At 34.4% G+C, this 105,773-nt stretch overlaps 2 protein-coding genes across 2 annotated transcripts; one reads left to right on the forward strand and one right to left on the reverse strand.

The window, feature by feature from the left end:
- Positions 1–492: 492 nt before the first annotated feature.
- LOC132551514 (wee1-like protein kinase 1-A) lies at positions 493–5,710 on the forward strand. The gene is made up of 8 exons (XM_060215666.1): positions 493–1,123; positions 2,716–2,773; positions 2,981–3,150; positions 3,423–3,544; positions 3,863–4,117; positions 4,321–4,574; positions 4,876–5,021; positions 5,167–5,710. Exons 1-8 carry the CDS (start codon positions 516–518, stop codon positions 5,291–5,293), a joined length of 1,740 nt encoding a protein of 579 aa, XP_060071649.1. The 5' UTR covers positions 493–515; the 3' UTR covers positions 5,294–5,710.
- Positions 5,711–8,482: 2,772 nt separating this feature from the next.
- On the reverse strand, positions 8,483–84,195 carry LOC132551509 (inositol 1,4,5-triphosphate receptor associated 1-like). Its single transcript, XM_060215661.1, has 17 exons — positions 84,147–84,195; positions 83,746–83,824; positions 65,456–65,694; positions 59,923–60,279; positions 41,871–42,094; positions 25,789–25,819; positions 21,014–21,154; positions 19,853–19,984; positions 18,123–18,220; positions 17,848–17,897; positions 17,520–17,587; positions 16,868–16,954; positions 14,922–14,990; positions 12,308–12,456; positions 11,753–11,818; positions 11,225–11,353; positions 8,483–10,789 (listed from the first exon to the last, which is right to left on the reverse strand). Exons 4-17 carry the CDS (start codon positions 60,262–60,264, stop codon positions 10,591–10,593), a joined length of 1,785 nt encoding a protein of 594 aa, XP_060071644.1. The 5' UTR covers positions 60,265–60,279; positions 65,456–65,694; positions 83,746–83,824; positions 84,147–84,195; the 3' UTR covers positions 8,483–10,590.
- Positions 84,196–105,773: the final 21,578 nt, after the last annotated feature.

Below are 105,773 nucleotides of genomic sequence, written 5' to 3' on the forward strand. Positions count from 1 at the left end.
ACAATAATTACAAAATGACGGCGATAATGGGTCTGATTATAAACTTTAATGTTTTGAACTTGTAAAAAGTATCAGCTTTCTGCACATTATCCAATGCTAATTCGTAATGTGTTTTCTTTCTTCACTGTGCAACCAATGTCAGATCCGTTAATTTGTACCATATCGAATTAAGCCTGTGTAGCTCATTAACTTCAATAGCGCCGATGGACCGCCTGATGCTTTTAGACGCCGAAATCGGGCTATAACAATACAATACTGATTTCTCTGTCAGATTACTACAATACAGAAACAGGCTATAAGCGTGTGAAATCCCGTGAGTGTGAACAACGTATGTTATTTGAATCGAGCATTGTGATTGGCTGATGTGGTCATGTGATCGTCTGACCCGCCAAATCTCAAAAGAGATCAGGAAGCGTGCCTACGTCTTCATATATTTACAGTTGTGACAGGTAAACAGTTATCATTCACGGGATATACAACGCACAAAAACACATTGGTGGACTTTAAGAAGAAACATGTTCGCAAAAGGACGGCGATCGGCCTTAAAGAGGAGGGATGAGAATATTATTAGGACTTTAACGTACCATGATTCTGACGAAGGTGAGCTTAGCCCCGGTGATGGCGATTTTGTGCGGTGTGGCAATCTGTTTTCGCCTTGCCAGTATAAGTCTGATAGAATTGACGAACAGCAATCGGAATTTATTGAAATTGATTTACCATCCTCACCAATGTCTAGTCCAAGGTCATCACGAAGTGTTATGAGGCGTATGAAACGATCGCCAATTCAGTTTACACTCGACGAAGGAAATGAGGGCGACGTCGACGACGATGAGCAGAGGGTACCGGCACCCGGAACGGCCATTGAATCGCCATGTCCTAACTCACCACCACACAATAGATTACGTGCTCTTAGATTATTCGATACACCACATACGCCTAAATCTTTACTTCAAAAAGCTAGGAGACGTCGATTAACAGACGAACGAATAGCAAAAGACAGGAAAAGACTAACACCACCTTCGGAAAATCGCGTGGAAGCAAATTTCAACCCATTCACACCAAATAACAACAGACCACAGACTGTGAATACCTCCATGAAACGCAACAGAAACCAAATGGAAAGGTAAAAACCAGATACTTTCGTAAATTTACTTTAAATTTCGTCTAAAATTAGATATGACGATAACGTTATATTACGTCACGGTAGGGGGAGGAGGGGGGGTCACGGTCATGAATGATGATTCATCTGTACAAGATTTGAAAGTTTCATGTGGCCGTTTCTGTCTGTAGTTTTGCTGTTTAATTATCGGTATTGATATTGCATACATGTTGCTAATGGACGCATAGAATGTATTAAACAGCTGTTGATCATGTAATATTCATGGTCACTTAAATCTTTGAATTGAATTGTGGAGTAATAATTTTTTCAACAGTTGGTATATTGGTGTGAAAGTTTGTTGCAAAGACCCAGAATTTATAAGACTGTCCTGCTCAATGATTTTTTTTGCAGACATTACATGGCATTTAAAGAATTAGGAAAAGGTTAGAATTTATTGAAATATCGAAAGATAAGCCCAGTAGGAACAAATATTATGGTCAGTATCTAATGGTATGCATACTGTAGTTGGTAAGGAACATCTTTGGAAATTGACTCAATTTTGAAGGACTTCTTCGTTTTTAACAACTGAACGCACTCAATACAAAACTCACATTTGACATTTGATAGACAACTTTTGTTCCAATGGTTTTTGTTTAAAGTGATTATTTTAACCCCTCACCAAAAAACAACAATTTCAGAAAGTGTGATATTATTGAAATTTGTCGAAAGATTCAAAACTGTTTGAACAGAGGTTGTTGATAACAGAAAACAGGAGTTTAAGTTGATGAAATGTATTGAACATCTATTGATATGGTGTTTTATACAGGACATATTCCTTCATATAAATTAAAAAAAACTATACATACCCAGACATTCTTGACTTTCTGAGGGTGTTCTGAACGAGAATGCAATTTCCACATTTTCTTGATAAGCATAATTTTGGAGTGTATCAAAATACCATAAAGGGATGTTACTAGATTGATACCATGTCATAATCGTAAGTTGGTATTTTTTTTGCAAATCAGCCAGTAACACTATAAATCATCTTCATTTTGTTTAAATGACCTATTTAATGAATTTCAATCAATATATTCCACTGCTCAAAAGATTCCCATACAAAAATCAGCTTCCTACTTGGCTAACTTGCATCAAACATTGGATATGACAGTCACAAAATAATTACAAAAATTTGAAATTTTAACATTTCATTTGTTGAAAAGCACATTCAATAGAAATTAAAGCTAGATTATGAGATTATAAAGGGCAATTATAGCAAAGTGTCAAGATCATGATTCCTGACAGAAAATTACATTACTAACAGGACTGGAGCTTATGATAAAAGTACAGTAAACTGTTCAGGACAGAAAGGAAGATTAAGGAGCTAAGATTACAGTACATAATGTCATGCTGGAGGATTATAGAACAGTAATTGCACTGTCTCCCAGTCTTGACATCCACATACATTATCTGATAACGTGTTGACAAGGGTTTAAAGGACTAAAAAGGTAGCAAGCTACAGTTACTTACAGCTTGATGATCAACTTCTGTCTAGAGACATTTGAGATGATATTTTGATAACTGTTTCCATTTTGTACATTTTGTTCATTCAATTTCAGAAGCATATTGGATGATTCTACAGAAGATGAGATTGAAGTCGACATGCCATCAACAAAGGTATGTCGTCAATGTATCACAAGAGGCAGAATAATTTCTGGTTTCATGTTCATTGATTATGTTCCAAATCATGTAAGAGATCATTTGGAAATTTAGATTGTAGTTTCTCAAACCCAGATAAAATTTTTCATCAATCACAGAAACTGTTTAATGCATCGAAAATTAAAACACTTAACATGCTCTAAAAATGTCTTCTTGTCTTGACAGAAAATTGCACTACATGAGATTAATACATCACGGTATAATGAAGAGTTTCATGAAGTATGTAAGCTTGGTGATGGAGAGTTTGGCAGCGTCTACAAATGCGTGCATCGACTAGATGGCTGTACCTACGCAATCAAAAAGTCCAAAATGCCAGTAGCAGGAAGTGTATATGAGTAAGTTTGTGTGATGCCAGATCACTAGAATTTGCAATAGCTCTATATAGACCTGAGGATTTTAAAGTACATGCAAAATAAACTAAAGTTACATAAATTTACTGTGTTAGTGGTATATATAATTCATGATTCGGATACCTGTATAAGTTTTAAGTGGATCTGCGATTTTAAGGGGATTTTGTCTTCTTTCAAGTAAAATCACAATAACTACTTGATATCTTCATCCTCATTTTTCAAATGTGTATTCTAAAATAAATTTGTGTTGTGAACAGGAGGAATGCAATGAATGAGGTGTACGCCCATGCAGTACTAGGAAAACATCAACATGTTGTACGGTACTACTCTGCCTGGGCAGAGGAAGACCACATGTATATACAAAATGAATACTGCAATGGTAAGTGAATGATAATTTCAAAGCAAACGTACAGTATTTGTGATTCTTTGGTCATGTTAAAGTTCAAAATTGCAGTGTAAGTCCAGTGAATACAAACACTGGTTTTGTGAAATGGTCCTTATCCTAATTGTGACAAATTTTAAGAAAGTTTTCATATAATTATGTGATTAAACAAAGAAAATGTGTTATTCAACCTTTTCATGAATTGCATATTCATTTAAATGTTTTTCAGGAATTTAATGTAATTTGAACTGTCTTGAATGTGTAGCATAGAAGACTGTACTAGACATATGATAAATTTGTTTGTTTGTGGTACAGGTGGCAGTCTTGCAGAGGTAGTTGATGAGGATAAGCGGACAGGAAGAGTGATGAGTGAGACAGAACTGAAAACCATTATGTACCAGGCTGTCCTTGGCCTCAAGTATATTCATTCTCAGAATCTCGTGCACCTGGACATCAAGCCTGGCAATATCTTCATCCATAGAAATCCCAAGTTCCTGCAGTCCCCAGAAAGTGGCATGGAGTCATGTGGAGAGGAGGACGAAGAGGAGGAAGCCATCATCTACAAAATAGGTAAGAAGTTAGAGAGTAATTCATATTAAACTGAGACTTAATAAAAGTATTGAGATTATCCTTTGATAAATTGTAAAAATGATGATTTCTATCAATGTTTAAAAAAAACCTATTGTTTTCATCATGACAATCCTTGTACTAAACTGAAGTGATTGTGATAACAAGTTTACACCTTGTATTCATAGTTTGTATGTCATTTACAGGTGATTTAGGTCATGTAACATCTGTGACCAACCCAACCGTGGAGGATGGAGACTGTCACTACCTCCCAAAAGAAATCCTCAGTGAGAACTTTGATCACTTGTCCAAATGTGATGTATTTTCTTTGGGTCTCACCATGTATGAAGCAGGAGGCGGACACAATCTGCCCCGCAATGGTCCACAGTGGCATAGTATCCGTGAGGGTCAACTACCAAGTCTACCACACTTGTCTTCAGAGCTTAACCAACTCCTCAAGGTAGTTTAATTTTTCATATTTTGTAAAGATTTGTTAAGCATAATAGATTATAGCTCTTTTTATAATCTAAACAAAATCAGATTCTGTGTAAATTAAAACAACTTTTTAAATATGAAACAAAATTATATATATTTATATTGAGACATGAAAGGTGAAATCTTGCAAGGTAGTCACTAAAACAAAATTGTAAAACAAGTTTGTAGACAAGATCTGGAGTGAGAATGCAGATTGAGTTTAGAAATGAATAAATAGTTGAAAGTAAAGTCTTGCATCAAACTACAACAGAAGACTTGTTTTACAGAGCATGGTGGACCCTGATCCTGTAAAGCGCCCTAGTGCAGCAGCTGTAGCCTCAAGTCCAATCCTGTGTCCGCAAGCCACTAAGTCACGTGCACAACTTCGACGTGAACTCAATGAAGAACGCTTCAAAAATCAGATGTTGTCTAGGTAAGCATAATCTTCAGTGGCAAGGCATACTAGATAATTATCTTTCAATTTTATACAAGAATGTGTTAAAATTTTTGGAGAAATAGCATGATTTCAATTTTTTTTTTTTTTGCATAATTTTAAATATATATCTGTTATGTTTCAGGAAACTTGTTGAAGCCACACAGTGTCTAACCAGAATCACACCTGCAAGTTTCTCCTCTAATGTAAACAGGAAGAGTCGAATGGTTGGAAACAAGATGAAAAGGAGTATGAGTCTTTCTGCATTCTGATCAGAAAAGAAAAAAAGTGCAAAAAATACTGTGTAGTTATCCTGCATGGAGACTTTAATATATACTGTGTACATACGAATAATTCTGTACAGCTGCCCTGGTCGGGAAGGAACTCTTATAGTGCACTCAATAATGTATGGAATCTAATGACTGAAGCAGGTCTTCTGTTTGTGATATATGTGATGATAAACTCAAGAAGTGTAACTTCTGTACCATTGTGATATGACTTTCAGGCTTGGAGAGAAGGCAGGAAGATTGCCGAGTGGATGCAGGGATGGGGGTGGGGGCAGTTTGATGCATGTTTGTGCATTTTCCCAATTTAGACAAATTCTGTAGAATCTTTTTCTATTCTGCAATTTTCAGCAATGAATGATACACTGTTTTATCTTAATTCTGTGTTTTGAATGTTTCTTTTTTTCTGCAATCTCTCATTTTTTAAAAAAAATTATTGATTCATTGTGTTTGGCCAAGCATAAAAATAACTTTCCTGCTGGAATATATCTATGGTACATTTTTATAGCATCAATCATAGTTTTTGGCTGTTATTTCTCAAAAGAAGTGGAAAACATTCATTTGCCATAACATGGAATTATAGATTTTCCTTTAAGGATATATATTTTGCCTGGCCTTGCACTCTATTTGTTAAAATTATTTCACTCATATCATGCTTGCACTTAACTTGTTGCCTTTCCTGAAATATATTTGTATTACAAGCAAGTTGATTGAACATTATTTGTTCTATGAAACTATTCACATTTTTATCATTAAATGATGTTCATCAAAATTATTAGAATGTGAAATTAGCCTAATCTTGGAATGGAAATATTACTTTGGCATCAGCATGTGTGGTTGTCATATTTGATGCACATTCATAGGGTGAAGATGATCATACTTGACAATTCAAAATTTATTAATGATGAACTTTGTGTTATTGAACAGAAAACATATTTGTATTTACCATCTGTAACAAGATTAATCAAAATTACTTTCATTCAAACAACTTTTTGAATTTGGTAAAATATTTTTTGAAGGGGAAGAGGGGTGTGTGTGCAAATTTTTAAAGTCAAATTAAGAAATATAGATAACTATTTGGACTCAAAAATAAATCTGTAGATTGCTGAATTCTTTGACAGGTGTATAGTACACTTTATTTGATGTCCTAAACAATTTCTATGATATCATTGCATGTGTAAATTTATACATGTACAGAGTAGAGTTTTTCACATGTAGTCTTTTTATAGCTTCACATCTCTAATAAAACTGTAAAATAATCCTTCAATGAAGAAATGTTTAAATAAACTTTCCTTCCTTTTTTTTTTTTAAAGCATGTCTGATTTATCTGTTTCATGTTTGTAATCAGTAACCTCAATCACCAAAACCATATATATGTACTTGTTAGGAAATCAATTTCAACAGCTTGGCTTGTGGAGAAAAAAGGAAAATTGTTTTGTAAATATTTACATTTTGAGTATTATTATTGATCCTCCTATAAATTTTTAGTATTTAGTACATAAATTATAATATTATTGCTGTACATTAATTTTGTAATTGTTATCATGTAATAGTATTATTTGACTTCATATCTGTATCAAAGGAAACATTTTTTCCTCCACAAGCAAAGTTGTTTCTAAGTTGTTATTTAGTTTCTATGGACTGGAGCAGTCATTTCTGTCAACATTATCAAGGTGCTGAATGTAATTTTTACAAAATAAAATTTTAATCCAATTTAATCAAATGATGTGTCTTTTATTGAAAACAGAATTTGTTGTATGATGGAACGTCATTACACTCCGTGACTGACAGAAGGTGTAATCTTAACTCATCACTGTTAAAATGTGGTATTTTCTCTTGCACGTTTTCAGCTTGTTTGGTCTGCATGGCCAAATGAGCTTATGATAAGTTGCTGCATCCCTCATCTGTATCTCAGGTGAGATGACCCTGAAAAAGTTTATGAAAAGAAATGGCTTTGTACTATATTCAAGGTCAGAGGTCAAATTTGTCAAACTTGCAACAACCTCTTAATAACTAAAAGACCTAAAATAACATCTAATAATATTTAGCTGGCTGGTTCCTTTGATGAAACCGAACAAAGGTTGCAAAAAAGAAATAACCTACACCTTTACCCGAGGCCATAGGGGTCAATTTTATTAAAACATTCACACAATTTCTTGATTAGCCTAGAATCATTATTTGGCTTGTTTCTGTGTTGAAATGTCAAAATGTGGAAAAACAAATCTCTTTGAACCATATTCAAGATCAGAGGAGTTAAATCTGTTAAAATTATCAAAAAAATTCATATTTACCAAGACTGTCAAAGATGTGAAATGATAAAAGTAATTCAGAAAAGCATTGAATACCAGGTGAGAAATGCAGGGTCATTGGTATGCAGGACCATGAAATTATATACCTGAATAAATATCAAAGGAAGTTCTTATTCACGAGACAGAAAAATCTCACTACTTATTTTTATGCGTCTCTAACCTTGGAAAGTATATCAACACTTCTTATGGGTTCTGCATTCCCTTGTTTTTTAGCAATCCATAATGCCTGTGTGAATTTCATCTAGACTTGGGTCTGGAATATCGCATGGGGAAGGCAATCATTTAAAAAATCAGGTTTGTTGAACTTCAAGGGACAGAGGATTACAGGGTGGGAACCATACACTAGAGAAAATTTCCTTTGGTCTAGAACGCATCAGTGGGGGAAGAGCAATAATTTCCAAGATAAATCAGGAAGATTTTTTCTCTGGATAGTTGACCATTTCTGAGTGATGTTATGTTATCAACCAATAGTTTTGGCTCATAAACATCTTGTTATGCAGCATTACCAAAATCATAAATGGGAAAGAAAAAGCATGTTGGAAATTTATCTTCGTCATGTGCTGACATTCTGTTACAATGTTTGCATCTTAAAGAGATTTTATTAGCCCTCTACTGAGGAAAAATCTATCTTGATTACTTACAGGCAACACATTTTATCAAATAAGTATTGTAATCAAATTTGCATATGACTGATTTACCATCAAAACTTGATCTTTGTATCTTTCCTTTCACATCTAAGTTAACTTTTAAAATATTTTTTTGTGCTTTTGCTTCTTTCTTGCTGTTTGTGTGTGTGTGGTGTTTTTTGTTTTTGTTTTTTTTTCATTTTCATTTTGTAACCTGACATAAAAAGCACAAGACTTGCACATCTCTTCAAAACAAATTTTTATTGTCTCAAATAATAACTGATTAATCTATGGCGTTACATAAAATATAGCTATTTGATTAAAACAGAAAACTCTCTGTTACTGCAGAAATATATATACTAAGATTTACAGTGTGAGATAACTGAACTGCTATTGAATGTGTGTGACCAGGATTCTTATTCTAGGTACCAGGTTACCTCCCTTGATGGTACAGTAACAAAGGCATTTTTGTTCAGCTTGAGGTTGAGTGTGTACTATAGAATGGGTCATTGTATTAGGAGATCTTGGAAATACTAAACATTAATGCATGCTGTGAAAGTTGTTCTTCATACTTGAATGGAAATATCTGGTAACTACAAACTTAAATGAAATTTTCACATGACGTGTATTACATGGAGTATCAAACAAATTGAAAATGATGAACACAACTCTGAACAGTTGAAGATCAAATATACATATTTTGGTAAAGGGAGGTAATTTGGCAAGGTAAATTTACGATGTACGTTAGTATTTTTCATCAAATTCATAGCACATGGCTAAACCAACCAGTATACTTAAAAGATACCAGTATGTTACATTATTGCACACAGTAACTTAATAATACAAACTGAAAAGCTATTGCATATATTACATCTACAGCATTTCTCATTAACACCATTAAATTCTCAAACTGGTTTACATTCTCTGTGTAATACTATACACAGCAATCAATCACAGCACTGTCACATGACTATCATGTGGCAAAAATCATACATAACATCTATTTATTAAGAAAACACAATTATTGAATACATGTATGCATAAATTAATATATTTTTTGCAAAGTATCACAGTATTGATGAAAAAACATACAATGTGAATCACCAAATAACTTTCAAAACATGCTATTACCAAATATTCTAATCATAGAAGCTTCTTTTTTAAATATATGATATGTTGAATTGCAAGTACATAGCTATGACAGGAAAAGTATATAAACGATTTTCTTCTGATTCATTAAGCATGTTTATCTGTAATTAGATATGTTAAAATGGAATTCGAGGACGCTACGTTTTAGGACAAAAGTGTTTAAGCACACTGCTAGATGATAAGATGAGTGATAAAATAGGACAGGAAATAGTAAGAACACATTTAACTATAATACATAACTAATACATGAATATCATTTATTGTTTTGTACAATACTTATTTAGATTTCTTTTTGCAATTGCACTTCAAAGAATTCGAGAGGAATGAGTCATAAACAGACAGTGGATTTTAAAAACAAAACAAAAATCACAGACATGTTAAAGTTTTGTTCAGAATAACACTACAAGTTCAATATAACATTTTCATAATGTATCTTTGAAATGAATCTAATGTGTCTGTTTTAAGATGAATCTAAAATAAATTTTTACATTATTTCAAAATCAAGGAAATAGTTTTTCTCTAGATAATCAAAATGATGTTATGTGTTCAAACAAACCTGAACAGGAAAAGATTGGCTGGTTGCCCTGATCAAGGGGAAATAACTCAGTATTTGTCCAAGTTAGATAAAGAAGAACTTGAAAAGCTAAATAAAAAAATATTTATTTTGCTGTATGGCTTGCTGAGACCAATCTTCTTTCTAAGAACCTAGAAACTGATCCATTTGAAATGGGAACAAACCTCCAAATGGCCTTACCAGTTAGAGGTATGGCAAAATAGGGAAGTCACAATTTTCTGTCACATGTCATTCTAATTTTCAAATGAGCTAAAATTACACAGACATATTCTAACGTATCTCCCACATCCAAAAAATACTATGAAATTCACACATTAATCAATTCCTCCAAAGACATTTCTCATCAAACAGTTCATAGTAAATTACCTGAATAAGAACAAATAAATAAGCCATTTTAATTCTTTCATGAAAATCCTTGATTCATAATGAAAGCGATATTGTCACAAACTATTTTATATTACTGATCCAATTAAAAACTAAAACACTGGTAACACTATCAAGATGGATGAACTACATAAACACTAAAAAAATGACTTTCTGACGCAAATAAGCAACTGTAAATTACCTTATGTATAAATACCAAAACATAACAAATATGATGTTTCTAACTTAGAATAAGAACAGGCATCAGAGAGGTGGGTGGTCCATGTGTCTGTAATCAGGAAACACCTGGATGGCTTGACCTATTGGCAGGAAGGACATGATAATGCTACACAGTGCCATGAAGAAGACAAGACCTGCTAGTGTCATCCTCAACCGCTTGCCTGCAATCTCCCACTCTGGCACCATATCCCATATTTTCTCCATTACAACCTCCTTGAATGCCCTACAAAATAAAATTATGTTACAGTCAATGTAAAACTGAGACTGATCATCTATTTATAAATCAGTATGTCTCGGTGTAATGTACCATGTATCTAGTTTTATGTGTGAATCTATTTTGATAACAAAAGTCATGAAACTCCAAATTGTAATATATGCCCATATCTACTGTCTGTCTGAGGTTGCAAAAATTGCGAACAGTCAAACTTGGAATAATTTTGCAAAGACTACATGTTACAAAAAACAAAAAGTTAATGTAAAGTATTACATAATCATGCAAACTTGAATGTTTAGATTTACAGAACTTCATTCCAGAATCAATTGCCTAAGCACTGCAGGCAGCAGCATTACTCATTGAGTTAAATAAATTGTAAATTTTCAGATAATGAGTCATAAGTAAACAGGAAACACTGTATAATGCTTTTAGATGTGTCCTGACCTTTCCTCTTCCTCAGGTGGACTGTCATAGTTATCCATGAGATCCTCCAGATTCTGGTTGATAGAGTTCTGGTGTTCTCGTAAGGACGAAAGTTCGCGCCCCATCTGAGCTTTGTAGCCTTGCTGAAATCTGTAATATACAAAGCCGAGGTATTTCAATCATTTTAAATTTCAAAGCTCATGCAATTTTATCACAGAGACTAAAGGGATATGATGTAGAACAATTTTTGTCCTTTCCACGTCAAAGAGATGATTACATTCAGCAAAGCTAATGAATAATGACAGTTACTAAATCTGGCCATGATTTCTGAAAGCTTTTTAAACTGAAATCATTCGATTGATAAGATATTGATTGCAAACAAAATTGGGCCATGACTTCCAAAAATATTGATCCAATTTATTGAAACTTTCACTATAACTTAAGCTCTATTAAAGCTTTCTTATATGAAATATACATAGTTTCATATGTAAAAAATCCTGGTATGTCATGTTGTTCATGGTATTAAAAAAATTGAAAACGAATACTAACCCTTTCTGGAACGCTTCCTCTTCCTTTGAATTCTGTTTACTTGGGGATTTGTCTGAATTCTCTTTGCTTGAAATGAGAATGAATGGTGAAATGATGAATGGATTATCAATCATTTCCTGAGAAAAAGAGTGTATTGAATCTTTCTCCGAGCCAAACATAATCTTTGAAGAATTCAGAACAATTCAAAAGAATCCTGGTGGTTTCCTATTACATATTCTGACATGATATACAAGGTAGAAAATATACTCAAAGTTGTAAATGATTTTCCTTTACCAGTTTCCAGATCTGTGACCACAAAGTGAAAAGCTTCCAAGACAATGAAAATTTGGCATAATAATCTGTCTCCTTATTTTACTTAAAGAAAAGTGAAAAAAAAATTTACATTCTAATCTTACACCAATGGTGATTGACTCAAATGTTTCGCTATATTTTGTACAAGAGTAGATCCTTTTTCAATTAGCCCTCTTTTTCAACTACTATACACATAAATTAAAATTTTTTGAATATATTGCAATGATAAGTGAAATAGTCCAGCTGCTAACTCAAAATACTAACCTCTCGGTTGAGTTCTCTCTTGATTTAGGAGGTGTGCCACTGACAGAGGCTTGTTTCCCCAGGGTGGCAGAGCCTCTTCGGAAAGTGTCTGTAACAGCATTTTTCATGGCCATAGATGCCACAGCACACTGGAAGCGCGATTTAGCATCCTGTATATCAAATAACAACTGTGTGTATGACATCATCGACTAGGATAATGGAAACTTTAAGTTACATTATTTTAACATAAAAAGTTTCTTTTAAATATGCAAGTCCACTACAGGAAAATTTATCAAAAGTTCTGACATTTGATATGAAAGGGAATTTTTATCAATCATATAGTGTAAAGCCTTTCACATAAAACATTCAATGGTTCAAGAAAATAAACTGGGGGAATTCCTACAAAGGACATATGGATTTTGCATTGTCAATAACGCAGTCATAGACCTTGGTTCATAAGTGTGGTTGAATTGTTTTGTCTTTGTGACTCTTCATATCAAATAAGAGTGGCATCACCGACAAATATCAGTATTCTGGCCCCACTTGTATAAAACATCTCAACTTGAGATTTCCTCAGCTTATATCTCCTTGAAAATATCTTGTATGAAAATTCCTCAAGGAACTTCAGGACATCCTAGCCGATGACTTCCTCCTGTTCCTTGAGAAAATTTTATACAAGCCGTTTTTGAGGAGATATCAGCTGAGGAAAATCTCGACTTGAGGAAATCTCAAGTTGAGATGTTTTATACAAGTGGGGCCAGATGACATTAATATTGTAGGAAGTAAAGAACTCTCCTTACAAGCTCATACTGTATGGCATGGCAGCTTAGACATAATAATAATAATGATAATAATAAACATTCTTTATTGAGGATAAAACATGTTTAGCCAAAGACTAATCTACCACATTGTCCTCTAAAAATCTTAGACCTGTTGTATGAGGGCCATGTAGCAAATATGATTGTCACATGACAACAAAGCATTGTAGAAAAATTTCCCAGCACAGCATAAGATTTGTTTTCAAAAACCTTTCCTTTTTTCCTCACTACAATCACACCTAATGTGTTTTTAAGTTTTCAAATAGACTTTTCCAAACACTGCAGGTAGTTACTTTTGTCAAAGCCTTGAAAAAATTCTATAAAAGTAAATGATATATGTATAGAGTATGTAAAGGGGCTTACCAATAACTGAATATAATGTATACAACAAAAAAATTTGTGACTAAATTTCCTGAATCGCAATACACCAACCACATGCCCTTTTTTTTTAAACTTCATTTTACAGATATACAACCAGAGACACACAACTAGCTATGGTTGCTAAATATATATATAGATCTACCAGAAAAAAAATCACTGCAACACTATCTTATCTAAACTCATTTCATACTGACTAACTAAACCAAGGGAATCTCATTCACCAGTTTTTTCTTCCATGGGAAAGGATACATTAAAAATCTTACTGATAGATTGGGAAAATACTTTTCACGTTTTACATTTAACTTTAAAATTTTTGAGATTTCACAAGACAACAGCATCTCAAAATCTCAAAACTTTTACTCACATTTGCTAGCATTGAATAGAAACAGAATATTGCAGTTCCTCTTTAAACCTTTCTTCTTCCAACTTTTTTTTGGAGAGTAAAGCCACTTGAGATTATTAGCAAGACTGATCCCAGTCTCATCTCGTTTGAACAAACCAATTAATTGCTGAGAAACTCCAAAGTGTAACATATAGGACTTTTTTCTTTTACCATTCTTGGCAGAGACCCCCTCCCTCCCCTCAACCTAGTTATTTATGGAATACAAAATTTAAACTTATTGCCTAAATACACAACTTAATACCTTTCTATGAACATATGAAAACATATGAATATGTGAGGAAATTGTTTTTAAAGAAGTTAAGTGCTTTTTAAGTTGATCTGTCCATGCAATTTAAAGGTCACTGAAGTCAATTAAAGGTGAAAAGGTCATCTAAGATTGATAAAAAAAGGCCAATTAAAGGTTAAAAGGTCATAAAAGATCATTAATTGTAACAGGTCTTCAAAGGTCAATTAATGGTAAAAGGTCATCAAATGGCACTTAAACATGTAGGTACACAATTTCATGCAATTTAATTAGAACTTTAGCAGTAGGTAAAGATAATCAATCATGTGATCTTATTATCACTCTGACACAACATAACAGATTTCCCGGTGAGGATATAAAAAAGGGTTACAACAAGTACACATCTAGAAAATTTCACACACATCAAACAGTTTATGGAATTGAGCAATTCCGTATAATTAAAACTTACCTGTAATAGGGGTTGACCAGTTTATTTGTATCTACATTTGAAGAATATATCTGAGCCATCAGCTTTTTAATATGTTGTTGGTGAATTTGATGACTGATCATGCATGCAGCATTCTGATTTCAAGTAACTTTCCTTTCCAGTAAAACATGCTATGCTATACGAGCCATTCGAGATACAAATCATGCTTTATTTCATTTTTGAAACATACTGACACATTGCATTCATGCACACTATGTGCTGCAATGTGTATTAGCGAGTGACCATTGGTCAATAAAAATTGAGAGTGACTATCAGTCACTTGGCAACTGACCGGGATAGATGGCTGTATATGACATGCTCACCTCTGAGTCTGGCGAGTCTTTCCTTGGCCAAGTTGGTTGCTTGCATTCCAGAGACATAGTAGAAGCATCCTATCGAGACATGCCAAGATTGTATGTATATTACTACAGCTAGCCTATCAGAGAGCTAACCAAAGCTGAGAGTTGTGTCTCCTAAATCTCAGGGATATGGCCATATACATATCTGGATATGGAGAATATTCATCACAACAACATTATATCAACATTATAGGGATGGATTTTAAAAACATACTGATCAATATCAATTGTAGGTATTTCAGAATAATTTAGCACTATAGTGTTTAGTAGGGAAAAGTATTAAGGCTTCATCAAACCCAGTTAAAATCTGAAGTATTCCATATCAGTAGCATTAACTACCAAGTGACCTTGACATTTGAACTTGAGGAAAGTTATACAGACCTTATTCACATGGTAAGTTTGATTTTTTTGGAATTTGAGATTTAACTTAGGTTAAAAAACAGGATTATCTAAATTGGCATATGAAGAACGCAGTGACACTAAACAATAAATCATATTCATTACTTTGTTAGAAGATATTAACCTAATCACCTTGTGACTTTGACTTTTGACCTTCAACAATTTCAGCCTTTTCATTTCTATCTAGTTCCATTTTCAAAACATGAAACTCTACAAGTACAAATTTAGCAAATGTACTTCTAAATCCTCAACAGAACGCAAAGTGACAAATTAAAAAGTAGCAGAAAATTTAGGGCACATCTGCATAAAAAACAAAGCATGGATATACTAATCCATGTTCAAAGAGTTACTGTGTACAAGTAGAAAGTACAAGTTACCTTAATAGTTATTTTGTCCCTTTTGTCCCCCTTTTGTCTTGAAAATAATTTAACTCATCTTTGCTTCCTTTTGTACCTGCTTTAGTTGGCCACTGCTGATAAGCTTAGGTGCAATTACTGGTGAAACAAGACTATTTGGTATATGTTGGATTGTCAAGTTTTGACCAATCACAGACAGGGAGACAACAACTAAAACAGTTTTGGCACAGAAAGAGGTCAAAGTTCACAGAAATATATAATCACAAGAAATATATATGTTTTGCTTGTATATATATTCTATAAAAAAAACCCCAGTAGAATAAATATATAATGTTTTTATAGATATGAACATATGATGTTTGATAATGAAATTTTTCTGGAACTTCTAAAAAGAAATCTACTGAATTAAGATGACGATACATGCTAAAGCTGCTGCATAACAATGCTATAGAAAATGAACCAATAAATATTTTGTAAACCGTGACCCCTTTAAAATAATTAGTGAAATTTCAAAGAAACTACATATATTGTGTCATTTAAAATTGAAATAATCAGTAAAAAATTTATTACAAGAACAAAAGCTTAATATTTTCAAAAATGTTACAGAATTGTTAGACTGTTCATAACTCTGTGCGTGTGTGAAGAGTTACAAAACACAGCAAAACGTGAAAGTGTTACAGAACCAAGCCTTACTTTTGCTGCCCACATTTGTTTATCACCCATTGTGGAACAACAAGAGCTAGGTATGATCTGAGAGGTTACAATATCAAATACAATAAACTAATTATATCATGGAATCTATTGGTCAAGACCTAATTGCAAAATTTGCTTCCAGTTAAAGCCAGATCTGTCATTACCTAAATGTCTTGAATTTTTTTTTGGACAGAAGTTTTTCCTGTAATTGAGAGAGAATGAAGTTGCCAGATTCCATAGTAATCCATATAAGTAGGAAAGGGATGCACAATTCCATCTGCCAGAAAAATGTGGGTAGAAAATTTGTATATTGGGCTAATGAAAATGTTTTGATACTTAATTTAGGTTTTGGGTGATATGATTTTGCCAGTATGAAATTGTACATCCCAGTATAAAAGATAGAACACTTTATTATGAGACTTGTGTGAATATTTTTGAATTGGAAATACTGAAAGAAAATACCATCGAAGAGGAGTGGGTGAAAGACGGTACACCTGTCCCTCCCAGAGCTCGAGGAATGGCAACCTCACTGACACGCCGGCCCTTTGTCTGAAAAATGTTAAACATTGAGATGCCATTGGATTTTGGAAACATGGATAATATTGTAAAGAAAATCATTTTTCAACCTAGGAAGAATGGTATTCCCAGTATAATATGAATTTAATTACCATATAGACGTATTCCTGAAATAACTTCCCTGATATGAAGCTTATAACATAAGCCAACTAAGAAGGAAGGTAATCAATAAATGACATTTGTATTCCTTATGCTGTAGCCCAACAGGTATACCTGAGAACTTCAACTAGGCTATTTAATTGACAAGATATTTTCTTCTTGTTTTTCTCTTTTTTCTTTTCAAAAGTCAATGGAGTACAGACTTTTTTTCTTTGAGAAATTCAGGAATTATTCTGCTTACAACATGATGTGAAGATTAAAAACTTTAATTTTCTGCATTTTAATTATTGATCATTCCATTACAAATCAAGCAATGTGAATAAAGCCTACGGTAAAATTATGGAAATAGTTTAATACAAACAAAACTTATCAAGATATTTACAGTAATCCTGACCTGTAATTCACTGGAGATCATTGAACCTCTATATGTGATACTTACACGTGATTGGAAGCCTTGACCTTGCTGGGACAGGGACAAAGATCTTTTACTGATGTGTGGAAAATCACCTACAAAATCATCAACACAAGAATTAGTCTAAACTTCACTAAACTAAACTTTATTTTTTTGAAAATTACAATTGAAAATGTATATATATGAAAAAAAATATATAAATATGCAAAATAGTTATAACTGTCAAGGCTGAAAATATGTGGTCATATGGAAATGACAAGTTTCTGTTTCTCCATACAAATCAATTTATAAGACAAATGAATACAACATGATGCAACTATATTGATTTCAAATGATATTTTTACAAGTAACCTACCCATCTCTAAACCAGCACTTCCAAAGGGTCGACTGTCTTGTAAAAGTTTTCTGAAACAAAAGAGACAGACTGTTTCAAAAATTTCAGCTAAGAAAGAGAATTTGTCACTGATGCCCAAGCTTTGGTTTGAAAACATCACCTTCAAATGAAGAGATGAAACAATGTCAACACAGAAGGCAAGAAGAAGCAAAATTTCATATCCTTAACAGAATATTAGATAGGAACTTTCAAATGACTTAAGAAAATGACTACAAGTACAGAGGTGTTGTCCTTACCTAGCTTCTTCCAATTCAGAGTTGACACGTTCATGCACCATTCGTATGGTGTCCACATGTGTAATCATAATCTCTATTGCCTTACTCATCCTCTTTTCCTACAAAATCATCAAAACAGATATATTACTTTCATGAATCCCAAAAATGAAAATCAATGCCCTCACACCTGTTGTTACCTTCAACAGTTTAAGATAACTGGTCTGAAAAAAACTGAACTTTGTGATTTGGCCTATCTGTTTCCATGGTAACAGAAAAAGTATTTAAATGAAGAACTTCCACATAGCAAAAGCTAGCTTAATAAGAGTAAAATGTTTGAGCAATTATCTTGAATGGTTTAGAGCACTGGACCAGAAAAACTGAAATTTGTGATGAGGGATATCTGTTTCTATGGTAACAGAAATAAAAATTTTAACTGGGGCACTAACCAAATATAAACAGAAAGTTTTGTGGAGTTGAGTGGAATGGTTTCGAAGTTGTAGCCCAGAAATGAAAGTTAATACTAATTTTGCGTTTTTTACTTTGTTTCCATGGTAACAGTAAAAATATTTAAAACCAAATGTCGTCAAAAGCAAAAGGCACAACAAGGGCTCTAACTCAACATATCCATTAAGTTTTGTGAAGATATGTTGAACAGTTTTGAAGTTAGACTCTAGAAAAGCCTTCGGGTAAACACACACATGCACAGATGGAGAGAGCCCAAATTATTTCCCTAACATGTTTCGCTGGGGATAATTACAATTCCTGTTACTTTATCAAAACTTCTCATGCCCTAAGGTGTCAACAAAACAAGACATCTGGTGCCAAAGTCTTTCATCACTATAAAATGCACATGGTGACCTTGAGAATGAAGTTTTCATAGGCATACATACTAGGTAGTATAGAGATTTTCTTTTTTAGCAATTTTCACTCTGAATGTATTGCATTAAAATAGGATTGTGCTTAATGCAGTTGTTTCTGAATCTGGTTTATATAGCAATTATTTTGGCTGCACAAATTTATCAAAGGATTATTTGCCAAAAAGTGTTAATGGACTAAAATTTGACTATGAGAAGTAAAGTATATCTTAAGAATATGGAAAACTTCAAGTTTAAAAGAAAAAAAATTGTAGACAATAATATGACATAGAACATTAATAACGAACTGTGTATATATTATATTCAGTTATAAGATTGATAGTTTTGTTGCAGACATGCACATTCATGTTGAACACTTATGTCTGTAGGTTTTGTACTATCAGTGATTAATGACAAGGTTTTAAGATAGGAGATCTGACAAATGATAAAGAGAGTTGAGTAACATGACCAGGGCCGAACACTAAACAGAAGCTACTGACAAAGGAGATCCATGATTCATAGATCATATTTCCATGTAGAATATTTGGAAATCTACATATCTTATTCACTTATATTCAAATTGTATGAATATGAATAAGATAATTAAAGAAACAAAAAACATAAAGAAGAAATCCGACAGGAACCAGTGAACCACCCATTAATTGACCTTTAGTAATTCTATGTAAGTTTGATCTTTCATCTCCTTTTTTATTGACCATCTGTCAATTGAGGTTATTTGATAGCATATAAGTAAAGTACTAAACATTCCATGTGAGTTGAGATTAACACTTTTTTAATACTTTTTCTGTCATAGGTCATTGCCAACTTTTAGGCAAATGTCACTTTTATTTTATTTAAAATCTGGATCTGAAACAACCCACCATTTGCCATACCTACCTGTTGTACAGCCCCAAACACCTCTGCCCGGCTTGACACCCTTGCTGCAGCTTGTTCGAGGATATCTAGGTGTGCCTGTATCTTCCGGAGGACGTCTCGTACCTGTGTATCTGTACATAACTGGTTCAGGGTCTGTAAGACAAGAAATATCCTTTGGTAAAATTGAAGTTCTGTAGAACAAAAGGTAAACTTGGTAAAAAGTAAGTTCATCCATATGACAAGCAGAAATATTGGTTAACAGGAAGCTCTGTAGGACAAGCAGAAACATGGATATTTAAAGAGTTCTGTAGGGCATGAAGAAACCTTGTTAAAAATAAGTACTGTTGGGTAAGCAGAAACCTCAGTGAGTTCTTCTATATGACAAGCATAGGTGTTGGTTAAACTTTGGTTATATAGGCAGTTGTGTAAGACAAGTAGAAACCTTCCATAAAAAGGAAGCTCTTTTGTATGGCAAGCAGAAGTGTTGGGCAAAGAGAGATTTTCATAGGACAAGCAGAAGTGTGGACAAGAAGTAATCATGGTAAATAGGTTGTTCTGTAGGACAAGTAGAAATCTTGCTAAATAAAAAATCCTGTAGGATAGGAAGAAACCTTGGAAAGAGGGACATTCTTCTGTATGACAAGAAGAAGTTTTGGGGAAAGAGGAAATTCTTATGTATGACAAGCAGAAGTAAAGGGTAAAATGGAAGGTCTTCTGTAGGACAAGAAGAAATCTTGGTAAATAAGGTCTGTAGGATAAGATGAAACCTTGGTAAATAGGAAGGTCTGTAGCACAAGTGAAACCTTGGTAGTAAGTTCTTACTTGGTAACAAATTGGTATTTCTCAAAATATGTTAATGTCTTATGATTAATCTCTAAACAATTCAATTTGTAACTGTAATTTGTGACATAATTCATTATTTGACTTGTAAATGGTGTCAGAACACTTTAGACAGATGTAAACAACTGAAGTGATTGATCACCCGAAGCCTGAACATATACGTACATGAGTTTCATTGTTCATTAATACAAACGTAAATAGTTTGCAAAAATTTAATTAAGTATTAAATACATTTTAACAGAATTAATGTTATTTGAATAAGGAAATCATATAATGACATATAGTCAAATTCAATTTTACAAAATTCATTCTACATAACCGATTGAATAATTGTTATCCTACCTCCAGATTGTCCTTCAGTCCTTTTAGTTCTGTGTCAACATTCTGTTCAGCAATGTCTCGGGACCTTTCTTGGATTTCAAGACGCTTTTCCAATGTTAGCTTGTCAGTTTTGAATGCAAGAGACAAACTGGTGAATTTTTTCTGAAGAGAAATGGAACAAAAGCATTTTTGAAAGAACAATCCAATTTTAAGACCAAAAGAAATGAAAAAAATGAAAAACCATTTAGCATGTCCAACTTTTTTGATATTGAAAGTAGGTCAAGGTCATAAGAGTAAAATTCAATTTAATTTAGCAACATTTTTATGTACTTTTATTTAGCTAAAGTAGATGACAGTTTTCGTGCCAACTGCTTTTCGTTTTCTATCTGCAGTTAGAGCTTCATTTGGCCTAATGTTAAGACTGGAAGGTATAACAGCCTTCATCTGGAACAGTAATTATAGTCTGGCACATCTGTGTTTACCAGTACATTGTTCCACCAGATGCTATTAGTATATATATATATATATATATATATATAAGAAATTTACCTGCCATACCATCACTAATAGACAATAAATTTGCATGTAACCCAGAAGCCCTCAATCATGCACAGATATTTATACCAGATCCCTAAACAAGATTTCCATAAATAGGAATGGGACATCTCTCATGACTTTTGATCATTTGTTTCACTTACAAATGAAATTGCAAAGTACCTATGAATTTAATTTTTTTTCAGAACCCTGCCCTGTCCCGAGGAAAAAGCCCAATAACTTGCAAGATCGTGTGAACAATCCCTTTGGTATAATGTCAATAAATAAAAAAAAAAAAAAATATGAAAACATAAATCAGATGCCAATTCTGAACCCAAATAGTGTAGATAGAAAGGAATTGAAGATAGTCATTTTTGCCTACAATGAGTCGAATCTATGGGGAATCTGCCCTAAAAACCAGTTGAAGTTACAGTGAGAAAAGCAGCAATGCCACAAGGAAGAAAACTTAACATGACCCTGAGAGTAGCCAAATGGATTTGCTAAAACAAACTATGTTTTAATCAATACAGTCACACCTGAAACATTATTCAGGTCTAGCATTTAAAGATTTATTTGAGAAAAATATCTTGGAAAACTAATTCACTTTTCTCATTGCATGCCTAAACAGATGTCAAACTATTTACCTGCCTCTCTGATTTCATTTACATTGATAAGACAATTTGGCAAATTCCTGTACCCACCAAATATCAAATTACATGCCAAGAACGCATTGCAATGAAGCCAAGCTCAAACCTTTGATTAGGTCAACTGTTAAAATGTAGGTCACACTGACCTACTGTCCAATAAATGACACATTGTCTTACCAAGGTTGACCAATACTCCAAGTATGAAGTGCTAGTGACAACTAGTGCAGGAGATAGAGCCAAAACAAAATTTGTCCTTGATGTTGGTTAAAGGTAAAAATGAAGGTCAGACTGACCTACTTTGATATATGACATACTGTCTCACAAAAGCAAACCCATTACCCACAACCCCATGTGTAAATTCCAGTGACAAGTAGTGTAGAAAATAGAGCCAATACAAGATAGTGGAAGAATGGAAAGACGGACAGAGAGAACACAAAACTATAGCCCTATATTCCACCCCACCACCTCATAGTGGACTAAAATATAAACTGTAAAGCATCAGAACAGTCACAATTAATTCAAGTCAAAAGGTATTTCTGTCATGTCTTACATTCTACCTTGAAATACAGGCATGGGCAAATACGTTGTTAAGACTCTAGTACAGTAATTAGAATAATAATAATTTCCTGTATTATGGCATCCTGTTACATTGACAGATAGCACTTCTAGTTAAACATACTGAAAAGAAACAAGACTTGTACTTCATCTCTTGTGACTCGAGAGAACTGTTGATGGGTTTATATTAGCAAATGTGACAAACATCCAGTTATTTTAGCACAAGTATGTGTATTGATAGGATTTCTTTCCATTACTCTAGTTTTAGTTTTAATTCCAACAACTTGAGAAATGGAAGGTAACAGATTAAAGTCAGATTTCTAGTTCTATCTATCAACAACACAAAATTGTATTAACAACATTAGAACTACTGTAATGTGTAAATGTATTAGCACTGCATTTACTAATGGAGAAATGAAGCATTGATCCCAAAGTAACAGAGTGGAATATTTACACTCATGACAGAAATTTAATCTAGCAATTAGGTTAAAAAATAAGCAGTATTTTGTCATAGCATTCAGCGAGAAAATGAACTAACATATTAAAATCCCAATAAGCCCATCCACATAGCTGTTATATAAAATTATACACCGATATTGCTTATTTGTTCTATAATAAGCCCACCCCCTGTCACTTGAGTCAGACTTTCTTTGTTGGTCCCTGGGCTTATTGTCCTGTAATAAGCCCATGCACTCTCTTACATAGAAGTAATAATTCCCTCACCTGAGAATAATGCAGGATAAATAGTGTACATATAATGCAAATGTAAATTGTGTATACATTAACTGCTGTCCCATGCTAAGGCTTCTAACCAAGTTTGAATTAAAAGAAATTAAACTCAAGATTTGAATTTCCATATATAAAATCTTCCATCCAGGAACTGTATAACGTCTTTGAAATTCTAACAAAATTATTATGCTATGAAATACAGTAAATCATACCCCCTCTCCAAGGCAAAGTGTGAGACCCTGGGGTCATGAAATTTACAATTTTTATAAAGGACTGTAAGACACTTCCATCCCTGAAGAGAATTTGATTGTACATTATCTGGGTATTGAGAAGATTTTTGATATTTCAGTTAATTTGACCCATTTTTGGCACTGCCGATCAGCCCTTGGGGTCAGTCAAGGTCAATATGTGCATCTCACCAAACTGTCATCTTAAACTAATATTAATTCTAACCAGGCTTGGCCTATTTCCAATAGAAAATAAACAAATAATGTTCAAAAATGTAATTTTCCTATATAAACTATAGTAAACTTTACCCATTTCCCAGGGGAAATATAAGACCCTGGATCATGAAATTCACAATTTTGATGAAGCATCTGAAGGCCTTTCAATTTATGAAGTGTACTTGATTCTATCATTCCTGGGATTTGAGGAGAAGATTTTTGAAGTTTCAATCAATTTGACCCTTTTTGGCCCCACTCCTCAGGCCTCTAGGGGCAAGGGACCATGTAATTTACAATTTTGATGCACCTTTAGCAATGCCAGATTTTTGTAAAACCTCACTGAAATCGATTTACATGTCTTCTAGAAGAAATCGAAAATGTTAAAGTTTATGACGCATGACACCAGACAAAAGGGAATCGCAATAGGTCAGCCTAAGACTTTGTGTAAGGTGACCTGATAAAAACATACTGTTGATATGACAAATTTTTGAGTCCCTGACTTCTTTAAAGAACTAAGAAAACTTCACCTTAACCAAAACCATCTGATAAGTATACACGTTGACTGGTCTGCATACTCTGGAGTTATAGAGATTACACTTTTGTTTCTGTGTCAAGAAAGTATGTTTGCAGTTCACATACACATAGATATAGTACCAAGAAACCGCACTATTTGTGTTTGCATTACAGAAAGCAAGCACCAACTTTATGTGTTAATTTTCCAAGATGTTATATAGGCCAGTGAAGCCAAGCATATGCTTCTTCTGCTAATGAAAAGGTCATGATTTTCTTTCACAAATGCCCAATGCTCAAAATATAAGAAGCCATGGATGACAAAAAGCAGTATCTACAATCATTTAAAAGTCATAAACTAGTGGTCTTCAAGTACCTAAGTTGTTAAAATTGTAAAATTATTTTTGGCAATGAGGTTCTGACTTTAGGTGTAATCTGATCATCCAAATAGTGAAGGATGTGAAAGACTAATTTAAGTAACTCTGCTCAACATTTTTACATTTGGTAATCAAATCATATCTGGCACCTAACCACATCAAACTTACACAGAAAGACTAACGTAACAATTAGAAACTCACATTTAGCATCTCATATACTAGGTCCTATATGTGAAATTTTTTAAGATGGCTTAATAGGTTTCTGATGGAAATTAACAAAGAGTGAAATAAAATGATTTGTTACATGATTAAGTAAGTACTTTCTGTAAAAGACATCAGAGAAGTGGCAAATTCTTCTTTATAATCTAATTCTATTATAACATGACAGGAAATGTGCCACATTAAGAGACATAAAATGGTATTGGGGTACACATTTAGGGTTTCAGGGGAGGTTATGTGAACAAGATAACTGAAATCCTGTGATTTTCTGTATTTTATAATGTTGGGATTAACAAATAATTGGACATTCCCTATATAAAGCATGTTAATTTCCCCAAGTTTGACACGACAATTTAGAAAATTATGTGTCATTTGTCGCGGGACTTGTATGTTAGAAAAAATAATGTTATTAAAGAGATTATATGTTCATACTATCCTCTCCCCATCACAAAACAAAGTTGAAATGTGCTACTTAATAAAGGATTACTTTCTCCTCTACTCTGATGAAAAACAAAGGCTTTGGATATCTGACTGTTGCTGAAAACAATATTTTTCTCTAGGAAACTGAAAATAGTACAGAATAACATACTACATCTAAAATACAAGTAATAACAACAATAATAACTCAACCAGCCTGACCTCAAACAAACTTTGTCACATAAGCTTTCATAGGAACCAATGACAAGACACAGAGTGTAATGGATGGCAGACAGACTTTTAATGACAGACTTCCTGACCAAAACTTGGATGTTTAACTAATACTAGTGAAGAGATACACTTACCTCAATTTCCAGTTCATTGGCTTGCTCAGACCTGAAACACACAAAACAAAATAGAAGATAAGTCAATCATTGATTTTGATAAGAGAGCTATACTTAGCCAATACTACAAGACATGTCATCTTACCTTGTTACAGAGGCAGAATTTCACATACTTAGCCATTACCTGACCTTGAAATGAGAATGTTGGTTATAATTTGAAACCCCAGAAGCCAGATTTCCAATCAGTTCTTTCATTTACCAAGCTGATAGTTTGTGTTTCAACTTGATTGGAAACCTGACTTCAAGAGCTGCTCGTCTTCGCATTAACTTATTCATTTTAAAAGAGTATGTACATCCATCAATACGTATCCTGAAACTCCGTAGATAAAATACAACATACATATATACTTATTGGACAGTCTTACATAAGGTCAAGCCTCCTGAGAATCTGTAATCTGTTTTGTGTGATGGATCATTTCATCAAACAATTCAATATCAAAATTTTTGCAGTCAAACTTTGTCATACTGTCATATGGAGTTTGCATGTCTGTAGTAAACAAAGAGGAATGATGGAATTACCTTATTCATTGCAATAAACTTGTTGCCAAACATATTGCTTGATACTACATGTGAAACAATGTGTTATTTTGTAATTTTACTGGACAGTAATATATGTGGAAGGGCTTATTACCAGGCATGAACTTCTTGATAAAAAAATAGGTCAACAGGAAAAAAATAAAAGTGGGACAATAAACCACACATATATATAAAACAATTTGACAAAGTGCTCTTCATTTGGGTGTTTGTACCTCCACTTAACTACTGAATAATTTAATTAGGAACATTGAATCAAATGAAACTAAGGTTATTACATGGAGTTTTGAACATTCATTTTCTGCTTGTTAGGAAGGATTAAATTCAGAATAACTACAATATACATGATGGATAGCAAAATCGTATCAGAATCAAATGTCATGCACAGACATATAATAAGCTGGTGTAATTATCACCAGGTGTCAGCGGGAGACTTGGTCATGACATTTTATAAGCAGTGTGACCAAACAATAGCCGACACAAATCTATAAAGAAATTTGAAGAGGATATATGTCACTTATACCTGAAAGGTACAGTACAGATGTATTTAGTTTTTCATTGACTGTAAAACACCATCAAACCTTTTACGTTTTGAAATTAGACTACAGGTCTGATGTTTTAGAAATGACATTTACAGTAAAGAGTTATATTACGTAATTGTTACCTTTTGTCGGCCAGTAAATCCCACACAATGTTAGGTAAACAATGCTTAGCCATCCTCATCACATAAATGTTTTATCAACTTTCCTGACTCATCAAATCATTCAATGATTACTGTATCATTTGAAATCCAATAATCCAAGTTATTCCAATATCGGTTCATCAGTTACAACATCAAAGTCTTAAAATGCTTTCAAACACAAACAATTTTCCAAATTCAGGGACTTCAATTATCGATTTCCCCCCTATTTTGGGGGTCTTACTAAATAATTCAAATTCACTGTCACTTCAGCAAATACATTCTAGAATGGATCTTCAACGTGATGTGTGGCAGACAAATACTTCCATCTATAGTTACAACCACAATGAGGCAGTCTACACCCAGCTTGCCTGTATATACACATACACCAGCATCGCCAACTGAATGATTAAATTTATATTGTGTTCCACCTCCAATTAACATATTTCCTAGTTATGTATCAGATATGAAAACTAAAGAAAATTTTCAGATTAACAGTATCACTGACAAATCCATCATAAGAAACCAAGTAATGCCAAAAACTTTGAGGAATAAGATTGTGTTCATGCCATAACTGTTGAGTCGAATCCCTCGATCTAGTCCATTAGTTGCTCCATCCAAGTACATCAACCCTAGTGTAGGTACAAAGCTATCTAATTCAGAATTAAAATTTATCTCAATACCTGCTCTGTCAGCCAACCATACACCTTTACCGTCAGTGGTATTACGTCTGTGTTAGGGATTTAAAATGTAGTGGGAGTCAATCAGAAAAGGAGAAAAAACCTGGCAACCTGCCAACAATCTACATCAGCAAGAAAGATAAAAAGTCCAAATAGGGGAATGCATAATACTTGGTGCTGGCCGGTCATTATAATGTAGACAAATCATCAGGTCCAGCCTTCTATTTTGTGCCGTCAAAGACTGGTTACCATAATCAAATCACATTAACATTATACTAGAGATTATGATTACCCTTGCGTACATAAGTGGTTGAGTTAATGAAGCAAAAAAATAATTTTCATTTCATTGTAAGGCCAGAAATTAAATTAGTGAAAATGACATTGAATAATTTAAAAAAAAAAGTTTATATGACATAATTTAAAATACCAATCATTGTAATTTCACTTCCTTACCTTTTTTTAATTCTTTTGTAAGAAAACATGTAATTTTCTCATATAATCCTCAAGTAATGAAGTGGATATAAAAAAAAACTGTTTTAAGATTACTGAACACTAGCAGTCAATGGAATAAAACTGCTTGTAGTGATATGGTAAGATGAGTTAATGATCAGCCAGGTATTTAAAACTTTTAAGTGAAATTTTCAAAATTAGGAATACAATGATTGCGTTCTATCAGTTTTTCAAGTTCCAGACCCACTTTCAAATACTTGCTTTGTGTAATTATTCCCACTATTAGAAAAAGTAGATAGAAACATTCCCGATCTTGACCTTGGGATACGATACACATGTTACAGGATATTCTGGGATACAATTATCTGTGCTAATTCAGATGAGACTGAATGGATATGCCACAACGAACTCTTAACTACATTGATTTTAGTTCCTTTCCTCACATGAGGAAGTAAAAGGTGTTTTATCTGTAAATGTTGTTACAGAAGAAAACATGAAACACAAGATCAAATTCAATAGAAACTACACATTGTTCTACTATCTATATCTATTTCAATTCAGACGAGACATAAGCTAAGCTAATCTTAACAATCTCTTCTGAGCTATGCACCTTATAGATGTTTTCACCTGCTGTGCTGAAATCCTGATTTATTAATTTGTGAAGTACACAATAAAGCCTACCAAATGCCCAAGTTTTATCTAAGATTCCTTTTTTTTCAGTATTTTTCACAAACGAGCTGACAAAAAGAGGCCAAATAAATCCTATGGAAAGACAGGTGCAGGTGCATGGTTAACTAAGGTAGTAGTCCAGGCAGGTGGGCTAAAAGTATCAAGTTTATTACAGATAGAAACTTTAACAGAAATCATTATTATGAAACACAACACTATACCACTCTATAATGCAATATATTTACATACTGTATTTATCAAGTAAAAAATTTGTGATTTAACACACTTCCTATATAACTCAATATCAACGGGCAGACCCATTACAGGACGATGAAAAAGCAATTGTTGTTAGTTAACATATCGAACAGCAATTGATAGTAGTGGGCTTCTAACCAGAAATAGTTTTATTGGTACATGACTTTATCTAAGCCTCCTCTTGGTGGCAACATAATCACTGGCTGGCCAGACTTAGGATATTCTCATGTCCAACGAACATTGTTAGGATCCATTGGGTTTGGATTACTAATCGATAGTGCAGTGATGTCAGAATGAGATAGAAGAAAAACAATGGCTATCACTCCTTCTAGCACTGACATTCTACAATTGACATCTTCTTGAATATGTTATTGGGTTTTGTTTGTAATATTTGGGGGGAAAAGTCTATTTCATGGTAATGAGAATAAAATGCAAGTAAAACTGCTGAAAAAAAATGGTAAAAATAACCTTTGTTTTTTTCCAAATTTGATCCTGATTTAATTTGAGTTAATTTGTCTGTCAATCCTTTCCAAGGAAATTCTTGTAATATTCAACATTTGTGACAGCACAAATGACTAAATAATGTGACCTTACTACCAAATGACAACACAGACATCTCTTATTTCAAAGATAGTGATTATTACCTACAATCAAACCTTTTATAAATAGGATCAAGAACTGCTGGAGTCCTGGTATCTATAAATGCACCTTTCCTTCCCTGTCTGTTAAGGGAATACAAATCTTTAATATCTCCCTGAATGATAAAATAGCTGGCAACTTCAGGATGTCCTATAGAAAGTCATTCTCACCTTTTAGCAGACAGGAGCTTCCAAACAATATCCGGCATGGATGGTTTACTCATTCTTATTGACTTGTGATACAGTGTAGCACTATATACTTCCAAGCTAGTATGTTAGGCTGGACAGCCTCTGTCCTCCGACCACATTCATTCTAGGATAATAAGATCTTGACTTTCTGTATTGAAAGGTAGGATACAGAGTGTTAATCCCAGAATGATAGAATATCCCAGGATTGATTTGACACAAACTCTTTTGTTAAATTTCCAGTGAAAGGCTTGGTATGACTCCAAAAATCCAGAACATGTAATTGCTGTTAGTAAAAGCCAGAGACATTTCTCGCATGCTGTGAAGAGCAGTGATATAAACAGATGCTACAAAAGATATATATCCCATAACCACTATATTAAATGGCCTGTCCACCAGTAAATATGTGTACACAGCTACAGGTTATTTGCTTCCTTGTCCTAATCCTTCAGTTTAAACAATATGAATTCCATTCAATGACTCTTATAATGGCTTTCTGAAGCACTTCACAAGGGTAGAACCTACTCAATGTGATAAAATATCTAGAATCCAAACAAATTCATGGCAGAATGCATTAATCCATGGACAGCTGGTGGTACCAATATTGTCAGCAAGTCACCAATGTCTGTATCGGTTCTCTAGAATTTATCTTTTACTGTTTTTTCCGTGATGATTGCTGAGGTTTGTTATAAAACTTCCTGTTGTGCCAGTCAATGATGAGGTGGACCAGCAGGAAAAGTGAATAGAGCAGTAGAGGTAAAATTTCAGTAGTGACACACCAACAAGATAGATTTCTGTGACAAGTCCTCGTCAACAAAATAAAGACAAGGCAACAAGAAAACACACAGAAAAATTAATCAGCACCCAACAATAAATATCTAGCTAAAATTTAATCTCAAGGAACCACACCCATAGACAGTAAACTTATCACTTGTGAAAATACAACTAAGTTACCCCTACTGTGTGAGTATCATGCAATCACCTACCTCCTCCACTCTCTACACTAGGGGTCTAATAGGCATATTGCTACCCTTAAGGTATCATAAATAAAGTACAATGGCTATCATATTCCTCAGTGCATTCAGCATATTCTTCCTGCCATGAAATAAATATATATGAAACTTAAGGTCTGCATGAATCCATGAATAATGTAATTGACTCAACAAAAATCATGATGTAGAGTCACATAGACTTTCAATAATTTTTGTAATAACATATGAAACTGCTACTAAGCTGTGAAAGTTGTGTATTACAATCTATGTTTTGTTATCAAAGCACTTCTTTTCAGAATACCTGTTGTACATCATTATTGAAGGAGGAACTCACGTCTTTAAAAACATTATTTTGCTCCCCCCCCAAAATATTAATCTCACATTAATCAAGCCACCAAAATTGAGGTCTGTGACTGGTTTTAATTTTCTGCTCATACAATTTCAGAGCCATGGAATTTATTAATTTGCAATACTGTTTTGCAACGTGAGAGTGGGGAATACATGCCAATAACAATGAATTGTTTACAGTAGGCAATGACAATGAAAAAAAAAAAGACATATTTATTTTGATTACTGATATAATAGCTACAGGCAGATTAGAATAAGTCACAACTGAAAATTGAAATAATACAAGAGGCCCAATTGGCCTGCATCAATCACCTGGCTAATTTAGGTATTTAACCATTTAATAAAGAATTTCAAATATTACAAATAATTTCTGATATAATTTCCCTATTGGAACCTTGTCTTGTGGTCAAACCAAAGTCAGATTCACTGTTAATAAAGATTGCTTCAGACAAAAAATTGGACAATTCCTTATCAAAGATACTGCAAGTTTTCTTTGTCACTCAAGCTGAACCTCACAACAAATGATAGAGCTGTAAAAGAATTTTGTTGCATCAGTGTGAAATTTCAACAGGTCAGCCCTACACATTTATTGTTAAAAAGAAATTTGTGAAGTTTTGGTGTTCGTAAAACAGGTCACCTAAAGGTCACTGACTTCTCAATTAATGCTTTATTACTGGAAAGAGTGGGATAACAGACTGTAAAATTCAGAATATTTATCCAGAGAGTAAAAGGAACATGCCTCCAGCCATATTTGTGATTTTAGATACTGTTTAAATCTATATAACAAGGTTACCAGATGTTTCTTCACAGGTGGCTGATCAGACAGAACAGGAAACACACAATGATTCACATTATCTGCTCAATTTAGAACCTAACCTCCATGGAGGATTTTGATTTGAACTTAAATCTGGAGTTAAGTAAAATCAATTTTCTAAATAGAATTAATAATCTTGAAAGCTCTCAGGGGCTATAACTTTCAAACTTCTGTTTCAAGAGTATTAGAAATTGCACCTTACAAATGTATATTGATCCGAAGTCTCCATACATTTATTCTTCTGCTCATATTCCTGTTTGGTGGTAAGATCTCAGCATACATTTGGAAACAAATTCTTCTTGTTTTTGCTCATATTCCTGATATCTTGCCTTTAAATAACAAGAGATTTATTGACTTTGTCCATTGTATACACCCATCTGCATTGGAAATTACGGACACTGTCAATCTTTTACATCAGTAGCTTACCTAAATCTTTTCCAACAACAAAATCAACAGGGACTGCTTTTTTTACCAAGCTGTACAATAAGCAAAATGATTTTCAATTTTCCTATTGTAAACTGGAATCCCCAACCTATTGTGTTTACAGGTCACAGTTGATTCCATATTGAAAGGCTTATTCTCAATATGACTATTTCATGCAAGATGTCAGCAACTGACACACAAAGTCACAACACAAGGTCATGCGAGATGCAGGTTGATGAAAATTGAAAAATTTAAGGAATCTCTTGTTTGGATTATGATTTTATCAGTTGACAGTCCAGTATTTTAATTTCATCAAATAAAGTTTTGATTTTAAGTTTGTTGACATGTTGATATTTGATATTATTGTTGACGTTAATGCAAATAAGTGCCCCCACCCCTCAAACCACCAAACAATCAAACAAGCAAAAATGAACTTGGGTCTCCTTCCTGAGACAATCAAGAAAAGATTTCAAAGCAAAAATTGTGTTTATGTTATCTTTTAAATCATGGTTTGGACAAACTCTACAACAATAACTATTCCTGAAACATAGTAATATATAGTCATCTGACTGGTCATGTGATAGGACAACTAGCTGTAGAAGAAAGTAGAATATGCTATTGGCCTACCTGGCTTTTAGAGTTGGTGTTCTTATTTATTCCCGAGACAGACAATTAATTTTTCTATTTCAGGCCTCTTTTTCTTCAGTCATTCACTGACTTCATTATTTACTGTGACTATCAGCAATAGTTATATTCAATGATCATACTGAATGTACCTCAATGATATCAATTTGAAGAAATATCTTGCCACAAAATTTATTAACAGTTTGTGGTGAACCAGTGAAAGCTTAACAACATGTCATGTACACAAGGTCTCACCTAACATTTCCAGTCTTCACCAAGATAACAATATATGTGATATTGATTAAATTGCATCCAAGTACTTCATTAACATTCCAGTAAACTGCATCAAAGTACTTTATCACCAATTATAGTAAACAATTCCAATCCTTTACTACTGGAAATCATAAGAAGGGAAGTGAAATATACTGCACATTGACTGGCTTTCAAGTCATGTCACCATTATTGTGATTATTTTCAAACAAGTTCTCTATCTTTCCTCTTCACTCAGGGAAACTGAATATTGAATGCAATTTCTAAAGAACCAATTGAAAGGCACATTAACTAAAAATTGTATCCATTTTCTGAACTTCATCAACATTAACACTATCATCATCTGATAGCAATATTTTACTTTTCCATCATTGTTATAAGCAGGTATCTATAGTAACAAGAGATCCCAAAGGGATCAAAAGGATGATCTTTATTTGTTTTTTGAAATCTGGATCCTTTTCCTTCTTCTCCATTTTTGCTTTTAATGATAAGAAATGTGAACATTCCTTTGCAGAAATAGTGATGATAATCTATAAGTGCCAAATCCAAGGTGGTCGCCTAGAAGCCATTTTCATTTTTCTGATCATTTTCAAAATCAAAAGGGCACAACTGGAGACCAAAGGGAACAAACATTTGAAATTTGAGAGAAATCCATTCAGTACTTCTTAACAAATAACAATAACAAATATCTGGCGAAATCCAAGATGGCTGCCTGTTGGCCATTTTGTTTTTCTGATCAGACCAAGATGAATCTATAAATGAAAACTGAGAAATATCTATGCTTGGATTCTAAATAAATAGTGATATCAAACTTTTCAACTCAAAATCAACGATGGTCACTGTCGGCCATTTTATTTTTCTGATCAGACCCAAAATCTAATGGCCACAATTAGGGACAAAGGGGAACCCACATAGGAAATTTGACAGTGATCAATCCAGTACATCTGAAGAAATAGCGATGACAATTTTTCGAAATCAAAATTCAAGATGGCTACCTGTCAGCCATTTCATTTTTCTGATCAGTCCCAAAATTATATGAGTACAATTAGGAATCAAAAGGAACCTATACTTGAAATTATACATGAAATTTGAGAAAAATCCATACAGTAGTCCTCAAGAAATTGTAATAATAAACTTGCAAAGTCAAAATCCAAGATGGCTGGCCATCTGTTGGCCAATTTGGATTTTTGGTTATTAGACCGAAAATCAAATGGACACAACAAGGGAACAAGGGAAACCTATATATATGTTAAAAATGTTAAAATCCAAGATGGCCATCAGGTCCTTAAATCAAACAGGCACAACTAGGGACCAGCGAGAACATAGGTATGAAATTTGAGAAAGATCCATAAAAAACTTTCAAGAAAAGTCAAAATCCACAAATGGCCATGGATTTTGTTTCAAAAATTCTACAGACTGATCAATCCTTAAGGGCCATTCACATAAAAATAAAGTACCAAAATTATCCAAGATAATGGACACTAATAGTCACAAATAAGCCTCTCTCTTCCCTATGGTGATATTTTTTCACTTGGGAGGGGCCTTTTCTTAAATAAAATACCTGAATGATATTTGAGACTACAAGTGCACTGGACCAACTCTTTAGATAAGATACTTATCTTACAAAGCTGTGACATTTTAACAGATCTGAACTGGTTATTCAAGGTAAAGATCAACAAACAATAATTCATATTCCAGAGAAGTATATACATAAACATAAGATAGAAGTCTATGTTAGTGTGATGCGACAATGATTTTGGAGTGGTGAAACTGCACTGCTGTATAAATCACCAGGAAATAAATCTCCTCAAGTGTCTGAAAATGTTAACTCCTATGATTTATATAACTGTCCATACAAACCTTGTAATATTAACATCAAAGAAAAAATACTTCACAATAAGTGTCTTTACATGAAATTTGAGAAATACTACACTTTATTGCCCCATGAATTATAACAAATCTAAGTTTACTCATCATTAGATTTACAGTTACTACTACACATTTACATGTCCTATAACAGTTACAATGTGAAGTACCTACAGTATGGTATCATTTCCTCGCTATCATAATTTTACTTCCTTACTGCGTGTTGTCTCTCCCTCACTCTATTGACCGATAGGTTGAGGAAGTGACAGCTTTTCATCAGAAAACCATGTGATTTCATTATCTATTGTTTTATTAACAGCAAATTGTTTCCTAGCATGATGTTATGGCAACACTCCTGTTATACAGAATCATGTGGTGTGATTGACGGGAGAAAAGAAGCCCTTTTACACAGCAACACATCATATCTAATGTAAACATACACAGCTAAGCAGGATATGAATTTCATGATTTACTTTATCACAAGTAGTGTTTGGATGTAATTTTTTGTACAGTTTAGAAGACTGATACACAGAAAAATTGGCTGAAAGGAAATTTTTGCCCAGTATGTTTTCAGTTCTGGCATCAAACTTTTCTTTTTAGTCCTGAGTTTTATGGCTTTATATAGGGAAAATTTTGCTGGTGTTCTTTTTCAACCAGTGTTAAGTTTGGTCTAACACATATATAAAAACACCCATTATCTCTTCAAAAAGAGTGAAAAGGGCAAGAGTTCAGCAAAGATTTCTTTATATACAGGAATTCATTAAGTAGCCTTTTTCATTTTTTAATAAGACTATATTGATCCACCAAAAATTCTGAAAATAAACCCATCCATATCTATTGCTGTTTCAGTACGAATGCTATTTTGAGATGGTATGTTAAAGACTTCTAAGCTTATTGCAATAAGTAGTAGATTTTTGAGTCTTTCTATGACTTATGATACTCACTGGTTTTGAAGTTGAAGATTTTTTACGTTTTCCAAGACTCATGACACTCACAATTTTTATGATGAATTTTTTGTCTTTTTTGACATTTCCATTTTAGCATCTTTTGACAGGTACTGCATATTTCTTTCAAAAACAGTTTTCATTCATATGTTATTACATCTAGATTAATATTAGTTTTTTTTTTTTTTTTAGTTTCCCCACTACCCCCCCTTTTTTTTTTTTACATTAATCACATGGTTTGGTTAAAAATAGTAGAGCCTGTAGCCTCAGTTATTGGACAGACACAGAATATTCCATACAAGACCCTAACCTCCTAATCTAAATAAGGATCAATCTATAGCAGATAAAAGTCAATTTAACAACACTATGTACAGTGATGGAGTACTGCAGTCCTCCTGACAGACAGATACGTGGCTAAAATAGATGTTTATTTTCACTTTAAGGAGATACTATATATATCTTGATTTGATGAAGAGTGACTGTTTTTATCTGCAGGATACCATACTGTAAAATTCAGTGTAACTCCAGGTTTCTGTCTGTATCACTGACAGGAAGTGCACGTTGATCTGTGAAAGGTCACATTAAGATGCTGAATAAGTCTATCACTGTTCCCCATTTCATGTATTTTAGAAATCTATACATCTTGATTACAGCTAACCTTTTTTTCCTTACATTACTTGATCTTTGTCTTAGTCACACCCATTTTTAAAAATTTTACCAATATGTGAAATATTTACATTAAATATCACAATTTTGTGTTTAAAATTCTCCTCTAATTAAGTAATTAATTTTTATATGGCAATAAAAAATCTGTACATCTTTTCTAAAACAAGATATACCCCCCTCTGGATCAGGAAGTAATTATTTCCATAGTGGTCGAGGGTGACCTTTCACCTTTTACCTTTATCAATGACCTTGATGTATGATGCTTTAGTGTGACTATGTTCAGGGATTCATTATTTACATCTTGTACACAAGGCTCTCATGGGATGCACAGACAGATGATGCATATACCAAGGCACGACAAAGTAACCAACACCCAACCACCAACTCCATCCTCCCACCTTACCTATGTATGGGTGTGTAGGTTTTCACGACTTAAATAGAAATCTATCAGTGTTCATCCAAAATCAGTCTTCACATCTCCAGAAGAATTTTTGGAAACTGATTTTGTTATCTTTTGAAATCTGTGATAAGTTATGGAAGCATAGGTGATAACAGTTCATATTGCTGACTTCAAAGTTGGTTCTCAGTAATCAAATTCTTTTCAAAATAATTATGAACACAAATTAAAGATAACTGATCCTATCACTGCAAACTTTAAAAGTTAACAAAGCTTTTCAACCATAGTACCTGGACTACTAACAAAAATCTGTTGTTGGATTACAATAAACATTTTGATATATCGAGATATCAATGGCTATCCAATCTTGACCTTTGACATTTATTTGTGTGATAGAAATAAATATATCAACAAACACCCACACAAACCTTGAGAAATATTTAAAAGTCTTCCAATAATGATTGTAAACAGTTTAGTGGGGTCTATACAGTAGAAGGAAGCCATGTACTCCAATCTAGATACTAATCAGTGCAGATGTGTATTTAGATCCCAAATTTGTTTAAATCTCCAGAGTTTCTGTTAACCCGTTGGGGTCTATAGATTAATTTCTATTAGTAACACAAACTGTTTTGAAGAATGAAATGGTTATTATTGCCAATGGACACCTATAAATTGTCTTACAGTGAGATATGGTGTTCTGGTACCCAGTTTATGATATGATGTGTATATATTTCAAAAGGGATTTCCCATAAACTGTTATAGAGAAGAAAGTTATCCATTATATTTAAGATCTACAATGATTTCCACATCTGATGAAGCCTGATGTTTGGATATCAAACTGGTCCTTGTATATCAAGTTTTACTAGTAATTCATCTTAGGAATTGGTGCTTAAAGAAGTTGTGATGTTATTGAGTATGAGTAAATTTATAATAACAATGTATGACCATTTTCTTTGTTTAAATAATTTTTAAAAAAAGAGCTATACCACCAATGACTATTGCAGAAGTTGAGTTATCAGGTTGTTTGCTCACCACAAATATACAAATTTTTCAGAAGTAAATCACAAACTATTACAGGCCTGTTTTGGACTTCCTAAAAATTTCATAAAAAAGAGAACCAAGTAATTATTTATCCAACTGATGAACTGACAACACACTTATCTTTAATTGAACATGTCATTCTATCACAATTCAGAATTTGTATGTATAACATGGCATTTACCCTTAAATCTTACTGTATGAATCACGTACTGCTGGAGCAAAGTCAGTTTACATTAATACCTAAATACTTCAAAAATGTCAAAACTGTTATTATGATAAAATGAATGAATAAATGGCTGTTTTGCAATATGATGTCTCTTTGATATACTGTGTCATTTCACACTCTGTAATTTTACAAGCAAAAATTCAACATCACATATTGAAAATAGATACATCACTGATGGTATCGTCCTTCATTGTCATCTTGTACATGTTTCAGTTGAGTATATGATATAAATAATGCAAATCCTGCTGAGTCTATGCCAAGGTAACAGGAATCTGATGATCTTGGACTCTAAATATATTTGAATTCCCATCCTCTCAAAAACTGTATTTTCAACAATAAAATCATGCAAAGCTTGATAGTTTGATACTGTAATTTTAACAGAGAATCTGTATTTAGAGGTATGAATCTGCTGAATTCATTCGGATCTTTTTATCGTTATTTTGTTTAAATAAACCTGTGTATATATAACACTGGTGAGAGAATTTAAATTTAACAACACTGACAATTTTTTTTTTTGCTATAACCTCAGTGACAGAATACTTTTCTCACAATCATATAACAAAAGGATGGCGTCATTCTTTGATATCATAATTTGCCTTCTGACTGCGATATCCCAATGTATAAGTTTGACCGCAAAAGCAGGAAATTACACAGCAATGGATACATGACCATCTGTTGACAAAAGATTAGTGGTAGTTGTTTAGAAAATGGTTTGGGTAGTTTATATAAATATTGAACAGTACAAATAATTTTTACCCATATGTTGAATGAAAATCGTATCTGTAATCGAGAAAACACTTGTCAGATGTCTTATTGAGGAACTAAGGCTACATACAAACTTCCTCTTAAACCCCTGTTTATTAGTTTTAGGAAAACTAGAAAACACAGGAGTAGTACATTTACTGGTTTATAAACCTCAGAAGAAATCCATATCAATTACACTGTATCACAGAAGATTGATATATCTAAAATTTTAGATAGGTAAAATCTAAAATAGATATTATATAAGTAATTAGACTGAAGCATTACAAATATCAACTGTACTTTGATACTATACCAGAACATGTCTGTACACCTGTGCAGGTATTAAATCAATGCACCTGTTTTACCTGTTATATTCCTCTTCTTCAAATGTCTGATTAATCGAATCACACAACTGTCTAAATTCTTCCATAGGTAAATCCCGCATTTCAGAATATTCAGAAGACTGTTTCAAAGTCACTTTAATTACCCATCATTATTACAATATATCTTCAGTGCAAGAGTATCCTAAGCAATGACCTCGGCACCTTGGTCAGCATAAATGGTCAATACTCTCCAAATGATCCTAGACTAGGAAGTTTGCAGTCCTTTTATCTGACTGGAATGAATCCAGGTAGGATATACCTCATCAGGTTCTGTGTAAGAACTCTCCATACCACCCACCGATAGTCAACTAAGAATATTACTGTGCATATATATATACCATACTCCTACTACAAGCCCATATCCCTTCTTTCCTCAGTAACGTTTATATATCTACCTGAACAATCAGCACCTGTTAATGCAGTATTACTTACCACCCCTAAACTAGGTAATGGAATTATCTAAATTGATTGATCTGGATCGACTGATCTTTTCTATAGGGAACAGTAGTTGATTTTTTTTTTATCACAGTTTACTATTTGATTAAGCAACTTTAAAGTCCAATATCGACCCTACACAAGACTTGCACAATGCACCAAACACTTAAAATTCTAAGGTAGAGTGTTGACATGAAAAAGGATCTGACATGTACAATGGATCAGAAGGTCAGTTTGTATCAATTTATAGCTTGAAGTCTTCAAAAATCACCAATAAAACTAAAACTAGTATTATCAACGATAAATTATGTCACACAATTTCCTTGAAAACAAACAATTAACCAAATCATTTGTTCTCAAAATGACAAGTTCTGGCCTCTTATAGTACAGCTGTACTCTGTTGTTACTCTTTCTCTCAAATCTTTTAAGAAAATTTATTATCAGTCCACTTTTCCAGGTAGAGGGAAGTCCTGTCGTTAGAACCCAGACAGAAGGCGGAGTCACGATAAACTACGATCACAGAATTTTTATTACATCACGATAACTCCTAAATTTGCTGTAATTTGTGTTTTCTCCTTGTCATGATTGTTGAGCTGTGACAAAGTATTTAAATAAATATCCTTTAACATTATACATCTATAAATCCTTTTACATCATATATGTCCTGAATTTAAGTTCTTGTATATATTCTCACTGTTGAATCAACCCATTCAACAAGCAAATGGTCTACATTTCTCATACAATCTACACATATTTCCAATAGATTCAATATGACTTCAGCAACAGATATCAAATGAATGCAAAATCATCACTTAAGTGACATCAACTATTTAGGCAGTCTCTCTCCAACATTTCAATAACAAGTTCAAAAATATTTGGTAAAGACAGAGTTAAGAAGATCAAATCTTGCTTTCACAAATATAAAAACGTATATTCAATGTTCCACGAAATATTAGCAGTAAACATGATAAATATCTCTAATGTGTGCTGATCAAAAGTAAGGCGTAGTCCTATTCCTATTTATGGACAGACACTCAGTGAAATAATTCAAAATGTATAGATTTTGTAGTAAGACCTAAACCATACAAGGCCTTTGAAATGAGATTTCCCTTTGATTACTACCATCCAGGGACTTTCAGCTTCAACCAAGTGCAGTGGAAGAAGCATCATTATATATGTACACATTTGTTACAATGAAATACAGAGCTTGTCCTGGTTAGCAAGAATACTAGCTTGGTAACTTGGCAAAATATTATGATCACTGAAAAGACATTATCTTGAAATATATCTTTATGAAATCCAAAATAGCTCCTACCAACCATATACTTTAAAGTTTGGATCACCTGTAATCTAAATTGGAAGCTCATGATATTGAACATTTGTAGAGAGATTCGGAGAAAATAAGAGAAGTTCTTTACGAGAAGTCACAGTGTCACTTTGGGTACAAGAATCCAAGATGGTCACTGGTGGCCATTTTTAATTTGAAATAAGCATCAAAAGATAATTAATACTATATGTACAATAATTTACATGAAGTTTTGTGGCAAACTATTCCTTCACAAATGTTGTCTTACAAAAGCCTTTGTAAGGTGATCTAACTATGACAACCTTGCTTTTGAGATAACATTTTCATTTACCTTTTCTTGATATCTTTTGTAATTTTTGAACATCAATAGTGAGGTGCTTTCAGAAAAAATTTTAACACAGTTTGACAACAATGGCTAAAGAAAATGTACTGAAATAAATATCTATGGGTGAAACATCTTGATAAATAATTACCCATCATCATCTCCGTTGACAGTGTCAGAGTTGAGCTTTAGCGTTTGTAGGAATGAGTTGGGTATGCTCGGAAAGGCTGGCTGGTTAGAGGGTGGAGGAGGCTGGACCACTTCTCCGTTGGTCTCTGCTTTCTTTGTTCCGTTTAAACTGCCAACTTCCTGTGTCTCCATCAGTTCCGGCATTTTCACATGTTTCATCTGCTCTCGCTTCTTGTTCAGGTGATCCTGTGGACAGGAAACAGAGGTTAAGAGCAATGGAAAGAAGCATTCAATCATCAATCTATCGTGTTTACAGCTCAGAGCTCAAACATCTAGTCTGTATCAGCTAATGCAAACACATGGATAGTTATGGTGTTACACACACGATTAACACCAACCACTTAACACAGCCACACACCTTAATGCTAATCATATAATTGTTTTTAAAGGGAAATTAATTACACTAAATTGATATGCCTGAGGAGTTAGATATTCAAATGCCTACCTAACAATGTGATCAAAACAGTCTCTCATTTGATGACAATATCTTTGGAAATCAAACAGGATCTTAAACATGTATACAACTATCGTAAGGTAAAATACTTTCTACAAGGTGAATTAAAGCTCAAATGTCAAGAACCTGTAGGAGATTGATTATTTTGTTCAAGACAAAGTCATTAATTTCAAAGAAAAAAATCTCGTAAATGTCATTGCAAATGTATTTTTTTCCACATTACCACAGACAATTCACTATCATCAGTTAAAACAAGCTCTAATTCCTCCTACTTAGGACAAACAAGACCAGTTGCACAGTTTAAATCAGGATTAATATCTATGGAATGACTGATTTTGTGGTTTAAACAGCTGCTAAATTGTACAGGCTTTTGTTTAGATAGTGGACATTGTATACATAGGTCTGTGAGATTAAAAGAACCACATCATAAGGTAAAACAAGAGGCCCATAGGGCTTGCATCACTCACTTGGATGTCTAAGTCAATGATTCAAAACTTTCCTAGGGGTGGGGACAGAGTTCAGTTGTTAATCTCTTGAAGTCCAGCAATGCTATCAAGTTATGGGATGGTAATCTCAATGGCTTCAAACATATAATCTGTCCTAGGGTGGGACAAGACCTTAGGACAAATTATCAGCTATGATTATGTTTATCTCCTGATGTTCAGCAATGCTTTAGTTATTTAAGTGGGAATCAAAGATCCAAATGAATTGTTGACAGTGCAAAGTGGACAAAATCCTGCATTTCTTGAAAAAGATAGATTTTACAGAAATTGATAGATTTTCTGTAAGGGGCCCTGCCACTCTAGCCCAAGAAGGCAGAGATTTAGGCTTTATACAAAACTGATTTCCATTCACCCAAGTACGCATTTGGCAAATTTTGGACAATATCCTGCAATTCCTGAAGAACAAGATAGATTTTAAAGAATTGATAGATTTTCCTTATTGGGCCCTGCCCCTTTAGCCCCTGGGGGCGGAGACCCACCATTTATACAATACTGATTTTTCTTCACCCAAACATGCTTCAGACCAAATTTGTACAATATCCCGAATTCCTAAAGAACAAGATAGATTTTAAAGATGTTGATTGATTTTCCTCAGGTTCGGGGGAAGGGGAGCACACCCACCATGTACACAAAATTGGTTCCCCCTTTTCCAAGGATGCTTCAGACCAAATTTGATCAAAATCCGCTCAGTCATTCATGAATAGTTGCAATATATAGAAAAAGCTGAGAGACAATGGACACTACAGTATCCCTATAGCTCACTTGGCCCTTAAAGGATTTTTGAAATCAATAAACATTCAAGCATATTAGAGTTTAGGCTGGTCAAGTAGTGAAGTGGACAGTGCTTTCCCCTTTCATTAAGAAGGTTGGGGTGCTTCAATCCTCAATCAAACATGAAAAGGTATAGGGTCACCTTTCAAATACTATGGTTATCTCTGGGAACTCTATTTTCATGAGAGCTTCCATGGGGCCAACAAAAGTGATGAATGTAAACTTTTGTCTGATGACTGAGTTTTATAACAAAACCAGTTATAATGTTAAATCATAAACAGTTTTAGAGTCAGAAATAAGGTTAATTATATTCTTTAATGTAGTTTCAGGATAAAAACTTCCCATTTTATAAACAGTATTCTGTCACTTATCACTCTATTACTTCATTCTCTGATAATGAATCAAAATAATTTCCTTTCATTCCAACTTGGTATATCATCAGGTGTTCTCCTTCAGTTCTTTTAAAAAAACTACTAGAATATGAGAAATTTAGTATGAATATTTGCTTTCTGAAAACAAAGTTTAGTGACTTAATATTAGAACTGAAGATTATAAAATGCCTATCAATATCAATCAGAATCACAAATCTATTAAATCACAAGTGCACCACTAAGTTTAGAAATGATGATGTGAACCAATATTCAAAAGAATTGGTTAAGAGAGTTAACAAGTTTTACTCCAGACAATGCTTGATCTTCAAACATGTGGATGAATACCTAATTGATGTTGAAGAGGTATAATTGGAGAAATGGACAGACAGGGAGTGTCATTAGAGTGATGAAAATAGGTTTCCTTTCTACAAATAATTTGTACTTGACCAAGTCATAACAATTGTAAGTATATACAATAGTTCACAGAAACAGGGAAGACAGTGCAGTGTAACACAATCCTAGGTACACCATCTACATACAATAATATCACACCCACAATCAATTATGGCAGATCCAAGTTTACCATGATTCAAAGGAACAAAGTCACAGCAATGACAAAAAACATTCTCATATTGAAGCTACTTCTTTCAACAACCATTAATTGATATTGAGAGTAATATCTTTAAAATCCACTAAAACCTGTGAAAGTATTTGCAAACATTCCTCATTTAAGTTTATACTTTACCAACCTCCTTCAAATCCTAGCTGAAACGAAAACTGGTTAACTTGTTTACCTCAGAAAAACATGGTCTTATTTCCTGAACAAAGGTAACTGATAATCCTGGTCTATGATACAGTTAAAACAAATCCAAGTTCACATTCAACAAACTGCTATTCAACTGTATCTTCCACAAACTTCATGTGACCACAAACTGGATTGCAGGTGTCTTATTAGTTGTAAATAAGTACTACTGATTAGCAGAAGTTGTAAAAAGTTTATATCCGTTGTGCTGGTGTGTCAGAAATACAACTAAGGTGTTATGTTGGCAGTAATATACCTAAGCGGACATTGTCTGGTGAAGAAACCAAGGTTGTCCGGTGTATATAGTCTGTTTGTTGAGTTAAGATGAAGAGGAAACAGCTGACATATAGGAAGGGAGCATCACACATGTTTTCCTTGTTACACTCATGTAATGTTAGAAGTATATCAGTTTGTATATAACACATTACTTTCTTGATCAGAACAAAGAAAAATAATTTCCTGTGTGTCACATTGTCATCTGTGCACTATATAATTACAGTCATGCATATTTTCATGAGGAAATATGTATATATAATGGATAGCTACAAAACTGTAAATATCAGGAAATATTTACACCATGTAGAGATACAAGTTTATGAACCAAATTGACACCAAAAAATAACAAAATGACATCAAAGAATACAACATGAATATAGGCATGTTTAAACATTGAACCCAGGATTGTATATTGATATGAAAGCTAATTGTTGTACAAATCTGCTGAAAAGTCTTATTATTATCATTTCTTCCGATCAGAATATGTCCTAAAACTAATGAAAGTTAATCGTGCAGTGTGCCTACCTATAAACAGGGGGAGTCTGATATCTGATTTACACACACAACACACCAATACAATCAAACTCGTGTGAAAAGACTATCCATCCCATAAAGCAAGTCTGCAAGTCTGTATCCACCATATTAAAAATTACCAATTCTTTTTTATATCAAGTCTTGTTTTCTATGCGTTTCTGTATAAAACTGTGTCCATGGTCATGAATGCTTCAAAACATTGTAGTTCTCTCATAATGTGGAGCACTTAGAGGAACACATTATAATGATATCAGCAGAAACTCTGTTGCTACAGTAGTGTGATCATCTATGTAAACTTCTTGTTCTGACTGCAGTGATTAGCCACTTCTTGGTACCTTGTACTTCAACAAAGGTCATGTTTACATTTTGCGTATCAGGGTACAGTTGCTCCAGCATGACCAGCTTGATAACAAGTTTAGGCAAATCAATTTTGTTTGGTTTAAATATTAATGTATTTTGACATTGAAAATTTGAATTCAGCTCTGAGAAAAACTCAAACTCATCACCTGATCACTAGAAATGCGGAAGCTTTTTGTTTTTGAAATTCACGTTTTTTGTTACAAAATGACATTATGTAAATATCCAGTACCTTCTCATCAAACTAAAAGATGGTGCCCTGGCATCCCAACTCTACATATATTTACAAGATTTTTGCCAAGATAAATATCTAAACGAATTGTTCATATTGTTCAAGTAACTGTTACAATTGTCAAAGGATAGTAAGAAAGCAAACAGTGAACCAATATAGCTGTCAAAGTGTGGATCATAATGTGTGAGGAACAACAGTAAGGAGCTATAAACATCTGCCAGCTCTCAGGTCAGCAGGTTGTTCAACAGGGATGGAGGGCAAACCTAACAGTATATCACTTAATCAGATACAAATTGTCAAACAACCTTTCACTGAGTTCATTCTATGCAGTTATGATGCTAACATTGTATAACATGACTAATTCCTTAACAACAAAACATTCTAGAGCAGGTGATATTTCTGTCATCGTTGGCCAAATCTACTTTAAAGCAATAATCAATTTTTCCTTTTAAAAGCACAAACTACAAAAAGTAGAGCTAAGCACAAATTTCCAGACGAGAACTGTAAGCACAAACTACTAGAGTAGAATTGATAGCACAAACTACTAGAGTAGAATTGTTAGCACAAACTACCAGACTAGAATTGTTAGCACAAACTACCAGACTAGAATTGATAGCACAAACTACTAGAGTAGAATTGTTAGCACAAACTACCAGACTAGAATTGTTAGCACAAACTACTAGAGTAGAATTGTTAGCACAAACTACCAGACTAGAATTGTTAGCACAAACTATCAGACTAAAATTGATAGCACAAACTACTAGAGTAGAATTGTTAGCACAAACTACCAGACTAGAATTGATAGCACAAACTACCAGACTAGAATTGATAGCACAAACTACTAGAGTAGAATTGTTAGCACAAACTACCAGACTAGAATTGTTAGCACAAACTACTAGAGTAGAATTGTTAGCACAAACTACCAGACTAGAATTGTTAGCACAAACTACTAGAGTAGAATTGTTAGCACAAACTACCAGACTAGAATTGTTAGCACAAACTATCAGACTAAAATTGATAGCACAAACTACTAGAGTAGAATTGTTAGCACAAACTACCAGACTAGAATTGATAGCACAAACTACCAGACTAGAATTGATAGCACAAACTACCAGACTAGAATTGTTAGCACAAACTACTAGAGTAGAATTGTTAGCACAAACTACCAGACTAGAATTGATAGCACAAACTAACAGACTAGAATTGTTAGCACAAACTACCAGACTAGAATTGATAGCACAAACTACTAGAGTAGAATTGATAGCACAAACTAACAGAGTAGAATTGATAGCACAAACTACCAGACTAGAATTGATAGCACAAACTACTAGAGTAGAATTGTTAGCACAAACTACTAGAGTAGAATTGTTAGCACAAACTACCAGACTAGAATTGATAGCACAAACTACTAGAGTAGAATTGTTAGCACAAACTACCAGACTAGAATTGATAGCACAAACTACCAGAGTAGAGCTGTAAGCACAAACTACTAGAGTAGAGCTGTAAGCACAAACTACTAGAGTAGAGCTGTAAGCACAAACTACTAGATTAGAGCTGTAAGCACAAACTAACAGAGTAGACCTAATAAGCACAAACTAACAGAGTAGAGCTAATAAGCACAAACTAACAGAGTAGAGCTAATAAGCACAAACTACTAGAGTAGAGCTATAAGCACAATCTACTAGAGTAGAGCTGTAAGCACAAACTACTAGAGTAGAGCTGTACACACAAACTACTAGAGTAGAGCTGTAAGCACAAACTAGAGTTGAGTATGCAAGAAAGGTAATATAAAGTATCAAGGTCAAGATATGGTGATGATAACTTAAGACTCTAACCCTAGATAGTACAGTTGTAACATAAGGCAAAATAAATTTCAAACCATAATATATATATATACATATGAACTTATTACCTGGACAAACTTTTATGAAATGAATTAAATTTCTAAATTCAAATTATTATTCAACTTACCTATTTATTCATTTTTTCCCCTCAGACTGAGCTTTATCTATACAGAACTACATCAGGTACCAAATATGGACTATATGTCAGTGTGGCAGTAAATTATGGCCATAAAATTGAAACAATAGAATTGATCAAATTGACAATGAAGTGATAATACATCTTAGCCTTGATGTATGGCAAATATCAGCTCCCTTGTTTTTTTGACTGGCTCACACAGTCAATTTAGTAGCAATGCTATCTACATCTATCATAACATTTAAAGCTACAAAAACGAGAGTATTTTAAGTGATTATGTTACTGTACCTACGTCTGGTGTATAAGAAAATCCTTTTAGATGTTTTATCAGTCAGTTCTGCCTGAAGACCTGAAGCTATTTACACCTGACTGGTACATTGGGTAAATAGTTCATCTCAACTTGTTAAAACTGACCAGTTCATAGCTCATATATTGTACAGCTATCAAGATCTACTGACAAGTTATATAAAATCCAGCATACCTGTATATGTGATAAATCCAATATACCTACTGTAAGTGACAAATCAATTACAGAACTTTGTGTGTTGTCTGTGTTAAATATATCTATGTAAAATGTCTAGTTTATGTTAAAATAAACCTAAAACCTTAAAATAATTATGAAACTGTTTAAAGACTATCTTACATTGGGATCATAAAGAAGCTTTGGGAAAAATCGCACTACATCAAAGATGGGAATCGGACTGAATCATACCTTTGTCACTACACCGTCAAAATTTCTTTGGTAGGCTTTCATTTTCATTAAATATTGTAGTACATGAATTCTGACTTAAATTCTGAAATTTTGCTTCCCAAATGAGTTCAAAATCAAGTGAACTAGCAATACAATTTTGTCAAAGCATTACAGGTTTTATAGATTTTCTGTCCCATTTTAAGTCATGAAAGTTGACATGTATAACTAAATTTGTATTAGTCCTTTAGAAACTGTATATCCAGAATATTTGTTCTTATCTGTAAGAGGAAGCTCTATAGTTCCTAATGTTTCATCCCACACCCACACAAAGTATATATAGAATATTTTTCTATATCCAACAATCTCCTCCAAAGACATTCAGATATGCTGGAATGCCCCTCAAGGTACTAGATTTATGGGTTCCCTCTCCTAAAATGTCCTTAAACACATGTGACTGGACTTATGCAGACCTGACAGATCCATGACAAAACACAAATGGTGATATGACAATTGATAACCAACTATTAAAGACAAGTGAAAGACAAGTGTATGATACTTTTGGATATTTCATGTTCAGTAAATTATTATGAATATTTCATCAACATATTTTGCAATTAATTTCCTTTGATGTTTAAAATATTAATTTGAAGTAGATCAACTTTAAGTGACCTAAAATGTTTCTACACTACCAGGACAGCATCAACTGTCAATCATCTTACTGTGTCATCACATTACCTAACTCACCAGTGATGCAACATTTGAGTAAAGAAATGGTGTCAAAAGTCATGTAACTAGGATATGATATATTCAATTCAGCTATAATGTTAATTCTGTAATAAACCTAGGGACCATCACATTACCTGCTACTCAAAGTCGGACAGTGGGTTTATCAAAGTACAATGAAATTTTATCTGTTGATAATGCTACTAAACAGCAACTGATGTAGGTGGGCTTATTACCAGACATGGGCTTATTTCATGATAAACAGGGTAACTCAGTAACTTAAAGACACTAAAAATATTCTGTACTTATATGAAGAGAATTCATGAAAGCTTTCTACTATTGAAACTTTTAACCAAATAAATTATCAGTGAAAAATCAACAATACCAATAAAGTATGAACATTAAAACTGTATGTCGTGACATTTTATACATATATAAAAAGTAAACCATTTTAATGGTATGTTAAGTACTTTAAATAATATATAAATCATTCATAGTTGTTAACATGTCCAAAAATTGAAAGCTATACCAGGATCTCCTCATGATTCCGGAAGCTTTCAATAAATATAACTTAGTCCTATCATTTTAAAGTACCTGTTTTCCGACAATTTTTCCAGTTATGGTATGTAAATCTCAACATACCCCTTAATGTGATCCCTTCTGAATACTATATTTGATTTAACAATCAGCCCATTCCTTCTAAGACATCCACTCTTATCTACTGCTGTCTGTGTCATTTTTAATCAATACTACTTCATTGTCCTGTAATAAGTCCCCTCCCTAAGTTCAAGCCAAAGGTCATGTGTTTCACCCCTACCCCCAACCACTTCCCTACTGGGCTTAACTGCAATGTAAATACTTTACCTGATTCCTCTTCCTAATGAGAAATATTTCAAATTGAAAAAAAAATTTCAGTGTCACTTCAATTTAAAAGAATTCTTGATTAAGATAATTTAAACTGGAAAATATTCAGTGTCACTTCTTTTCAAGTGATTTCATAAGCGGCACAATTCATACTAATTAAAAGAATGCAAAAATAAATCCAAGTTATATTTGAAAATAAGAAAAATAGATCCTTAGATATCAAAAAATAAATGGACAACACATTTCATCATAATTCATAAAAACCCAGGAAAATATTTTCCAATTAACAAAATAATAGATGAATGAAACACAAGATAAGAGCACAGTAAAACTTACACTTGAATTGAAGCAGACCTCCAGACTTCCTTTAGCCTCCAAATGAGTTATTTAAAGGCAGAGTCCACCTGAGCTTTAAAGAATACAACAGAGCATATTGCTACTGAACTTAATATCTATAAGTAAAATAATAATTTTGATAAAACATAACCCAAATACAGGTCAAATGTCAATTGTGAAATGATTTACCTGCTGTTATTGTACTTATCCTTTATCAAAAGTCTCCCCAAAACTGAACAGAGCCTCACAGATCTACTGTGTTGCTGGACTTCATCAAAGACACGCTCAGAGGATGTATTGACCTGTGTATCATCGTATCCAATGGTCCAAAGTATGACAAATCCCAGACAATATATATATACTGATAATGCTATACCTGTGTATACAAACTGAATTCCAAACAAAATTGCATCAAAATATTGCAAAAACTTACAGTACAGGTGTAAGGTCCTGATGAAAGTGTAAAACATGATAAAAGTCTGGAGAATCTCCAATATCTCTAACCTTAGGCTAACACACATAAAATACATTCATACCCTAACACCACAGGAAAGCAACAGGATGTCATCTACCAAGCCAAACAACCTAGTCAAGCATTTTCAGTGTCCCACTAATGTATCTACGGTACTATAGCTAGTAAATCACCTACCATGAAAATGTACTGCAGAGGCCAACAGAATTAAAGGAAGAAATATTTTTACAGAGAAAACTATGAAATATTCATTTATCCTACCTACGACACACAGGAAATCAGCTTTCATCTCCAAAGATGAATAGAAGTTTTAGTTATAAATACATAAAGCTGTATTGAAACATATATAATACATATGTCAATTCTAAAGAACTGAACAAAATTTAACTTCCTTTAAATACAGAAATTTAAGATATGTTGAGATATTCTACAGTTAAAAGATTTTAAAATGTTAGAAAATAGTACACATTAATGAATTATTTATAAAGCAGATTAAGCCTAATGCCTACCTGGAGTATGTTTGGTTGTTCTCGCTGAAGGGTATGTAAATACAATTTATCAATAATAAGGAAGATTCCTATCATCAAACAGACACATTTCTGTCCTATTAATGTATAGTTCAGCATATCCAAACATCATATTCTGGAGTATTAACTCTTAAATGCTTAAACTCTTAATGTCTAAACAAGTCCATTTTCAACAGTGAGACAAGAGACTGTATGGTGTCAATATTTCAACACCTCTAATATCATAGCACATCCTATAAATAAAGCCAATAAGTAACTTCACTATAAATATTCATTTATCTATACATATCCCTGTTGTCAGGTAGTACTGAGACAGATGGTTATTTCACATTTAAAATCACAATATTTTGAGATTTAAATCAATATCTTATCTAGTCCATCAGCCTTCACAATCTCAATCAGAAATAAAACAAATATTCAAAAAGAAATTTTCAATGCATATCTAAAAAACAAATATTTCTGTTATCTATAATGTAGGGATGGACATTGATTCTGAATTTCAATATTTTTTAAAAAGTTAAAGATGGAAGATTTACAAAACATTCATATAAAGCAAACAAGGCTTCCAGAATCTTTAAGATGTTGTCGTGTGATCCTTCCATCTGTATCACTGTATCATATCCCATTTCCATAAATAAATACACTTGCATGAAAATTCAAGACATTTAGGAATCTGTTTATTGTGTTCAATAAACCAGGCCTCATATGAAGGTCTGCTCTTTTAAATAACTGCTGTTGTTCATGTGACATTAAACTCAAACTAACAAAAACTACATCAGACATCAGACATGTATAGGATAAACAACCTTAAATTACATTAGAACTCTTAGGATGCTGAGGATCTCACAGGGGTTTCTATTCACATGACATTATGACATGAGTCTTAGAAGTACCCTGGTATTCATTTTACCAAGCCTGTGGTGAGAGTATGGAGGAAATTATGGAAGCCTTCAGTCAATGACAGTTCTATGTCATATCATATGTATGTCAAAACAAAAAAATTAAGTAATAGGTGCTAAAACTAAGAGAGCACGGTAGTTGTGAAAAAATTAATTCCTGCATTGCAAATCTTTTGTGTCCTATATTTGTAACAGCTGTGATAAAAATATATTTCATACTTTTGTTAATAAATCTCAACATGAAATAAGAGTATTATCGCTATTGATAGAGAGAAAATTACAAAATGAGTATTCAACTATATATCTAAATCCAGACAATGAGAAAAAAGATACCTTTTCATATTAAATATACATATCTACAGAGAATTCATGAGTGCTGTCTTTCCCTCACTAGACATTATACGAATCACCATCCATATTTCCTTCTGTTGATCAGCAATAAAAAAGAATTGTTTCACAAAGTAAAATACTCTTACTAGTATAATACTTACAATCTATTTCCATAACAGAGGGGACATCTCAAACAGAACAGATAACTCAGTGTTAAATATATTAAGATGGGCGGGAATGCTCCTCGTTATCCAATGTTGACCTTTCTTGGCCGAAACACTTTGATAGATGTCCCATGTTACGCCAATGGCATATCTTATCTTCTCCCACGCAATAAAGTTTCTCTTCAAACAGCATTTTATAAAGTGCAAAAGATCATTCCTGATTCACCAGCATGGTTGAGATACACATACCATCTGTTTGTATCTATAACAGCACAACAGAACAAAAAATGAACCCCAACAAACCCACTTTCAGTCTCTAAAACTGTAGTGCACACAAATCAAAAGTCCAGGTAAAGTTAAAGGATAACCTAATCCAAATGTGATCTCACGGTATTGCATCAACTTTCCTCAAAATGATGCGAAAAGAGACCCTTATCATTAACTGATATTTATCAATTTCATTATCGTCAACATCATTTTTCAATCAGGCAACCCAACAGAATTTCTCAGAAGCCCTAGAATCTAACTTACAGGAATAGCAATGGTAACAATGCAACAGACCAGTTGTTTTCTTTAGGAAAAAAAATGTAATTTTCTTTAAATAGTATGTAACCTTGACCTTGAAAGCCTCATACTGGTTGGATTAGAATTGCTGAATAATTTGGAGCAGGACAGCAAAGGATAGGACAGATATAGGCAACAGCTGGTTACCCAACAAATTCAGAATTGAAAATTCCTTGATGTAGCAAAAAAAAAATATCAAGCCACAAGAAAAAGTCAAGTTTATGAGTAAGGCTGTTCAGGTAGAAGTTCAGTGAGGAAAATGAAAATAAACTTTGAAAACTGCTTCAGATTGAACAAATGAAATTAATTTTTGTGAATCCTTTGGTAACATCTGTGGGTGGAGGATAAAAATGATTAAATTCAAGAACAAATCTGCAATTGGATTCTACAAATATTCTTCATAATCATGTAAATCTATTAGACCACCACAAAGAATCTCCCTAAAAACTTGACTTACTTCACTTATGAAGCAATATACACTTAGTGCCACCTTTGACATGTCAGGAAACTAAGATACAATTAATATCCCGCGCCAATCATCCGTGTTCTATATATACATATAGAAACAATAACGGAATCAATGCCATTAGCCACAGTCTGACTATAAAGATCACTAGCAATGATATAATCAGTGCTAAGTCACCAGATAACACTTATTGCATAAAAGTCTTAAAATTGGTATTTAATACATGTACATTGTATCTATGGACAAAAATATATATATATTATTAGGTAAGGTATTACTTAAGACAGAAAAAGTTATAAATAATTGTAAACCTTACCGGCTATTCTTTTTCTGTGCACTTGGGTTTGTACTCGAAACAAGGGAAGAATTACATTACTAAAATCGTAAATAACTGAATGACACGATATCAGTAATGTTAAATATCATCAATGACCGTATGAGAATATTGTTTGTCTGAAGTGTTATTACTGGCATGCGTACCTGGACTGTCTTTTCCTGAGATCGGTCATCCTACATTATACCCACTGGTGATTAGGGACTGGCTGAATACAGTATGGTATCTACATAAACACACGAGGACAATGGTCTGATGTCTATTCATTGTATACAATCACATCATGGTACACTGGTGTAGGCTTCTGATCAATGACATTGCTATACTGGTCTTACCAGTATATCTACTGAATGAAGGTTGTCAGTTATTCCATACTTTTTTATCATTCACATACAACGTTTAAGCACAGAAATTATGTAAACAGTCATAATAACAAAGGAATACACCTTACTGAAATCTGATCCATTCATTATTGGTGTAGCCTTAAGACATGGTGCATACATTCAGACACAAAGTGAATTCTGTTTTGCACTCATTGTTTACTAAATATACACACATTCAGATTTCTTTCTATTACTCACATTACATACCAGCCTTGTTTTCTGTTTCATCAATAATGATATAACAGTAATGTAAAACTGCAGAGACAATAGATCTTCCCTTTATGTAATGAACAAGAAAGTAAATCTATGATTTGTGATCCTACCTTTGCCTTGACTTCAACGTTCAGAGAATTAATCCTTTATCAATTTTGTGTTTGTATAAAATCCCTGCAGACTAAACTCCTTTGGCAATTAATAGGGTAGGGTGGTAATGACCTTGCACACTTAGTAGTTGTTATCAGTTGTGAGAGGAATAAAGAAAAGATTAACTCTTGCTAATGTTTCAGACAACTGAAGTAATACTTAGTTATAGTCAACAGGAAAATCTTTTTCATAAGTTTACACGAAAGAAATTACAGAGTAATAACTTGTGCGTGAAAGATCCCTTCAATTCTGCATCTTCAATTTCATGAAAATGAAGCTTGATCCAATCAATCTGAGAATGTTACCTACTGGATTAACATAGCAGTTGTCAGTGAGGTAGTAAAAGACACTTTTCCTTCAGAAACATCTGGTCTTACTCTCCTTGTATTTTTACAAAGCTTTCATTAACATTTTGCCTTTGTTTCATTAATTTTTAGTCTGAAATAAGATTACTTTGACATACCCCTATTTTTGGTTATCTTTGTCTTTCTAAGGAAAACCAAGATGAGAAATTAACGCCAATTTGTAATTATCGTACGTCTGTTTTCCATGATGCAGGTCTATACCTCAGAAAATAAGACCTGGGGTAGAATGACCTTCTGTCTCCTTGCCACTGGATATAGACTTGGTGGCTAAAATTATGATATCTCTAATGCAAAAGTGCAGACAGTTGCTCTGAAAGCAAGGTGACTTCAAGAGAGCGATAGGTGTTGTGAGGACCTGAGAGTGGTGTTGTGTATAGGGCTATAATGCTAGAGGTGTGTTACACAGACAGGGCTGTAGCATACCCTTTGTAGATAAGAACACTGTAAAGTTATCATCTATAAATATTATATTGATCCTTGAATAACAGTATCATGTAGACTTAAGTAGTGTTGACATGTCATAATAATCCATCACACTGATCCTGAACAGCTAATGAGTCTTAGTGAAAGTACTTTTAAATGTTATTGAAGGAAATCAGAAAATTGTCATTGACAATATCACTGCAGTTCTAACATGTATTATTTTGCCTAGATACAGAAAACCGTGAAATCTAAAGACTAAATGCATGTAGAATGATAATTTGAAAAAAAAAAAAATTTTGTCAACATTTGTCAACATTCTACTTTGCTATGAGATTTAATAATACATTTATAACTGAAAAAAAAACTTGAAATGGAATTACAAAATTTCAAAGATTGCATTTTGCAACATAATGGAAACAGCTCTCCCTATTTAAGTTCATCAATCTGATTTCACGTAGGTAATACATAACAAGCTGATATTCCTGAACTAATTAAATTATGATATCAATTAGATTAAATCTTTTCAATTCAATCTCTACAGAAACCACTAAAAACCAGACAGGCCTAAAATTACATGGTAATTAAGGCTGACACAACAACAGAGGAAGCATTATTCAACTTCAAAGAAAAACAGAAAGAGATACTGAACATGAAACATCCAGACATATTCTGATCTCATGAAAACCAACACCTGTGACAACTGAGAAAAGATACAGGAATCAACTTGCTGCTAATAATATCTTACCTGTTCAGGTGTTTAACCTCACTTCAATTCCCACAGCTTGATATTTCTGTCTTTTTATTTCAGTCCATAACTATCATTTGTAAACATTAACACATTCAGGGATGCATTGGAATGGAGGCCTCCACTCCAGTCGGTGACCTCTGTGTCAATAAGATCACTAAAGGAAGTACCATAAACTACAGCTATCTTGCCTCGTGGCCTGACAAGACAATTGTAATGCCATTTACAAATATGTAACAACAGAAAGTGAAAATTGACCGTTGGTCAGACCCATACACAGCTTGTCAGTCTTTGTCACTGGACACCAGTGGCTTCAGAGTAAACATCAGGGTGGAAAACATTCAGACGTTGCCAAGAATATGTGACATGTCAGAAAGATTGATAGGCACAGGTAGCTTAAAGGGACATTGACAGGGAAATTGGGACTTTAAAACATCCCCATCAAAGGCAAAACACATCATCTCAATCTCATATTTAGTCAAACACACAACGATTACAAGTTTTCATCCAAAGTTGATCCATCTTTCCATTACTTCTTTGATCTGTTTTGAGGAATTTGTGACCAGATTCACCATTCAGAAGTAATGGCTGTAACAGATCGTAGACACTAGGTTTTGATTATGTCATAATCAATGACATTATTGCAGGTCAGAATGCCAAGGTGCTGAACAAACTTATTATAGAACCTAAATATCAGGCCTTTGAATATCTAATGAGAAATACATGTTCTGATAGAAAGTCTGTGAAGCTGAAGTGTAAAGATATGTTATAATGCCATTATCACTATTATATATTTGTTTCCGTTATTTCTCTTTACAAAAACAATCCGTCTAGGAGATACTGGATGAAAGTGAAAAACAAAAATTCTGATGTTGAACTCAGCACGTTTTCATTGCCAAATCCGCACTTTTTAGCTTTTAAATCCAGCCAGGAATCACATTATCATTACATCAACATAAAACAACATCTTTTCAAGAGAACTAAACAGAAACCTGATAAAAACTACATATGAAGAAAAAGTGGAGTAAATGAAAGCTGTTTAGAACAGCACCAGCTAAATTCCTCAAATGTGACTATTGTTAAAGACATGTACAGTATAAAAACTTTAGTAAGAGAGGTGTATCAGGCAATTCACACCCATCCCTAACTTATCAGCTAATTTCATGGTAACTTAAGAATTTACATACCATTTTATGATAATCTTTTAACATATTCATAAATTCATAGGAGAATCAAGAATCCATTGATATTCCTCAGTATGAGGAGTAGACTATCATTAATCCTCACACTGGGAGATAGTGGCCCAGATTTTACTGCTGTCGTATCAACAGTGAAATTAGTCAATTGAAGAATGCTAGGTAACCTGTTAACACAATTCCAAATACTTTCATTTTTTTAATATAAGAACTGTTTTCACAAAAGTTTGAAGATCTAGAGAGCCCAATTTTTATAAGGTACACTGGTATGTATTAAAACAGTCACTTTTTCATTTTCATTTATCAATATGAAGAATTATAAATACCATAAGGTAGTAAAAGTGAGGGAAATTGAACATTTCATTTTTTTTCACAGACCCTCTCAGCAGGAAAATACTTTCAAGGATCAGATTGCCTGCCGTAAATCCCTTAGATTTTGCAAATTCTTTATTTTGCCAATTTAACTCTTCAGACATATTTGCTAATACATGATTTTGTAAACACTGATCTAGAAATTACTTCAAATTTGCATATGATGAGCCATTATTGACCTGTACTCTTCAGGACTCCGATATCAGTAACCATATCAACATCCAGATTTATTTTTCAAACCACATGATGTAATAATACATACTTCATTTAAAATATTCAAGTCAATTTCAATGCAATCTTTTAAAAAAGGTCAAGTCCATCCATTACTATTACTGGGCCTGCCCTTCAGAACTGAGGGAGATTACACCCTCTATTTTATGGTTCTTATGTTCACAAGATATTCACAGGAAATTTGATTGGTGGAAATCAAGTGAATCATTTCAAGAGCTGTTCAAAGCTGATAGTTGTTTTAGGTGAACATTATCAGTTTTAACAGCTTACAAAACCAAGTATCCTTAGCAGTAAAAATCTGCTTTTTCATGGTTAGTTGGCATTAAATCAGAAGAAAGTTAAAGGGAAATAACTCCAGTAGTCATAAGACAAATTTTTGTGGAATGTTCAACACATGCATTTTGAGCAGTATCTATTATTAAAATGCGCTTCCCCTCTGTCCAAAACAGAAGTACAAAATTCTAAACATATGAAATTTCTGATAATAAATTACTGGTCGACTACAATTTTGGAACTGTATGTATACAGATCTCCGTCAGGTGTTGGCAACAAAAGTTCAAACAGTAAATGTCTGTAATTATGACCAAGTGCCAGCAAAGTATGTCAGTTGTGACCTCAAGAAATGACCTCCTTCTCCTCTGAGTGTTGTATGGTTCTCCAAGAGGCTTTTTTTTTTCATAACCCAATAAGTATCACCATATTCATGACGAGAACTGCTATGTTTACAGAAATACGCTACCACCTTTCATAGTTATCATCTTTTACAATTCATCCGATAATAGGTGACTTCAGAAAACTTATCGACTTTGTCTTCATCTTATTCATGTTTGTATTTCAATCATGCTTTTTAAAAATCTCCAGAGACAAAAGCTATCATGGAAGGCCCAGAAAGCCATCAACACTTATTTGCATTGCAGACCCTCTGTTTGGACACATAGGATTTTAATACTGTGACATAAGCTCACTGGTACAATAGCTTACTGTTGCTAGATCCTAGCATGTACCCGATGCTTTAACCTAAATTTTCAAGTCAATCCGGCATAGAAAGAAAATCCCAGTTGTTTTCATTAATCATTAAATGTATTAGCCCTGGAAAGATACTTATCTTATTGAGAACTTTATTAAAAATAAAAAGGAACCATAACGATGAAAAAGTCTTGCAATAATGAGTCTTGCATGAAAAATAATGAAATTTTCTTTTTACATCTGATAATAATAAAACATAAAAGAATTATACTAATTATGCTAACTTTCTCGGAGCAAGATTTTCTGTATTTTTCACCAACCTGTCGTATTTTAGCAAGCTTGCAGCTCTTGGCAAGAGCTTCGGAGTCTGAAGAATTCTTGTCTCTCTGGCTTTGGTCAGAGTTTGTGTGTACAACAACTGGACTTGATACGGTTACTGATGGAACAAGATCTGTTTTGGGAGGAGAGACCATCGTCTTGGAGTCAGTTTTGACCTGGGTATGGTTCACACTTATTCCAGTTATGGTCTTTTGGTGATCAGCTAAACCATCTCGTAACGTGGAATCCTTGCGATTCGTAGACTGGCTGGAACTGGGGAATTTATTACTACGCTGATGAGGCTGTGGAGATCGGTTTAGCTTTGTGGACTCGTTGGAACTCATGCTGTCTGACAATGACTGTAAAAGAAACAAGAGTTATATCATCAGAACTACATATTCTATTTAATGATCAGGTGTTGTTTTACCATGTTTATCCTGTTATTAGCCCATGCTTAAAAGTAAGCCCACTTACTGTTTTTTAGAAGAATTACAAACAAATACTATTTCATTGTCCTGTAATAACCCCATCCACTAGTTTTGAGGCAGAATTTCTAAGTTTGCCCCTTGGTTTATCACAGGATAAATATGGTATCGAAACAGCCATATTTTTCTTAAAACTAAAAAGTTCCTAAATTTCCTTAATGGCCTCGTCCCTAAGTATTTAGCCCTTTTAAAGTTTATTCTTATACTTTTCATGTAAGAATTGTTTAAATAAATTCCCACAATAAATTCCCACTCTGTAACCATTTTTGGCTCTGTCCCTTTCTGTTCCATGTGGTAGTGATCTTAAGAAGCAGTTCTGATTACTGTTGCAAAATGCAAAGTTTCATAAAAATCTGGGATATTGTTTCTAAGGAGATGTCCAACAAGAGATCCCAGAGGGATCTTGACGCCAACCATTCTTTGATCTTTATCTGCTCTTTAAAAGTTAGATCTTTTCCCTTCTTTTCTCTTCTATTCTCTGCTTTTGCTCTTAATGATAAGACATTTGAACATTCCTTTGCAGAAATAGCAGTGATAATCTTTACCTGCCAAATCCAAAATGGATGTCTGGAAGCCATTTTGATTCTTCTGACCAGTCCCAAAATCAAACAGGCACAAGGAGAGACCAAATGGAACATACATATGAAATTGAGATATCCTTTCCATACTTCGTTAGAGATAGGGATAACAATCTTTACTAAGTGAAATCCAAGATGGCTGCCTGTTGGCAATTATCTTTTTCCTTATCAGTCCCACACTCAAGCAGGCAAAACCAGAGACCAAAAGGAACCTATACATGAAATTTGAGAAAGATCTATTTAGTACTTCTCAAAAAATAACAATAAGAAAATTTCAAAGTCGAAATCCATGGCCGCTTGTGGGCCCTTTTCTTTTTCCTGATCAGACCTAAAATCAAATGGGCACAACTTGGGACCAATGGGGAACATACATACGAAATTTAAGAAAGAAGAAAAATCCTTCAAGTACTTCTCAAGAAATAGTGGTAACAAACTTTCAAAGTCAAAATCCAAGATAGTTGCCTGTCTGCCATTTGTTTCCCCTTATCAGTTTCAAAATTGAATAGGCACAACTAAGGACAAAGGGGAACCTACATAGGAATTCTGACAGAGATCCATCCAGTACTTCAGAAGATATAGCGACAACAAACTTTCATTGTCAAAATCCTATATGGCCACCTGTGGGGTATTTAGTTTTTCTGATCAGTCCCAAAATTAGATGGGCACAACTAGGGACCAAAAGGTACCTCTAAATCATATTTAAAAAAAAGATCCATCAAGTACTTTTCAAGCAATAACAATAACAAAATTTCAAAGTTTAAATACAAGATGGCCACCTGTCGGCCATTTTGTTTTCTTAATCAGTCCAAAAATCAAAGGGCACAACTAGGGACTAAGAGGAACCTACATAGGCAATTTGAGAAAGATCCATCCAGTACTTCTCAAGAAATATCAATATCAAAGATTGTTTATGGACAAACAGACAGACCACGGACGCAGGGCGATTTGAAAAGCCCACCATCTGATAAGAGTGGGCTAAAAATATTATTGTTAACAGGTAATAATGAAAGGCAATTACAAGAAATCTTTGATCGACTCGACTGATCCCAGAAAAAGTAAGAAGGGACCTAACACCCTATAACCCACAGAATCTATGATAAACCATTTTGTAAAAAACATTTTAACCTTCTTTGTCATTGCTGTCCTCTGATTGTGTAAACTATAAGCAATTTATTTCAGTGATTATCAGTATGAAAAAAGGAAAATAAAAACACCACTGTCTTACTCACTTATCATTACTACGCAGTATCCATCAGAACCTGCTTTTTATTTTTACAACTGTGGAAATATCAAGCAGAGAATAATAAATCTACACTAATGTTGGTAATTATAGGAACAGAAACTGCAGAAAGTATGCCTATATTTTCTACAGGTGTTTATGACTAAGTGTTTGTGTGTTATATGACAGTGCAGTGTCACTTGTGTAGTTACTTCTCAATAACTTGTTAACCAACTGGTATAAAGTACAGGTGTTGATTACCTATCCTGTCATAGTGCCTAGCAGGTGTCAGTTGTATATCACATGAAACTAATCCAGATTCTATATATGCATACAATTTAGGAATGAAAAAATAATTAAGTTAATACAAGGAGGAAAAAAGAAAGGGGGTGGGGAACTTTAATGTTCAGAATTATTTTTTGTCATTAAATGATTTTCAAAAAGACAAAATCAATTTGAATTACTGTGCATTGAAGTTGGACAAGAATTTTATTACAATTAATTGCAAATGTTAACACCAAAATGATTGTTAGAAGTTATATTCAACAAGGTCTCTTTGTTATAAATCACTTCTTATACCAATATCAACATACTGAAATCCAGCTTTAACCCTAGCAAGATACAAGGCATTTGAATGGACATCAGAAAATTTAGTTGAAGATACTTATTTGTAAAGCTTTGAATATACATGTGCATGAGTATACATATATCCTATGCTACTAAATGGTTGAAATGGTTTTCTAGAGCAGTGAAAGCATGCTATACTTTTCACAAGAGGCCATTAGAATCCAAGACATTTACATAACATACATGCCTACAGCCAGATGTTTTCTTCAGGAAGCATGATGCACACAAATACCTGGCAACTTGTAACATAATATGATACACATAAACCTGAAAAAATTTCCTCTCAAACTAATTGATGCACCAGACAGAAACTTTTGTTTATAAGAAATGAAGATTTGCATCATTCTGAGAATTGCTATTACCATATTTTCCCTAATGCTTATTGCTGATTAATTTCCTGACCTCAATTCCTTCAACATATTTTACTGATCAAGTCTAATCAGTAGAAACTGATTTTCTCTTTAAAATAACTGACTTTCACTGTTGAATGTTTCACCTGAAAAGCGATTCCAGGCAATCATTTCAAGCATCTTTCATGCTGTAAAGTAAAGACTTCTACTTTCATGAAACGACTCATAAACATTTCTGTAATGTTTATAACAATGCACTAGTTAGAGTGGAGATTTATGGGCTGCAGTGCAATAAAACTGAATCTTCTCTGCTCTTTCGAGTTTACATAAGGATATCCAACAACAAAATATCTTAAAGATATGAATGCATTTGATGCATACAAGTATCAAATCATTTGATGAATTTGCAAAAGTTGTCAAGTATGACCTTGACCTTTCTACTTTGACCAATAACCATTTTATATAAGGTGCAGAACTAGACATTATGGTGCTATGGTGTACATATGAACTGAATCTGCTGAGTTCTTAAGATATGAAATTGTTTCAGAACAGGATGTGACGGGATGGATGGATGGATGGACGAACAAGGGACACACTTTGTATTCCCCCCTCCTCCTTCCCTTTTCTACCATGAACAGGCACCGTGCATAATAAAATGGACAGATTTACAAATTGAAAGTTAAATCAGAAAACCAAACTACCAAATCCTAGTATGCCATCTGATTACTTTGGATTAAAATTGGTAGGAAGAGTTTGCAATGTACCTACACATGGACAGACAAAAAAAATGGTCGCTTACATTCTCTGGCATGGATTTATGCAGGGTGTTCTAATTACAGGCAACTATGCTGGCAATGTTTACAGGTCCTCACTAGAGGTAAATATGGTAAAGCTTACAGGAACTTTTCAGGAGTAAATGGTTGTACAATACACATAGAGTAATATATGTATGTTATCAAAGCTAAGTAATGTCAAAATAACCTTGATTGAGGTGTAGAAAACATCACAACCAACACAAGAATGAGTTTTGTAATCAGAAACTACTTTCTGTTATTTTTCAGGAAAAGAGAAGCAATTATCCATCCACATGCGACAAATTATTTCATGTCTGATACAGATCTGTATATCATAACCAGCAATCTACCACAACACTAGGCATTGGTTTTCTATAGCAAAGAAATGGACTTTTCTATGAACCTTACACCATAAGCCTTTATGTTTAGACCTGAAAAGCAGTGGGTTATTGTCTTTTATGGGCACGATAACACCTGTGACTTTACTAGCATTTCTCAGAAGGTATATTAAAATTGAGAAATCATTCTAATGTATAGATCTAGTGACTCATAACCACTTGCTTAGAATGTCTACTAAACCAGCTGCTATTTGGAGTACAGCTTGATATTTTCTTCAACTTCCTGTTTTGATAAGTGACAATGTTCCAAAATGTTTTTTCTGATTCTTTATAAAATAGCAGAGTAGATGAAAGTAAAATGTCAAAATGATTCACTCATGGTGTGTGACACTTATTGTACAAAACATAATATTTTGTACACAAATCTTGAAGATGCTATACTCCAAAAATCTGTATTGGATTTGTGAAGGTCATGTTTGACTAGTCACTGTCTTTGTAAGATTTAACTACAAACTAGGATATTGCAAATATTTTATTTTGCACACTAAGCTCTTCAGACATATTTGTGAATACATAATTTCGTGAGTGGTGATCTAGAAATGACTTTAAATTTGCGAATGATGGGCTATCAGATATATGGACTTCGATATCAGTAACCATATCTGTATGGATGACATCAAGAATTATTTCTGTACAATAATCGCAAAGGATTTAATTTAGCGATTGGCTCTCCTAGCGTATTTACGTGAAAATAAATCCCATACAAAATAAAAGTGAATTACAGTAGCAAGAGAGATATGCCTAGACACTGATTTTACCTCAAGAAGGTCAAAATTATAGATATTGTTATTGTGACCTGATAAAGGTCACATAAATCTTGATGACATATATGTACATAGGTACCAATCACATGCATGCAATTATGTGATAATCTGCAATTGAATTTCAGGTACAGACAGAAAGCAGATGGATGAAGGGATCAGCTGATTTGTAGTATACCCTTCTTATCATCAGAGGACAAGTTAACAATCTGTGCATATTATGTTCTATGAAACATAATGATGGTCAGTATACCAATATAAGTAATCAAAGTTTGAATATATATAAGTGCTTTAAAAACATGTCTGCAATTTTCTTCACATACCAACTTTCCAAGATGGTTGGCCAAATCGGAGGTAATAGATAGGTCATGATCCCCTTCCTCTGTCACTCCCACATCTCTAAGGCTGTCCTGCTGCAGTGGAGAAACTTCCTTGTGTGGGTACTGTGGTAATGCCCTGTGGGTAAGGGTTGGTGTTGGCGTGACCTTTAAGACAGGCTCAATACTGTGAGGTAAATCTTTTCTGCAATGCTGTATGTGTGATGAAGTTGTCCGTTCCCTTGCTGGAAAGAATTTTAAGAGATATCACAAATGTAATATGCTTGTACATGTATTCCATGAAAAAGACTTAAAAATTCAAACAGTGATAAAACAGCACGTGACAGTGTCCATTGATCGACAACATTGGGCAAATTACTTCTAGCAATACATCACAATTTTCAATCTTAGCCATGTTTTCCAATTTGTACAAGCACTAAATTGAAAAAAAATATAAAAAACTTAGGAGCCTTGAATCTAGTCCATTATGAATGTAGGAGAAGAGTGGCATATAGAAATGAGACATGCACATAATGTGCAGCTTTTGTCCTTGTAAGACAGTTGTTAAACCTCATGTGACTGGCATAGGCCAATCAATAACTATAATCATACTTTCTCCACACAACAGCACAGCAAAAACTTTTTTACCCATGCAAACAAGGAAGTACCACAAAACCTTCCTGCTCAATGAATTACCACAGAATCTTGTGCTCAATCAAGTACCACAGAATCTTGTGCTAAATGAAGTATTACAGTCCTGTATTCAAGAAAGTACCACATAATCTTTCTGCTCACTGGAGTGCCATAGAATCATGTGCTCAATGAATGGTACAACAGAATCTTTCTGTTCACTTAAGTACCACAGCCACTTGGGCTCAATGAAGGCTACCACAGAATCTTTCTGTTCACTTAAGTACCACAGGCACTTGGGCTCAATGAAGGCTACCACAGAATCTTTCTGCTCACTGGAGTGCCATAGAATCATGTGCTCAATGAATGGTACAACAGAATCTTTCTGTTCACTTAATTACCACAGAATCTTGGGCGCAATGAAGGCTACCACAGAATCTTTCTGTTCACTTAATTACCACAGAATCTTGGGCTCAATGAAGGCTACCACAGAATCTTTCTGTTCACTTAAGTACCACAGGCACTTGGGCTCAATGAAGGCTACCACAGAATCTTTCTGTTCACTTAAGTACCACAGAATCTTGGGCTCAATGAAGGCTACCACAGAATCTTTCTGCTCACTGGAGTGCCATAGGCACTTGGGCTCAATGAAGGCTACCACAGAATCTTTCTGTTCACTTAAGTACCACAGACTCTTGGGCTCAATGAAGGCTACCACATAATCTTTCTGCTCACTGGAGTGCCATAGAATCATGTGCTCAATGAATGGTACAACAGAATCTTTCTGTTCACTTAATTACCACAGAATCTTGGGCTCAATGAAGGCTACCACAGAATCTTTCTGTTCACTTAAGTACCACAGAATCTTGGGCTCAATGAAGGCTACCACAGAATCTTTCTGTTCACTTAAGTACCACAGGCACTTGGGCTCAATGAAGGCTACCACAGAATCTTTCTGTTCACTTAAGTACCACAGAATCTTGGGCTCAATGAAGGCTACCACAGAATCTTTCTGTTCACTTAAGTACCACAGGCACTTGGGCTCAATGAAGGCTACCACAGAATCTTACAAGGGTTTTAATCTCTGGTTTTGGATCGGGCATTTTTGCCTGATTTTTGGAAGAAAATTGGTGGACTTGATATGAAATTTTCAGGAGAAAATGTAAATTTTGGTAATTTGGCTTGAATTTAAGATAATTTTTTAAATGGGGCTGGGGCCAATTATCAGTCCTATAAACCCCAACTTATTCTATATTTTTGTACCTGTTACTTGTACAATTCTTGCTATAACAGCCTATATTTATTTCCTTATCAAACTGACAGATATAATATTTGTAATTTCTAATCCCACACTGTTTTAATCTCTTTTAAAAACAAAACAAATCTAAGAAACAGAACCTAGAATGGTACCTCAGAACTCCACAGAGTACATTTTCATATCTCTCCTGTGCTCCTTAATTAAAGAGATCCTGACATGAAATAATTTCTTCTGGTTCTAGTAATTCATACGGAATATTTTCAGTTGCATTTTAATACCTTAAAAGTACAAAGCTCTACAACTGTAATACAATATCTCATTGCAAACGTCAACAACAGGTCTAGACTTTATTGAGCACAGACCACTACATCATCCTGATGTACCAAGTTTAACCTCATAATGATTAATTTTGCCTCGTTGTCTTGTGATCTCATCAAAGATAACAGAACAAGATAATTGATTCCCCTGACACTGAGGTATATAATTATATCAAAGTCCACCACACTGTCTGCCCAGTTCTATAACTCTATCCAATATTCCAGAGCCATCTCCCGTCAATGTACAATATCACACCTTTCTTCCATAGCATGCTAAATGTCAATATGAAGATAGAGGACATTTTACACAAGTTTCCATTTAACATGTGAATTTATGAAATGGAAAGTTATCTCATAGGAAAATTTGTGATGAGTTTCATAAATCATACATAAAGTAGAAACAAATTTAAGAAACTTTTTATCACATGATCAATTCTTCAAGCAAATATGTCTGCAATAGTTATTTTTTTGTGCAATACTTGACAAAATATTTCACCATGTGACAAATTATGATCTCAAATTTCATTCCATGTCACAAGATAAATGGAAACGTCTCAAATTTTCATTTTTAGCAAGCCTCTGATCAATTTTTTTCAGATTTGTATGACATTAATATCATGTGAAATTGAAATTCATGCAAGAGATATTGAACTAGGCATTACCTCAAATTCAAAGACATACATTCCATCCTCAAAATATAAAATCAGTATCACAAAAACGTAAATTGAGGCAGTCTAGCCAGCCAGTGCAATATACATTCAACCTGAAAAGGTAGTTTCTTTTCACAAACTATTTGGACTTCGTCTCAAGAGCTTAACAGCCATATATCATGATTCAACTCTTTCTGCTAAACCAGAAGAAGGCATTTTTATTGTTTTAACAGATGACCTCTGTGACCTTAAATGTCGATCAAGGTAATGTCTTTTTGAAAACTGTGAAGGCCTTCATCTCAGGAAATGAACAGCCAAACATGATGACTTAACTGGCCTCTTGGTTATTGAGAAGAAGCCTGGATAGATCAGGTGAGCTAAAAATCAACTGTTCTACTTAAATCTACACAGGTAAAAGGGAAATTAAATTTCCAATTAATTGATAATTACAAAATAATATCTAAGTTTTTGAAAAGGCCATTGGTTAAATGACTTTTATCCTATCATTTTAAACAGCCTCTGATACACAGGAGATGGGTGGAGTGAATCTCTGTTCATTGGCTGGTAATAAAAGATTTTTTTTATGTGACAGTATATCAAAATATGCAAGATTTTGTCAAGACTGAAAGAGTAATACGTAATGCGGTACAATTGGCTAGACAGTAAATGGCTAAAAAAATATCAATCTGAAAAGATATGAGACATCAATCTCAACATATTCAAGCCTGCTGATCACTCTGAATATTAACCATGTGTGGTTTTACAGAGCACCTGTACCAGCAGTCTTTTAGCCTTCATCAGAGTTATAATAAATATGATTCATTCCATGAATCTCTTATTTTCTCAACTCTTTTTTCAGTCTTTTGGGAAAATTCAATGATTATTTGATAAATTCACTATATCTTCTCACAGTAGAGTTTTCTTCTTGATAAGAGATATAAGGAATGCATTGTTGTTTAATGGGAACTACAAACAAACATACCAAATACTGGTACTTACATAAGTTTTTCATAGAAATCTAAGTATTTTTTTTATAATATATTGTCATTATATCTGTGTGACTGTCTTGTTTAGCTCCTTGACCATCATCACACCAGTAGACAGCAGGGATAGAAAAATTATATGTATTACATATCTTAATCTTACAGGGATATTTAATACATTTAGCTGGCCAACTACATTTAACGCCCCAAAAAAAGGTATGTTATTCATTGATCAAATATCCAAAAGCAGTAGGAACTATACAATGTGATAGATAAACTGGTCCATCCAAAAGATTACCATCAAACATATGTACACTTGTACTGAAGGTTTGTAATATATAGGCATCAAATAGAAAGAAAAGATCAACTGGACAAATTTTGTTTTACTGTCCAATAATTGTTTTATATGGGAAAGCTTACTTTATTTACTTTTTTTTTAAACAGTGGTTTATGTAAAATAGGTTCAGCATGATCTTTGTTAATGAGTATAGCTTATCCATCGGTCAATCCTGATAAATCATCAGTAAACATCTCTGAAATCACCTGGAATACTTGACTAAACAGCACTGTAAAACATTAACAAACACCTACTACAGACTACACCAGATGCTGTTATAGGTAGACCTTTCCATTTCAAACAAGAAGTGCATGATGAACAGAATGAAGAGGAAACCCAAACAGAGAGTACAAACATCTGAAATTTTGTCCCCTGCTGTGGTGTGCTTGTATGTGATGTAACATCTAATTATATCTGGAAAGCATCAACCAATCAGCAATCAGAAGTAACTGTAGCTTCATCACAACAGAATCACTGTGTCTTTGAGTATGCTTTATGCAATAGTTAATTCAAAGGAAACATCCTCATTTGTTAGAACAGCTTACATCAGGAAAACAACCAATCAGAATTCAGTGAGCTAGAGAACAAAACATGTACCAGAAGACCTCCTCGAAAGTTGGCATTGGGCATCACAGAAATTATGAAAAATTCTTTTTTATATTCCACTTGATAAACTTTGGTTTACATAATGGATCAAGGTCTACAATTTCACACAGAGCTCCAGGCTGTGAGACTTGATTTTAGTATACAACATTCTATTACTACAAGAGGAAATTACATGTAATTGCAACTGTATCATATATGTCACAGTAAAGGTGATGTACTGACTAAGGCACACAGTGAAAATCTTTAGTCCTTTTTTTGTGAAAGACTGACACAAACTATAACATTGACAGATTAGCTAAAGCTGCTTTGTATCTGACCTTTACAATAAACTTGGGTGGAACAGAAGTTTTATTTTCCAAAAACATGGTCGTTTACTCTTCCTTAACTTCCAACTAATAATGTATTGTAAGGTTGTTTGTTCAGAACTTTTCACTTGGTGACCTAGACCTTTGATTAATACACTTCATGATATCACAAGATTTCACCTTTACCTTTAATGTCCATCATCAGTTGACTCTCAATTAATACCAACAACTTTAACTCCATAATCTTAAAACAAAGTAATAGTGGAATCTCTGACAAAGTAAATGTAAGAATGTGGATCAATACAAAAAGACCTCATTGCCTATCTACCTATCAGAAATGTAGACCTCAACATGGATTCTGAGAAATTCTCCATCAACAAAGTTGCTAACAGACAGATAGATGGACACTGCTCTTCTTTATGTAATGGTGGAGCCTTATTTCCTTTCAATCTATTGAATATTTCATAGAAATAAGCATCTATTTACATACAGATGAATAGATTGAAACATCATTATATCATACAACTTGCCATAGAAGGGAGGATAATACCATCTTATTATTGATTAAGTAAAAACTCAGAAGTGAATACATGTACATAAAAGACTGAAATCTAGTTGTAAAAGTAGAGACATAGAGGCAGATCTATAACACAGAAATGATTCAGCCTGCAGTGAATCTGTACTTCCTCCATCTATAGAGTAGAACCTTGGTCTTATTGTTAGAGATGTACAAACCTGACAGCCCACACACTGTTGGACATCACTATCACAGGGGATCAGGCAAGGCTCTGGGATGCATCATTAGTGCATGATGGGCAATACAGATATGATCAGCCTTCCATAAATAAACAATATTACAGTCAGGTGGAGGCCTTGTAATCCATGCATAGAATAAGATTTTCCATTCAAATGCATTTGCTGCTATCATATCTCTGGGTTTTTTTAAGAACGACAAAATGTATAGAAAACCCTTATATTTTGGATTTAAATGATAAAGAAATCTCTCTGCCTATCTACCTGGAGTATATAAATACTTATGAATATTATGATACATGTTTTAGAGGTTATGTACCTGGTATACATATAGTGGAATACACCTGGTCATTATCAAATTCTAACACAAGTTTCAGGCTACACCTGCTTCTTTTGTAGGCCTACATTAACATAACAAGAGGTCCCATTGGTTTGTATCACTTTGATTCATGTAGGTCTACATTAACATAACAAGAGGTCCCATTGGTCTGTATCACTTGATTCTTTTGTAGGCCTACATTAACATAACAAGAGGTCCCATTGGTCTGTATCACTTGATTCTTTTGTAGGCCTACATTAACATAACAAGAGGTCCCATTGGTCTGTATCACTTGATTCTTTTGTAGGCCTACATTAACATAACAAGAGGTCCAACTGGTCTGTATCACTTGATTCTTTTGTAGGCCTACATTAACATAACAAGAGGTCCCATTGGTATGTATCACTTTGATTCTTTTGTAGGCCTACATTAACATAACAAGAGGTCCCATTGGTCTGTATCACTTGATTCTTTTGTAGGCCTACATTAACATAACAAGAGGTCCCATTGGTCTGTATCACTTGATTCTTTTGTAGGCCTACATTAACATAACAAGAGGTCCCATTGGTCTGTATCACTTGATTCTTTTGTAGGCCTACATTAACATAACAAGAGGTCCCATTGGTCTGTATCACTTGATTCTTTTGTAGGCCTACATTAACATAACAAGAGGTCCCATTGGTCTGTATCTTTTGTAGGCCTACATTAACATAACAAGACTATCACTCAACATGATTCTTTTGTAGGCCTACATTAACATAACAAGAGGTCCCATTGGTCTGTATCACTTGATTCTTTTGTAGGCCTACATTAACATAACAAGAGGTCCCATTGGTCTGTATCACTTGATTCTTTTGTAGGCCTACATTAACATAACAAGAGGTCCCATTGGTCTGTATCACTTGATTCTTTTGTAGGCCTACATTAACATAACAAGAGGTCCCATTGGTCTGTATCACTTGATTCTTTTGTAGGCCTACATTAACATAACAAGAGGTCCCATTGGTCTGTATCACTTGATTCTTTTGTAGGCCTACATTAACATAACAAGAGGTCCCATTGGTCTGTATCACTTGATTCTTTTGTAGGCCTACATTAACATAACAAGAGGTCCCATTGGTCTGTATCACTTGATTCTTTTGTAGGCCTACATTAACATAACAAGAGGTCCCATTGGTCTGTATCACTTGATTCTTTTGTAGGCCTACATTAACATAACAAGAGGTCCCATTGGTCTGTATCACTTGATTCTTTTGTAGGCCTACATTAACATAACAAGAGGTCCAACTGGTCTGTATCACTTGATTCTTTTGTAGGCCTACATTAACATAACAAGAGGTCCCATTGGTCTGTATCACTTGATTCTTTTGTAGGCCTACATTAACATAACAAGAGGTCCCATTGGTCTGTATCACTTGATTCTTTTGTAGGCCTACATTAACATAACAAGAGGTCCAACTGGTCTGTATCACTTGATTCTTTTGTAGGCCTACATTAACATAACAAGAGGTCCCATTGGTCTGTATCACTTGATTCTTTTGTAGGCCTACATTAACATAACAAGAGGTCCCATTGGTTTGTATCACTTTGATTCATGTAGGCCTACATTAACATAACAAGAGGTCCCATTGGTCTGTATCACTTGATTCTTTTGTAGGCCTACATTAACATAACAAGAGGTCCCATTGGTCTGTATCACTTGATTCTTTTGTAGGCCTACATTAACATAACAAGAGGTCCCACTGGTCTGTATCACTTGATTCTTTTGTAGGCCTACATTAACATAACAAGAGGTCCCATTGGTCTGTATCACTTGATTCTTTTGTAGGCCTACATTAACATAACAAGAGGTCCCATTGGTTTGTATCACTTTGATTCATGTAGGCCTACATTAACATAACAAGAGGTCCCATTGGTCTGTATCACTTGATTCTTTTGTAGGCCTACATTAACATAACAAGAGGTCCCATTGGTCTGTATCACTTGATTCTTTTGTAGGCCTACATTAACATAACAAGAGGTCCCACTGGTCTGTATCACTTGATTCTTTTGTAGGCCTACATTAACATAACAAGAGGTCCCATTGGTCTGTATCACTTGATTCTTTTGTAGGCCTACATTAACATAACAAGAGGTCCCATTGGTTTGTATCACTTTGATTCATGTAGGCCTACATTAACATAACAAGAGGTCCCATTGGTCTGTATCACTTGATTCTTTTGTAGGCCTACATTAACATAACAAGAGGTCCCATTGGTCTGTATCACTTGATTCTTTTGTAGGCCTACATTAACATAACAAGAGGTCCCACTGGTCTGTATCACTTGATTCTTTTGTAGGCCTACATTAACATAACAAGAGGTCCCATTGGTCTGTATCACTTGATTCTTTTGTAGGACTAAATAAACATAACAAGAGGTCCCCTTTTTTTGTATCACTTGATTCTTCTGTAGGACTAAATAAACATAACAAGAGGTCCCATTGGTCTGTATCACTTGATTCTTTTGTAGGACTAAATAAACATAACAAGAGGTCCCATTGGTCTGTATCACTTGATTCTTTTGTAGACATATATTAACATAACAAGAGGTCCCATTGGTCTGTATCACTTGTTTCTTTTGTAGACATATATTAAAAAAGCATGAAGTCCAATTGGTCTGTATCACCAGCTTCTTTTATAGGTATACACTATCATAACAAGAGGTCCAAAGGGTCTGTATCAGCTGCTTCTTTGGTAAGTCTATGGTAACATACGAGGTCCAACTGATCCTTGCTACAATCACTGTCACAAGGATGAGTGTAAAAGTATGTGGCAAACAGATGAAAACAACATTCATATAATCATTGTTAAAGTCTACAGGATTCATTCCAAATTTCTTTGAGCCATTTTTTGCATTTGCAGTATAGTATCAGTTTATTATTTGGTTTTTGTATTAACTTATAAATTTTATTCATTTCACTATTAACAATTAAAAAATAATTTCATAGGTTGTATAAGTCACTCTTGCTTGGATTTAAGCATGCAAAGGACCTAAATCTATGGTGAGAGCCAGACAAGAACAGTGATAGCATTACCACTATGCCATTTGACCATCCCTTTTGGTATTAGTTTAGATATGACATTTTGATTCCAGCAAACATCTTTCTCACAGTAATGTTGGAGGAGTGAGAGCCTCTCCACCAGTCTGATTTACAACTCTAACTTGAGTATAAACAAGTGTATGAGGACTGATGGATATTCCAAGAACAAGACATAGAAATGCCACTAACCTCTAGAAACTAATGATGTTTACAGAGTTTGGTATTGCATTTTTTATGAGCTGATGTTGGACTTACATTTTACAAACATAATTCACAGTATAAACATATATCCATGATGAGTCCAGAAATAATGAACAGTTGTGTGCCAAGTATAACAATAACATTCTATTTCAATCATTGTTGTTTGAATAAGGGGGAGGAACCATGCAAAGTGGAGCATTCTCTCACAACAAATTTATGGATAATACTTAACCATGGTAAATCGGTACATGCAAGAATGCATCGGATTTAAATAATACTGGAAACTTTCTTTTTCAAATGACCTTGAACTTTGACCTTTCAGACCTGAAAAAAATCCCAAGTAAGTGTTTTCAAGAAGGAAGCACGGCATGAAATCTGAAAAACTTCTCAATATTTATGATAATGTTGCTATATGACCCAACCTGAAACTGACAGAATTTCAACGGAGTTAATCCTGTCATGAAGAGAACAAACACCTAATTTGTTCCTATTCTGAGGTACTATTTTCTGTGAACCTTGCTGATCTATGGATTTATGGATACAAAATAAGGATAGATCGTTGTAATCCCCGTAAATAACTTGTGTTATGACAATTATAATGGGATCATGATTACATCAGACTCAATTAGCTACCATCAGTCTGAATAACAGCAATGTTATCTACATGTCTCATTCTGACACAAAAGTTGATATCTGATTATAAAAGAACAAAAAGACAAAACAAACAAAAATGGTCATCGAATGATAATGTATTTCAAAGACCACAGTTCAATGATATTCATTAAGGTTTTCGTGACACCCATATCTCTTTTTGAAAATTACATGCTGATTTAAGTTGTAAGATATCACATATTATACCTGATATCTATCTATATGCACCATTTCTGTTTTTTGATGTACCTCATCATGTCTTCAAGCTTTTCATATCATCTTCATGCTGTAAAATGTCTCCATTGAAAGTTATCTAATGAATGTTGGACTGAGAAGGGAATTGGAGGGAAAATATAAGTAAAAAAACAAGGAAGGGCAATTGATCATTTATAGGCGATATCAGAAGGAGAGAAGAATGATTTGGGAAAGGGAAGAATAAAGTCCCACGGAAGGGAAGCTGATGCAAAAATTTTAATAGGAGATAGTGTGGGTGGGGAGAGAGGGACAAATAGGTAACGGGAAGGACAGATGGAATGGTAAAAGGAAGAAGAGTTGTAGATAACTGGAGTCAGATAAGTATAAAGTAGAGACAGAAAATAATACTGGCTTTCATTTATTTTCTCTAAAGTACTTTTCTAGTTAAAATCTAATTATCTATCAAGTCATTAAAATAAGTAGAAGAAATAATGGCATATGGTAAACATATCAGCCTTCAATGAATAGGCTTCCCTTCAATATATAGCACAGGAAGTCTGTCGATAGACAAGCCAGCAAACAATAAAAGGATGAGGTGGAATGAGAGAAGGGTAATGAATATGACCTTTCTTCAAATTGCAATTTAATCCAATAGTATACTGTTAAGTATGAACCTACACAGCCCACCGGTACAGATTGTAAAACGACCAGCAGGCTGGAGTTCTTGTAAATAATGGCAAGGCTTGCAAAGGAACCTTGATCATAACACAGTAATGCACTACCGCTCCTGATGAGGACCACATGTTGCTGAAACAAACATAATCATCATCTCTTTTTTAGTCTTGAAAACTTGAAGAATAGAAGAAAAGATACTCCAGATCCTGTAATGCACGGCAAAACAGTGAAACCCAGAGACACCCTGAATCCAGTAAGATTTTACTGCAGATGGCCAGATAGACACACACTCTAAATTCAGTAAATTAAACTAAACTTTACTTGATATCTCTTCATGAATTATCAATAAAATTTCTTAACTTTTTAAATTTCAAACTGTCAGTAAGATTAACTTAAAGGATACTTGTTTTCCATTTAAAAGGGAAAAAAAGCTTATCAATAAAGCTAGAAATTGTTGATATGCTCAGCCTTCCTACATGAAATTTCTGAGCAATTTGTACAGCGAAAGTATAGCAGAGGTGGCCTTCTGGATGAAACCACAGTATCAGTAGCCCTTTAATGGGTGATACAACAGTACATGTAGCCCTTTAATGGGTGATACAATAGTACATGTAGCGATTAAATGGGTGATACAATAGTACATGTAGCCCTTTAATGGGTGATACAATAGTACATGTAGCCCTTTAATGGGTGATACAATAGTACAAGAAGCCCTTTAATGGGTGATACAATAGTACATGTAGCCCTTTAATGGGTGATACAATAGTACATGTAGCCCTTTAATGGGTGATAAAATAGTACAAGAAGCCCTTTAATGGGTGATACAATAGTACATGTAGCCCTTTAATGGGTGATACAATAGTACCAGAAGCCCTTTAATGGGTGATACAATAGTACATGTAGCAATTTACTGGGTGATACAATAGTACATGTAGCCCTTTAATGGGTGATACAATAGTACAAGAAGCCCTTTAATGGGTGATACAATAGTACATGTAGCCCTTTAATGGGTGATACAATAGTACATGTAGCCCTTTAATGGGTGATACAATAGTACAAGAAGCCCTTTAATGGGTGATACAATAGTACATGTAGCCCTTTAATGGGTGATACAATAGTACATGTAGCCCTTTAATGGGTGATACAATAGTACATGTAGCCCTTTAATGGGTGATACAATAGTACATGTAGCAATTTACTGGGTGATACAATAGTACATGTAGCCCTTTAATGGGTGATACAATAGTACATGTAGCCCTTTAATGGGTGATACAATAGTACCAGAAGCCCTTTAATGGGTGATACAATAGTACATGTAGCCCTTTAATGGGTGATACAATAGTACATGTAGCCCTTTAATGGGTGATACAATAGTACAAGAAGCCCTTTAATGGGTGATACAATAGTACATGTAGCCCTTTAATGGGTGATACAATAGTACATGTAGCCCTTTAATGGGTGATACAATGGTACATGTAGCCCTTTAATGGGTGATACAATAGTACATGTAGCCCTTTAATGGGTGATACAATAGTACATGTAGCCCTTTAATGGGTGATACAATGGTACATGTAGCCCTTTAATGGGTGATACAATAGTACATGTAGAGCTTAAATGGGTGATACAATAGTAAGTGGACGAAGCAACAGTATCAGTGGTTTGTAATGGATGTTACAGTAGTACAAATAACCCTTAGGCGGATGAAAGTGAATGCAGTCCTCTGTTGTGTGGAACACCAGTAAAAAAAGTAGCTGCCTTGTTTTAATGTTATATGAAGTAACAAGAAATCCTCTAGCGGATGCAATAATAGTACAAGTAGCAATCTGGCAGGTGAAAAAAACAGTCAAAGTAGCCCTCTGGTGGGTACAACAATAGTCGAGTAGCTATCTGGTGGGTACAACAATAGTACAAGTAGCTATCTGGTTGGTACAACAATAGTACAAGTAGCTATCTGGTGGGTACAACAATAGTACAAGTAAATATCTGGTGGGTACAACAATAGTCAAGTAGCTATCTGGCGGGTACAACAATAGTACAAGTAGCTATCTGGTGGGTACAACAATAGTCGAGTAGCTATCTGGTGGGTACAACAATAGTACAAGTAGCTATCTGGTGGGTACAACAATAGTACAAGTAGCTATCTGGTGGGTACAACAATAGTACAAGTAGCTATCTGGTGGGTACAACAACAGAAAAAGTAGCTCTCTGGTGGGTACAACAATAGTACAAGTAGCTATCTGGTGGGTACAACAATAGTACAAGTAGCTATCTGGTGGGTACAACAATAGTCGAGTAGCTATCTGGTGGGTACAACGATAGTACAAGTAGCTATCTGGTGGGTACAACAATAGTACAAGTAGCTATCTGGTGGGTACAACAATAGAAAAAGTAGCTCTCTGGTGGGTAAAACAATAGTGTAAATAGCTCTCTGGTGGGTAAAACAATAGTGTAAATAACTCTCTGGTGGGTAAAACAATAGTGTATATAGCTCTCTGGTGGGTAAAACAATAGTGTAAATAACTCTCTGGTGGGTACAACAATAGTGTAAACAGCTCTCTGGTGGGTAAAACAATAGTGTAAATAGCTCTCTGGTGGGTAAAACAATAGTGTAAATAGCTCTCTGGTGGGTAAAACAATAGTGTAAATAACTCTCTGGTGGGTAAAACAATAGTGTAAATAACTCTCTGGTGGGTTAAACAATAGTGTAAATAGCTCTCTGGTGGGTAAAACAATAGTGTAAATAACTCTCTGGTGGGTAAAACAATAGTGTAAATAACTCTCTGGTGGGTAAAACAATAGTGTAAATAACTCTCTGGTGGGTTAAACAATAGTGTAAATAACTCTGGTGGGTAAAACAATAGTGTAAATAACTCTCTGGTGGGAAAACAATAGTGTAAATAGCTCTCTGGTGGGTAAAACAATAGTGTAAATAACTCTCTGGTGGGTAAAACAATAGTGTAAATAACTCTCTGGTGGGTAAAACAACAGTGTAAATAACTCTCTGGCTGGTAAAACAAAGCTTTGTGGTAAGTGAAACATTCTGTATGTCAGTCCAGTCTCCTGCGGGTCATCACTGACTAGATACATGCCATGTCAAATCAAATAGCAGAGATCGAGAGCTAGATATCTAAAGACTACAAGCTATAGGACTTGTCACTTCATTTATACAATGTGGAAATAAAATCCCCTGGTCTAATTCACTTACAAGGCATTCCATTATACAAAATATTCAGCACAGTGCAGTAGCTACCTCACTTACAACTATATCTTAATTTGATGTGACATCTGCCATTCATCCCATAGAAGAGTGTAGTGGAAAACAATGATATATGAAATACCTTACAATCTCCTACATATATTCTATGATAATCTACTACGTTTCTTAGAGACAATCTCCTACATATATTCTATGATAATCTACTTCATTTCTAAGAGACAATCTCCTACATATATTCTATGATAATCTACTACCTTTCTTCTGAGACAATCTACATATCTTCTAAAAAAGACCTTTGTAATCCAGATGGCACAGAATGATACAAAATATAAACACCCACATTTTCTTTATTTCCACATTTTTAATTTGTTTCATTATTGAAAGCAATGCTGTTACTTGGTCTGAGTAAAATAACACAGTATGGTTATCTGAGGTAGAGCAGGAATACAGGATTAAAGGCATTATATATGGCACTTTTCAAAACAAGACTGAAACTGAAATGGCATTTATCCTGCAATAAGAAAAAAACACCTCCATATTACTTTTGTACTAACAGACAAAGTCACAATATTGGGTTTCAAAGAGATGCCAGTTAATGAGGTTGGCAAAAATTTATGGTCACCATATTTGGATTTGGATCTTATGTGATATAAAGTTGGACATGTTTGATCCTCATTAGTAATTGTTGTTTACGGTGTTCTCATTTGGAAATATGACATTCGTTAATTTGATTTGACTTGCATGTTGGGTGTCTTTGATAAAACAGAAGACAATTAATGTTCTGGAAAATCTAGTCTTATTCCCCTTGTACTTTTTCAGGAGTCCCTATGTTAATCTTAAATTTAAGTTGGGATTACGATTCTGTTGACATACTGGTTTTTCTTTTTTTTTGTTCTCACTCAAAATCATGGGGTAGGCTGAAATAGTATTGGTTTATAGTTCCCATTGAACAACAATATATAGATCGGCGGACTTATTACCAGGCATGGACAAGGATAACAACATTATGATTGACATATAACAATAAAAGTTCAGTACAGGCTGGTCATAACCTGATAAAAGACATATATAGAGCTTGTAACTGACATTATCTCCCTCTTCTAATTTCAGAAACTTTGACCTTGACCTTTTCACAAGGAACTTTTTGACTGTTGATCATACATCTAAAAAAATCTACAGATAACAATTTTAGACTTCTGAACAAGTGTGGGCAGACAAACAGATGTTCTTAAGGACAACAACAGATGTAAGGCTGCAATTAGACCAAATCACAGATTTCCAGCAGAAAGAACACATTTTCACTTTTTCAAAATGATTAGAAAGAACCAGCCAATAATAATCCACTTAAAATCCTGTATCTCCAGACAACAAACACCACAGATATCTCGCAAGTATCTGGCACAACCATAGTTCTCAATGCATGTGTCCCCTCCTGAAATGAGATACTGAAATTCTGTGTTTGAAAGAATTTTTTTTACACATCATGTATTCATCAGAGAAATATTTTAAAACTCAGGAAGGAAAATTAATAAGTGTTATTTAATGACAGAAAATCTGCTTAAAATCAATGGTGATGTTTTCATATTATGTCCCGAGGAAACGTATTTAGGATATGGTTGCCAAAAAACCTTCTGAGAGGTTATAAATGTGTTGCTATGTAAACATGACCAGCTTGCCTTTGACGGAGTCTGATCAAGTAATATTAAGTGCTATCAGCTTACTCATAAGCATTATGTCAAATTTTTACATCAGATATTTCAACTGAGTTGCAGGCCTACAAGATTTTATCTTCATTTAACTGGTAGAAATCTTTCTAAACATCAAAAGACATATTTCAAATTTTGAAAATATCATTTAATACATTTTTTCCTAAATTTTCATCATAATGTAGAGAAGCTTCATTACAAGATTGTCAAAAAACTGGCCAATAATGAAGGAAGGTAAATGTTGTTCAAAACTTTTCAACATGTGGGTATAATTGTACACTATAATGATACTTCACTCACAAGATAACTACCTTCAGGTTGAGAAGAATGTCTTAGCACCTGATCAGGGTGTTTATATGTACAGAGTTTGAGCTGAATGGTCAATGTCTGGTCTTGGCACCTGACCACAGACTGAGCAGGGTGTTTATCTATAAGTTCAAACAAACCAGCATGTCTACCAATACAATATCACTAACAGGTCAAACAAACCATTAAATGAAAGCAGCTACTGTTATTCCTGGGGTAGCACTCACTGGTTTTATCAGACACATCATCTGAGATCTAACTATACTAGTCCTGTCTACTGACCAAATCAATGGACCTTACATACAAACAATCTTGCACGAAACAAGTTTGATAGAGAGTATAAGTTTTGCTGCCAGGATTGGAGAAGGTTTTTGAGTCATTAGTAGATCAAAGCATGTTATTTGCAACAAAATGAGAAATAGAAACTTAACTTCAATATTTGTTCTGGAATAAGGTGGCCCATGGGGCCAATAATTCAAATTTTACTCCAAAATTGGTTGGTTGGCTTATTACCTGGCATGGGTTTATTGCAAAATCAATCTGAAATATTAACAACTTCTGCATTGACTGACCTTTCTGCTAAATAGCCAATATCAGTATAACTGACAGATCCATTCGTCTGTAGACCACACCTTTTTAATGAACAAATCATTTTACTTTTGAAGATCTCATATAGTATGAGAATGCCATTGGTTGACTAAAATCCCTAAATCATGATGTCAAATTTTTTTCAACAATTTTATCTCTCTAAATCATGATATCAAACTTTTTCTGCAATTATATCAGTTTCTTTCACTCCATAACATAATATATCCTGTTTTAGGGGAAAAAAATTAATAAATAAAAAAAATTCCTACAGCTAATTAGCCATTAAAAAGATGTGCCTTAGATAAAAATCAGGCAGTTGAGTAAACATTCCTGTAGGTTTATTGATAGGAATATGCTGCCTCCAGTTCATTCAAGATAGCAACAAGTTTCTTTGACTTCAGTGAAACATAGCCATATATTTTTTACTGATTGAATGGTATAAAATATCTTTTTCTCATGCTCTCTTGTTTTCCTATCAATCAGTAACTTAAATATTCAATAACATTAGACCAAAGTGTCTCCTACCATTAAAATGATAATTACTGCTAAATCAATTATACTCCTCATAAACTTTGCTAGGCCTACACAATTTAAAAACATTCAGAATGACACCAGACATGAAATGTGAGATGTACAAATAAGATTATCCCACACATTTACTGACACATATATACATTTAACTACACACATATATATTTAACTATACTTGTCAATCCAGTTTAATAAAATATATAAATTAATTTGATTTCAATTCCATCAAGGGTTGAATAACTAAAATACGACAGATAATGAATAAATTTAATTTAGATTTCTTAACATCTGGATGAATCCTCTTGAGTATTTTTAAGTTGTCATAACAAAATCATTGACATAAGTAAGGATTCTAATTGAACCAACCCCAGGGAGAATGATAACTTCAGCCATATCCTCGTAGATTCCTAACAAGGCATTCATGTGCATGACATATATTTGTGTAGGCTTTAATGATCACAAAAAAGGGTAGTAATTGGGACATATTTTGTACTGTTTAGTGCTATGCACACAGAAACAGGATCTTTTCTCTATTTTGAATAGACATATAACCATACATTCACTAGTTTCATAGCCGTTCATTCAATGCAAACTTGATAGCCCAGTCAGCTTTACTTTCAGTAAAAAGTCTGAATTGTGAAAAGGTTGTTGAGCTAGGAAAATTTGTTTTCAAAATGTTCTACATAATTGTCTTAAAATAGATACATTACAACAATATGTCACAGACTGTAACTGCATGCAGGTACATGATTTCAATCTTTTGTAAGTAGATAAATATTCTATCATCAGACATTTATAAAAACAACTTCTAAACATAGACAACTTCTCTAACTTGAATGGTTATTGTAACCTACTAATGTTCTTAGAAGCATAATTCAGTGAATTCCTCATTAAGTCAACAATATTGACTAATCAAATTATTGACTGAAGCCTGTAATCTAAATTCTGTGACTTTTTGTTGTTAAAAAATAGACTAAATGGTCTTACCTTTCTCCTGATCCTTCCAAGAGACCTCTTTTTCCGTATTGTTTGGTGGAAGTTTGGCTAGATGTTTACTGCCATTTTCCTACAAAAACAGAGCAATGAAGTTGTAGTGGATCAATTACAACACACTGTAATACACAGACAGTCAATTCTTGCTCCAAGAAAGATTCAGGAAATGTTGAGAATCATAATGGCACATCAATCACAGCAGACACTATAGAATAGATCCAACTCCTCCACAGAGAAAAACCCAACTAGCACACGTCATCCTACATATTGACATCATATAGCTTCCATGCTAATTATCTGGGTGCTGCATCAGGCTGAGCCAGAGAATTCAAATTCTACAACTTTCACAAGAACTTTTAAGATAAAAAGAAAAAAAATCACAGTTTCTACTATACCTTTCTCCAAGAGAGAGTGAGAAAGTTTTGGTTAACCCACCACAAACTGTGTGTGTATATATGTGCAGGCTCAAGGATTAAGTTGTGTGTATATCAGACACAGGCTGGTGATTCTCAATGGTAAACAGAAAGTAGACCCCTATGGTTCCAGTTGACTGCCCGCACTTGTTGTGTAACACATGGGTCTCACTACTGCACTGGTTACTGACTTGTTCCAGACTGTACAGTATATGTATCTGCCAGAAGGTTTGTGTGTATGCCAATATAAAATGGATCTATATGCTTTTTGACAAGCAGTATCTATTACTAATGATCAGGAAGATTTGTAGAGACCAGGGGGTCAAGTAAATGGAACAAGATATACAGAGCCATGGATGTCTAGGGGTCAGAAATGGAACAGTGGTGTGAGGACAAGGAGAATACCAGTAAACCATGTAATATTTCTACATATGTCAATTACAGCCCTTTATCTAAATCCAAAGAAAACAAAGCACTGTTAGCTTAATCATGATTTTTTTCCACCTACATTTTTTTCTTCAAAATTAAATGTTATGCATTATTAAAAAAGAAGTAGAAAAAATTCATCATAAAAAGAAATTGAACTGAAAATTAACTGCAAATGATGCTAAAGCTGACAACATTTTAAGGGAGACAGATTATTACATAGGTACAGGGCTTTATAAGGTAGATTAGTACCTAAACAGTTACACCTGAGTGAATCACTATGTGTGTCTGCCATAGGGCATGCACGTTCAAAGTTAGCCAACATTACTGGCTTTAGTAAGAGGTAAATTGGATGCAGATTTAATGTTTGATGTCTTGTTAGTGGGAGGACAGCTCTGTGATGAATGCCATACAGCCAATTTACCCTCAATGTTAAGTCTTAATTTACGAGGCCATGCTCACAGCTAAACCATGTGTAGAGATAAATACTTCCTTTCCGGATTCATTCACACACTGTCTACAATTTTTTTCAGATGAAAAGTTTCAGGAAATGTTCTAGCTATATGACTTTAACTATTTTCATTTCTAAACATGGAGACATTCAAATATATATAGAAAAAGTGTGAAGTCATCTGTAGTTAAGAAAGAGAGGCAATAGAGACAATTAATTAGAAGAAAAAAGAAAGATATAGATATAATCTAAAACTATGAAAGTGACAAGACAAATAATCTGACAGAAGTAAAGAGAACGACCAGGACTGATAAAAGGGTTATACCATTATTGATAATCAGAAGATCTTTCAATGATTTTAGGAATATTTATCATACTTAGCTGAATCTATTGTGCAAGACATAAAATTCCTTGCTTCAATTGAAATCAGCACCATTGATTGCAACTATTTTTTTTGATACATAAATAGTAGCAATAACCTTGACCTTCAAATCCTGCAGCACAAACTCAGTTGTTGATGATTTTCTATCAATAATGAGAGCAAACTTTATTTGGAATCCTTAAACAAAAATTCATTCAAAGCATCTTCATAATAAAGTTTCATCAAAATCCCTTAAGAAAGGAAACAGCAAGAGTAATGTCACTGAATCAGCTGATTTTCTTCACATAATGATAGTGACCTTGACTCTGGTGCCTTCAAACACAAACTTATCGGACATATTTTCAAAGATGACCTTGATCAAATCCCTTAAAACTAGAAAATGCTAGTAAGACATGAATGCCTCTCATCCAATATATATACCTATAATTGTTTTAATTGTTTGATGAATTTTCTGAAGCTGTCACATTTGACCGTTTAATTCTGACTGATGACCACCTTAAATACAATGAAGATATAGTAAGATATGATATTGATTCAGAATGGAATTGGACAGGATGTGACACTGTCATGATTCATATTTCGTGGGTAAGTATTTTTTGGCGATTTTATTAATTTCCGGATATATTTATATCCTGACCCAGAAATTAGGCACCACCGGGTGGGTGCTTGACACACGGTCACGGAACATTGAGGTGGTGATACATGTCAGGTTTACAGGCCGAGAACCAGACATTGGTTGCGAAAGAATCTACCCACAAACGGGGTAAGTATTTGCTCATTGTGTCTGTTCTTGTGTCGATGACTTTGTGTTTCCTTTCCTCGTCGGGTTATTTTTATAGTTATATTTATTGGTGTGCATGTGTTGTTTGGGTGAGGTACAGGTGCGCGCTAATCATGCGTGACATGATTACGTGCTCAGTTTTCCAGTATGGTTCAATTTCCAATACTTTGTTTGTACAGTTTGTTTACAGCTTATATTACTGAATAACTTTCTCGGTTTATTCAGAATAATGTTAGTTGTTCTTTATGAAATTGAATTCTAAGTGAGCTAATTTTAAGTGAGAATTATAGTATTAAAACGTTTATGTAACGTAATATTCACATGTGAATAATATGCTGTATTATATCAGATACGTGTATGTCTAATATAGAGATTGCTAGTTGTTTGGTGTGTGGTAGATGTTGTAGGTTATAGGTATTTTTCACATCTGTATTTTACAGATGTGTGGTTTATACGTTGGGGCATGACCTCCGTTGGATGAGACACCAGCATACGTCCCAAGAGACTATATTGGTTCCACGGTACAATGAGGGTCTCGCCGGACTGCCTACCCAAAATGCACTCAAGGCATGTAGGAGTCGGAGATCTGGGGGCCTGAGTGCTGTGGCCCCAGTATCCTATTGTGACTTCCCATCATCTGTGGAAGCAGTGACGACAATTCTGAGTGATGTCGTTGGTGACGATCCTGAGCAGGACAGGGTTATTGATCTTAATGCTGTGACACCATAAACGTCATTACGTCATGGTGAAGTATTGAGCTTTACTACACGCATGAGTTGAAGGACATAGGTAGCCACGACGACAACGACTACAAGATTGATGAACGTTTCGTTCTGTGTTCTTACTCGAAGGCCGTGGACATTGAACTCTAGTTATAGGATTTTCTTTAACTCCATATTGTAGATATTCATTCGTGCAAGAGTTTTCATAAGGAGGAGTGTAAATGTGTGTGTGGTCAAGAGACGAGATATATTCAAATGTATATTGGTGTATATTTGTGTAAATAAATTGTAAATATTGTATGTGATTGTCTCCCTTGTTTGTATAGGTATCGTCACCGTTCTCCCACACTACAGACACAAAAGGTCACAGATGGACAAAATGCCACTACCTCCTCTCAAATGGTAGGAGCATAAAAAGGAAGTCACAAGTGATGTCTCTCAATTCAATGATTTTCTAGAAATTGTAACGGTGACCTTGACCTAAGAATCCTGTAATATATGAAGTTGAGACATAATGAGACTGAACTTGACAGACATGGTTAAAATTTATTATCTCATCCTCACTCCTCTATGAAATGGAGGATAATACACGTCTTTTAGATTTGAAATCTTAAATAAATTATTTGAAAACTACCAAGTACTTCAGGATGATAATTTAAAGAAATTGAATTGTGGAAGTAACAATTCATCAACTAAGCCAATTATGAATTTTTTTTTACTTAATAGGAAATGGTTGTTGAACTGAATGACCACAAGATTGTCAGAGAAAGAAGAAAGGAACTGTTAAAGCTTCAATGTAAACAATGTAAACAAACTGTTAAAAGCAATTTCAAAGTTGCTATAGAAGCCAATTTGATCTACTTCCTGTAGAAATGTCCCCTCAACATCACGGAAGATGTAATTCCAGCTTGCCAGACTAGAGCATTGATGTTTGCAAGGAGATATACATTCCCTCAAAGTTGGCTTGGTTGCATAACTATTGGCTGTGGATCAAGTATGTTTTATGTAAATATCATCAGAAAATCCAGCATCAATTGGTCATCAGTGAGTGGTGTGAAGCCTTGGCAAGAACACTGATTGATTTGTTTATTGTGACAAGTGATATATATATACATATATACACATTTATCTTAATTAAATAATAAATTCTGACAGATTACTATTTTTGCAGCCAATAGTTCGTTATATAAGCCATATTTACCCCTTTCATGGTGAGAATTTTTTTCACTTTTTTTTTTGTTTGTCTTTTTTTCTATTTATGATATCAAATATTCCATATTCATAAAACAAAAAATGCCTGTAATGTAAGTGTTCACTAACAGGTGCTACTTTAGTTTTATAACGAGATATTCTAATCATTTATCTAAAAAAAAAATTTTGAAGATAGTTATATTCTAATCCAAAATTGATCTGAAAGTTGTTTAAAGTCAAGTTAATGGCAGATGACTGATTTCTGATGTATGAATTCTTATAAATATGTAAGAACACTTAATATCTAACTCTATTGTTTTCAATTATTGTAATAACATGGTTCTGAACAAAAATTGAATTAAATATTCTCCTTCACACAACAAATCTATAAATAACCTTGAGTGTATCCTTTGACAGAAAATGGATTTATCTTTACCATGGATAATTTTCAGGATTCCTGGTAAATTAAGTTGTTACTTGTCTGGGCGGGGACCTGCAAGAATTACTTCAGGGTTCAACAGAATCCATATATCTGGTGGTATAACTAAGATAAGGGAAATGTCTACAGAGGCTGAACACCAATTCCAGTAATTTTACAGGTCCTGGAATTACGTAATTCTACACTCCTCATCCTGATGCAAGTCTTATCCAATCACTGCTGCGGTATCTCTTCAGACAAGATCCAAGGAATGCTTTATATCGGACCTGATATTTCTATAACTATTAGTGATTGGGAATTGCATAGATAGGAAGTCATTTTTAGAACAGCAGAAATATGACGGATGCATTTGGGAACAGGAAGGCTGAAGCCCATTTGCTCACTATTTCCACAGGCTTTATCACTTAAATCTACCAATTAAACAGGCACTTTTAAAGGAAATGTCAGATAGAATCCTTCTTTTCCACTAGTATCAGGTAAAAATGTCTATATGACGAAAAAAGTATATTTATTTTCTTATATATACAAAAAAAACTTTCTTCCTTCAGCACATATTAGTTATGTTGACCAGATTGAAGCACAGAAAGGAGAAAATCAAAGTACCAGGGAAAAACTAAGATTTGATGATCAAATTGAAAGGGCAGAGTGTTATAACTTCACCACACAATCAACAATAATCTCCTTTTCTGATGATGTACTGGTATTAGACAAATTGATCTTTACATTACTAAACAGCATATTCTTTTGTCTGAATGTTGAGGTTAAGACCAACAAGATCTTCTTAAATTTTTCAGGCCAAAACATATCATATTTAACATGAGAAATTTTGCAGGTGAATGTGACCAATATTGGCCTAAACACAAATACCAACAGTTGCTGACAAAACCACATTTGATAACTGTATGCAAAATATCTTTCCAATTAAAAACCTGACTTTTAGCTATAAAAAACATTTTTGAGAAAAAATGAGGTATTACCTCCCCTTGCCTGCTGATTAATCATTGGTTGGAAAAATAAAGAGTTCATTCATTAATTGTATCATAACCATGTCGAATGCAACATTAAAAAAAAATGAATAAAAAAAGATAGAGTGAGATATTTTACATTCATACTAGGCCCTTACTAAATGATATCTAAGTTTACTTCAGCACTAAAATACCTCATTTTAATAAAAATTCTGGTCTTAGCAATAACCCCAAAAGATTTTAAAAGTTTAACATTAAAAGTGCATCTTTCACATGATATATCTATATATACATAATGGGCTAATCCTACAGGAATCATGATACTATAATAGTTTTGTAATGGCACACAGAGGTAAGCTACAGCGCCCCTCCAACACCTCTACCATAATATCTCATGAATTATCTCCCCTGCTGATAGATAGATTACACCAGCAGTTTTATATTTTCAAACAAATATGATTCGAAATAGATCAGTGTTCTTCTTTCGAAAAGCTGCACTAGTAGAAGGAAACCCCTTAAATGAATACATTACTCTTATCAACATGGACATAGTTTGAGAAAAGTTCAAACAAAGATCCAGTCATTTGCTATATAAATGATTTTTTGTGATTTGTGATTGGTGTCGTTTTGGGGAGAGGGGGAAGACACATGGGCACTTATTGGGTCGAATACCAGGAAACTCTGTTTGGCTCAACATAATACTGCTACTGCACCCATACTCCCAATATGCATTTTTTTTTTCTTATTTCTCCATATGTTTTCCTCAGTTATAGCACCCAATGACCTCTTTAGACAAATGGTAGCAGCATCACAATGAGTATTATTTCAATCACCAACAACCAGCAAACTGTTAAAAACAGAAAACAGAAATTACATCTTGACATCTTTATATCAGTTTAAAAGATGTGAACACAACATGATTGTAAATTTGACTATAAAAAAAATCAAAACATCATTTTGTTTACCTGTTTGACAACTTTTTAAAGTACCATAGAACTTTTTAAAACTCATTTTCATCTATTAACCCCAAATGAAGAAAATATACTAGCAGAAAAAGGAAACTGCATGAGTATAATATGCAATCACTCGACAGCATATCAGAAATCGCCAAAAAAATTTCAACAGGGTTTTATCTGACCTTTAACACCAGCTCAATTGATAAGGTTATTGCATCAGTAGCATCTTGGATAGAGATCAGTTTTCACAGACGTTCTCTAAACAAAAATCAGCTCATCAATACTGTGTATGTCCACCATTGGAATCAATGCATGCTAGACAACGACACTTCATTGATCCAACAAGTGTGCTGAAAAATGTCTGCGGAAAACCATTCCATATTCATAAAAGTGCAGATGCTTTTGGAGGTGACGTAAGCGATACTGCATCTCATCCAACTTGCTCTATAGGAGACATATCCGGTGACATTATGGGCCAGGGTAGCACATTGACATTGTTCTGGAGCAAAAAGTCGGTGACAATACAGCTGTGTGAAGTGAGGGCAAGCATTATCATGTTGCCACATGGCATTACATTGCTTCACAAACGGAAGGATGTGAAGCCGGATGATTTTGTCATCATATCTGAGGCCTGTAAGTGTGCCATCCACAACCACAAGAGCTGTTCTGCCACAAATTAAGATGCCACCCCACACTATGACACAACCTCCGCTGAATGGACATCATTGATTTACACAACTGTCACTGAAACGTTCATCAACATGATGGTACACTCTAGAACAACCATAGCTGCTGTCAAGATGAAACCTGGGCCCGTTTTCATGAAACCATTCTCATGCTCAAGCATAGATTTTGTGCTCAAGCAGACTTTTTTATAAATAGCATAAATCATAAAAAATGATACAAATGTCAAACTTAAACATCGAATATAACTTTGACTTGAAGTCCTTTCAAATTTTTTCTTGAAATCTTTGGCAAAATCAGCCTTATTTATTAATTTTCAACTTAAACAAGACATGAGGGTTGAGCACAAGATTCATGCTTGAGCATGAGAACAGTTTCATGAATACGGGCCCAGAACTCATCTGTAAAGAGAACATATGCCCAGTCCTGCTCAATGAAGTGTATGTGTTGTCTACACTAGGCTAAACATGCCACACTATGACTTTGCTGGAGAACAGGCTGAATGTCATGAGCATATGCTTGTTCAAGCAATCAATTATGCAGTTTGAGGACTAATTCTTCTAAGGTCAGGAATACTTCTAGCCATCAAAGAAGCAGTTCTAAGTGGTTCACAGAGATGAAAGACCCGGAATAACGTATTCCAGCAATTAGATGTTACGCATGGAGGTTCTGACCGAGGCCGGTCTCTGGTTATCCCAAACTGTTGGTAGCGTCTGCATAAAGTCCCTACAGTATTTCGGTGCATATCAAATTGTTTGGCAATGTCAGAATGACGTATACCAAAATTACAAAATTATGCTGGTCCTGTGTGTTACAGATATTTACACTATGCTCTAACACAGGTTGATGCGACAAACTTGTTTGTGATTGACAGCTGGCCAAAAAAGAACATGAAAATGAAGACGTATATGAAGTATTTGAAGTTTCACTGTTACAAAGTTGGAAAACTGATTGAATTTTGCAGGTTTCAATTTTTTTTAATCACTGGCTTATTTCCATGTTAAATATGAACTTCATTTGTATACGTTTCAAATGATATTCCCAGTATATTACAGTCAAACTAGATTCAAAATTTTGCACTTAAAAAATGTTTTAGTTAATCTTTGCCAACCTCATAGTTACTTTATAAATGAAGTGATGCTGAACATTTCCTAATGAAGAGTATACATCAATGATTATGGGTGTTGCCTTTAACACTTATCAAGTGACACATATAGTAAAATATTTATGATAAATTATGTTCTATCATCAGACACAAAGAGCTACTACACTTTCATTTCAATCATTATTTTTTAATTAATTTTGACATTTGATCAGTCACAACAGTCACCACCCAGGAGATACATACTTTAATGTCACAAAATGAACGATCTCAGGGCAACTGTCATGAGGGAATGAGATATAAATCTCATCAAAAACTTCAAAAATATATGAAACCAGTATATTTGGAATCTATATAACATATACATCTTTAGACAAATGGTAGCAGCATCACAATGAATATTATTTCAATCAAAACACATGTTGATATCTTTATATCAATTTAAAAGATGTGAACAAAACATGATTGTAAATTTGACTATAAAAAAGATCAAAACATCATTTTGTTTACCTGTTTGACAACTTTTTAAAGTACCATAGAACTTTTTAAAACTCATTTTCATCTATTAACCCCAAATGAAGAAAATATACTAGCAGAAAAAAGAAACTGCATGGGTATCAATCACTCGGCAGTATATCAGAAATCGCCAAAAAAATTTCAACAGGGTTTTAACTGACCTTTAACACCAGCTCAATTGATAAGGTTTATTGCATCAGTAGCGTCTTGGATAGAGATCAGTTTTCCAAACATTCTCTAAACAACTTTCAGCTCATCAATACCGTGTATGTCCACCACTAGAATCAATGCATGCTTGACAACGACACCTCATTGATCCAACAAGTGTGCTGAAAAATGCCCGCGCAAAACCATTCCATATTCATAAAAGTGCACATGCTTTTGGAGGTGACGTAAGCGATACTGCATCTCATCCAACTTGCTCTACAGGAGACATATCCGGTGACATTATGGGCCAGGGTAGCACATTGACATTGTTCTGGAGCAAAAAGTCGGTGACAATACAGCTGTGTGAAGTGAGGGCAAGCATTATCATGTTGCCACATGGCATTACATTGCTTCACAAACGGAAGGATGTGAAGCCGGATGATTTTGTCATCATATCTGAGGCCTGTAAGTGTGCCATCCACAACCACAAGAGCTGTTCTGCCACAAATTAAGATGCCACCCCACACTATGACACAACCTCCACTGAATGGACATCATTGATTTACACAACTGTCACTGAAACGTTCACCAACATGATGGTACACTCTAGAACAACCATAGCTGCTGTCAAGATGAACCTGGGCCCGTTTTCATGAAACCATTCTCATGCTCAAGCATAGATTTTGTGCTCAAGCAGACTTTTTTATAAATAGCATAAATCATAAAAAATGATACAAATGTCAAACTTAAACATCGAATATAACTTTGACTTGAAGTCCTTTCAAATTTTTTCTTTGAAATCTTTGGCAAAATCAGCCTTATTTATTAATTTTCAACTTAAACAAGACATGAGGGTTGAGCACAAGATTCATGCTTGAGCATGAGAACAGTTTCATGAATACGGGCCCAGAACTCATCTGTAAAGAGAACATATGCCCAGTCCTGCTCAATGAAGTGTATGTGTTGTCTACACTAGGCTAAACATGCCACACTATGACTTTGCTGGAGAACAGGCTGAATGTCATGAGCATATGATTGTTCAAGCAATCAATTATGCAGTTTGAGGACTAATTCTTCTAAGGTCAGGAATACTTCTAGCCATCAAAGAAGCAGTTCTGAGTGGTTCACAGAGATGAAAGACCCGGAATAACGTATTCCAGCAATTAGATATTACGCATGGAGGTTCTGACCGAGGCCGGTCTCTGGTTATCCCAAACTGTTGGTAGCGTCTGCATAAAGTCCCTACAGTATTTCGGTGCATATCAAATTGTTTGGCAATGTCAGAATGACGTATACCAAAATTACAAAATTATGCTGGTCCTGTGTGTTACAGATATTTACACTATGCTTTAACACAGATTGATGCGACAGACTTTTTGTGATTGACTGCTGGCCAAAAAAGAACATGAAAATGAAGACGTATATGAAGTATTTGAAGTTTAACTGTTACAATGTTGGAACACTAATTGAATTTTGCAGGTTTCAATTTTTTTTAATCAATGGCTTATTTCCATGTTAAATATGAACTTCATTTGTATACGTTTCAAATGATATTCCCAGTATATTACAGTCAAACTAGATTCAAAATTTTGCATTTAAAAAATGTTTTCGTTAATCTTAGCCAACCTCATAGTTACTTCATAAATGAAGTGATGCTGAACATTTCCTAATGAAGAGTATACATCAATGATTATGGGTGTTGCCTTTAACACTTATCAAGTGACACATATAGTAAAATATTTATGATAAATTATGTACTATCATCAGACACAAAGAGCTACTACACTTTCATTTCAATCATTATTTTTTAATTAATTTTGACATTTGATCAGTCACAACAGTCATCACCCAGGAGATAGATACTTTAATGTCACAAAATGCACGATCTCAGGGCAACTGTCATGAGGGAATGAGATATAAATCTCATCAAAAACTTCAAAAAGATAAGAAACCAGTATATTTTGAACCTATATAACATGTACAATTTGAGAAATAATATTTTCATTTCATTTATATATATATATATTATATATATGTTCACCAATCATTTTTTTTCTTTGTTTATTTTTGTTGAAATTTGGCAAATAATTTTTGCTTTCAAATTCAACCAACCCCTAAGGAATGCATCAGTAGAAAAATCGAAGACACATTCACACACAAATTTCGTAATGCACATCCTGATTATGGGTGATGGAAAATAAAAGCAAGCCTTCAAAATTCCATTTAACAGAGAAATGCTTCTGACACTTAGGTCATGACAGGCATGATGACGGCTATGGATTACTCTTCCAGTGGAAAAATTCCATTAGCTCTGTCTGCTCTCATTTAACAATTACAGATCAATTTGTTGTAAAGGACAGGATAAAGGAACATGAGTTATTTCCCCTTGTGCATGCACCATTGTTTGTATTCTATTGTGAATCACAAGCAAATATGTCTGGGATCTTATGGCAATGTTACAAATATGATAATAATTCAGTGATTCTTAAAAATGTGTCAAACTTATAAATAAAACATAGGGGTGAAAAGGTATGAAGTATAGTTTCAATAAAGTGTTTTTCTTATAGGTTTTGTATATTATACAATAACAAAAGTAAACCATGCAGTAGATAGGTAATTAATTCCTTACTCTCTATTTTACTCAGTGCTGGTAAGAATTTGTGAGAATGCCAAACCGTATATAACAAAAAAGCTTCTGATTAGTTTAATGCTGTAATGGAATTGACTAAACCATCAGAACATTGCACTGTTTCACCCTTGTGTTAGAATATATACCTCAGCTAAACTACAATCTGATCCATTTTAAAGAGGTTACTTGCCTGAACTGGACTGTTATGATGTACTAAGGCTACAGTTGGATAAACCTTGGTTGGAATCCCACAATGTCCTCCATCTGTCACAAATACACGTTTTGTTCTTTCCCTAAAAATGCAATGACATCTGAATCAGCATGAAAAGTACAAACCTTTGGTTAGATATCCAACAGAATATTTGTATTGAGTTTGCTTTCAATCATCATTGATCTTCTTGAAATCACTTACCAGACATCGGGACCTATATCAGTCACAAGGCACCTCACAAGACCCAAAGAATATGTCATATTAACAAGGTACCTCACTAGACCTAGGGACCATGTCAGTCACAAGGCACCTCACTAGACCCAGGGACCATGTCAGTCACAAGGTACCTCACAAGACCCAAAGAACATGTCATATTAACAAGGTACCTCACTAGACCCAGGGACCATGTCATATTAACAAGGCACCTCACTAGACCCAAAGTACATGTCATATTAACAAGGCACCTCATTAGACCCAGGACCATGTCAGTTACAAGGCACCTCACAAGACCCAAAGAACATGTCATATTAACAAGGTACCTCACTAGACCCAGGGACCATGTCAGTCACAAGGTACCTCACTATACCCAGGGACCATGTCAGTCACAAGGTACCTCACAAGACCCAAAGAACATGTCATATTAACAAGGTACCTCACTATACCCAGGGACCATGTCAGTCACAAGGTACCTCATTAGACTCAGGGATTATGTCAGTCACAAGGCACCTCACAAGACCCATAGAACATGTCATATTAACAAGGCTCTTCACTAGACCCATGGACCATGTCAGTCACAAGGCACCTCATAAGACCCATAGAACATGTCATATTAACAAGGTACCTCACTAGACACAGGGACCACGTCAGTTACAAGGTACCTCACAAGACCTAGAGACCACGCCAGTCACAAGGCACCTCACTAGACCCAGGGTCCATGTCAGTCACAAGGTACCTAATAAGACCAAAAGAACATGTCATATTAACAAGGTACCTCACTAGACACAGGGACCACGTCAGTTACAAGGTACCTCACAAGACCTAGAGACCACGCCAGTCACAGGGCACCTCACTAGACCCAAAGAACATGTCATATTTACAAGGTACCTCAACAGACCCAGAGACCACGCCAGTCACAAGGTACCTCACTAGCCCCAGGGACCATGTCAGTCACAAGGCACCTCACAAGACCCAGGGATCATGTCAGTCACAAGGCACCTCACTAGACCCAGGTACCATGTCAGTCACAAGGCACCTCACAAGACCCAGGGACCGTGTCAGTCACAAGGCACCTCACAAGACCCAGGGACCATGTAAGTCACAAGGCACCTCACTAGACCCAAAGAACATGTCATATTAACAAGGTACCTCTTTAGACCCAGGACCATGTCAGTCACAAGATACCTCACAAGACCCAAAGAGCATGTCATATAAACAAGGTACCTCAACAGACCCAGGGACCATGTCACTCACAACGTACCTCACAAGACCAAAGGGTTCATAAAATATCACCAAGACTGTACAGAAGTAGATAGAAAGCTTAAATATACCATTGCCATATAAATTCAGCAGCCCAAGGTATTTTGTACTCACCTTTCATTGCCTTGTGTGAGGTCAACTCGTTTATGTCCTTTCTGTGGACTTTGCAAACTTTCCCGGAGTTGACTGCTGGTCAAGCCACATCTAGCATTTCGAGGTGATTTTGGGACCTCCACTTCAGAAGTGGTGTCATCCTCTTCAATCAAGATGGACAGCTTCCTGGTTAAATGTGGGGAGGTCCTGTAGAATTTCATGGAACTTTTATATCAAAATATCATCAACAAGAATGAAGGAAAAAATCTATACTGGTATGTGCATGTGTAATTTAGAATACAACATCCACCAGACAGATAACTTAAAACAGGACTGAAGCAAAGGATTTGCAGCAGCTCTTGTTCAAAAACATGTTACCTTTCATATAAAAAAAACTACAAAAATATTTCTGTATTTCTTGGAAAGGAAAACCCACCTCATTAGGTGTGTCTTTACTGCTCTAAATACATAGAAGATAAAATTGGTCCCACCCATCACAGTCAATATGACTATCAGTTGTTTCCACACGTGATATATCCATTATACATAGAGATTGGTAATGACATTAGTCCTTTATCTACTTATATCTACACTTACATCAACCATCATTCATTACATCTTTCATTGGGAAAATAACTCCAATTCCAACTCCCCTCCCTCCTTTCAGAGTATTATTTACCCATACAATTAAAGCTTACATTCTCATAAACTGTGTTCAATCTACAATCTATTGTCATAAGTCCTTATAAATTCATTGCTAAGATAAAAAAAATTCAAGTAATTCCAGAAATTTTGCAAGTCATATCAACATCAAATGAATTGAGGACTGCAGAATCACATATAGATTTATCACTGATAAATTAGCTATCTTTATTCAAACACATCTGCATGATGATAGCACCTTATCCAACAATGTTGTTTTATCTGATGGTAATTTTAAATCCTGTTTGCTAGATAATAGTTTCAATACATCAAAATATCACATCAAAGTGTTCAAATTTCAGAAAATCACTTCGTACCAAATGTATCCATGTTATGTATGCAGTGTGGATGAATGATACAAGAAGCTTAACCCTGTGCTAATAGAGTTCCTGGCATTGATAGCTTCTATATTCATCATCAGAGCTTGCCAATCACTAGGGCTACTCACCTCTGCACAGAATACTTGATATGATTATAAAAAACTCTGTTGATTTTTAATCCAAACATTTTTATAATTAAATACTTAGCTAAAATATTTTAAGCAAACTCAACAGCAGTGCAGGTGACAAAAGAAAAACAAATAATTGAATTTTTCCAAAAAGAAAGGCTGCTTCTTTATCAGGTTAATACGAAGCTGTTTTCTACTCTGTAGGTCTAATTTTACCAGACTCCAGGTAAACCACAACCAATTACCTCCCACGATTATTAAACTGCTGGTGACTGATTTATTTTGTCTATGCCACTCTCTGATACCATACAAGCAATTTCATCTAGACTTCATTAACTTGTTTCTTGCCCATATTGTCTCTTTTACTGTAAAGATCAAATTATCACCAGCAGTACAGAACAGGAATGTGTTTCCTAAAATGATAATTGCCACTATTTGTGCATTCTGCCTGACAGTAAGTCTGACAGCTGTACTGAACACTGGTCTTTTGTGACTACTTATTTCAAATGACAGATTTTATTATTTAATTCAACTTTGTCTAAATTACGCTCCTGCCTAACATCATTATTGACTATATTCCACATTTGGCAAGACCTTTTTTTATCAGAATAAAGTAGTTTGTTTATTAATTACACTGAAAGAATGAAAGGATCTGGAATTTTAACACTTGGTTAAACTATACAGATATTGCACACTCTAAAAATGTTCCTGATTGCACCAAGCAACTTCTAACTTTTAATCTTTCCTTCATGATAGAGCTTGCCAGACTCCTCTCTTTCATATACATGTATTTACACTTAGCCTCGGCTCATCAATCTAACAGCTCTTATACAAAGCAGACAGACATAGCTTAAAATAATGCTGGCTAGAATCTTTCCCTATTTTCAAAATCCTTGAAACTGCTTTGATTGACAAAATCTAATTCTGTTAAAAGAATTGGATCTACTACAGATATTTAAGGTAAATTTCATGAACACTGTATCATTATCCTTATTTACCATACCAAAGTGTATCCCACTATGCAAAATAACCTGTAAGCCAGTTTTATTGTTTCTTTTATGTACTGGTAGGGTTTCATTCTTGAAACTAAACTTTCCTTCAGGATTAAGAACTATTTACATGTACCATGAATTGATATTTTTAAAGTTCTAAGATTTTTAGGGAGTAAAGTTATGGGAGTTACCCATGAGTGCTTTTATCATAAAGATTGACCTATACATATTACATAACCAATACCAAGTGTTTTATATTGAAAACGAGTTGAAGTTGGATTTAGAGCTGATCATTTACAATAACAATGATCTATAATTGTATGAACTTACCAAAGACGTACCACTGGACAAGGAACTTGTAGAAAAACTGCATGATGGATTTTCTCATGAGTATTTAATGTTGGCTATTTTTGCAAAAACATAATTACATAATACTTCACTGGTTCCTGCTGTTCAACACCCAAAATATGACAAGGCTAAAATAAGATATTCCAGTATTGACACATGACAAAACAAACCCAATATATGGTACTAAAACATGAGGCCAAAGGGACCTGCATTCCTCACCTGGCTAATTTAGCTATTTAATCATTTTAAAACAATTTCAAATATGACAAATAATGTAAAGATCTCAAGTCCATCCTTTATACAAGCTTGATACCCTATAACACAAGAATGTCGAAGGCCAATTTTGGGCAAAATCCAATATTTCCTATAGGAGGAGTAGGACTTTAAAGAATCTGCTGGGCCCCATCCTCCATTCTATTGGGCCCCATCCTTACTCCCAAGCTGGCCAAGACCCACTGTTTAAACAAAATTGATTCCCCATAAAATGAAAAATGCCACAAGTCAATTTTAGACAAAAACCAAACATTCCTGCAGGAGGAATAAGATTTTAAGGAATTTGCTCCATTGGTCGTTCGGACAAGGTGAGCCAAAATTCACTTTAGCGGACTAAAAGCAGTATATGTTTTACTATATAAATAAAATTACCTACTTAAGAGAAGTCAAAATTACTAAAATTTCATCCTAAAAGAATTGCCAAGCAAATTCTTAGGATGTCCTGAATGTGAATAAGCTGATTTTTCACCAGCTTCCTGTACTCAGTAGAGTAGAAAAACCAAGTACAAGAAGTGAGGATCAGTTATATTTACCTGGAGTCATTGACAGGCTCTCTGTACTCAGTAGGGTAAGAAATATGGGAAAAGCTATAGCTGGAATACAAATTCTGATCCATGTTATCATTCCAACAGTAGTCATCAACTGGGCCAGTGTGATTGCTATCCTCGCTTTCCTCTGAACTCTGAGTGTGTATTCCATGTTTACCTCCAAGTCCAATTGGCTTACTCAAGTTGAATACTCCACCCTGCTTCAGTGTGTCTGGAGCAGGGAAGCCCTTCTTGGCATTACATTTTGTACATGAACCTGTATCATCACCACAACAACAAATATTACGTTTTGTATACTTGCTTCCATTATTAGAAAGTCCATTATCTTTGTTATCACTTGGCGTTTGCTGCCCACTCTCAATGGCAGCCTGAAAACTTTGACTCCGACACCGTGGATAGTGCACCATGTCATCAGATGCATAGTTTTGGTTGGCTATAGCTGCATTAAAGCTCAACCTCCTCAATCCATTTACCGGTGGAATGAGGATGTCACATGTAGTATTGTCATTATGGTCAACTGTCCTATTTCCGTCCAAATGTACTTCTGGGTGTCCATGCTCTTTGTCAAAACTACTGGATGAACTTTGGTACACAATGTCATCACTCTCCCATCTAATTGTCTGAAACTCCTTCCGTCGTGTCCGCCCATCACAGCTTTTGAGGGTACTGGTGCTGAGGTCAAGGTCAGCAGCTCCTGAGGTACTTGAGGAGCTCACAGACTTACAAAGATTTGTTTGAGAATTGTTGTTGTTGCTCTCTGTTGATGTTTGGTGTTGTGGAGGACAACGATTTCCAAGGGTTGGATTGGAGTGTCCCCAGCCATTGCACATATTGTCTTCACATTTACAGCACCCTGACAAGTCCATCTCTGAGCTAGCTATGTATGGGCCCTTCCTACCACGGTGTAGGGGTTGGTTCCCATTGAAAAAGTCAATGGTTAGGGCTTCTGAAAGAAAGAATAGAATTTTGTTAATGAGCTTCTAGAAACTCAAATAAGAAGCTTTAGTAAAGCATTTGACAACACTGTAGGAATAATATTAAGTTCCCATATCTCTGATTACATTCATGATTTTCACTCTTTAATAGCATCAAAGAGTTCAACAGTTACTGCCTCATCTGATATTTCAACAGAAAGTCAACAGTATTTGGGCAATGATGAAATATATTTAATGTGATAGGGCTATGACAAAACTACATGTCTCTCTAGCAACAGAGATTTAATGGGTTCAATCACTGAAAACAAACATTCAATGATGTCAGCCTTTGACAACACAAATATGTAATAGTTTCAGCCTTTGAAAACAAAAACATCCAATAGTTTCAGCTTCTGACAACACAACCATTCAAAGGTTTCAGTCTTTGACACACTAACATTCAATGGTTTCAGCATCTGAAAGACAAATATTCAATGGTTTCGGCCTCTGAAACACAAATATTCAATGGTTTCAGCCTTTGAAAACATAAATTTTCAATGGTTTCAGCCTCAGACAATAAAAACATTGAATTGTGCCAGCCTTTGTAGACATGATCGTTCCAATGGTGTCAACCTTTTGCATTAAAATAGTCTAAGTATCAACAGTTCCAGTGGTCGGTGTCTTCCAACAACACAAGCATGAAATGGTTTAATCCTTTGACAATGCAAACATATAATTATTTCAGCCTCTAACAACAGAAATATGCAATGGTTTCAGCCACTCAGAAGCATACAATGCTTTCAGCCTCTGACAACACAGACATTCAATGGTTTCTGTCCCTAACAGCACAAACATACAATAGATTCAGTCCCTGGCATACAAACATACAATGACATCAGCCCCTGTAAACAAACATACAAAAGCCTCAGACCCTGACAACATAAACATACAATACCCTCAGACCCTGACAACATAAACATACAATACCCTCAGACCCTGACAACATAAACATACAATAGCCTCAGCCCCTGACAACATAAACATACAATACCCTCAGCCCCTGACAACATAAACATACAAAAGCCTCAGCCCCTGACAACATAAACATACAATACCCTCAGACCCTGACAACATAAACATACAAAAGCCTCAGCTCCTGACAACATAAACATACAATACCCTCAGCCCCTAACAACATAAACATACAAAAGCCTCAGCTCCTGACAACATAAACATACAAAAGCCTCAGCTCCTGACAACATAAACATACAAAAGCCTCAGCCCCTGACAACATAAACATACAAAAGCCTCAGCCCCAACAACATTAACATACAAAAGCCTCAGCCCCTGACAACATTAACATACAAAAGCCTCAGCTCCTGACAACATAAACATACAATACCCTCAGCCCCTGACAACATAAACATACAAAAGCCTCAGCCCCGACAACATTAACATACAAAAGCCTCAGCCCCTGACAACATTAACATACAAAAGCCTCAGCCCCTTACAACACAAACATACAAAAGCCTCAGCCCCTGACAACATAAACATACAAAAGCCTCAGCCCCGACAACATTAACATACAAAAGCCTCAGCCCCTGACAACATAAACATACAAAAGCCTCAGCCCCGACAACATAAATATACAAAAGCCTCAGCCCCTAACAACATAAACATACAATAGCCTCAGCCCCTAACAACATAAATATACAAAAGCCTCAGCCCCTGACAACATTAACATACAAAAGCCTCAGCCCCTAACAACATAAACATACAAAAGCCTCAGCCCCTGACAACATAAACATACAAAAGCCTCAGTCCCTAACAACATAAATATACAAAAGCCTCAGCCCCTGACAACATAAACATACAAAAGCCTCAGTCCCTAACAACATAAATATACAAAAGCCTCAGCCCCTGACAACATAAACATACAAAAGCCTCAGCCCCTGACAACATAAACATACAAAAGCCTCAGTCCCTAACAACATAAATATACAAAAGCCTCAGCCCCTGACAACATAAACATACAAAAGCCTCAGCCCCTAACAACATAAATATACAAAAGCCTCAGCCCCTGACAACATAAACATACAAAAGCCTCAGTCCCTAACAACATAAATATACAAAAGCCTCAGTCCCTAACAACATAAATATACAAAAGCCTCAGCCCCTGACAACATAAACATACAAAAGCCTCAGCCCCTGACAACATAAACATACAAAAGCCTCAGTCCCTAACAACATAAATATACAAAAGCCTCAGCCCCTGACAACATAAACATACAAAAGCCTCAGTCCCTAACAACATAAACATACAAAAGCCTCAGTCCCTAACAACATAAACATACAAAAGCCTCAGCCCCTGACAACATAAACATACAAAAGCCTCAGCCCCTTACAACATAAATGGCCATGGCCTCAACACCTGACAACACAAATATGCAATGGTGTCCGTCCTTGCCAACAAACATACAAAAACTTAAGCCCTTGTCAACATAAATATGCAATAACATCGGTCCCTGGAAACACAAACATACAAAAGCCTCAGCCCTTGCCAACATAAAATAGTCTCAGCCCCTGTCAACACAAATATGCAATGGTCTCAGCCTGATAGTATAAGTAGCCATGCCTTTAGCCCCTGTCAACACAAATATGCAATGGTCTCAGCCCCTGAGAATACAAACATATAATGATTTAAGTCTCTGGTTACACAATAACTGACATTTCATCCTCTGAAAGTGTACATCAATTACAATTGTTTTATCATCTGATAGTTATTTTGCAATTATTTCAAATTATGTAGAAACACTGTGTCAGAAAGTGTATATGATATCATACAATAAGCATGACATGAATTTTTGATGTAGATAGTTAAAAATTGAACACATAAACTGGCAAAATAACATTTCACAGATTTTTTAACCAATACTTACTAAATTGTAATACAGATGTAAAACATAAATTTCAATTATAATTACACCACAATAGATTTCAGTTTACCAGAAAATCAATAACGTTGGAATCAAGTCCATAGTGTCTTCTTCGCTTCAAACACAACACCAGATCTTATTGAATACCTCACACCACACTGGTCTGTAACCACATACTGAATTTTGCACATGCATTACATGCCCCTTACTTTCTCAGCGAGTGCTGATACAGCGATGTACGGACAATAAACATCATCGAATTTCAAATTTTTTAAAAAAAATTTCATTAAAAGAACATCTCACTGCAGTTTGCTGCAAAGACAAAGATCAATATTTACCAACCAGCATTTAAGGTGTAAGAGATGTGTCTAGAACCAAAAAAAGATTTTCTGTAATTATACTTCATGAAGAAAATTGCTATGCTGCTGAAGATGTTCTAAAAATCTAAGAGAACAAAGAAAGATAACGTAAAAACATGAGATTGGTGAACTTTAATATTTTGTTGGAACATTAGGGAAGCTGTGGCTAAGGGTGTTTCAGGTCTGTCATGTGTGAAATGTGAGTGTGAGGTGACACCATCCTACTTGTATCAGCACAAGCAAGAAGTGCATTGATTTTCACTCTCAGCTCACCACTTTGTTGTCTGTGCTTTCTCAAGATGAGAAAAAGGCATCAAATATATATGTACAAAAAAATCAAGTAATTATGATAGATATTATTTTGGTATTTCGAAACATTTTTTTCAGGTTGGTAAAGTCAATAGAATAGAAGTTCTCATAACACATCCAGTAAAAGATTTAAGCATGACGTTTTGATTTCAACACTGTCACTTTCATAAGATAAATTATCAGTGTGAAGCGCACCAGCACGATTTACTTCTGGCTGTGTTATAAGAACAGTATTCTATTGATAACATTTTGGGATATTTCATTTGGTGCTATTTGAACTTTAAAACCGATCAACTATAGGCAAAAATAGCTTAAAAATGAAAAACATAAACCATTCCCTGACGCCAGGTATGCTAATACTGTATTCTAGTGGTTTCTACTGGTAGTCGACATGTTACTGGGAATATAGATACAAAAGTTTCAAGAACTTCTGTATCTATATTTCCAGAATTCAGACCAATTACTATCAATCTATATGCCTCTGTGTGTCACTACTTTTGAGAGAACTGTATAACACTAAGTATCCTCCTGAAGCATAGAAGATGTTGAAAATTTTTCCAACTGGAGATTTTCCTTGCTTATATATGCAAAAATATTAGCTAGCTTATG

This window comes from Ylistrum balloti, unplaced genomic scaffold, assembly GCF_031769215.1.
Source record: "Ylistrum balloti isolate Yb309-2 unplaced genomic scaffold, AGI_CSIRO_Ybal_v1 Utg370204, whole genome shotgun sequence".
In the NCBI taxonomy this organism is placed as follows: domain Eukaryota; kingdom Metazoa; phylum Mollusca; class Bivalvia; order Pectinida; family Pectinidae; genus Ylistrum; species Ylistrum balloti.

Bases quoted from the DNA above. Each gene is read 5' to 3' on its own strand.
- LOC132551514 (XM_060215666.1), top strand. From the start codon at position 516: ATGTTCGCAAAAGGACGGCGATCGGCCTTAAAGAGGAGGGATGAGAAT. The intron at 3,151-3,422 runs GTAAGTTTGTGT...TGTTGTGAACAG, and splicing joins GTAGCAGGAAGTGTATATGA to GAGGAATGCAATGAATGAGG. The intron at 4,118-4,320 runs GTAAGAAGTTAG...TGTCATTTACAG, and splicing joins AGCCATCATCTACAAAATAG to GTGATTTAGGTCATGTAACA.
- LOC132551509 (XM_060215661.1), bottom strand. From the start codon at position 60,264: ATGAGTTCCAACGAGTCCACAAAGCTAAACCGATCTCCACAGCCTCAT. The intron at 17,588-17,847 runs GTAGGTTACTTG...ATGATTTTGTAG, and splicing joins AAGTGCTGGTTTAGAGATGG to GTGATTTTCCACACATCAGT. The intron at 11,819-12,307 runs GTTAGTATTTTG...TCTCATTTCAAG, and splicing joins AGAGAGAACTCAACCGAGAG to CAAAGAGAATTCAGACAAAT.